The 127,067-nt window shown below is 33.2% G+C and overlaps 1 protein-coding gene across 3 annotated transcripts; it reads right to left on the reverse strand.

Moving 5' to 3' along the window:
• Window positions 1-808: 808 nt before the first annotated feature.
• Window positions 809-118,787, reverse strand: dpp (decapentaplegic morphogen). 3 transcript variants are annotated; one of them, XM_074181930.1, is made up of 3 exons: window positions 118,261-118,787; window positions 22,101-22,399; window positions 809-5,190 (listed from the first exon to the last, which is right to left on the reverse strand). In XM_074181930.1, the coding sequence occupies exons 2-3, from the start codon at window positions 22,390-22,392 to the stop codon at window positions 4,331-4,333; spliced, it is 1,152 nt and encodes a 383-aa protein (XP_074038031.1). In that variant the 5' UTR covers window positions 22,393-22,399; window positions 118,261-118,787; the 3' UTR covers window positions 809-4,330. The 3 variants fall into 3 exon arrangements, with proteins under 3 accessions (XP_074038031.1, XP_074038032.1, XP_023017517.1); XM_074181931.1 differs by lacking the exon at window positions 118,261-118,787 and adding an exon at window positions 35,903-36,053; XM_023161749.2 differs by lacking the exon at window positions 118,261-118,787 and adding an exon at window positions 35,714-35,864.
• Window positions 118,788-127,067: the final 8,280 nt, after the last annotated feature.

A 127,067-nucleotide genomic window follows, 5' to 3' on the forward strand; every position in this document is an offset into this window, starting at 1 on the left:
CCTCCGGCATCCAAATAGTGTAGGATTCTTCCATCTACGAGCTGCATATCCTCTCTATAGTCCCCGCATCGTCCTCTATTGAGATGGACCATTGCACATTTGTCTATCCCGAATTTCATACCAATAACATGCGTGTACTCTTTCACCCCCCTTGAGGACTGATGGAGATCCTTCTCTCCAGAGGCAAAACGTTTAAGATCATCCATATAAAACAAATGAGTGAACTTGTGCCTTCGGTTTCCGGGGATGCCACAGTTATACCCTCTAGTATTTCTGATCGCAACGGACAATGGCAATAGTGAGATGCAGAAGAGAAGGGGACTGAGGGAATCACCATGAAATACACCCCTTCTGAAAGTGACCCACCCTGTTTGGACTCTTGCTTGACCAGATGTTATGTTGAAGCAAGTTCGCCAAAGTGATATCAGTTGTTCAATGTATCTCACTATTTTGTTGGGTATTATTATTATTGTTTCTCATTGTTTTGATATTATCAATATACTCAACAAAATATTCTGGTCCTAGTATGATATTCCTTTCATAAAGTATTTTACAACTTTTTTGACAGTAGTCGCCAGAATAATAGCCAAGAAACATTCTCAACAACATTAGAACAAACGTTTTCTCATACATTAGTCATAATTGTATTGAACTGAATTTTCTCGAAATTGCCGCTATTATAAGAAGTTCATTATTTGCCACGATTGTAATAAGTGCGAAATCCTTTCAAACCAGTTAGCAACATTCCATTAATTTTCAAATGCAACAAGGCCGATCGAAGGTTGCTTATAAGTAAATAAAACTACACTTCATAATAAAATATTTTAATATATACTTATTTACAGTTTGTACAAATGCTTACATAACATTACAAATTAGTGTGGCTCTTTAATTTACAAGTTCCGATTCAACGAAACATACATAATAATGATAACCAGTCTGTGAAATGTATAGACATCTAGTTGAAGATTAGGTTAAGCTTCTTGAACAATGTTTGTTATTGGAAAAGTACGAAATCTACTCTGAAGTTGTTACTGACGTTCCGTCAAATCGGATTTCAATTATATACAATATGCACATTTCTATAAAATATTCAATAAATATTCCTTATCCAGGTACTAATATATTACACTTGACTCAGTTGCACAGTTTCGAAGAACATAAGATGAAATGAATGCCTCATCTGCAATCAATTTCCAAATTTACTAACTAATCAGACCGTGGAAAAAATATTAAATAAATTTCGATAACATGGTAAATTGATTGCTCTTCAAAACATTTTGCATGGGTTTCCACTCCACCTTTGTACACTTCTCACCTAACAAGTTAATTACATTCACTGCAACATTTAAGACTGAAGGACACGTCAGATTCTTCAGTTGTTGGTTAACAGGTAACAGTTTCGTGAAATTTCAATTAAATACAGTTATTTTAGATAATCTAAGCTGATGTTATCAGTAGTCTTGGAAGTGACAATTTGGATTTTCTTGTTTCATTAAAAACGGTTACAGTAAAAAAATAACGAATTCTTCAATCTAAAACTAATCGGGAGTAACTTTCTATAATATGGGGTTGGTCAAAGCAATCAGTTTTGTCAGTCCTTCATTTGAGGAGTCATTAGTTTATAAACTACTTCCATTTACATGGTTGATACAAATCATAAAAACTGATTTCAAATAAACACAACCAGTTTTCTTTGGGAGATTGTGTTAATCAAAACAACATCTCTCAGTCTTCTTCGACACTATTTGAATAACATAATGCAATTCAAATGAATGAAGTATAATTTCAAAGAGAAACTTGTCGAACCAGGAGGAAAAATTGATTATCGAGATAAAATTAGTGATTTAGTTTTTATAAGATATAATGTTTTTGTAATACATAACGGTGGCATATGTGGTATACGAGTAGAATAATCGACCGAATGGTATTAATTCAAAGTAAATTTATGTAAAAAATTAAATTTATGTAAAGTAAAAAAAATGAAGTTTTCATTCCTCCTTAGCAATTGTGAAAAATATAACCTTAATGATTCTTCTGATTCACTTTATGAGCGTATTCAACACTTGACTTCAAAATTCTGACAAATAGCATTAGGAGCTTAATTGACCATACAGATAAAAAAGTTGAGAGTCAGAACAAATTATCTTGGATCATAATTGAAGGTTATTTTCGATCAAGGTATACATCAACATGAACTTTAGACGGTTAGAACGGAATTCCGAGACCATCCTATCCTTGCACCCCTTTCTGAAAAAACATATCTTTATCACCTTCATAACATCATAGTGCAAGATATTTTGATTATGGTAGATTTAAAGTTTTAGAATCAGCAAGTCACGTATTCTTGTACAATCAAAAAATAATTCTAACTTCAAATTCAAAGATGAATCTTTACGATTTACAAAATTTCATATAGGCATGAGATTATCTTATTTTACTTGAGTTGTTCTGTAATGTGTCTAAAAATAAATGAATCCTTCATAAATTTTCATAAGAAAATTACGGAAATGTAAGAGAAGGAAATCTGAAACATTTGCCTAGGAAATTTACTAAATGATATTAACTTTTTCAGAAAAAGTCCAAATTGTATTTATAAGTTTTGTTCACAAAAATGGAATCAAATAATGACAAATATAACAATTTCTATATCTTGATTTTTTCTAAAAAAGGTTGATAGAAAGTTTCTGATTATATTATTAGCGATGATTTTCAATAGAAACTTGGCTTGAAAAGATCATTGCAGAAAAAAAGCAGAGTATAATAAATATTCTCTGTTCGTTGATGCAAATATACTACGTTTTATTGGCGAATAACGACCAATTATATCATGAAGAAATTTAAGGTCGACCTTTTCAAGTCACTATAGTACATTTAAGCGGATTCACTATTGATATGGGATTATATGATTGGAAAATGTTAATATATCGGATAAGTTAGGAATATAATGCCGTCCTCACGAAAAATATTTATTTAATGAAATATTCTCTTGTGCTAAAGAAAACTCACACTTTTGTAGTTTTCAGAAAAAAATGTTCTACTGAACATTGTTCAGAATAGAAAGACACGATTAAAGATGAAATATCAAATATTATTTTATAGAAAACAATGACTGACTGACCAAAAGCAATACTGAAACAGAAAGGAGCAGTTACTTTGACAACGGTTTCAGTTCATTAATCCGTAAGGTAACCTCCAGTATGTCCTCTATTATATAATAGTTTAAGCAGTGCTTCTTTTCTTGAGCACCTGTCCTATAAAATTATTTTCCAATATTCTTATCTTGGTTTACTAAACCTCTCTTGGCACTGCCTTACATTTAGGTTAGAAACAGAGACTTCAAAATCTACCTCTTTACCATTAACATACTAAGTAATAGTAAAGCATTTCGAGTAGGATTAATGGAGAGTCACAACAGTTTTTTTCAAAGAACCCATCAATTGTGTGCAAGTGAAACCAGCTCTAATAATTGAATCAATAAAAGGTAAAAATGTTGATGAAAACTATTCATTCAAAGATTTAATGTGTAGTTGTCATTGTTCATTAACGTTTCTATGGATATAAAGTCCAACGCTAAAATCAACTGTACAGTTCTAAGCAGCGAATGAATGTCAATCTATAAAATAGTAAACAAAGGGGGGGGGGGTTTATTCATTTTCCCAACAGTGAGTGTCAGTGAATAAAATAACCGAAACAAATTATATCATGTACGTGTTTTACTTGTGAATTATTTCATTACCGACTGTTATAAGATGGATGTAGATAATTATTCAAAATAACTAATTCAGTTCCTTTTCGTTAGTAAATTACTTTCTAAAACCACGAATTTGTAAGATAAAATTTTCTAACTCCCAAATGAAAGTTTATAGTTTATATGGGTTGATTTAAAAATTATAAAATAAAATGTGAACGTACGACAAATGTATGTATCTGAAAAATGTTGATTTGAAAGAAGTCATCATAATTCAACTAAATGGTATTGTTCACTGTGTTTCTCCTCAAAATAAGGAAATCCAAACCATCATCACAAGTTCTTTCATATTGTGAATATTAACTACAGCAAGTCATGTGCATTTATCTACTAGAGAAATACGGTAGTCTTCAAGATCGTTTTCTCTTGAACGAGAAACTCAACTCTAAAATAACTGTACGACAGTTAAACTAAACTAAAATTAGAATCACAGATGAGGAGAAAATAGTCAGGGGCATGCTCAGTTTTGGCCAAACCCCGCACACAAACATCGTTAGCATTTTCACTGGGACAGCTGTTTTTGCTAGGATAGCATCAAGTCATGATCACAGACGCAGTTACAACCGGCACTAAACGGCACTACCGACACCCACAACCGACGGCAACCATTTCTTTATAGTTCTTCAGTACTACTTTGTTTTCCTCGTTCAAGTACAACATCGACACGGGGTTTAAGTGTGTCGGAACACAACACGCTTTTGGAACTTTCTGCGGATTCACAGAGTTCATCAATGTCTGCACGATTGCGTGATTTGAGGTGTTCAGGTGTGCCGCGAGGGGAAAATTGCAGTCCCCATCACACTTGTAGGCGTTGTATCCAGGTGGAGCAACTATCCAGTCGCTCCACCCTACGTCAGTGAAATCTACGTACATCTCATGTCTGCTGCAAGGGTTTTTTCTGGCATGCTTCTTGGACGATCTTCTCCGCCGCTGGGTTTGAGCCATGTCAGCGGCTCTTTTCTGAACACTTTTACCATCATCGGTGTAGGCCAGCAACACGGGCTGAAGATGGTTCCATTCGTTGGGATGATGCGTGCTCCTGCGTAACCTAACGTGATTGGCAGGAGTGGATTTATTGTTTCCCAATCCCCACACCGAGATCAGAAGTCCATGGTTACCGCTAGGATTCGCCAACCACCTTTGCACGGCAGGAAATACGTCTATACTGACAGTGGTGTTTCTTCTGGTGTCTATGAGAGTAGTATCCACTACTCTGGTGATCGCGTTCTGTTTCCCTTTTATCCCGGGTTTGACGATGTCGCTCACTATGATTCGTTGGAAATGTTCCCTTCGATCGATGTCTTCGGTCATCCATTGGACTTCTTGTCGGCTGAGTGTCAGTTCAGCTGCTTTCATTTTCTCGTTGCTTGGGACGCTTGATACATTGAACTTCAGACGAAACTTGTGGTTACTTGAAAATTTGGAATCTATCGGACTTTCTGAAAAGAAAAAAATTAATCAATCTCTTGAAGTAAATAGAAATATCTAACAAAGCATTTCAGTTTTATTACCAGAATATAAATGATCTTAACCAAGTTCTCAGGAATGTCTGAAACAATGGAATCAGTGTCAAGTACACAGAACATCGGATGAGGTATTTTGGGTTTATTCAGAAACTTCCACGGTATGAGGGAAAATTGAAATGGAAATTATGTTAGGACAATCTTAATTTTCTGAAAATTGGATTAACGGTTTAACACCAAACCGTTATTTTAACACCTCGACACACATCAAACTAGTTAGTTTGATCTTCATCTTGAAGTTTAGTTTAATCTTCTTCTTGAAGATGATTACTTGATGATCGAAACACGTGTCGAGGTGTTAAAATAACGTAATATCCATTCTTCAGTGAGGAATGAAGGAATGTAAACTTTTTATCTTCGCCAATAAGTAGAGTGAAAGAGTTCAGTAAATCATATTTTGATCTTTGAATAGTGCATTGCTTCAACACAACTTTTGTACTTTCTCTGTTGAGTCAGGGTTTATTCTACTCTTTGTTTATGCAGAGAGGTATGTAGATTTCCTTTTTAATTGAAATGATTTTCTAAAGCTGAGTATCAACTCCTGAAGTCTTAAATGAATTTGGACTTATGTAATTTTTAACTAGCATCTAGAGACAGTAGCCGCATTGTGTTAGCATATGAGTGGATGAGATCATGAAATTTAATTATTTCAAATGAAATCTAACCTATATCATAACCGGTCCGACACTGAATATAGTAAAAGAAATAGAAATTGAAGAAATCAAATCATTTATTGCTAATGCATTAAAGATACAAGAGTGACAAAATTATTTTACGGGATCGTTGGACGTGATCTTATGTGTAGTAATGTGTATGTAGTGCCAAAATAGCTGTGGTACTTGAAACAATTGTGATATTCTTAACTGGAAATAATGAAAATACTAAGTATTAATTGAAGACAAAGATTTTCATTTAAGAAAAACCACTATAAAATTCAGAAACGATAACATGTCACGTTATCGAGTGCTAATGTGCTCATTCTGTCATCTGCCTAACGAATTGCTTTTAATAGATTCCTATTGATACCATATCTTTGATTGTATTTCAGTTGATAGATTTCAAATGTAATTGGCTAGAATGGTTATTCATGAAATGAAAGTTGAAGTTTTTTAGTTACAGAAAGAATCATGACAAGTTTTATCAAATTGTTGTGTAAAACAATGCTTCAATGATTAATCCCTGAAGAAATAATGATTGAAATGATTATCGCCCAATATCCGGATTCAAGTTATCAGTTTTTAAAATAAAGAAAGTGGGCAATTTTATCAACCTTCAATTCAGGACACTGTTGGAATAAATGGAATCCTTCAATTTTCAGGTGTGATAAGTGAGTTTGTATGAGGTTATTCAATTAAGTACAAAATATTGTATAACATACTGGCCGTCCCACTTTCGCTACCGAGAGGCAACAACAACAACAACATCAAGTGTTTTGCATCGTTGCCATTTATACGAAACTTGAAATATCGACCAGATATTGAAAATATTCCATACATTTATTATCTTATGCTAATAAGGATTATTTGCAAATCTGGTTATTCCTTACTATTTTATCCACTATCTTGCCATAGCGGATAATTTCAATGTTCTTGGTTATTTGAGGAAAGTTGATATCATCGGCCCTGATGTTTTTTCATTATTGTATCTCCTGTTACACTCTAGCAGTCCAATAGCAGAAAATCAATCCAAATTACTTAATAGTTTGCAAATATTATAATTGGAAAATACATTTGAGCGTTATGCAACTTCAATCATACAAAATCGCGTTTGAACTCTTCAAGCTTCGAATGAACTTGTCCTAGAAAAATTACTTTTACAGAATATTAGAATCGTCAATTCTTAAATATGTTTTTGTATCATCTGAAGAAGCTCTACGAGTATAACAGTATATTATATAACATGCTCTATTATATCTGTAGCAATATAACAGCTGATGGCAACTTTGTTGGTGTAGGTGATGGTTTATTGTAGCTCATTGGCGGTGAAACGCTTGTGGAGGAATATGTTACAGGTCTGGTGTGCAGAAGAATTATTTCTCTTTTGAATCTATCTTTTACCAAGGAAACCGAAGTTTGGATGAATGTTTTACTTGAACTTCTAGGCACACACTTACGTTCGTGATGTTGACTTTATGGACAATACGAACTTGACGACAGAATCACGTGTATCACTCATTAGCAATGAAGACTTCATTCCTATGATTTCATATTTGAGGTTGATTAAGCAGAATCGTTTAGGCCGAATCAACTAAATATGCTTTGTCTTGCATAATTGCCATTGAAAATAGTAATTATATTTAGAAAATTATCCCATTCATCCAGTTCCCTTGGGAACTTCCTTATAGTTGTAGAACGTACTAGTGTTGCTTCTCTTCTAGGATCAATTGGTCAATTAGATCTTCAGATTCTCTAGAGTAGTTGTTCTCTAGTCTTCTACAAGGCAAAAAAGTTCCCATTAATCCAACTGATCCACTTCAACGAAAATCTTGATTGATTTGGTGTGACTAATGTCACACCAAATCAACTTGTTACGATTCAGCTAAATAATTTTATCATATTTCAATATTGTTAATGTTAATCCAGAATATTTCTGGAATGAAGGTACTGATATTCTTGTATTGCAGTGGATGTGGCACTACATCTGGGAATTCAAAAGATCAGCTGGTAATTTTTATAATCCTCTCAAAACTCACTGAGTCACTGAAAAAAACGGATTCTTCGAGAGTATTTTCAAAACCTGAATTTTTGACTTCTAGCAGAAAATATTTGGCACTGATTGTCTCTACATTGCAAATCTCAAAAATTGACTGCGTGATATAAACCTCTGACGAGTGATAAATCATTAAGTTGTATGGCCAAATTTGGCAGATACAGTAAGATAGATTAATGAAATGAATATATTCTCAGCTTTCTTTACAATGACTGATATCTCTTTCCGTTCTCAAAATCGAGAAAGATTTGTAAAAAAGTATCTCGATGGGAATGTAGAAAAAATATATAAAGGTGTGGCTTTTAGGTTTTAAGGAAAACTATCTCTATTCCGAAACAACACTTTTAGCTGCAAAAAGCCCAATGTAACAACTTATGTCAATAGGTTGACGAAGGCATGTTCAATACATCAGTGGTCCAATGTGTCATAAAAAAGTTTGAGCCATTGTCTTGAAACAACTCTTTCAGAAATAGTGTCCAACTGCAATGGAAACTTTTTAGAAATAGTCACAATCTGCAATGGAAACTGTTATTTCTGAATTAGACTTAAATATTGTTGACAGATAGGACCACTGGTGATTATTGATGTATTGACGAAGGCGTGTTTAACCTGTCAAAAAAGTTGGAGCCTATTTCTGAAAATATTGTTTCCGTAATTTTTCATGACAGGTTATACCACTGGTGTATTAAATACACGCCATAGTCAACATAATGATTAGAGTCTATGTCTGAGACTAATTATTTAAATTTTTCATGACAAGTTGGACCAACATATTGATGTTGATTTTCTTAAGGGATTGTCCCTGCAGCTGAGTCCTTGACACCTGTTGTTTTCTATGGTGAAAATGTTAAACAATTCAATTTGATATAAGATGCATGAAAACTGAAACAACAATGAATTAATATGATTATTAATCAAACTCCGAAAATAATTTTTCTATACCGCAGAGAAATATCCTTGTTCAATTTCGGGAACAACAAAAAATATATTCATCAAAAAATGGAATGGTGATGTTTCTTTCTAAAAGAAATTCAAGGTTAGATGATTCAACTAAGTGCCTGAGTAGGAGAAGGGACTATGCCACACAAGTTGTGTTTTTAATTTCAATATTTCTGAATTGGCTCCTACCTATGGACCATAAAACAAACTCCTTGGAAGTGTGCCATATCCCTATCTATATCTATTGTTTCAATGAATGGTAATTTATTCAAGATTATGTTTGACTTATCCTCATAAAACTATAATTTAATGAAAAAGTTGATTTTGTAGTCTAGCCCCTTCTCTCACTGTGGCACTCAACTGATGTATGAATAGATGTTTATTTTGAATAAATATCAAAGGGTAATACAGGAATTGGCCGATTTTCTAGCATATAAAACTGAAAATTAAAAAGTAATTAATTCCGCTGAGCGTTTTCATTCTTTCAATTCCACAAGAATTAGATATCAACAGCCTTATCCATATTTAGCTCGAAGATATCAAACTATTATTACTGAACAGGTAAGGTGAGACATTTTTACCATCGTTTCGATATTAACTATTACTTTAGCGATGCTAAAAATTTCTTTGGAGCTACAAAAATGCAGAATTTGGATTGTATACATTGTATTTAATGAGATCTCAAAAAGCAATAACGTTTTTCGATCAATTGACTTGAGTTTTTTTGAATGAAATTTTCCCTCAAAAGTGTTGTTGGCGTGGTATTCGCTATTTCGCCACACCTTTTCTTGAGATGACGTAATCAATATACTCATCAGTTCCCCAGTCTTCTAAATATTCATTGCAAGTGGTTGCGTTTTGACGTTTTATTGGTTGGTTGACTGGAAATTTTTTGAATATTTCTCATTGAATTGCAGAAAAAGAAAGTGAAATATTTTATAAATTAATAAACTTGAATATTGGGATACCATAAACTTGGCATCTATGCAATGTAAGCGGGGGAAATCTCGATCTCGGACCAGCTAGTAACAAATAAAGAGATGTAAGTAGGCCGGGTTTGTATGACCTGACCACATTAGCGTATCTAAAGGAATTTGAATCCTTAATTTCTCTCTTTGATTTTTGTTTTCTCGAACCAAATGATTTCGTTAAGGCAAGTAAACAAAGATCAAATATAAAATGTACTTTCGTAACATCATTGACATGAATAAAAATTTTAAGGTTCATTAAAGGGAGAGCAAATAGCAACTGAAACAAGGAGAATGACAAGTTGTAATGTGAATAAACGTGAATAAAAATTTCATTTTGAATCTTTCATTTTGTAAGTATGGATTATTTCTGAGTTGAAGAACCCAAAACAACTTACAAACTGAAAGTAAATAGATGCATTATCCAAAATCATAACATTTGGCGAGATTAGCTGAATAAAATGAATTTCAAAATAACGAAAGGATGTATAAAACCAGAAATTATCTGTATTGGCGAATGGGCTGAATATTTCTGGAAAAATAAATTGTTTCAATGAATCTTTCCGTCTCTCCCATCCAGCAAATTAGTTATTCCTTGTGGAGCAGAGAAAAGCATTCGAAAAGAATATTGTATAAACTAACATATACTAATAAAGTATATACCAACTCAGCAAATTGGGTTATTTATAACGAAATTATCATTATTGAATTTTGAAATTTCATAAATTTTGTTTCCAGTAGAAATGTAGAAATGAAAAAATTTCAATTATCAGTTCTATTTAATTAGGGCATTTTAAGAGTTATTATTTCATCTTTATTTTTATTATCTGATCGGAATTTAAAATGTAATTATAAATTTTGCTCAAATTTTGTACTTCCGATTTCAAGTAAGGATCTTTCAGTTATGTTATTTTCTACAGATGTAATTTAAGTATTGTTATAGTTCATAACGTGATCCTCCGAAATGACATGCTATGCTAAACCACAAGATATTTTACTCAGTCTGCAGTCACTTCAATGTGAGGTAATTCGTGAAGAGAGATTACGAGAAGTCTAACCAATGTAACCCAAATAACAGGATGTTCATGAAATACTGTATATCAAATTATATTTTTCTTTATTCGTGAAGGGAGTTTTAGTGTTCGAATAAAGGTGAGAAATAGTTTTGCAACACTTTGTAGGAAAAAAAATAGAAAATACAAAATTTTAACAAAATATGTAATTATATTTCAACTTTTGAATAAATGATAAAAACTGATCAGTACATTTTTACTGGGAATTATATTTATGATAACTCTTCATAGAATAAAATTATTTCAGAATCATTTTCTCAGGTGATATGACAGATTAATCAACATTTGTCACATTTTTCATCTGCCGCCGTTTTCATTTGTGTGAATGACTGCCATTTCATTTTTAAACCTTATTTTGGTGAGTTATTTCCATATATACTTTAAGTTATTGTTTGCTTTCATTTTTTTAATTTTAGTTATTCTGTAAAAAAGAAATAAAACTTTCCGAAAGTTCGAACCATCAATGAATAGTTTATCGAATAGCCATTCGATAAACTTTCGACTACCAAACCCGAATAGAAAAGAAACTCGAATTTCTATAACTAGTCGAATGAGCTGAATGAACCTATTCGCATCTCATATAAACATACGGCACATTTTTTTGAAATCTGCAAATATTATGCTATTGTTTTCTCAGAAGTATCTTCTGACTGCTTGTTCGACTACTGACCTATTTATTTCGTAGAAATTCATATTGAATATAGAATAAAGACAATAACTTTTGTCTAATTTCTATTTAGTTCATTATTTGTTATGACTGATTTCGTTTGAAAATGGTCTAATAAACCGAAACCGGTCATAATAATAAACTATCTAGAAATTAGACAAAAGTGATTTTCTTTACGCTGTATCTTCTAATTGCCTTTGTTAATTAGTTGGGAACATTATTGGAGAACTTTCATGTAACTGAAGAATTTATATACCTACAGGCTAAATTGTAATCAAATTAAGGAACTAACTCATCATTTGAAAAAACAGGATTCTCTGAAATTTCAAAATGTTATGACGTTAATCAAAATATCTAGGACAAAAATTTTTTCAAACTGGTTGCAGAATCACAAACCTAATAATTTTGAAGTGATGGATGAATAAACTGTCGACTATATTAAGAGACAAGAATTTCGCGCAGGTTGATTTCTTTAGTATTGGAAAAAAGCCAACAGGTACCAGCAATCAAAGAACAGGTAACAGTAATTATTATATCTCTAAAAGGCCCTTAACTTCGACCTTCTGTCCATAACAGTTTTTTCAGCTTACGCCCCAAAAGGGACATTATAACACTTATAAGGCAAAATTATTGTTATGAAGGGTGACTGAATCAAATCGTTAATAGCTCATTCATGAATGTACTGATTATATTATTTTTTGTTTGTTCCAACAAGTTATTTATAACGAAAGTAGTTTTCTGAATATAAAATTCAATTCATCCCTTCGTTCATATTTAACTAATGAATCACATAATAAACATCAATAGTTATTACCTGATCGAAGTGAAGTTACAAAAGCTATACTTTTATCACTTAAAGGTACGCCAGTGCATAATAAGCACCTGATATACCTATGTCTCAACATACCGCAATCTATAAATAAAACAATCGTTCAATAATTATATTATCTAGCGTTGATGCTTTGGAATTTCTTGATGTGAATTGGAATGTATACGTATACAGTGTGTGAAAGCCGAATGGAATAAATCCATTATTTCGGTTACGGTACATATTTTAACAAAATCCCGAAACACGTTAAATTTAAATTATAATTTGACATAATTCATCGGAAAAATGCCACCCCTACCTTCAACCCCCGTCGAATGACAGGTACAACTCCCAATTTTTTAAATGGGAAGTATAGGCTTGTGATATACCTATCACCTTTGAAAAGTCTCTTCATTCTCTAATCAAAAATATTATCGCTTTCAAGTTTATTGCAACAATTAAGATAAAACAAATTAAAATGATGTGGTTACCGACATTCGATAAAATACACTGGAAACTTATTGCAATATACTCGAAACTCATTTCATGTTGAGGTATTGATACTAAGAAATTAAGCAAAACCCATAGCAATGTTCTTTTTGGATGGTATCCTTTAAAAAACTGTGAATAATTTCCGTGGCAACGTTAGTTTAAAACGCCTTGTCAACTTGTTTTGTATGTTACAACATTAGTTTTCAGTATTTTAATTAAAGTTTAAAGTTCCTTAACTTCAAGTCTGACAAATGGTTAGATTAACGGAAATGCATAAAACAACAATTTTACAAATGATTGGTTACTGAGATAAAACTCGAATACAACAGGAAGTAGCTCGTCTATTTCATGAGAAATTTTCTAATTTACCGCCCATATCTCGAGGAGCAATAAGCAAAATAGAGAAACAGTTTCGCGAGCTTGGTCATGTGGAGCAGATGAAAAAAGTAGCTACCAATGCAATGAGTGATGAACTCAAATTAGATGTGATGCTTAAGTTTGAGGAAACCCACATACATCGAGTAGACAGACATCCACTACATTCAATGTTAGCCATACATCGATAACAAAAATATTAAAAGAAAATAAAATGCATCCCTATGAAATGAAAACTACTCAGGAGCTCATGGAAGACGATTTTGATAGAAAAACTTATTTTTGTGATCAAATGATGGTCATGTTGGATAACAATATCATCCAATTAGAAGACGTTCTGTTTTCTGGTCAATGTACTTTGTCTCTTGACGGTCATGCTAATCGACAAAATTGCCGGTACTGGTCAACGAAAAATCCTCACTGAATGATAGAAGAACACACGCAATACGCTCAAAAGATTAATGTTTGGGCAGGAAACCATATTGGTCCCTTTTTCATTGAGAGCAACTTGAATGGCGATAATTATTTTGCACTACTTCAAAATGATGTCATTCCAAGTTTACCAAATTTATATCCTAATCCAGGAAACCCTCCCCTCAAGTTTCAGTGAATACGACATGGTTTCAGCAGGATGGAGGACCACCACTATACCAAGTTAATTTCCGTCAATACCTCGATACAACATTTCCTAATCGGTGGATAGGTGGCGAGGATCGATTGAATGGCCAGCGCGATCACCTGATCTTTCATCATTAGATTTATTTTCATGGGGATATGTGTAGAACAATGTTTACAAAACTGAAACTTCAGATTTGAATGACTCAAAAGAACGAATAACGCTTGCGATTATGTCAGTCACGCCTGATAAATTAAATAATGTTAGAAGACAGTTTTATTCGAGGTTAGGATGTTGCCAAGACGTTCGTGGTGAACATTTTGAATATCTACTTTGTGAACATCTATAGTTCTTTTTCGTATTCCACATTTAATTACGTTTTTCATTACATTTCAGTTGTTGGGTGTATTTTATTGAATTTCGGTATCCACATGATTTTAATTTATTTTATCTCGATTGTTGCAATAAACTTGAAAGCGATAACATTCTTGAATAGAGAATGAAGAGACCTTTCAAACGGTATATCACAAATCTATACTGTCCATTTAAAAAATTGGGGGTCGAACCTGTCATTCGAAGGGGGTTAAAGGTAGGGGTGGCATTTTCACATTCAAGAATGTCAAATTATAATTTACATTTGACGTGCTTCGGGATTTTTTTAAATATGCACCACGAAACATTGTCAATCATCTTCAAACAAACGAAATAACGAATTTATTCCATTTGGTTTTTACACACTGTATAGAACTGAAGTTGATTGTCAATAGCATTTCAAATGTTTATAGTCGAATTAAGGGTATCAAGTTAGGCCTATTATTTGAGGATTCTATTCTTTGGTTAATTATGCGAAAATAAAATCATATGAAAAAATGTCCTGAAGGTTTGAACTTTTGAACTACAGGCCGCTGAAGTTTTAAACAAATATAATTTTCTTTATGATAATTTTGGTATGACCCTGAAATGAGAAACTCAGTATAAATCATCTTCCACACATTGAGCAAGATGTGTACCGAATCATTTCGAAATGGAAAATTACGCCACTGTTTGTTTCTTTGAGTTTTTTTGAACAACTTCAGTGTGTTGTTTTCGAAAATGAAAAATTAAATTCATTATTTTGCATATCGCAAACAACTGTCATAGGCATACAACTGTCAAACTTTTTTGCTTCGTACCTACTAGATACTTCAATGTTCATAACGTGTACTTGAAATAATAAAATGAGAAAACTGTATGTCAAAAGAAAACAAATTTATAGATCTGTTATTGTCAGAAAGGATTTTAAAATCGAGTTTACTTCAAGAAAGAGCAGTGGCGTATCAATTGTTTCTTCGAAATAATTCAATACAAATCCCGCACAGTCCTCACTGGCAAGAATAAAACATTTTACAAGAGTATCTAGGGTAATAATGAAGTTCATCATAAAGAAATATTCTCAAATCTTTAACACCATGAAGTTTAAATATTAAAGAAGTAACTACAAATATGAACAATGTTCATATATATATTCAACACGATCTATTGAATTCTGCGCCGTGTTACCTGGGAATTTGTGAAGAGTTTATTATTTCACAAATGGATATTTCATTCTGATGAGCCTATAATGCTAAATAATCTACAACGATGAACTGGTACTTGAAAGTTAAATTCCAAGAAGCGATACTTAAGTTTAATGATCCCTACTTAGTGAGGGTAGGTATTTACCTGATGAAAGGACTTATTGTAGATGTCAATTATAGAACCAAAGGCGTAGTAAGAAAGGTGACAGTAGTGTCCATATTTTTCATGCACAGGGGTATTTGTGTACATATACAGTCATGTCCTATGACTACATTTTTGAAAAATCATCTGATATTATAAGTAAAAAAGTAATCAAACATAATTTCACATACAATAAAATCTCCCGATCTCAAACTCCCCATCAGCATTATCATGAACATTGTGAAACACAATTGATTCACTCATACTCTTGCATATTTTGCGAATTTTCAAGGCTGTATGACAGAAATCTGTTCTGCCACAACGACCGTTCGGAAAATGATTCATACATTATAATCGAATATACTCACTTCAATACCAAACAAAGAAACTGAATTTATGGGAAAACTTTTCGAAGGCTTTTTTCACGTATTCATTAATATATAAAGAATGTAATAATTTACATATTTCTATCTGAATGTTAAATTTTCAGGCTTTGTATCCTTCTACTTCCTTATTAATATGTGAAAAATATAATAATTCACGTACTTACATCCAGCAATGCATGTAATTAATTGAAGGACACAAAAAGTACAATGTTTATATAACAGTGGAGAATCTGCGAATTATTTTTTAACAATTGAACAAAATTCGTTTGCAGAAACAGAAAAATAATACATGCGGGAAACAAACTTTTTATATTATTTTTGTTTAATTGAAGACTAACTATTCTCATAAATAATTTTTATAATTTTCCATCTACGTCCAATTGTAATAAAATTATATTTAGTAATCTTATTCTACAATATAACATACTGTAAGACAAAACTGATTTGATTCATAATATATCACTCTCAGCTATGTTAGACTTTTTAGGAAATCTTATATAAAGAAGTAGAAAGTCAAAAAGTTTTTTCCAAAAAGCTAGTCTCTTTAAAAAAATATTACCTGTCAAAAAATGCCTTCTCGATTTTTTTATGAAATTATTGAGCACGTGAAAACCAACTCATGATAATTAAAAAATAGTTTTGGATATTCAGGTCACGATGAGTGAAAAAATTGATTTAAATTTTGTTTAAGGATTAGCAGTTGGGATTATCTGCTCATAATTCGACCATAACCATTACCAATTCCACTAAATTGAAGTTCATAATAAAATGAATGTGTCTCCATTCAAAAAATGACCTTTATCTCGATATGAACACCGCGGAAATGTTCAGGTCGAAACTGATCACACCATTGAGTAGCCACAGAAAAATCCTTTCCGATTTTTTAAAACTTCTTTCCTAAAATGCATTCGTTGCCAAAATTATTCAGCTGGTTTCAAGCTTTTGGGTTAACCGGTATATTTATTACATATATTTTGAAAGTCAATGACAATATCTAATGATAAGTGTTTGTAGAAAAAAAATATTGAAAATGCAATCTAGTCGCATTGTTGAAAGATTGTAACATTTTCTTCTGGCATGAATTAAATGTCTATAAGTATAATGAGACTAGCAACTGCCAATCCAATAGGGCATTTATTTATTATGACATCCACGGCAAGGTCATGAGGGGGTCATTTAAACTTGTATATCCTTAAAACGACAATCTAGAGTAAATCTTCGATGACTAACGAATACACAGTAGTCCCACTAACAAGCTCACATTTATTTATGACATTATAGGTTTCAGTATACTGTTGATTACATAGATATCAGGTATGTTTGTAAGGAGAGTTGTCATTGCCCTTCCAGACCCATTGTTTTTTTGCTTCTAAAAGAGCCTGACTACGATATATGTTCAATCACTTTTCAACGAAAGAAGATACTTTTGGGATGCTACTCAAAAGCTTTGGCTCATTATTATCACGAATAGCGTCGCCGGGACTACCATATTTATAAGAAGGAAGCCAGTTGGTACCAAGATTCAGCAACGACACTTCAAAAATTAGAGTAACTCGGAGATCAAAACCTACTATTTTATGGTAGCATTATAGAATACTAAAGTATATGCAGACGAATTAGAATTTTTAGGTTTCTGTGAGTGTGCTAAAATCAATGTAGAAGATTCTATTTTTTAACTAGGAAAGTTTCAGAAAGGTGTTTTCCAACATCAAGCAAATCAATAATACGACGAACTGTCTACGCTACACTGTAGATAGCTTCATTATCAAGCATACTATGTATTTATTATTAGTATCAAGAAGCTAGCAATTGAGTAGGTAATAATAACATTAAAATATGCATGACATGTATATGACAAATATATTAATACTCCTTCAATAAGCTTCGATTTGCAAAGTTTTTTTCATTCACAAAAGAAGAGGCACAAACTTCAGATGATGATATACAATTCAACTGAATCTAATTATGTCAATTATCAAACTCAACTTGGCGTCAAGGTGTCACCAGGAAAGCTTACAATCAGAAAGTACTGTTTTTACATTATGAGCTGTCATGAAAATATTCTTATAAGCAAATTTTATTCGACAACATAAATGAAAATTATTATCATATAATATTGATATCTTATAAAATAGTACCAAAAATTGTGCCCCTGATAAATTCTTCGTTTTTTATTCATGAAGGACGTTCAAGTGTGTTTTTGATAGTCAAATTTTCGAAACTGATGAATACTTCTGGATTATGAAATGGACTTGTAAGATGACGATTACAGCAGACAAGACAATTTCAGTTTGTAGTAAGAAATTCTCAAGTTTTGTCTCAAGTTCAGCACTTGAATCCAAGTAATTCAATGAAACATTCTATATCGAACATTAATCAAATTAAATGATTTATATATTTATATTTTTCCACTTGAATGCCAAACATTCTCATTTATTCAATCTGGGCGACTATTATTCTTGATCAACTTTTTTATGTTTTTGAACACGTGTTTCAAGAATATTAGCGAAGGCTGCCAACGCCTACAGACAAAACATTGGTATATTTATTATCGATAAACAACCATATCATGTTCCATATCTATAACCGGAAGTAATATCAATTTCCTAGGTCAGATTTTGCATGAACACATCTATACATACCAAGTTTCCAAATAATTATTAACTTAGATCAAACAATTTGTTGGTCACCTGGTATAGTTATTTAAAAGTCGATCGAAAGTATTGAGCGTGATAATGAATGATAATGACATATTTATTCTATCGCAATAGTAATTATTCCTTTCTTTGTAACACTACTAACTATGTGGGCGGTGTGAAATGAAATGAAAAAATCATTTCGCAGAACTGTTGATGTTTACCAAGTTTAATTCCATGCAGCAATGAATATGAATAGTTTATTAAACAGTATTTTGTTTCCTATGATGTTTCAAGTATTCAAGAGGACTATTATTTCGGAGTACTGTAATGATATCAACATGTTTTTCAGAGGAAATTTTATTCAGGAAAACTTTGGCATGGATCGCTGATTGAAATAACGTTGATATCATATTTGGGTTGACGTACTTGGAATTATTTACACTCTATGGAGGGGTATACAGGATCGAAAGTACCTATATGGTAACGAATTGTGGTTCAGTTAATACATTGATTTGTGTAGGTTTCTAAAAGTCTCATTACTTCTACAATGTTTTCTGATTTTTTTTTGTATAAAAAAGCATTTTTGCTTTGTATGTCTCTTTGAATAAACAAAAAAATCTGAGAAACTTCAAATGAAATGAATAAATGGAAAGACAAACATAAAAATTGAGAATATTTCTTTCAAAGTTTTTGGTTTTATTTTATAATCTTCTGTTGTTCATCGGTATTGCATCCGAATAATTTTTTGTTGACCAGACGACTTTATTTTCTATGTTGCTATGTTTTGGTCTAATGTGTTTCTCAAACTGGTCCATAGTAATCTTGATTTCCTATAAATATCAAATTGACTTTCTTGAGAATACATAAATACTATGACATGAATTCGTAAATATTTTCAAAGGAGGAATCTTCATATATATATGAATTTCATTGGATGTTTCTGTCTAATGTCATATATATTTGATACATTTATCTTATTTTTCCAAATGTTCTTCATTTACGTACAGACTTCTTCATTTTATAAAAAACTTCATACCCGTATCACTCAATGGAGAGATAATAGAGATAGCATCATCCATGAAATACTTTATATAAAATGTTATACCTTTATATTATCTATAATTGTAAGTTGGATTAGAAAAAACTAATATCAACTGTTTTTCAATTTCAGAGAATTCAAGGTATCCCAGAAGTTTCAATAGGTTGAATTGTATAATCCATGTTCATTGAAGAGGATTCCCATTTCAGAACCCATTTCAGAGGTTACTTCTAGTTTATTCCATACATCAATTATCACGTTTTAAAAAAATTCTCTTTACTTTCGTATTGTGATATTTTTCAGAATGAATGTTTACATTTCAATGTTGTTACCTTGAAATATTCCAAATATATTTGAAGAGAAGTGAATTGAATAATGATTTCACTTCACTTGTATTATTCAGATTCTTCCAAGGAAACAGTTATATTGCAGTTTGACGAAAAAGCCAGAAAACGGCATAGTTATCGAGTTTTGTGTTATGTTATATCTGTTACCAGTACATACATGATTAGAATATTCAATAAGAGTCACACTGTGCTCAGAATTGTTCAAATTCTACCAAGTAATCACATATGCAAACTGTTTTATTACAGAGTTAGGATGTGTTGCAATATATAAATCGAAATATATGCATTATATCATTCAACAGCAGAAAAAACTGTTGTCATACTGATACAGGATAAAAATTATAACAATCATTATTTATTTGTTTGAAGGTGATTGACAATGTTTCATGATGAATTTCACTAGTTCGGACTTCCATTGTCTACTATATAAAATGATTCGAAATCCCTGAAACAACTAAAAAAGAAGAATTATAAATGAATCGCTGAAAATAACAATTGAAATGAAATATAATAGTGAAACAAAATACAAGTAAGAATAGAACAATTGAATGAATAAAAAAATAAAGAAATGAAAAAAGAAAATAAAAAATAAAAATGAAAAGTGGAGAGACTCCAAGTCACGTTAGTTCACGACGTTTCGATTGTTAGTATCTACAATCGTCTTCGGGTGATGACTGGCCATCTCTCGGAGGAATCAGTCCCGGGTGATGACTGGCCATCTCTCGGAGGAATCAGTCCCGAAGACGATTGTAGATACTAACAATCGAAACGTCGTGAACTAACGTGACTTGGAGTCTCTCCAATTTTTATTTTTATTTTTTATTTTCTTTTTTCATTTCTTTATTTTTTATTCATTCAATTGTTCTATTTTTACTTGTATTTTATTTCACTAATATTTCATTTCAGGTTTATTTTGCTTAATATAATTGTTATTTTCAGCGATTCATTTTTAATTCTTCTTTTATAGTTGTTTCAAGGATTTCAAATCATTTTAAATAGTAGACAATGGAAGTCCGAACTAGTGTAAATATTCTTTATATTTCCTTGAATATGGAATGTTGCTTCACGAAACTGATTTACAATGTGTTGTGGTATGAATGAGATAAAATTTTACTCACATGGAACATTTTCATATTGAAATAATTGCTTTCTCCCTTTCTTTGGAATATTTCCACATTTTTTTGTATAAAGATGTAGAAGTAATCAGTCAAAACCTTTCTTTCCCGCTGGAGATTGAAAAATAGTATTGTCGCTGTAAACCTTGAACTTGAATATTCATTGAAAAAACTATAAATAATAATATGGCAATGAAGTATTACGAGAATTTTACAATTAAAACTATTGGTTTACACGATATGTTTAGTATTACATATCATATAATGCATAATTTTTCGATGCATTACATGATATGTAATACTATACATACCTCCTTTTTGTTTCATCCATTCAAACTACACACTTCGTTATATGAGTTTTCTTTGGATGAATCCACGAACTTGAGTGGAAAAAAATTCACATCCAAAAATGACTAGTTGTCTAACTCAAAATCCTGATGTGAACCGAACCTTATCGCTATAAAAAACGAAGTATAACTTTGTCAGAGATTCTAGTGAAGACCGAAAGTTGCTCAGTGATAATATTCACTATTTTTATATTTTTACCAGAGTTTGGACTTTTATTTAAATAAAAAAAATTATTGAATATAATAGTTTTGAAGTTTTGATGATTTTCCAGCAATATCTTCGCAAGGTTCTTGTGTTCACAGTACACTTAATGAGAACACAGGCAAAATAAGGGTTGATAAAATATAGTGATATGTTATACATAAGTACAAAATGAGTGGAATTTAGTTAGTATGGAAACGCGTAAGGAAGCTATTGTATGGCGAACTACGTGTTGCGGTTGTTTGCGGCTTTTTAATTGTCTGCTGGTGAAAAGCTCAGAACGAAGTGTTATTTGACCACCTTGATCATTTTTATCGGTGAAGATGAACGGATTTTCACCCGGAAGGTGATTCTTCACTAAACTAAGACGTTGACGCAAATAATGGAAACCTCTATGAAAACATACCAATATGTGTGAAACTCCTGACGGTATTAGCAGTTTCCGTTCGCCAGCCTTTCTTCGGAATCGATGTGGTGTCTAGCCGCAATCCGGTTTGCCTTTCATATAAGTCAATCATAATTTGCGGTATCACTACTTTCGATTTATCAATTTTTGGCCTTCCTTTAAAACCGAACAACGACAACAAACCCGCTTCCGCTTGTTCTAACACATCCTTGGGGAGATTTGATGACAATGTCCTGCAACTGCATTCAAAGATGATCAGCGGCACTAACCAAAACTTGATGCTCAAATTCATTGTAAACCTGTAACAAAACAAAATGAGTTTGATTTGTGTGGTTTTCAAAAGCGTTCAAAGAAGCAGGTGCTATACCGTTTTCGTTATTTTGGGGGCAAAGCATCCCGACATATTGGGAGCAAAATACCATTCAATCAACAATAGAAATGCACAATAGTAGTCTTGGAAGGTGACTTACTTGAATATTTCAAACTTGGTTCAAGGACAGTGTTTGGTTTGCAACAAATCATCACCCTTCAAAATGCGGTGTTCTGTCACATGAGATATATTGAATTACATACTTCAAAAGTAGGTAGTTTCATTTTTGAAAGAACGAGTTCTTCACGAATCATTATTCTGAAGATGAAACTATGAAACAATAGATTTGTCCGAGATTTATCGGCATCAGTCAAACTTCAAATCAGGTAAATAATTCAACACACCGTTATTTTTTTATGAAACTTCAATTTCTAGGGTCATTTGGCTAAAGTTATTATGACTGTTCATACTACAATCCGTCTTTAGTTCCTAATTCATAGTTTGAGTATATATTATATAAAAGTATATACTCTATATACAGGCATAATGTTAGGAAAATTCTGGAGAAATTTATTGTGCTAATTCATTCCTTACTGGGAATCGCAATATAAAATTTCTATTTTTACAATCATTCATGGGCATCAGGATACTTTGTGGCATACCATAAAAAACAGCACAAACTTCCTTTAATCTTTTCCAGTCATATTCGCATTCTTTTGCAATAGAACAAAAACCGATTAAATGAACAAGAGGATACGGGAGTACAATGAGTCTCATGTAGTTTGGACCAAATTTGATATCTTAGTTTCTGTTGTGTAGGTACAAGCTAAGTTGTCTGGAATGAAAATTTTTGCAAAATAACCTCACAAGTGAAAGGAATTATGAAATCTGAACTCTCAGTTCTGAAAACCTTTTGAAGTTTTCAACCTGTTGGGCAAAATTCTTCAATGATCAGTTAATAATCATTGGAATATATTTCAGTTTCGAACATAGAAAAATACCATCAGTACCACCAGCATTCCACCAATATTATTTGTACAGTTGATCTCAAATTATGTTATTGGTCTCTTATAAATTAATAATCGGCCAATTCAATTTGACTCAAATTGTATGACCACAAGAAATGTATTTTCAACAGTGTTATTTCTATTTTGAGTATCACCGAAAATAGTTATTGTACTGGAATCGTACATTTCACAGAACTGATAATGATAAAACGGTCGTTGTTTGTCAAAACAGCAAAGGACAAAATTTGGTGACCTGATATACCTAGTAGAACAATAAAATGTTCAAAAACGTCTCAATATGTTATATCGCAAAGACACTCCCAAAGAAGTTTAATACAGAGAAACATCTGGTGTTGGCTGATTCCACCACATATTATCTGTGAAGTCTTGTAATATATTACCTTGAAAATAATTCGATTCCGAACAAAAGTATAAACTGAAGACGGAACAAATTGAGAGTTACCCACGAAATATACTAAAATACAATATTGTAAAAATCACTATGCAGAATATATTTTGTTGACGTCAATCGAAATTTGTAGAGAAAAACAATGATAATGGAAATTAGAAATTCAGGTAGAATAAGTTTATACTTTATAATAACCTAGCGGCAGTCTTTGTCCAGATGGTAAACAAGTAATTCATTTTGAAGAATTTTTTCGATGCGTCATTCCCAAGCAATTCAAATATAACCATCCTTTACCGAGCACATTTGAATAAAGTTCAAGGAAGAAACCAGATTCCAGCGTGAAAGAATGCATTACATATTAATTATTTATAATTTAATGAGGAAATTATGTATATCTTCACAACGATCAGTAAAAAATATTTCTAATTGTGCATATAAATGCACACGTTCCACTTGAAATCATATTGCATAGATGCTTCCATTTTGATTGCTATGTTGCATGAGAAAGGAGTACCTCGGCAAGAGTCAGTCAATAGTGTTTTGTTTTCACAAGAATCTCATATGAATCATACAAAATCTTCTAGGAATAACCGTTGATGAGTAATGCAAAATTATTTAGTCAATGGTTTCGAATATTTAGGACATTTCCATAATTCTCAATCGTTCCTGATCACAGTTCCTGATCACAGATGAAGTATTATCTACGCAACTTTTAGTGTCAATAAAAAACGAAAGACACAATATGTACATGTACTATTATGTACATTATAGAATTTAAATCCTGGCAGATTTATTTACTCCCTGAGGCAAAACCTCTTGGTTTATTTGGGATGACCTTGTCTAAGCGACAAGATATGGTGTGCAGCAATACCAAAATCATAATACCCAATGATTAATAAAAAATGAAACTAGTACAAAAATCAAATAACATGACGTATTGTTATTTTTATGAATGGACTGAACCGTTATATTTCTAACGAGGAAGCTACGGTGCTAGGAAAATGCGTCTTGTAATAAAAAATGTTTGTTAAAATTGTTCAATTATTATCATGGATAGTATTGTCACTACAACTACTAGAGAAAGTTTTATTTGAACTGGTATGATAATCGAAAAAACACCCTTTAATTTTTTTATGAAAACTCGCATGGTATAAAGTAATATCGATGCAAAAATCACAAAAAAAACTTTCTTGGAGATACAAAATTTAGATATTTTAAAATATAAATGAAACGATCGAAATGATAACGTCACGTCGATTACCCGAGTTTTTATTTGATAAGAAACTTCGGGAGTATTTTGCCGTAATATTTGTTTATCAAAAAACAAATCAGCAGTAGTTATTAGGTGAGAGGTTCAGACAACAACAGTATATTGAGGACACATATAATATTTTTATTTGGTCAAGAGAATATATACAGTTACATTTCATTTCCAAGAGGACCTTCACTCATGAATAATTATAATGTTGAAACATACAAAATATGTTTTAGATTCGCAAAGTTTATATAAATATGCTTTCATAGAAATAGTCAATAATTTATATTACACATACTCGCATTTGCATGTAATGGAAGCAAACTATGTCTTAATAGCTTTTTTCTATAATATCATATCGAATTCCATCCCGAATTTTATTGTGGCCCAAAAAGAGACGTAGGTACACAATTTTTTATGGAACAACTCAAGACTGTTAGTTGCCATGTTTGTTATGCGATTTTTTGTAGTTTTCAAGTTATGAATCTTTAAAAATTCCTACGAGAATTTTCGTCTGGACCGACACAAATATTTTTTAGTTTCAGTTTATGGTGTTCTTCGAGAAAAGTTTTTTGAGTACCTATACTTTTTGTTGCATAATCTTTTTGAACTGTTTATTTAAACACACACACACAATATCACACAAATGTTCTGTTGAATCATCACTGAATATCAAAATTAAAATTTTAGTTTCTCTCAAAAATATAACAATGAATATAAATTAAATTTCATCAATTCATATCAAAACATATAAAACATATATTTTTCTTTCAATCGCATTCCTGTTTCGGTAGCTGTACTTTTTTAATAACCTGGGAACTGAGAATGACTTATAATAATATTTAATTCGAAATATGATAATATTTTTGAGAGTTTTCAAAAATATGTTCCATTTTTCTAAAGACGGCAAGAGTACTCACTACGGATATTGTAAATATCCACTATTTTTCATAGTTATTTTATTTAAATTTCGTAACGTCTTGTAAATCCTTTGTAATCGAATTATTTAGTATCAACTATGTTGTTCACACGGAAGACCTTCAATTATGTTTTTTTATTTCTTCTAGCTCATAGCAACATTGACTTTGTCCACATATTTTCACCTAGCCAAGTATATCATATAACGAGATTGAGTAAAAATACAATGAATAATTTTTTATCTAAATTCAAAAACTGTTCCACTTTACTACTTACTATAAGATGATGAAAAAAAAAGAAAGCCGAGTCGTTATTTTTCTGAATCTTCCTGAATGGCCTTTCAAATTTTTGACGAGACTATTTATTTAGGAATGTTGGTTTATAACAACAATACTTTATAAATGTTACTTCTGTATGGCTTCCAAGTTCAGATAAGTGATTTACATGGAAACAAAATTTTTTATATTCTATAAAACTCAAATCGGTTTTGTACCGTTTGCACACTGTTTTTTACTTCTATTTTTCAATATATCCAGTTTTCTGAATAATAAAATACGCCGCTTTCTTCAACTAAACGAATTACACACCCTTTCATTAGAAAATTCTGTAAGCTGTAACTGGTACTGGTCCCAGGACCATTCCTTGAGGACTCCGAATGTTATATTGGTTCATTCATATATGCTGTTATTTGAACTTGTACTGTTGATCTGAATTTTAATTGAAACAAAAGCGCTAATTACTTCCTTCCCTCGCCTAAAAAATTACTTTGAAACGTTGCGGCCTAATTACCATTTACCTGGAAGAGTGTTTTCTTGTAGTTAACTGTTCACGTCACGCATGAATGTAATAATGATATGTCACTTGAAGTACTTTTTGGTTTTTATTCATTCAAAGAGTAGGTAATGAATTATCCAGTAATCCATTGTTGTCTGTTTTTGATATTCAGTTCACTAGACAATTCAGTCATCTAATAAAAGGAAAATGTTTTTGAGAAACAATTTTTTGGATTACTACTTCTTTTCTGATAACTATACCTATATATCTTGATATTGAACAATTGAATATTTTGATTTTTATATTTCGAGATATCTCCCAATTGGACTGACTGATTCTTCAACTACTTTATATGTCTCTCAAACTTGAAGATGCTATACTTTTATCAAGTTCAAATGACATTGATATCTATAGCTATTGACCATAATCATCAAATGTAAATTATATATTGTACATTTCCTCAAAATTCCATTTCACTTCTCGAAACTCGTACTTTTTGTAGTTGCTTGAATTTGCGGTGGAGAGTTGAATAGACCCACTCACTTTAGACCTAAGCTTAACCAAAGGTCAGTGTTTTCAGGCAATCAAAATCTGATTGACAGTTAATCTGTGGCATATTATGACTACTTTCGTTCAGGAATACACTTTTTTTTTAACTAGTATTTCCGAAATATGTTTGAGATTCTGGGATTCCATGAAGAGTTGATTTTGCAGCCAATTCTTCTTCAAATCCGCATGGATTCATTTTTTTCAGCTCAGTTCTTTATTTATTCTACTACCGATAAACTAAGGTTTAAAAAAAAATCTGTTTTAAAATCTGTTTTTCCGTTAACCAGCTGGCGCACCCCTACGAACGACAACCCTCAGAAGTATAAACTTGTGCGAGCTAAGGATTAACGAGGTCTTACCTTTTAACTTGTGATTCCTAACACGGGTTGGACGCTAGCAAGTGAAGATCGATCGTTCAGACTAGGGCTTGAACCACCGACCAACACGGCAGTCAATTCGAGTGAGTGAACAAAGCACCCACGCCGAACCGCTTGGCTACTGACCGACCTCAGTAAATTATTTACTCAATTTTGATAAATTAATGAAACCGAATGGCGTGTAGAATAGTGAATACTGTAACTTGTAAACGCAATATCAGTTCCTTCCTCTGCTTCAGGTCCAACTGTATACAAATTTTTTTTAGTATTCAGAATGTATAGAGTGAAGTATATGTAGATCCTCTACAGGAATTGTCTTTACAACTGTCGGTGTATTAGGTAATATGATTTGTGAAATAATAGTACTGCAAAATAATGAGATATGCTGCTGAAAATGAATCTTCAATATTTGATATATTTATATTGATAACTCCTGTAAATATTTCAACTGTTTGTTGATAATTATTCAGAGATGAATAAAAAATTACTTCAAGTCACTTGATGGTGGTATAAAAATGGCAGTCATTACAAAGTCGACATAATTCTTTTCAAAAAGTGTTCTAATAAATTTGAAGTTATTTATTTCAACTGACCTGATGTTAGAATTCAGATTGTGTTTGGTATATACAATTACACTATCATATTTACAAAATGTTTAATCTTTATAGACAATATAATCCGAAATCATGAAGTAGTCCAAATTACGAATTTCCCAAAATTCAGAAAGTATAATTACATCATATTCAACCCTCAGTTCACGATGTTTTTCTGAAATCATTACAAATTTATCAGAATGTTCAAACCACACAGATTATGAATATTTGAACCCCAGTTTCTGTGAAAAATTGTTTTAGTATTTCCGTTTCCTTTATGTTCCATCAATTGTCTTCGTAATTGGTATATTTCCTGGAGATTTCAATTTTATTGACATATATTGGACAATGCTTGTCATCACTGGGGTGCTCGATATTTTGTGCTTCATTTTTCCCTTTGGAATGGAAACAGTTGATAAATTTTGGAACTGTCTTCTCACATTTGAATTTATTGTGATTACCAACACAGTAGGCATATATATGTTCAGGATTTTTGCAATACTTTGTGTTGTGCTCGAAGGAACAGCATTAAAAACATCTTCATATATTCAAGTCTTCCACTATTACACTGTCCCCAATCAATATTCATATATTTATTGACCAGTTTTTCATGTTAAAGTGGTCTGTAGTGAATTTGAAACAGTGAAAGTCATTATATAGTGAATTGAAATACATTTCATAGAAAATATCATTACACCTCGATATCTACTAAAAAAAATAGTTGATAGCCCCCATCGACGACAAGTGATGTCATACTATTGACTTTTGCATCAAAACGTACTTAAAATAGTTTCTTTTCACAAAAATTTTGTAAGACTCTGATATCTTATCTATTTCGAGAGTAAAATGGTGGGGGATTACTCACAAAAGTTATGTGTTTTTTAACAAGTTTGGAAGCCGCTGGATAGGCCTCCTCGGCCACACGATTTGAATTATTCAGACTTTATTGTGGTATACGTAACAAACAATGTTATCGCACTCCATCTGATGCATTGGAAAACCTGCGAAAACGTATTATCAATGTATGACGTTTGAAGAATAACATGATTGGAACGGTAAGTTATCAGTTAAAATCCGGGTTAAAAAAAGAAAAGCTGTAAAAGTTTTGTGTCAGACCGTTTCCTCTTAGAATCAGACTAGCTGTGTTTTTGTATTTTTCTTTTTTAATAGCTATCAGAAAGCTATCATTTGATTGGAACCCCATAAACATGGTGAACATATTGAAGATATTGATTGCATTATCTTTATAGTTTTACTCAATCTCAGATATTAAATTGTTAATCAGTACCTACACAAACTAATTCAGAATGAATAATCTCGCTCATAATGGTTTCACCATTTTTATGGAAGTCAAATTCTACGTGCCCCTGAAAAACTTGTATTATTACCACCATCAAATTCGGACATTGAAACTAGCTACTATAAGATATGATAAAACATAAATTACGACTCCCAAGGAAAAATTTTCAATTTAGTGTTAATAATCCTATTTATAAACAACTAATTTAATTTAATGATTGTTTATAATAAGCCAGGTGTGCGAAGCAGATAGGTAATAAACTATATCTGAATAAATTGTTGTCATAATAAAATTTTAATTTAAGTGGACAGTATATCACAAGAGTTTTTATTGATGATAGCGAAAATAGGAATGATGTCAATGAAAAAAATGCATAACAAGTCACATTCAGATGCAGATTTCTGACCATACTCAATTTGAGTTTATTGCGCGATGGAGGTTGAAGGTATTCGGTATTTAAAATATACATCTAATTCATAGATGTAACGCCAAGACATAACCAATTGACCTCACGATGAACAGAATTCTTTGCATACATTTCTTAAGTGTGTCTAAGAACTCCAAAGGATTATACTACATGCTATGTTTCGTATTTCATAACACTATATTGTGATATTTTCCCCGAACGGTTTACAAAACCGCAACAGGTGTTTCATTACAAATAGCTTTTTCGATGTACTGAACACGCTCGAAAAAGCCATTTTATAGTAAATCACGTACCTACTGCAGTTTTTTGAAATGTTTAGTGACAGTCTCACATAGACTTCACTTGGATACTTTATTATGGATTCTCACCAATGTAGCCTAAGTGAATCATTCAATTACGGAGGCCTACAAGGGACACAAACATTTTTGAAAAAATCACTGAAATCGAGTTTGAGACAATTCCGAATTCAAAGTCGAAATTAAAACTTCTGTGCCCCTTCTACGCATTCAAATTCATTCAGCTGGAAATAACAGAATATTTTTTCATAACGGAAAACTATCGTGATCAAAATTGTGCTTGTGACGTTTCAAATAGTATATGAATGTTTTCATGCGACATAAATGTATCAGCCAGTATTTTCTATTCATTTTAATATATAACTTGTCCTTAGTTGCTCCCAAACTTTCCCATTTAACCCTTCAGGAAAGTTATCCCACACGTAAGAGAAAAACACTTCCTGTTTGAAGATGGTTGACAATGTTTTCAAATTAATTTATATCATGTTAGACAATGGAAGTCCGAACTAATGAAATACAAGAGAAACATGTTAGTCATTCACATGACCAATCATATCATATCGCCAAAGAATCTTTTTTAAATTCCAAAGTATAATTATGACAGAAAATATCTTCAAATCCCAATCATTTTTTTGGTATTCTTTTGAGATGAATATTCACTAATTGTGACTATGAATAAACTTCTTTGGTCTCCGAATTAAAAAAGTTTTGACAGTTTTGACGTATAAAACTATTAGCGTATATGCCTGGATATTTTATAACCCATTGGTTACCTTCTTCCGATTATTATTTCTACTCTGTCCAACCAGGTAACAGAGTGCTACAAAACATTATCATGCATAGTGCACGTGCTCTCCCAGACAAGGCTGCTTGTACAGAGTAGCACTAAGGAACGACTGAATTTTTTTTAATCAGCTGGGTATAGGATAATTTTTCAGGTAGATACTTTAGCCGTATCAGTACTTGACATTTTTTAAATTTTTAACTTCAAAATACCGCATATGTACATACACATCACAGGCGTTAAAACGCAACTGACCACTCCGACACTGTAACAATGAATTGCGCCAGCCGATTGCAGTTAAATCCGATTGGCCAGATTCATTTCTGAAATCCATTGTCAAGATTTGTTAGTAAAAATTGGTAGAATAATTGGTTTACTACTTTTGAACATGTTGAAAATCAGTGTTTGCAGGTAGGGTCCGATAGAAAACTACAAACTATGAGAAAATCAATGCATATTTCACAGTAAGAAAATTAAATTTGAAATATTATTCAAAGAATAATGCAGATTGTTTGCTCTGTAACTTTAAAAAGCGTAACTTTTATTATTTTATTTCTAAAGTTCTGGTGACAAGACTCGCTTCCTTCGGAAATACAAAACTCTTATAATTTGATATTCCTTACTGCATATTCATATGAATTCATATGAAAATAAATAATCCCCCAATATGACACCAATTTTATAGAAACAATCCTACGAACGTTTAAAATAATACAAAATGGAATCTATGGATTACATTAGCACATCCTTATAGTCAAATATCAAGAGTATTGATCAAATTGATGTCATAAAACTGGGCCGTAGATGATTTGTTATAAAGCTTACACATTTTCAGCAAAGTTTTGAATTTGTCACCTAATTCATATAATTTTTCTGGTTATGATCATTGTTGAAGATTCGTTTAGAACAAATTGAAACAATTATTAACAATCAAGTCTCGCATCCTTTGCCAACAATTTTGCTGCATCAGTTATAAGAAAATGAGTCCTTTAGTGACGCCACTGTGTAAACAATTTTCGAAAAATCGTAGTTAAAGATCCGCCACTGTATCTTTTAAGCATCTCTAGCGTTAAGTTGTTGGCAGTTGGCTTTGGTGAGGTCAAGCAAGTTGGACTTGTTCACCTTTTAGTAACGGCTGGAGAAAGCTGACTGCGATGTCTTCAACTCGCGACTTCCAAATCTACACGAGATCGTAATGTAGCTATCTTTTTCTTGGATCCTTCATGTCTGTCGTATATTCCACACCTACTGGATAGTATTATTCACGTAACTATTTTATCTGAACCCACTGAAGGTTACTTTACTCAGTGTGTTGTAAATTATAGGATTTCGCTTCCGTACGACTTATTCATCAACAAGTAACTTAAGTAAATCCTTATTGCCTTTGTTTTCGAATGTAATGTGTATGTTTTTGAATTTATAGACCCCAGTCGTTTACTAAGATTTATATGAACTAACTTCCTCTTGACTTTTTTTCATAAACCAGATATCTTATTCCCTTTATGCAATTATCGAAATCAGTTGCATTTTTTACTTAGTTTATCATTATACTAATGAACTTTCAATTTATAAATGTTATTTCGGGAAAAAATACAACATTTTTTACAAAATAATAACACTCTAGAACTATAAAAAAACAAAGAAAAAATGTCGTTGTTGATTACATATTAACGAAGACTTCATAGTGAATTTTTTCTGATTATATAAGTGACTTTTCATTGTGATAGAGCAAAAAATGTCTTCTCCATTCCATATTGACGTTTTGATTTTGATTGAAGTTTTTATAATGCTTGAGTGACCGTTTTTTGAATATTTCTAGAAAAGGGGGGGATGAGGAGGTAAAATTTATTTATCGTTGGAAATGGTTGAAACCGTCAAATATCTTTTCTATTTCATGTATTTTTATATCAGGGCCTAAAATCTCACCAAAATGATTATAATATCTTTCATTCCATGAGAATCAACTTCAGGAATTTGTCGAATTCCTGGAATTTTCAAAATATTTTATCGTTTCTGCTCTATTCATTACCTATATTCACCTAAAATATTTTTTTCAGTGCTCACCCTATAAATATATTCGAAGTTGAATATGCGGGTATTTTACAGACGTTATAAGTTTTGGACTTCTTCATCTTAGACCCAGCCACTCCATTTACGTCAAAAACCGTGAACTGGAAATATTTTCAGAATAATAGTGGAAAGCTGGTTCTTATCAACTTTTCATTGTTAAAAAAAGATTATATACTAAAAAATGTCGGCCCCCAAACCAAAACTCGTGGAAATACAATTCTTACATAAGCAAATATAAGTTGTTGGATAGAACTGGCCGACACTTGATGAAAATACATATTATAACTAATTAATACAGTTTATTGTATGATTTTCACTATACAGGATTTTACAAAAATAGCTTTCTTAAGCATAAACTAAAACTAAAACCTAATTTTAGTTTATGCTTGAGAAAGCTATTGTATAGCGAAACACGTATCGCGGTTTTTATAAAACCCTTTATAGTAAAAATCATACAATAAACTATATTAATTAGTTTCAAATATAACTTGAATGTGCATTTATTTTCATCCCCTTCACGATATATTTTCTAATTTCAGTTTGCGATCACCCAAAATTTTCAAATTCCAATTTGTTCCATCATGTCACAAATACACGTAATTTGAAACCTCCTCTAAATATCTCCACATTTTTCAGAATGTTATATTCTTTCCCCTAAGAAGTTGAATGTGAAAGTTAGGAAAACATGTATTTTTCATTGATAATAAATGATCGAAACGTTTGATAATGTATTATCAAATTTTGAAGTTTTTATATTACTTTTTGTTTCACTTTTTGTTACACCATATTTATTGTTCTCTAATTCTTCTGTAATCCTAAATATTATGACAAGATGTCAAATAATAATCTGAAATCAATGTTCTCTCATGACTGATAAATGTAATTTGTATCAACTACCCAATTGTTAATCCAAAGTGCTGGGAAGACAAGTTCTAAAAGGTTATAATTTTTAAAATTATTTATGAGGATTGCATAAGTACATTACTAGTGTACTAAAAACTGTAATGGAAACAGATAATCACATAAAAAATAACTGAAGTTATGATAAAACTGTGGAATTTGTTGAACAATTACAATAAATCATTTGTTTATCTAATAATTATTATTACCCTCAAAATGGAAAAGTCACACTTTCCGTGGTAATGCATATGACAAAATCGAACCCTAAACTCATATCGTTTCTCTCTCTTGAACAATTTTTAAATCAATATTTCATTTTGATCCTCAAAAAATATTTGAAAAATACTTTTCAATTTTCAAAACAGCCTCGAACCTCATTTAAGTATAACTTGTGATAGCTATCTGAAAGATGCACTGTAAAGTGAAATAAGTTGTTGAGCATCCCAAAGATAATCTCTTCTCAAAACATATAGTTATTGTGATCAAATTGGTTTGATAAAGTATATAAAACAATCGAATGTCTATTTACGGTAACTTGATCTCCCGACTATGGGCCGGCCAGCGCCGAGCTGTCTGATGTACAAAACAACGCATACACGAGAACTTGATGTATACCTTTCCTTAATGCAGAAAATAAGAAATTCTCACAACAGGTGCTCGAGAGGTGAACACCTGCACAAACCATAATAAATGTCACTATTTAACCCAAAAATTTACACAATGAATTTGTTATTTCGAGAGGGCCATTCTCAGTTAACACAGAGATTTGAGAGGGATTGAAAGATCTCAAGTACCCAAATTATTAGGGTATTTTGGCAAGGGATTGCTGGAGAAACTTCGGACCACTCAGTGGCGGAATATAAAATCACAGTAATGGTTACAATTATCGGTGTAACACCCACTTTGAAGCATTTCTCAGTCATATTTATTTGCGGCAGATGTAAAGCTATCACTAGTTTACAGTTACAAGCAAACAAGCAGAAAATTTTAGAAAGGATGAAATCGTTGAAAGTTTAAAGATTCATTAATGACACTGTTCAATTGAAATTAATGAGAGCCAGAAAACAATAAATTGGCTAATAATGATATAGATCTGCTGTATTCTAAATATATATTCAAGTAAAACTTCATCAGGAGATTTTCACCAAACAGTTTTACAAAAACGCAACAGGCGTGTCTTTATGCAGACACGCCTGAAGAAGCTACTGTATAGCGAAACACTCGGCGTTTTTCTGAAACTGTTTAGTGAAAATCTCACAATAAAGTGTTTTTTGAATACGTTATGGATTCTCATCACATATACCTAATCTAAATAATTCAATTATAAACCACTAGAAACATATCATTATGTTTGGGAAGTATTGAAATATCAACATCATATTCACAAATAGTTCATGATTATTTTGCTCATTATGAGTCAAAAAACGTTATGTTTTGTGAAAATAACATGCTGAACACGATGAATTTTGTAGACTTTGTGGCACCATAACAATGGGTTTTCCAATACCCAATGATTATTTCGGATACATATAGCAATATTTACTAAAATATTCGATTATTCCTTGTTCATTGAAGCTTAAGACATCATCGAAGCGTGTCAAGGGTAAGTGGGTTACCAAATTACGTATTTTCCAGTCGACTCACCGAAAAAGCTCAATGCACAGTGCAATAATCCAAAATAAACGGCGAAAAACACCACGGGCACATCACACAACAAACTCAAAGAAAGTTAATCTGAATCTAGAGATCGACTCACAAAGACGACTGCGTGGATTTACGTCTTACGCTAGACTGTTGGAACATTGCCACCCTCTACCTCAACTCTACCTGTACCTGTGAAGGTGTGGGGTCCGAGATGACCAATGAGAAAGGACCGAACTCCTTGACACGTGCTCTCACAATAGCTTAAGTGAGTATTGTCAAAATCCATTGTGCGCTTCCAATGGCTTTTTACGAAAACAACCACACAATCGTTTCGGAGGAGGATTCTTTCCAGCAATTCGAATCGAGGAAAGTCAAGATTTTAAATTGATGTAGATGAATAGCTTGGCATGACCCGTCTCATTCATTCACACCAATTAGTGGTGAGTAAGTATATGTACATTTTCAGTTCATTTGAATACAAGGTGTCATCGAAAAATACGTGGGCTGCATTCTGCAATGTCAATCTTGCAATAAACCGGTTTGGTTTCATCAGAAGTTACTAGATGAATATTATCAGAGGTATGACACAGCACAATATTTTTCTGGTTGTTTTCAGATAACTTTGAAACATAATGTGTTTTAATAAATGAAGTTAATGATTTTACTATGAAACAACTTAGCAAAATTCGCTGCCAATTCCTTCGTCAATTTTTTTCTCTAAACAGCTTCACTACTAACACCGATTTTATTAAAATTCCTCAAAATAACAGACTGTTCACAGCACCTTTCATAATAATACCTTCTATAAATATGTCGAGATCTTCTACAAGATCTCAACATATTTGTAAAGCGTATTTACTGAAGCACAAAGAAAACAGTATCGTCTGAACAGCCATTGATTCAAGCAATCATAACCTCACTTTTAGTAATCAAGTGATTTTATTGTTGACTAGAATATAAGAACTCAATGGATTTCAATAGAGTATTGAATAATGATATGTGATTGGAAGTCACTAATACGGTAGAATTTTTTCATGGATTTTAACTTGTGTTCGATTTGAAAAACAACTGAACTTTTGGTTGGAGGAAATACTTAATATTTTTAATAATTACTCTAACCTAAGTGTGAAAATAAATAATATACATTCGTGATGCACTGTTTGGAACCTTTACAGTAGTAATGAATATTACTGGAGTTTTTTCCCAGCACCAAACCGTTATTTTAACACCTCGACATGTGTTTCGATCACCAAGTGATCATCTTCAAGGGGAAGATCAAACTGTTTGATCTTCCCCTTCCCCTTAACTGATATAAATGTTTACATACATTGAAATTCAAATATACTGTGTTCCAAATGAAGTATATTGATTTCATTTTCAAACCTTATGTTTAATGATCGTGTCAATATAATATAAACTACTTTATGATGAAATAAATAAGTTTGAAACCCAACTTCTTCAGAATTGAAGTAACTATGACAATACTTCAATAATACTGACCAAATGATAGTTAAAACTCTTCTGGAATATATTTTATTTTAGAAATCAATAATTAGTATTCAATTGAAACAATTACAGGTACGTAATCACCTCATTTATTCAATATCAGTTCAACTAATGAGGATGATATCGAACCATTATTAAAATAATGTTACATGTCTTCTATACTACGTAATGTTCACGCAATAGTTTATTATGAAATTTTAAACAGATTTGCAATACTCTTCTCGTCGCGCGAGAATATTTTCGTTTTCTTCATCTTTTGAAGACGTAAACTTGGTTGGTGAAACGTGCGTCGAAAAGAATTCTGGTGTTCAGAGGTTCCAGTTACACCTCTTATCAATCAATCAAAATCTAACATTACTCAAGAAATACATTATATCTGTATATTATCTGCAAATTTCATTGTATAGGTATATGCTCTACATATAACATGTGCTCATTGTGGTTATTTCTTTCATTCATTAGGAATCACACGTTAAAAGGTAAGACCTCGTTAATCCTTAGCTCGCACAAGTTTCGACTTCTGAGGGTTGTCGTTCGTAGGGGTGCGACAGCTGGTTAACGGAAAAACAGATTTTTTTTTTTCAAACAGATTGGAAGTTTCCCATTTTTTGGTAAATGATGGAGAAGTTGAAAGCTAAACAAGTGTTCTTCATCAAATGAAAGCAACATGAAAAAATCGATATTATGAATGGATACAATTATATGTTCATTTATTTTTTCAATTGAATTATGTACAACATGTATTTTTCAGTTTTAAGTCGGTGCTAGTATACGTGATTTTGATAAAACCAGTGGGGCTCTTTGGATGTAGCTTTCATGATCATGATCATCAATAAATGATATTATATATTCATTTCGAAATACTCTTCATTTTAAAATTGAATGAAGGATGTTTCAAGCCATTCCATCTATTATTCGGAAAGTTATTTTATGGAGAAATTCTATTTTTGGGAAAGAAAGTTTTTGGCTCTTTACTACTCCATCTGATACAAAAAAATGGATGAGAGAATCTTCCAAAGAAAGGAAGGAAGTAATCAATTTGAAAATAAGTAACGCTATACATGGATGTGTAGATCATGCAAAGAAGTAACTTTCAGACACAAACTGAAAGAAAGTCCTCCTGAAACAGCTACTTTCATATAAACATTGAATTACACGAAAGAAAAAATTCTTTCGAAACAAATAATGAATGTCATTACGATGTCATCGATGACATAAGCAGATCAAGCTTATTCCGTGACATTCAACATCGTCATTCATGAATGAAGTGTGTGTATTTTCTATAATGTTATGCAATTTGGTACTGAAGAGCCTTAGGGCAAGTGTCTTAAGGCGAAACACCGGTGTATACCAGTTAGGGTGACAGTGTTCCATGTGAGTACAATTTATTAACATTCGTTCAAAGTAGAACTCATGTGAATGATATCTGATTCATATTCCTCAACAAATGTTTGATATACAAACTGAATAGAGAAAAGTATCTTCTGTATAATTCAGTATTCATATAGAAGTATTTGTTTCGAAAGAATTTTTTTCTTTCGTGTAATTCAATGTTTATATGAAAGTAGCTGTTCAGGAGGACTTTCTTTCAGTTTGTGTCTGAAAGTTACTTCTTTGCATGATCTACACATCCATGTATAGCGTTACTTATTTTCAAATTGGTTACTTCCTTCCTTTCTTTGGAAGATTCTCTCATCCATTTTTTTGTATCAGATGGAGTAGTAGAAAGCCAAAAACTTTCTTTCCCAAAAATTAATCACTCCTAAAAAATATAACCCTTTCAATTCAAAATTCTATTTATTTCAATTTCAACATTGTAGATATGTGTGAGGAAGATCAAAGTTTGAGCTTCCTCCTGAAGATGATCATCTTCGAGAGAAAGATCAAATTTTGATCTTCAGTTTAAAGATGCTCACTTGGTGATCGAAACATGTATTGAGGTGTTAAAATAATGGTTTGGTGTTGGAATCAAAGTTTGATATTCCTCTTGAAGATGATCACTTGGTGATCGAAACACGTGTCGAGGTGTTGAAATAACGGTTTGGTGTTGGAAAACTCCAGTAATATTCATTAATGTACCAAAGGTTTCAAACAGTGCATCACAAGCACATATATTCCATGTTAACATTTTTCAACAGTGAAAAGATTATATAATTCTGACAAAGTCCATTGAATGGAAGTTAACCATATTATTTTCTGGAAGTGATCGTAAATTAGTAATATGTGGTTCTATCAAACACCGAAATATACAAAGGTCGATACAAAAAATAAATCACTGAATTATCACATTTTTACATAACTGGTTCCATTTGACCAATAATAGAACAGTAAGAGAAACATATTAGTTTATTCTGGTTAGTATAATTTGAAATTCTGAAGAGGTTGTTTTTTATTAACATAATGAAAATATAATCAAAGTTAGTGTTTCATGGCAGAGACTAATTGGTGATTGATTTTTTTTCCAAATTTTCATTATCCCTTCATTTCATTTTGTATTACAATGGTGACTATGATGCACTGTTTGGAACTTCCGTGTAGTAATGAATATTACTGGAGTTTTATCCCAACACCAAACCATTATTTTAACACCTCGACACGTGTTTCTATCAACAAGTGATATCCACAAGAGGAAGTTCAATCCTCCTACGGTGACAATCTACACATGATATATCACTCGCGCCTCTGTCAAAACTGAGATTGGTAGGTTTGACCGTAACCATTCGCCGAATTCTAGAAATATTCTTTTACAATTTTCGGTTTTGACACTTATAGTGTCAAAATCTTTCCCACATCAAAGCAATAAAATGTTTGTATAGAAATTACTATGTAACCATGTTTCTTCTCCAGCTAGATGTCTGACATGAAAATCTCTGTAGATTATTTTCTTGAACAGCGGAGAAATAAATCGTTTTCAAAAATGTCTTCCATAGGTGCACATAATTGAGTCGGTTGAAAAGTGAAACATGTGGTATTTATTTCGAACATTCCATATCGTTGTATGATTTGATATGATAAATCTTTTCATATTTGTATTTATACGATGAGTCACAAAAATATGGAATAGTCGCATTTTCAATGAATAGTTTATTTTTTTAATTGAACTCCCAAACTTGTTTTTACTCTTGAATTTCTATTGAAGTTTCTAATACTTTCTATGAGAAGCACTTTTCAATGTATCACATAGCTGCGCACAGCTCACCTGATTAAATCAGGCATACGCTAGATATTTTCGGTTTTCACTAGAAAAGATGATGACGTCATGATTCGATCCGATGTTAAAGTGCTTCAGATAGGTACTTTATTACTTGAAGGATATTAACTTATGATAAATCCCTTGTATAAATTGATGGATGTAGACATTACTGCGTGGTAGGAAATCATAATGAAGAAAAGAGAATTGAAACTTTCTATGTTTTTTACCACTTGTATTTGTAACTAACTCATACATTAAACTCAGTTTATTGTATAAATTTGAAAATGTCCTCATAGGACGAAACTGCAGTATTGTTAGTTACAAATAAAAGTGGTTAAAACGGAAAGTTTCAATTCTCTTTTCTTAATCCCTTGTATCTTAATCAATGTTGTTATTAGTAAATTTTACTTAGTGCGTGAATTAAAATGGCTACTTCAGAAAATCGAATGAGCAAATGTGCTTTTTCTGTCAATCAGAAGATCATCATTCTCAATTGACTTGGCACTCTCATACACCAAATCCTTCGTATACCGTTGTTACTATGAGAATGTATTCGCAGTTAAAATTTCGAAATCATCGATATATAAATTTTAAAGAGAGAAAAGATGAAGCTGTGGAATCACCAAAACTATATTTAGAAAAAAAACTGTACCTCTTGATGAAAACTACGAACGTGCAAAAAGACCAGTACATTCATTTCATTTTAAGAAAGACACACCGACCCCGACAAAATAAGGGGGGTTTTGAACGAAGACTAAAGTATGTCTCCGATAATCCGTAGAAATTTCAGCTAGGAAAACAAAAAAGAAAACAGCTCTTAATGAAAAATAACCAAATTATTTGCTAGAGGAGACATTACTTAAGGCAAATAGGAGAGTTTCGACGTGGGAAATAGAAACATTTAATGAAAGATATATAGTTGGAAAGATGTGGCAAGACAAAAACATTACAAGTTTACGTCTAGCATTTTTAGAAGACTGGCCTACCGGGTTAAAATCGCATTCTGGAAAAGAAAAACGACTGATTGTTACCCACATTGGATGTGTTGTTGATTGTTTTGTTGAGAACAGTTCATTGATATTTGATTCAAAGAATTCTGGCGCTTTGCGCTTTCCATAAAGACATGAACAGAGATGTGTTTAACGAGCAAATATTAGACCTCATTCCACCGAACTCTGTGACTGTGACGAATACTGCGAGTTATTATACCAGAGAAGTTCAAAGAATACCAAAAATACTAACTATTGCATGTAGAAAATCGAATAAAATTGGGGGGCTTGATAGAAGTACGGTTGAAAATCTATTGTCTTTAGGTCGTTTCACGAAATATGTAGTGGAACAGAATGGCACAGAAACTTAATATAATTCTGCGTCGGCCGCATTATAATTAAGAACTTAATCCTATTGAAGTCGTTTGGAGTGAGGTTTCGTTGTAAGAAGAAACACGACATTTAAAATGAAACATGTCAAAATATTCTTCAAAGACTTCTTGAAATATGTCGGTTTTGAAAAATGTCTGAAATGAATTGAACATATCATGAAAGAAAAAGACAATATGTGGAAATAAGACCATTTAGTTGGGGAAATTGAAACCATAATTTTCGCTTTTATTTTCTTGAATAACAATAATGTATTATGATGTGAATATTCTGAATCAAAATATATCAACAATATCAATTGCATATTAAAAATAAATGACATAATTTTCAGTTTTTACAAGTATTTTTGATCAAATACCTAAAACGCACGCCACTTCAGGTATAAAATAACCCAAAAATTCTAAATATTTTTTGTTTGCCACCGGTTCGCCATGTAAAAATTTTGTTTCAGCGCTCTGCATGCAGCGTTTTGCATTCAAAGTGAGCATGTATTACATTTTTCCATTAGGAAACAGAGTATAGCATCCCAGTTCACTGTACTGAAACTAGATAGAACGACCTTACAAGAACATACATTATACTTTTTATTCTCAACTTCCTATCGATTAGAGAAAGAAGTGAACAGTGATAAGGTTTTTGTATAGGACAATTTTCGGCAAAATTTTTGCAATTAGAAAACCGAAGCAATTATACTTATTGTCCACTCTATAACATGTCTACATGTTTAATCATTCCAATTCCTTGGGAATGTTTGAATTATTTCATTTAAAAGTGTGCTCTACAACGAATAAATTAGGTTAATCAAAGGCCAGCTGCAACATAGATATGAAGATATGACTGGCTTGAAAAAAAAATTATTATGAACCGTTTATTATCACTGATTTGGTCTTTAGCTAGAGAGTATAGATAAATAGATTTTTTTCAATATCTTCAAAAGTTTACTCGAAGTTGGAATCTATCATGCATGCCATCCATAATCCAGATAAGCTCTAAAAAGTCAAGCGACAGTTGAATGTCCATTGTCGAATTGAAGTTATTGAAAATAATATTTCAACATTTCATGAATGTTTTGTTTCATTTGTTCCTTCAATAAAGGGCATTTGCTAGATTTGTATTACTCTCTCGTATATTCAACTCTGTGTATGAAAATAATGGTTTGGCGCCAATCAGTGAGAGTAGTAAGAGTTATTGTTATACAAACAAGATTTGTAAGATTAATCTTCGATCTAAAATATAAGTAATCTATCTTTATGAATTACTGTCTTGTAATCGTTCACTAGATCTCACGAAATACACGATTACCCCACTAGACAAAACCGTCAAATTCATGTTAGAAAATGTAATGTTACGGAATACAAAAAATCGTCATGATATGCCTAGGCAATGTCTTTCAACCACCTTCCAGAAAAATTAAAGATATTCCCGATCACAAAAAGTTTAAAAGGCAATTGAAGAAATTTTTATCGGATAATAATTTTTATTCACTTTGTGAGTTTTTAAATCATACAGAAAAGTGAGTTATGTTCTCCTTTGTATATTACTATTAAAATCAATGTAAGTGTATTCGTATATGTTTCTACCATTATCTTCGATTTTCAGCTTTTATGTTTTTATATTGACCTGTCTTATGAATACCATGTGTACCTAAAAGAATGAAATACATATCTTATCTTATCTATCTAATTTAATGCACTCCATACGAGACATCTAGTGCGGAGTAATCCAACTAGATACGTAATGGAATTGGCCGACGCCATAATTTATTCAAGTAGGACTTCATCGTGAGATTTCCACTAGACAGTTCATAAACACGCAAAACGTGCTTCGCTATACAATTGCTTTATCAAGCGTTTTCATATCACAGTATAGAAGCGTTTGATAAAGCTATTGTATAACCAAACACGTGTTGCGGTTTTGTGAACTGTCCAGTGAAAATCTCACAATACATTCAGTTACAAAGTTATTCCGATCTATGAGTTGTTGATTTGGGATTATATTATTTGGAATGAATCAACAATCAACACTGGCACAGCTCAAATCTCGCTGTACTGCTCTCAAGTATGTGATTGAATCGGCCGATATTTGATAAAAATCCATATACGTAGTCAAGAAACACTTCATTGTGAGATTTTCACTACACAGTTTACAAAACCGCAACACGTGTGTAAATTAAAGACACACCTAAATATGCTTTTTTATATCGAAACATGTGTTGAGATTGTGTAAACCGTGTAGTGGAAATCTTATAATGAAGTGTTTCTTGAATTTACTCTCAAGTATTCAAGTGATCTTTGACGTGCATGTAAGAGGGTGGAGTCAAGCGAAATAACTAAAAGATATGTGTAAAATAGATCAATCATTGAATGTAAATTACGGCGAAACTGTATAATTTTGACAAACAGCACCGATTTACACAAATAATTTGAATTTAGTTTCTTCTTAAAAATTCACGTCAAAGTTGAGCCTTTACCTCCCCTAGATAGAGTGACTAATTCTGAGAAACAATATTTCAAATTGAAACCAAAGATTTAATGGTGAAACTAAATGAAAGCTTGCGGACAAAAACTTTTTCCACTTTTGCTAAATGGTAGTGCCGACCCTGATTGCGATTCTTTTGAATCAGAAAAAGGCACAACTCCTAACAAAGCAATGCCAGAAACAATCGTACAGCAGTCACAGTTATCAGTCAAATGGATAAGTTTCTGTAAAACGTATCTCATAACGTAAGTGAAACTACCTTAACTACCGATAAAAACACAGATAAGAAACCCTTGAAGCATTTAGGTGCAACTTTCCAGATTTTGAATATTTAATTATATGTTTATTACAGGTTCGGAATTTTAATGAGTCTATTATGGAATGAGTTATGTTGTTGTTTCAGCTTTACATGTCAATTTCGAATCTCGAAAAAACAGTTTTTTTCAATCTTACCAGTGGGCACATGTATTGTTTGATTCTATTCCACGAAACATTCAAGGCCACAGCTATTCGGTTATTTGATATACATATACTACTGAGAAGTTTCCGTCGTGATGAATTTGGCCAATCGATTCTGAAACTTCAGTAAGTAGTGCCTCAAAATAGGCACTACTACCACAAATTTCCCAATTCAGTTCTCAAAATGATATCGTTAAAGCAATTTATCATCAAGGCAAAATTCAGGAAGAGAAGCAAACCAGAAGATCATTAAAAATCTTCGAAAGCATTGATTTATTGATAAGTTAGCCAATCTTTCTTGATATATTACCATCCGTAGAGGAATTGTCACACATTGTAACAACTCAACTTGAACTCTCGATCTAAGAGATATTTTGTAAAGTCGAATCAATCAAAATTTCATCAAAATTAGGATTCTTTCCAAAATTATTTTACTAAAAACATATCACTTATTGTGCAAATAATGGATTAAAGTTAAAAAAATGTGTTGAGGAAGGAAGTGCGCTGAACATTACAATCCTATATTGTGGGAGAAGTAATCTTGAGAAAATAACATAGGTATGAGTTGTCTTCTTGCCGTTTCGCAACACTATGATGATTTTATTATTTTTGTATCTGATCAATACTGTAGATTGCTGAGGAGAGTGGTGTTATGATAGCTACGTAGGATCTTCAAAATTAGTTTTAGTACATTATCTACATCATTATCATTATTATTTTCAATAAAAACGTTTAACACAAAAAAATTGCTACGAATTTCATTTTCAAGTTCCTCAGTATTAGGAGTTAATATATAATATATTCATAAAAAATAGTTGGACTACGACTCACGTGTGAACCACAAAAAGCCCTTGCGTGTTGCGTTGGAGAGTCGAATAGACTCTCAATCTGAACCTAATCTTAACGACTAATGCCAGATTTTTGCTTAATTTTTGATAGAAAAACTTGGTAGAATCCCATCTACCATTCATTGAGAGAAGTCTCATTAAACAGTGCATATCTCAAATGTCCCCCTCTTTTATTTTTTGAACGGGTCAACTCAAAAAATTGAAATTTGAAATAATGAAATTGATGCATGAATACTTTATTTTGAAGTGAAATTGACAGATGAAATTTTCACGATGGCGACTGGGCGCCATCTGGGAAAAAAATTAAATGTAAAGGGGGGTCTTGTGACACATCGTTTTGAAACTTCTGACGAATACTTCACAACCCTAGAATATGAAGTCAATATCTCCACCTAGTACAAAATGGCGAAACATTAATAATTTCCTTAAGACAAACACATTAATATTTCTAGAAATATTCCTTTTTATCTGCCATATGGCAATTCCAAAAACCCGATAAAGTTTGTTAAGTTATTTTTTCTTTATAAAAACGACGAAAAATATCAGTACGACAATGATCATCATTGTCACAGTTAGAATATTCTTATTTAGTTTTCGGTTTTACTAGTAGAAAGGTACCAGAAAAAATTTAAAACGATTTTTATTTACGGTGCGACGCGTAACTTTAACGAGGCCGAAAATATTTTCAATGAACGTTTTGCGAATCGTCCTATCTGTAGAAAATATTTGAGGAAACTTGTATCCAAATTCATAACTACCAGTAGTGTACATAATAAAAACCTCCAGGTCATTCGTCTATTCCGGAAGAACAGCAAGTGCAAATAATTGGTGAGATGGTAGTAAATCACGAACAGTCTACTTATTCCATCGCGAATGTTTTCTAAACGGCAATGTTCACAGAAAAAATTGCCGTTATTGGAGTGACACCAACCCTCACGTTTCCCGAAAAAAACATACACAATATCCAGAAAAAAATATTGTTTAGGCAGGAATATTGGGAAACCATATTGTAGGGCCTCTATTGATTGATCAAAATTCAACAGGGGAACTGTATTTGAAAATGCTAGAAACTACTGTTGACCCTCTCATCACTAAAATCGTCGAAGCGAATCATAATGAACTCGATATGGATATTGTATTCCAACAACATGGAGCACCACCACACATTACTCCAGACAAGTAAGAAACTATTTGGATACTACTTTTCTCGGTCGTTGGATTGGCCGTCGAGGTGTTACAGAATTGCCAGCTCGCTCGCCAGATTGAACACCTTTGGACTTTTTTATGGGGCTATTCAAAGCAAAAGGTGAACGAAACTGAACCTGTTTCGATATTGGATATACGGCAAAGAATAATAAATATTTTTAGAGATATTGACGATATTCTACGTGGAATATCGGATAGGCTATTCATATGTCAAGAAGTTCAAGGCTACCATTTTTCCAGATGGAGCCCAGTCGCCATCTTGAAAGTTTCATCTGTCAATTTTACTTCCAAATAAGGTATTCATGCATTAATTTCATTATCCCAAATTTCATTATTTTGAGTCGATCCGTTCAAAAAATAAAAGGGGGGACACTGAATATATTCAAAACAAACCCTTTTTCCAATCACCAGAAATGCAGTAGTCTCCTCTACGCGCAATCAACAATCAAGTTTGCCTCCTCAGGCGTTTTCTTGATTAGTTTTTCATCTCCTGAAGATGCCAACTTTGTTGGTGAAAAGCGCGTCGGGAAGAGTATTGAATTTCTGGTGATTGGGAAAAGTGCTAGTTTTGGATTTATTCTACGCCGAAGGTTCCAGTTTCACGTTTTATTGTACTCGTTGACTAGATCAACTACAATGCAGCAACACTGCAAAACGCTGGGAAGCTGCAAAACTTGAATCATACGTTATTTTAATAAAATGTGAAAAAAAACGTGTGCGTCACGGGACACCCGACAGAAATGATACCTTAAACTAATTGTTTAACTTGGCAAAAGCTTAGGTTATTATTTATATTTCATTATTAAAATATTTTATTGAATATTTTGTGTATAAGTGCATGCATAATAGCCATATATAAACCAATTGTTACTTTTGTAGGAATAAATAGTGATACTAAAAACGTACATACACAAAATTATTGTCATCATTTTTGAGCCACGTTTCACATAATGAAAGAATATTACGTGCTTGCTGGTTAGATTTTTATGAAGCTGCCAACAGTATATATCTAACGCACACTAAACACTGAGCGTTTGTCTGACGAGAGAGGAGGAGCCTGCCTTCCGCTGACGTATGCGTGAGAGGAAGGGAAGCCAGGCAGACTGGCGCTGTAACGCTAGTTGCACACACACCGATTTTGGACGGCCAGTATAAATCGGCCAATATTTTATTGGTAGCGGTGCTACCAATAAAATATTGGCCGGTGGCACACACACCGATTTTGGACAGCCGACTTTATACCGTCGTCCAAATTCCAATAGTGGACCACATGTGGGAACGGGACCTGGCACACACGCCGACCGGTGATCGTCGCCGGTAAAATACCGGTGAGCAGCCGTCCACTGCTACTGCATGCATCGCCGGCAGTACCGGGAAGTAGTGGCGTACATGACTAAATATACTCTTGCGTACTCACCGGTTTTTTACCAACCATTCCAGTGTCGAATGCTCGGTGAAATTGTAGTTACTACGCATTAACTTCGTTTTGGTAGTGCGTGCTAATTACGACAACAAAGCAACTGATTGTTTGACCGATAAAAATCCGGTGAGTGTGCCAGCACCCGCTATAATTAATAAAAATCGTCCGATTTTATACTGGCCGTCCAAAATCGGTGTGTGTGTGCAACCAGCGTTACGCTAGTTGCACAAACCGGTGAGTATGCAAGAGTATATTTAGTCATGTACGCCACTACTTCCCGGTACTGCCGAAAGTAGTGGCCGTCCACTGCAGTGGCAGTGGACGGCTGCTCACCGGTATTTTACCGGCGACGATCACCGGTTGGCATGTATGCAAGGTCCCGTTCCCACATGTGGTTCACTATTGGAATTTGGACGACCAGTACAAAGTCGGTGTGTGTGCAACTAGCATAACGCGTTAAGTAACGAGGCGGTTTTCTCTCCCATAAGAAGTTATCTAAAAACGAAGAGAAACATACGACTCTTTCATTGATACTCAAGGGTTGGGACAGTTTCGACTAAACTTTCAACTGACAGAGCAGATGAATTGAAGTAATTACTTCTGTAATATTTAAATATAATTTTCCAGAAAATACTGATAAAAAAATAATGAATTGGGTACCATGGCAAAGGAAATTGACAGTCTTTGGGTAATATTTACATATCGTATATTGAACCATTGTTTTGTCTTTTCAATATTCCAATGTATTTAATTAACATACCATTGTCACGTTTTCACTAAACAGTTTACAAAACCGCAACACGTGTTTCACTGTACAATAGCTTCTTCAGGCGTGTTCATACTTACTGAATTCGATTTACTCAGTTTTTTATAAATATGATTGAATTGTATTGTATGACTTTTTCTAACTCTTTAATGATTAATCCCCAGTTTCTATTATATTTCCAAGATTAAGTATTATTTCCTAGTCGAAAAATACTGAAGTATGAGGTTTGCACCTGTAAATGAAATTTTTAATGTTTACTAATTTATTGATATTTGTAATGTGATGAACTCCTCAATGAGAGTATGAAAATAAATTAATCTAAACAAAAAAAATTATATTGAAAACATGAGAAACTAAATTTTTCCTCAAATACATCATTAATGTAAAGTTCATTTGAAAATTTTTTATTATCCAACCCAAAATGACGAGACTACGTGATGAATAATCACAAAATTAAGCAAACACTAACACACTGAAAGAGTACTTCAATTATACAGTCATCATTCCACGACCAATTTCACGGACGGTTTATAACTCAAATGATCCCCCAAGAAGATCCAAACTAGAATGACTAGTTCAATAATATTCCACGGGTTTCAATCTTTCTCAGCGAATGATAAATATTCGTAGACTCCAAAGTAAAGGTTGAAAGAAGTACAGATCTAAAACAAGATTGGCCACCTTAATTAGTCTTAACTAATAAATGTCTTTATAGATCGGGAAGATAACAAGCATTATTTTTTACCTCTGTCAAACAATGGTCAGATAGTATAACATTTCAACCCACCAGGATTGTTTCTACCATTGGCGTAAAGTCAGAAGGGTACTCACATTTTAGTTTAAATTATACATTAAATGTGTCGAAATATTATTTTGAATAATGATTTTTTTTTCACTCTGCATATGTAAATAATAATTCGTCTCTTAATTCCACTCAATGAGGACGTATTCTTGATAAGTCATATGAAAAAATTATAATTTGTGATTGAAACTGAAGGGTATTGGTTCTGATTTCTTTTCACATTATATGTAGGATAATTTTGCTCAACGCAAGTGTAGGTTTCCATATTCATTGTGTTTTCTGATCAACAATCTCCAAAGTTTGTTAATATTCAACTGCGATTCATGACAAGATTTATTTAAGATCTTTGTTCAATTTAAAATGTATGTCAAATGGTTAATTTATATTTGTTTGTCTCGTTTATCCACCTTTAATGATTATCCTTCTTGAATGAAAGGAGTGAGCCAGTTCTACAGATAGATGGTAGGTGTTTTTGTGTATGTTTATTGTTTATGATGCATTCGAGTGTGTGATAAATATTTAAGAAGAACTGTGTCAATCTGATTTCATTGACAACATTCTAAATATATTTTATCGTCAAAATATCATGTCCAATAATATTATAGAATATTACTAGAGTTTTTTCCCAACACCAAACCGTTATTTTAACACCTCAACACCTGTTTCGATCACCAAGGAAGGTCAAACTCGAAGATGATTACTTGGTGATCGAAACACGTGCCGAGGAAGATCAAACTTGAAGATGATCACTTGGTGATCGAAACACGTATCGATATGTTAAAATAACGGTTTGTTGTTGGGAAAAAACTTCAGTAATATTCATTACTACACCAAAGGTTCCAAACAGTGCATCACAAATGTTATAGAAACTGAACATTCAATAATCGTCTCAGGGCTTTCAAGTCTTCTTAACTGAACACACTTACTCCTCATAATATAGGGTTACAACACTTTTTATGCTTATTCACATATTTCATCAATAACTGAATTCGGAATATCTCCCAATTGATCATTGTACATTTTTTTCTTTGAAATATACACCCTCAGGTACTGTCGATGAAGATATCAAATAATTCGAAGCAATTCACGAAATAACGAAATACGCTAGTTTGCAATATGATACATCAACTCTCACTTGAAGGCTTTGCTAAAACTCTTTTGGTAATTATAGAAAGCTAAGGTCCGAAATAATGAAAAAATACTCTGGATTAATTCACGTTATCACATTCAGCTTTGATACTTTTTTGTTGTTGAAATAATCTATTATGAACCAATTTCTCGACCTACTGATTACTTTTCATAGTTTCAACTTTTCACAAAGTGAAAAAATGATTGTTAAATTTTTTTTGTTCATTACAATCATTTTTATTCTGAAACCTGAATAACAATTGAAAAAGGGGTCTACGAAGACTTAACTTTTAATGTGTGATTCCTAACACGGGGTGGACGATAGTAAGTGAAAATCTTGCGTTCTACCTGCTGCTTAAACCATCGACTCACACAACGGCCGACTGACTGAGTGAACAAAGCACCCACGTCGAACCGCCCGGCCAACCGACCGAAATATTTAGATATTACATACAACTCCTTTCGAATGTACCTATTCTATATATCATTTTTAATCTACATCAAATCATCTCTTCAATGCATGCTGTTCATATAACTCTGCATTGTGGTAATTGAAGGGACATGATGGCTCTATTAAGAACTATTATTACTACCACACAGGTGTAGCTTTTCCTTTCATTATTGTAATTTATTTGAATAAAACTAAATAAATATTCATTTTTTTGTGACATGATGACAATACTCCTGGTATTCTTGATATCTTGTTTTCCACTTTCAATAACTCTACCTCATTTTACTTCTTGTCACTTTTTATATCATTCAAATTTTATTACATCACATACAAGCTGACTATATTTTTTTTGGGTTTTTTAGTTCAGCGAGAATATTTCTATCGTCATTAAGTATGAATTGGGAATGAACACTATTTGCTAGATCCCTGTAATCCTTTACTCTCCTTCAGTACAATCTAGCTAGTTAACAAAAAAATCCCATTTCAATACACCCACTCAACCATTAATATAATTAATCTGAAGAATAAATATATTTTCATCTTGTGAATAGACCAACCCATTACTTGATGAAACTTAATAAAAACTATTTGTTTGAAGGTGGTTGACAATGTTTCATGGTGAATTTCATTAATTTGGACTTCTATTGTCTAATATAATATGACTTGAAATATCTGAAATAACAAATGAATACCAAAATTAGAAATAATAGCTGAAAAAACAATTATATCATATAAAAACCATTAAAAAAAATTGCAATAAAATAAAAAAAATTAAAAATAAACAAAAAATTGAAAATTGAACAAGTGAAATGAAATAAAAATTGAAAATTAAAAGATTTCAGGTCAAGTTTCTTCACTACGTTTCGAGTGTTGGTATCCACAATTGTCTTCGGGTGATGACCCGAATGAAATCAATAATATTATCTAGAATATCAAATTTTCATAAACATTTTATTTCTAGCTTCTTCAGTAGGAAGCTACGGTGGAAACAAAAAATGGTTTTTGAAAATTGTTTGATAATTATCATGGATAAAACTTTTATCTAATTGGCAATTTGTTGAGTAATCCCCAATATTGTGGATTATTTCCTGTTTGTCAATGAAACTGGTAGTTCATCTGTTAGGATGTGTTGCATATAAGTAGGCGGTTTCTGTTTCGATTTTCATATGAAAATAGTAAACAGGAAATATTTTTGCTAGAGGTTGATTCCATTACTTGATATTCGAAAATGTTTCCATCTTGCACATGAACTGTTCTACGCCTATGCGCATGGAGATTGCTGCCTGCAAGTCTGTCCTATTCTCCCAGCATCGCAGAGGGCCACACGTAATCATCTGTGGGCACACCTGTGTTTAAGCTCAAGGCAATCAGGGAATAGGAAGATCGTTGCAGTGGCGGAGCAGATACCATCTGATACTACCCCTTTATACTACCGTTTTCGTTCCACCAGATTGGAATTTGATAAAACGAGGAATGCAATGAAGAAGTTACTGTTACTAATTGTATGGCTATCAATCTTCTTGTTGGTTAGCATCTGGTTTGGTTAAATGGTCTATGAATCGCTTATAGGGTTTGTTGATGTGTTTTTTAAGTATCAAAAATTCTAATTGATTTCGCGTTAAAAATCAGAGCTCCTTTTGATGCCTATTGTAATGAATGAATTTAGAAATTATATAGTAAGGGCGTTATGGTTCAAATAGAAAAAATAGAAGTATCTGTCAGTCGACAAATAAAAACTATCAAATGACAGATTTCACCTGATTTTTTCAATATATTAACGAATCTGACAATCATAAATTTCATTAAGGAAATTTTAAACAATCAATGAATTTTTACAAAACAGATTTTGGAAATGTACAGTACATATTAGAAGCATTTAATTATATATTCAGAAATGGAACCGCTGGCGGGAAAATTATATGAAGAAAACAAGTCCCACACTGACTCTCGACGCAACAGTATGTTTTTAGACTAATTTTACGCCTGAGGTTCCAGAAGATGATAAATCCTTTATCACTTCCGACTGATTCTAACTTGGTTATCGAAACGCGAGTCGAGAGATAGTGTTTTTTTCTGGTATGGAAATAATATCTTGTTTAAAAGCATTCGGTATAAATACTGCTCTTTAACTGGTACATAAATGATTTCTTCATTTTCGATATTTCTCCAAGTTGAGAGGTATCCAATTTTTAGTTTTGAATAGTCTACTGCACATTACACCCAATACAAACTTACACTGTTCAAAGAACTTTCATGAAGAATCCACATATGAAGGAGCATAACTTTGAAACACTGATCTGAGATTTAAAACGCTGCTTTGATTCTACAAAACAGAAGAATAAATCTCATAAAGACTGGCAAAATTGTATTTCAAAATTAGCTGATAGCAAGTAGCACACGAATGTTTTTGTTAGTTGTAATTAACAGTAACATTATAATTAATTAATTTTTTAAGGATGGAGTTTATATTGAAATATTTATTATTAATATTCATAATTTGAGATCTTGAGTAGTATATCGCAATAACTAGCTAAGATTCTTTAGTTTACTAGTACATCAAAGCCATATTATGATATTGACAAAGAACTACATCCTTGGATATCAAAGAAAAAGGCTCTCCAAGGCGGTTAGTTGCACACCCAAGTTTCGACATCGACCGACGACGAAATTCGTCTTCTGTCTTTCACGGTAAAGAAACTAGCTGAAAACCAGACAGCGTTATTGCGACCCGAAGCTAGGCTAGACTATGAATGCGTTGCTGGATTTGACTATCTTTAAGGGACAAGCATAAGTAAGTGAGGTTGATGACATATTCTCTTACGAAGACGCCATTCATGGGGTCGACAGATGACTCAAACCTCGTTTATCTTTGCTATTCGTGAAATGGAAACGAGCAAGCAATAATATACTTATGTAAGGCTGGAATGCGAAAGTCTCGTATGCCATTGTTCATCAGTGAGGAAATTGTGACACCCACCTGCTTCTTTATTTTGAAATATGTCTCTCTTTAAAAAATATTTTAAATGATCGTATCATGTCAAAGAAGTACTGATAAAAAGTGAGCCTTTTTGTCCCTTCCTATGTACCAACTGTCACTCTTGTTTGACATAAAGAGGTTCCTACGGAATGTAACCTTTCTTCGATATGAATATTGTTAGGAAAACAACCAGTTGAATACCAGTGGAATATGGGTCGAATTTATCTGTATATGAATAAAAAATTTCAGCAAAACCCATTCGATCAAACTGCTGTACTATTATACATTGGTTAGCAGTGAATTGGAATTTGGATCAAATATATGGTTTGGCCAGTATCACTTTACGTTATATGAATTGGAAAAACTTTTTTAAGATATTTTTAAGATATCTTCATTTCAAAAAATACGTCCAGACTACCGTTTAGTAACAACAGCTCATTTGAGGAATAAATTCAGGATACTGTCTCTCCAAAATAGGCGCAAATAATTTGTAATATTTCTTTACCGGCTTCTGAATAATATACTTAACTCACCTCATTTATTATCGCTAGTTAAATTTCAGGACAAGATCAAATATGATGTTTCATATACAGAATTTCTGCTCCATAGGTGCTCCACTTGGAGGTATGTTACGTCTCGCAAATGAATTAATGTATTAATATTGGACAGATTCCCTAACAAATTTAACGAAAAAAGGCATTATACAGCTAGTGGAAATGTCTTTGTGAGATCTTCACACTTATTAATCGACCCCGTCAGCAACTGAGGTATTAGTATATTATATTGTAAGTAATAATGTGATCCATTTTCATCTACCTTTTTGGGTATTTGTTTCCTTCCACAATCTGAAAAATAATATAAAATTATAATGGATAACTTTATACAAGTGTAGAAGGGCAAACTTTGCCCCGATAAGTTACTGCGTAAAATCAAAGTATTTTTTACAAAGAATTTTTTTTTATTTATCAGTAACTTGTCATATTTAACAATGCTTATCTTAACGTTTCGGACAAGAATGATTACCAATGAGCCTCACTCTAAGAGACGCAAGCTAAAAGAATCAGCGTATATTGTCATATCTGGAGAAAATTGTATTTCGAACAGCTCCTTAGGAATAGATCGTATGTGGCTACTCGTCTTGAAGAAAAATTTGGATAGTGGCAGAATGGCAACAAACTGATATCGGAGAGCTCCTTGTATTACATCAAATGTTTCAGTTGTCAATCAACAACATTGACATAATTTCATATTTCAAATCTCCTTCAACATCTGTCGAAGAAGTAAAGAAATAAATAATCAAAATGGAATAACTGCCAATATCTTAAAAAAAAATGCTGACCATTTCTGAAGACGGAGGCAGATTTTGGCCTCCGATTTTACGCAGTAACTTATCGGGGTAAATTAAAAAGTTTGCCCTTCTACACTTGTATAAAGTTCCCCATTATAATTTCTATATTTTTCAGATTGTGGAAGGTAACAAATACCTAAAAAAGATCGATAAAAAAACTGATTTTCTTCCACAAAAAATGACTTTTGTTGAATAATGTGATTCTAGTAATAATAATGAATAATGAATAAATAAATAAATGATTTGGTACTGATAAACGGAATTTTATTTTAAAGATAGTGTAGTTATATGTGTAATATATTCTCAACCACTCAGGATTAGCATTTATTGCTAATATTTTCATCAAAACTTCCATGTATTATCGCTCTCAATAAATATGAGTTGTTAGTGAAGGTAAGGCATCAAAAATGATAATGTTGCTATACAACCAAGTAAAAGGTGAGCGATAAATTCTTACTTGAAAAACGTGTTTGAATATATTACAAAATGTATTGTATTATTATGAATTACATTTTATTTGACTTGCTTATAAGAAGTAACAACAATCATCTCAAAGCTCCAAGCCCTTATAGTTGTACAGCTTCAGAAACTTCTGAAATGTATGGGAAGGAAAGTTCAGAAATTCACACAATCATTAGATCTCAGCCAAAACAGGCTGAAGAGTAAATATTGAGCTTGGGATTGATATATTTGAAAAATTTGTGCTTATCACTTTTCTGATAAATGTGACAGATAATCATACCAATGATCATGTGCACCATCTGTTTTGATAATTCCTATCAAACCACCAGCAACTTTGAGAACTTTGTTGACATTTTCAAGAGCTTGGACTGACTAGTGCTCTTTGAATGATTTTTGGTTTTTTATGTTCCTCGATGAGGGGACAGATTCAAAACAATGAAATTTCGTTTATGTGCCATCTTCTAGGCTACAAATCCACCACAATCACAATCACATTTCCTCAAAATAGTCTTCAAATACATCGGCGTTAATGTCTTCATGGTAATCGCGAGAATACTTTGACTTAAACATCAATAAACCTTCCGCAACAAAACCATCGAAATTTTCAATGTGAGTAATAATCGGTCGCTTGACATGTAATTGTAATGCTTTTGTCTTGCCTCATCTTAATAACGGTATATCTTTCGTTAGGCCAAGTCTCCTCCAGCAAATAATTTCACCGTTTTCAATTGAGAGCGATTTTCTGTTTTTTTTTTCTCAGCTCGGGACTCAAAATACAACATATTAGTTCTTAAATTGATGTCCTGGTAATACTAATATAGCAGTCTAGGAATTATTTCTGTTCTAATGAAACTTTGGTAGCACTATTACTACTAATTTTAAGAAATTACATTAAAAAGTGATTTATTTGAGGGATATATCTCAATATGTACCAAGTATAATCGATTAAAATGTTCGGAAATCCATAAAACAAGAAATCAAATTATTGTGACGAAGAATTCCAAGAACGAGGTTTTAAATGATGAACGAGAACGAGAATGTTTTCTACTTATTCAACTACCCTAAAAAATTGTTCATGCAGTTGCAATTTCATAAGAATGTATCATCTTTCCCACCAACCGATTATCTAGAGTCTTTGAAGTCCACTATATAGCATTCATACAAAATACCAGAGAATTGCATACAAATATTTTGCATTGGGAATAATGAATGAAACAATTGTATCCCAACAATTTTGCATTATTTCGGTTAGTTGAGCTTTGAAACTGTTGTTTTATCTTTCGAGGGGACAGACGGTAAACGCGGTCTTTTGCTTAGAGTGGAATACTCTGCCCTGCTGAAGGTGGATATTGAACTTGCAAGAAATTTTTCGAAAATAAACTCATTGGAACAGTATACGTCATAAGAAAATAGATGTGTCCTCAGATGCGTTTTTATTGAACTTTTTCAAAACTAAGCCTTAGGCCACAAAATAGCCTTCAGAAAGAAATTTATTGAAGTAACGAGTATCCAATGAATCGTTCGTTTGAATCAGTTTTTTATTTCATACATAACTTCTCTAATCTTCAGAAATCGAATTGTCGTGAATCTCCTAAATCTAATCTTATATTCATTTTCCAAGAAGAAGCCATAAAGAACATCACTCTCTACACAAGTATCCACCTCGGCACAACAAAAAAAGTATACCTACCTTCGAAACGATGCCGCTTAAATCTAAAAGATTTTGGTTCTATCTGCATCTGCATTTGCAATTTCTTACCGTTTGCCAATTCCAAGCACACTTGTTTGTTTTTCTTAATTAATGCCATGTAGTTGATTTTTATTTTTCTTATCGGTTAGAACCATGGATATACTTTATGGTCGTTTTTATGAATAGGTATACGTATGAATGTTTGTTGGTATTTCCATTTGCTCAGTAATTGAACATACTTATGTTCTTATCGATTTATTATCAATTTAGTTTTTTATTTTCAATATAACTTATTTGTGAATCAGTTTTACCCTCACATTATATGGCAGATTTGTGAATATTTCGATACTTGTCGATCAAATTGCCATTGCCATATTAGAACTGTAAAAAATTTGTTTTATCATAATCACTGCAAAAACCACATTTTTTTTAAAAAACCAATTTTTTGCCAGTAAATATAAATATTAAAGAAACATTTTCAAAAAAATTTTCACCGTTCTTTTATATCCCGAAAAAAAAATTCATTTGTTTGTAGAATAAACAATAATGTACTGGAAAATATTTGTACTTCATGTTTTTCAAGATACAAATTGTTGAAATTTTTCAAAACATCGTTGATTTTTGTCATGAGTTTTTTTGGAATTTTAGTTATTTTCATGAAACATTTCATTGGAAAAAGTTTTTTATTTTGATGAGATCCACCACATACATAATTTTTGTAATATTCTCCTAACTTATTATTTGCAACAGTTATTTTTAAAAAAAGAAACAAAAAAATCAATTCCAACACCCTGTATCTCCGAAACGAAGCATTTCCGGACACAAGTTCTTTTATTTATACTTTTTTTCTTGAAATTTTCTCAGGAGTTCTTCACTTGAATATTTTAACGTATTTATGTAACAACTTGTATATTATTTTGGAAACAAAATGACAAAGAAGTTGTTCATTAATTATTTATACATGGTTGTTTTCATTTGATTTTTACTTGCCAAAATGAAAATATACAAATTCATTCTTTCATCACAAATTGTTTATTAAATAAATGAAAAATTTAAAAAAATTAAAAAAAAATTAAAATTTACAGAATACAAAGCAGCGGTAAAAATTATGATTTTTCATAATTATAAAATGGTTTCTTTATACTGATATTTACAAACGGAAATAAATAGTTTTAATGAATTAATGAGTTACCGACCAAGCACATTTTGTTCATTTCTTGATGATCGTATTTAATGAGTTGAAATGTTTTTTTTTATTTTTGTTGCGACCTGATCAAGTGTGGGAACCCAAATATCCGTATTTTTACTGCTCAATTGAAACTTTAAATATAAACAACAACGTGTTATGAAACTGGGTGTTTCAACTACACTACATTACAAATAATGATGTAGAAACTAGTCTTCCATATTATTATATATTATATTTGAGTTTTCAGGTAATATAAGCATACATAATTGAATCGATCAGGTTTTGATATTGATTTTGACACAACTTCTAGTGAATTACAAATGTTTGCTGATGACACCACTTCAATTTACAATAGAAATAAACTACAAGAAATAAAAATTGATACTTCAAAAGACCTTGATCCAATATCTCTATGGCTTTAATGCCATAAAATATCACTGAATTTTGAGAAATTTTCATATGAGTTCATATCAAAAAGGTTTATATCAATTAATCCAAAAGATCCAATACAATACAATAATGAAAATATTAAATACTCTCCTAGTGCTAAATTTTTTGGTCTTATTCTAGATGAAAACGTATAATGGAGACAACACATTGAAATAATAAGAAAAAAATAGCTCCCATAATAATTTTATTCAAAATGAAAAATGTTATAGGTACCCATGGAATATCTCAAATTGATTTAGTTTCCTTCAGTATATTCCAAAATTCAATATCTAATATCAGTATGGGGAAGGGCAACAAATTCCTTATCAAAACCAATTGAAAAACTTCAAAACAAAATTAGAAGATATATATTCAAGTTGAACTTCAAGGAACCTATAGTCAACTTGTATAAAGCAAAAAAAACTATTAGATTTGATTTTAAAATCAATGGTGACCAATATAACGATTTGACAAAATATTCAAGCAATCTATAGGTAATTAATAAAAATGAAAACATTTATTGGGAAAAATTCGTTTCATCATGAAGGTATTAAATTTCACGAGTTACCGAATCCTTTAAAAAATGTAATAAACAAAAATTCCGGATTAATTTTAAAAAAATATTTATTGTTTCTGTAGATATATTATCTGTAGATATCTGTATATATATATATATATATATATATATTATTTCCTGGACCCGGATGTCACGCAGGTAGCTATAGCTGCCTCCGTGGTGATTTTGATAGTTTTCTTGTAAACACAAGATCCATTACGTGAAACCACAAATGTGCGGCTGGCTCCTGCTGGTGGCTTCGTGCATTTGTATTTATTTCTTCTGGTAACCAAGTGTTGCCAATCCTTACACTTGGCTGCACCATACTGATGACGGGCCAAAAGCCCGAAACACGTGTCTATGGTTTTCCACTTCCTTGATTAAAAAACTCTTTTATCTATATATATATATATATATATATATATATATATATATATATATATATATATAAGGAAAAGTGCAATAACTCAATAACGCCGTAACCGAATTTCAAAAACCAAACATGAAATGATATCAGAATTTAACGTAGCATCTGAATATGTAATGATATACAGGGCGTTCTATTTTAAAAAATGGAATTTTGGTCTGTAGCACCTACACCAAACATCCTGTATATTTAAAAATTATATCAAAATATAGCTCTCATGAACTCCTAAAACTTTTGTATGAAACATTTTTGTGTATCTTCTTCAACAAACCAGATATAGCCTGTCACATAAAATGTGGGACACCCGGTATATATTATTTTTAAGTTTCAGTTCTGATTCAGTTCTTTAATTTGGTGCTCTGTTCGTACTCAGTTATGTTATAGTCAGTGTTTGAATTATTTTTTTTTCCTGCTATAAACAATATATGTTTCTTGGAAAATAAATCGTTATTATTATCATTATATTCCCTTAAAGTACTATATTTCAAAAAAAAACTTTTACGATTTAATAGAAGTTTACTTTTTATGAGTAATATTATTAACTTTCATTGAAAAGATGAAAAATATCATTTAATTTTTCCAATGGTTATCTATAACAGAATTATAACTCATTTGACTACATTACCCAGGTTCAGTTTCATATTTTGCTTCAAGAATTTTTGGAGTTTGACGAGTTTTAGATAGAAATCAATTTTAAAAAACTTCAACCCAAAAAAATTGCATAGAACCTTTTTTTATTCATCATGTCAATATCTATAAGGTGCAACATCCAAAGTTGCTAATTTATTCATCTTCTAGTAATTATTTCTGCCAATTATCTCTAAATACATGTTTAAGCCATATCCGCAAATAAACGTTGTAATATATTTTTTTTGATATGTTGTTAGATAGGCTTGTATGCTATACATAAAGTATAAACTATTCTGAAATTTTTATGTCATACAGTTTTAGAAAAAATTTGACACACGATTATGCTACAATTAATAGCGTCTTCATAACAGATATTTGTATATGTTTCGTTGTGGTAATGTATTTTCGGATAAGAATATTCAAGTTACAATTGCTTTTGACATAGTTCAACACCATAAACATACTTTCCAAATGCCCATACGAATCCCGAAATATATTCAATTGCGTAAGCCACTATATTCAAACAAATTTAAACACCATCAAGTACGGATATTATGGGAAAATTATGTCATTATCTCGAATGTGGATGACCTCTACCTAAAAATTTCTCTTCTGTAGACAGCACGACGCTTTATGACTACTGTACTACTGTTTGTGTAGTAATTTGTAGGAATAACTCTTGAACCGGAAGATGCGGATTATTGCGAATCATGAAAGAGGAAATACCAGAGTGGTTTGAATTGTTTCGGGAAGAATTATGTTTTATTTCTCGATCAATACAATGGTTGTAAAGCACTAAATCCTTCCATGGGAAATTTTGACAGGTAGAATTCATTCTTAATGTTTGATGAACAATTGTATAGATTATAAGGAGAATTTCCAAGCAGCCCGATTGGGAAAAATTCATCTTGTTAGATATACCGGATGTTTCAAATCCACAAATATAACTGAAAACAGGAGGTATATCACTTACTTATGCGGCAAATGATTTTGATATATATTCATTTGGAATATTATCGAAAAAACTATCTAGTTTATGAATAAAAAAGTTGTTTTTGTATTTATCAATATCAATATTTATTATAAAAGTGGAACTGATCACTGGAAGATAGTTAAGAAAGCAAATTATTGGAGGTGTTCATTAGCGCAATAATAATAATAATAATAACAATAAACTAAGTTGATTTGTGCGTGATATCAGTTGAACTGAAAAATTTAATAAAAGTATCATGTACCAGGGAAAAAGCAACATTACAATCTAAAATACCGGTCATGAAAAAAAATGTCATTCATACACCATATACATAGATAGATGAATTGAGAGTCATATGTTTTATATTTTTATATTTCATTTAGTTTTTGTTCTATTCTTGATATGGTCATTGGTCATTGATGACTTGTTTAGAAAGATTTTAACACTGCAGAGTGCCCCATATGATAAACAATAATAACAAATGTGAATTAAAACATATGAATAAAAATAAAATTATACTGGGACATGTATAAATCAGGTGTGAATTATAAATATATATATATATATATATATATATATAATATATATATATATATATATATATATATATATATATAAATAAATATATATATATATATATATATATATATATATATATATATATATATGTATGTATGTATATGTAAAAATGTTTATCTTATTTGTGAGAACATGAGCTTTTTGTTTCTGCATCACTACTTCATTTTTTTCTTTCCAATATCTCGTTTATCTTACCTATTGTTGAATCAATTAGCCATAATTTCAGTTCTTTTTTTAATTTGTTATCACTTGTAATAGACTTGAGTTCAAATGGAACCTCTGTATAGGCAATAGGGCACAATTATATGAGAAATCTTTAACCTTCGTGATGTACTTTCACAAATATTTATGAAAAATCTGAATTTGTTTAGTAGAACCCAAAATGATCATTTTTACAATTTTTCTATATTTGTTTGTGCGCGTTAATCGCAAAAACGGCTCGACCACTTGGAGTGTCGTTTTCACTAATATATTTTACTGACCCGTTGAAAAATCTCATGATATATTCTTCTTGTAGTTAGCCTCACTCAACAATCATTTTTTGGTTTATTAAAAATGGTGTTATAAAATCTGGAAAAGCCCAAAAACCCTAAAAATTTAGTCCACGCAAAGGTTGTCACAAAAACTAATAAATTAAACATGTTTGCTATCGCAAATACCCAACTTGACTGTTGGGATTACGAAAAAAAGTTTTAAACAAAAACTGTAGCTTCAGAGATTCTGCACTTTTTCTGTACCATCCATCGTTTTCCCATAAAAAGTACCTTCATATTTTTCAAAAATACACAAAGATATGAAACAAATGAATGGCTTCATCTGTGATATTGATAAGATGGTGTCTGTCTGTATTTATTACAGTAAAAATGAGAATGAAATAAGGAGAATTATTTAGGTATTTTACTGATTAAATTAAAATATGCGGTACTAGAGAGCCACCCCGGCTACACACGGGTGTAATGTTGATAGTAACTATAAATTCACCCACCGGAAATTTAAGGGCATGGAGAAACAGAGATGAAAAGATAACTTTATTTTATGAACGACTAGCGCCCCAGTTGAAATATTCAAAAATCCGTCCTTATAGCACATCTACAATATAAAACGGACCTACATACACAGTTTTAGCTTCCAAAAATATAGTGGTGCGGAAAAACAGTGAACGCACCCCCTTTTCCCTAGTGGGGGAGATTCAGTTAAAATATTTAAAAACCTTCTCATATTGCAGATCTACAGCATGAAACGAACCTACATACAAAATTTCAGCCTCCGAAAATATAGCGGAGGCTGTAATGAAAAGGTAATTTTCATATGTAAACGAACCCCTTTAACTTCCACGGGGGACGTCCCCGTTGTAATATTTGAAAATATTTCCTTAGTGCGCATCTAAGACCTAAGAAGTACCTGTGTACCAAATTTTAGCTTCCTAGACTTAGACAGACATGAATGAGTGAGTGATAAGTGAGTGACTTTCGCATTTATAAGTATAGATTAAGGCCATCGACATCCCTTTTAATGTTAACACTCTCTTGTTTGAAAAACATATTCATAAGTCTCTTGTTAAAATATAGTTGAATATCTAGAATAGTCGGATGTTCAAAGTCAAAAATGTGTCCTTGTTCTTCTTCATGTTCAACAAGGACTGTGGAGTTATTTAGTTTTATGGAGTCTCTCATGTGTTCTGAAACTCGCGTTTTTAGGTATCTTCCGGTATGACCAACATAGCATTTGGGACAGCCTTCACAGTTGTTCAAGTGGTACACTATGTAGGATTTGAATTCCTGCAGCGTTCCAGTTTTTTGTTTTAAGAAAAAATTATTTCCAAGTGTATTTTCATTCGGAAAGGCCACATTCTCTCTTTTTATAGTTCCAATATACAGAACAGGAGAATCGGTATGACCAGCGAAACTGGTTGTTTAAATCTGTTTAAAATCTGTTTTTCCGTTAATCAGCTGTCGCCTCCATACGAACGACAACTCTCAGAAGTTGGGAAACTTGGGCGAGTTATGGACTAACGAGGTCTTACCTTTCAACGTGTGATTCCTAACACGGTATATTGAATTATAGTGGTATTTTGACAATATAGTGGAAAGTACACAAAAATAAGGGTATAATTAGAGAATAATGTCACGTTTGGCATTTATACATTATAAAAAATATATGAAACGTACATTATATATCCTGAGAGCCAAATTGAATTCCTGTTGAAAACATTTTAACAGGATCATTATAAACATTAACAAATGAATACAACAAGAGGGGTTATGAAAAATCGAAGTGAGTATTAAAAATGGATGGAAAATCTTTATTCCAGAACTACCGTTATTCCGGAACTACCTGTCTCATATCCTTGATGAAAACTCCAGAAGAAGAGTAATTAAAAAAATTGCTTCTACGAGAAAACTTTTTTTGGTTTTATACTTCTTCACCATCTCATAGAAGGTGGAAAACTTTAGAAATCAAGGAAAATAATTTCATGACTACATCAATGAAAACTCTTTACAAAGTGGTGTAGATCATGTACAGAAATTACAAAATGCCAATACATTTCATAAAACCATTATTGGGCGTCATTATTAATGCAATAGAATCCAAAATAGTGATTGTTACAATTTTTGTCTGTTTGTCTGTCGTTTGTTGGCGCTAATCTCAAAAACGTCCGTAGCGATTTCAGTGAGGTGCTCACTGAAGAAGAGGTGAGCTCCACTCATTAATCAGTGCTTGATTTATTTCAGTAGGTTCAGAATATGAAAAAGTTACGTCACTTCATAGAATCGCGTCAAACAATTTTTGAAAAAAAATACTATGAAATTACAAAATTACTGAAAATTTATTTATAGTTTGTGAAACGATTTTACTTCAAATCAATGGTAGGCAAATACATATGAACTTTTTATTATCAGAAAATCTGGTTGAATCCACGCTAATGAAGTCAGGTCGAGACAATTCTCATTACATTCATTGAACCTTTTTGAAATCTCATCTGTACATTTTGTGCTTATACTCATAGGTATACTCAAAATCAGATTGATCAGAACTCCAAAGTTCGGTTACATCGTTATTTGTATCTATACTATACAGAGTGGTCCAACGAAAAGTATACACCTTTCTTTTCTCCTTTTTTTGTAACTTAACGCAAAAATGTTCGGACAGGTCAATTTTGCTTTTGAGGGGGACACATTTTAGATGTATTTTTCTACCTGTGCCTTCAACCCCCTAGCGAGGGTGAGTAACAACCCTAAAATTTTAAATAAAAAGTGGGGTCGAGTGATATTTCATTTGAAAGGGCACAAAATTATCTTTCCAATGATACCTAATTTGTTGTATTTCACTCAAACATGTAGGTATTATGAAAAAAACAACTACAACCCAGTACTTTGAAATGTGTAATTGACTCAGTAGAATCATACTTCAGCAAGTGCTGAAAATGTGACCCATTTGCTTCCATACAATAATACAGATTTTGTTCAAATCTATTCCTAACATTCTGTAGCATATCAGGTGTTATACTTCTGCACTTTGCTGTAATTCGTTGGCGAAGATCTTCTATGGACTCGGGCTGCGTAGCAAAACATTTATTTTTCCCAAAGAAAAAAGTCTAAAGGCGATAAATCAGGTGACCTGGCAGGCCATTCGATGGGGCCTCTCCTTCCAATCCACCGTCCAGGAAACCGGTCATCTAAAAACTTTCTTACCGGAGCAACATGTGAGAAGGTGCTCTATCTTGCTGGAAATGAAGCCGATCATCATTATGATTTTGGTCATTTTCAATTATTTCTGTTATGAGAGGATCAATTGTATCTTCAAGCATGTTCAGGTAGACCTCACCAGTTAAATTCCCAGGAATAAAAAGTTGCCCTACCATATGACTACCTAATATGCCACACCAGACATTGATTTTTTGAGAGTACTGGGTATGGACCTCTCAGAATAAGTGTGGGTTACTTTCATCCCAGTAACGGCAATTATGCCTATTCACAGCTCCATTCAAAAAAAATGTACTCTCATCGGAAAAGCACGTGTTGAATGATAGGTGCGTGATAGCTGGCTCAGTTGTTCACAAAATTGCAGCCTTCTATCAGGATCCTCTTCATTGAGTTCCTGTACTAATTTAATTTTGTACGGATGAAATTTATAGGCTTTAAATATCCGTATTATGGACGAACGGGAGACACCTGAAGCTGCAGCAAGCTGACGGGTGCTTTGAGTATGATCCAATTCAACATGTCCCAAAACAGCAACTTCCACTGCTTCATTTCTGATCGGTTTCCGTGGCTGGTGTTTCACATTACAGACAGAACCGGTATCGACAAACTTTTGAACTAACTTGGCAACGTACGAATCATTCACATTTTTCCCGGATGACTGTTATTAAAGAGGCGAGCAGTAAGTCTAGCACAACTATTATATTGATAATAAAGTTTAACAATTTCAACTCGTTCAGGAATGAAATAAACCATTTTTACAGTAAAGTTGAAATAATTTCAAAAGCAACCGAACTGAATCAATGAACGTTTGCCTAAATTCTTTTTGTACACTTATCTGCTGTTGTTATTTGAACCAAAAAAACGCACGAGAGAAATTGAGGAATGTAGTAGTGATAAAAATGCCGTTTTTTCCGCATTTACATTAACACCAAAAATATCGAGTAAATGTTCTTGCTTTTTTTATAACTATTCAAGTAAATACAACAAATCAGGTATTATTGGAAAGAGAATTTTGTGCCCTTTCAAATGATATATCACTCGACCCCACTTTCCATTTAAAATTTTAGGGTTGTTACTCACCCTCGCTAGGGGGTTGAAAGCACAGGTAGAAAAATACATCTAAAATGTGTCCCCTTCAAAAGCAAAATTGACCTGTCCGAGCATTTTTGCGTTAAGTTACAATAAAAGGAGAGAAGCAAGGTGCATACTTTTCGTTGGACCACTCGATATAGTTTTGGAATTGGCCGCGGTGGTAGTGCGTCCGACTCACGATCGGAAGGTCGTGTGTTCGATTCCTGCTTCGACCAGATATTTTTCCCTAGAGAATTTGTCTGGTTGAAGCTGGAATGATTCTGCAACCGTGTTAGGAATCACACGTTAAAAGGTAAGACCTCGTTAGTCCTTAGCTCGCACAAGTTTCTCAACTTCTGAGAGTTGTCGTTCGTATGGGGGCGGCAGCTGATTACCGGAAAAACAGATTCTAAACAGACAGACAGATCTATACTCGTATGTTGTAAAAATCGTTATCTGAGTCCAAGCAAGGTATTCGATAAATTGAAATGTTTTGTTCTATCTGCGATGTTTTATCTTTTTGATAAAAATTATAACCTTATTCTTGTACTTTACAGGGTTATTTACGAATTTTCAGTATCAACAATCAGTTCAATAAGCCAGTATTGTTGGGATTTTTGAAGTTACGACACAAGTTAGTGTTCACTGGTGACCTTTCATTGGTTTTGTTGTTATTTAGTAAACACTGAACAGTGGCGTAGAATTAGAAGGGATATTAAAAGTTTCGAATCATTTTTAAAATTATCTACTCAAGTGTTCAATTTAACTATGAGATTCCATTGCAAATAATGTATGTGGATGCAAAATCTAAATGGGCAAAATTTGAAATAACCAAAAAAAGTACAACTCGGTTTGACTTCAATTTCTGTATTGATGAATATGTATGCTTCACGTGGTTATCCACAAGTTACAGTATCAGGTTATCTTATGGATTTTTCCAGATATTGATACCCCTTAGACATCTTGTTACAAACATTGCAGAGCGCCTTACTGAAACACTGAAAAATGAGTCGAATGTTGTTACAGATTATTCGTCACCAATTTCTGAAAATGTCCTGCATATTTTACTGTTACATAACAATACATTTACTTTGTGGAAGATGTCCAGCAATATTTACGGATTCTTTTATTTGCAATTTTCCTTCATCAGCTTCAATATTCCGAAGTTTGAAGAAGTTTAAAAAAAAAATTATTATTTTGGCGAAGTTGAAAGGGAGCTCCGTGAATTCCATCATTTGATCATTCTTGATTCAAAAAGGTATATGAAAAGAAATATCAATCAAACAAGATCGTTGCAAAGCCACATAGAAGAATATCATTTAGGTCATGTCAGTAATTCAATATTCCTCCAATACCAACAAAAACGGGACCATCCAAACCCAGACAGAAAAGACTCAAGTATCTGTGATAACGTTATCCTCCAATATAACTACACGTCAATTAAAGAAAGATATGGTCCCGTGGGTTGGGTCCAGGTGGCGGATAGGAGAACGATCAGGGGACTGGGGGCCCTGGAGGAAGCCAATGTGACCTCACGGACGGGATCGCCGGTCTACAGGTCAGTGGCAGAAATAAGTAGGGAGGGGGAACTAAAACACCCCAAAAGCCACTGCGAAACATGCCACCGTGGACCAGCCTACCCAAGCTAAGGTGTAAGGACTCGTGCTGACAGCTGAATGGCAGCAGGGTGATATGCGGTTACGAACGTTCCCCTTGGGGAACCGGGTAATCAGCCTTCCTCTGGTAAGGCAGGGCTCTGCCAGAGGTGACCAACTCTTCCTTTGCTACTCGTGGGAACACACATGGACATAATAAAGAAATAACCAGGAAAGGAATTTCTGGCGATCTGCACTGACAGCAGAGAAGCCCTATTAGCTTTGAACAGACAATGTGTAACCTCAGGGCTAGTACTAGAGTGTCACCAAAATTTAGAAAAGCCTCGGTAGATGATTACATTATCCTGAGGTGGGTTAAAGGGCACGAGAGGAGTAAAGGTAATCGCATTGCGGACTCTTTAGCCAATGAAGCTGCTGGACTAAGAATTTTAGGACCCAGTGGTACTTACTGCCTGATGACTTCGACAATTGCGAACTAGCCAAATGTTACACCCATGCTCAATTTCTGAAGAGATTAAATGAAACCAAAATATGCAATTTTGCCAGGATCACCTTGGGCAACCCTGGGAAGCTGGAGTCCAAGAAATATCTGGCAATAAACAGGAAAAATCTACGCTTAGCAGTAGGATTTCTGACTGGCCATTGTCAACTAAAGAAACACCTCCATAATATGGGGCTAGTGGACACACCTCTATGCAGGATGTGTGAACAGGAAGATGAAACTGTCAGGAATGTCCTATGTGAATTTCCGGAGTTATCGTCAATAAAAGATTGGCGTGAAGTTATCCACAGATTTCTGGCCACACATGCCGACGTAGAGGAAAATAAAAATCTGTGGTTGGGATACAAAATTATTAGCACCCGTACTAATATCTGTGGCTGCAAATACCTATTCACTATAGGTTGAACGTGAAATTATTAAGACTATTTGGTGTTCAACATTTTTATAGAGTCTTGAGTAGATTAAGGCGTTGATAATCCTTTTCTCATCAACAATACAGATTCAGGGAAAAATAAAATTGAAAATATTAGACTTACTTTCCAATACCCTATATAGAAATGATATCCGATGATGTGCGTCAATCAAAATCACACAACTTCCATAGTTTCTTGGGAAGATCAACTTGGTGATAACAGTTTTCTTGTCATCTAAACAGATTTCGAAAAAGAAATTGTTGAAACAATCAGACTCATTTTTTGAGATTCTTTGTATTCATGAAAACCACACAACTCTTATAGAATCTTGAATAGATCAACACAGTGAAAACCGTTATCTTGTTACCCATACAGATTTCGAAAATAAAATTGTTGAAACGATCAGACCAACTTTTTAAACCCCTTGTAGAATTGAAACCAGATAATGTGCGTGCATAAATATCACATGAGTCTTATGGGATCTTGGGTAGATTGACGTAGTGATAACAATTTTCTTGTCACCCGAACAGATTTTGAAAACAAAAATGTTGAAACAATCAGACTCATTTTTTGAGATTCCTTGTAGAATTGGAACCAGAAGATGTGCGTTCATGAAAATTACACAACTGTTATAGAATCTTAGGTAGATCGATATAGTCCGTTTTCTTGTCACCCATACAGATTTCGATAAAAAAATTGTTGCAATAATCAGACTGACTTTTTAAAACACCTTGTAGAATTGTAAATAGAAGATGTGCTTTCATGAAAATCACACAACTGTTATAGAATCTTGGGTAGATCGATAAAGTGAAAACTGTTTTCTTGTCCCCCATACAGATTTCGAGAAAAAAATTGTTGCAACAATCAGGCTCACTTTTTGAAGCACCTTGTAGAATTGGAACTAGAAGATGTGCGTTCATGAAAATTACATAAATGTTATAGAATCTTGGGTAGATCGATATAGTGTTAACCGTTCCGTTGTCACCCATACAGATTTCCAGGAAAAAATTTTGAAACAATCAGACTCACTTTTTAAAACACCTTGTAAAATTGGAAATAGAAGATGTGCGTTCATGGAAATTACACAAATATTATGGAATTTTGGGTAGATCGATATAGTGTAAACCTTTTCCTTGTCACCCATACAGATTTCCAGGAAAAAATATTGACACGATCAGACTCACTTTTTAAAACACCTTGTGAAATTGGAACTAGAAGATGTGCGTTCATGAAAAATACACAACTGTTATAGAATTTTGGGCAGATCGATATGGTGTAAACCGTTTTCTTGTCACCCATACAGATTTCGAGAAAAAAATTGTTGCAACAATCGACTCACTTTTTAAAACACCTTGTAGAATTGTAAATAGAAGATGTACGTTCATGAAAATTACACAACTGTTATAGAATCTTGGGTAGATCGATATGGTGTAAACCGTTTTCTTGTCACCCATACAGATTTCGAGAAAAAAATATTGAAACAATCAGACTCACTTTTTAAAACACCTTGTAAAATTGGAACTAGAAGATGTGCGTTCATGAAAATTACACAACTGTTATAAAATCTTAGGTAGATCGATATAGTGAGAACTGTTTTCTTGTCACCCATACAGATTTTGATAAAAAAATTGTTGCAACAAACAGACTCATTTTTTGAGATTCCTTGTAGAATTGAAACCAGAAGATGTGCGTTCATGAAAATAACATAACTGTTATAGAATCTTGGGTAGATCGATATAGTGAAAACCGTTTTTTTTGTCACCCATACAGATTTCCAGGAAAAAATATTGACACAATCAGACTCACTTTTTAAAACACCTTGTAGAATTGGAACTAGAAGATGTGCGTTCATGAAAATTACACAACTGTTATAGATTTTTGGGTAGATTGATATAGTTAAAACCGTTTTCTTGTCACCCATACAGATTTCGAGATAAAGATTGTTGCAAAAATCAGACTCACTTTTTAAAACACCTTGTAGAATTGGAACCAGAAGATGTGCGTCCATGAAAATTACACAACTGTTATAGAATCTAGGGTAGATTGATATAGTGAAAACCGTTTTCTTGTCACCCATACAGATTTCGATAAAAAAAATTGTTGCATCAGACTCATATTTTGAGTCTGTAAATCTGTGTGGGTAACAAGAAAACGATTTTCACTATATCGATTCACCCAAGATTCTATAAGAGCTGTGTTATTTTCATGAACACATAACATATGGTTCCAATTCTACAAGGTGTTTTAAAAAGTGAGTCTGATTGTTGCAACAATTTTTTTCTCGAAATCTGTATGGGTGACAAGAAAACGGTTTTCACTATATCAATCTACCCACGATTTTATAACAGTTGTGTGATTTTCATGAAGCATGAATGCACACCTTCTGGTTCCAATTCTACAAGGTGTTTCAAAAAGTGAGTCTGATTGTTGCAACAATTTTTTTCTCGAAATCTGTAGGGGTGACCAGAAAACGGTTTTCATTGTGTTTATCTATCCAAGATTGTATGAGAGTTGTGTGATTTTCATGAACGCACATCTTCTGGTTCCAATTCCACAAGGAATCTCAAAAATGAGTCTGATTGTTTCAACATTTTTGTTTTCGAAATCTGTTCGGTTGACATGAAAATTGTTATCACTTCATCAATCTACTTAAGATCCCATAAGAGTTGTGCGATTTTCATGCACACACATTATCTGGTTTCAATTCCACAAGGGGTTTTAAAAAGTGAGTCTGATTGTTGCAACAATTTTTCTCTCGAAATCTGTATGGGTGACAAGAAAACAGTTTTCACTCTATCAATCTACCCAAGATTCTATAACAGTTGTGTTATTTTCATGAACGCACATCTTCTGGTTCCAATTCTACAAGGTGTTTCAAAAAGTGAGTTTGATTGTTGCAACAATTTTTCTCTCGAAATCTGTATGGGTGACAAGAAAACGGTTTCCACTATATCAATCTACCCAAGATTCTATAACAGTTGTGTGATTTTCATGAACGCACATCTCCAGGTTCCAATTCTACAAAGTGTTTTAAAAAGTGAGTCTGATTGATGCAACAATTTTTTTATCGAAATCTGTATGGGTGACAAGAAAACAGTTTTCACTATATCGATCTATCCAAGATTCTATAACAGTTATGTTATTTTCATGAATGCACATCTTCTGGTTTCAATTCTACAAGGAATCTCAAAAAATGAGTCTGTTTGTTGCAACAATTTTTTTATCGAAATCTGTATGGGTGACAAGAAAACAGTTCCCACTATATCGATCTACCTAAGATTCTATAACAGTTATGTAATTTTCATTAACGCACATCTTCTAGTTCCAATTCTACAAAGTGTTTAAAAAAAAGAGTCTGATTGTTTCAATATTTTTTCCTGGAAATCTGTATGGGTGACAAAAAAAACGGTTTTCAGTATATCGATCTACCCAAGATTCTATAACAGTTATGTGATTTCCATGAAAGCACATCTTCTGGTTCCAATTCTACAAGGAATCTCAAAAAATGAGTCTGTTTGTTGCAACAATTATTTTATCGAAATCTGTATGGGTGACAAGAAAACAGTTCTCATTATATTGATCTACCTAAGATTCTATAACAGTTGTGTAATTTTCATGAACGTACATCTTCTAGTTCCAATTCTACAAGGTGTTTTAAAAAGTGAGTCTGATTGTTTCATTATTTTTTCCTGGAAATCTGTATGGGTGACAAGAAAACGGTTTACACTATATAGGTCTACCCAAGATTCTATAACAGTTGTGTAATTTTCATGAACGCACATCTTCTATTTACAATTCTACAAGGTGTTTTAAAAAGTGAGTCTGATTGTTGCAACAATTTTTTTCTCGAAATCTGTATGGGTGACAAGAAAACGGTTTACACCATATCGATCTACCCAAGATTCTATAACAGTTGTGTAATTTTCATGAACGCACATCTTCTAGTTCCAATTTTACAAGGTGTTCTAAAAAGTGAGTCTGATTGTTGCAACAATTTTTCTCTCGAAATCTGTATGGGTGACAAGAAAACGGGTTCCACTATATCAATCTACCCAAGATTCTATAACAGTTGTGTGATTTTCATGAACGCACATCTCCAGGTTCCAATTCTACAAGGTGTTTAAAAAGTGAGTCTGATTGATGCAACAATTTTTTTATCGAAATCTGTATGGGTGACAAGAAAACGGTTTACACCATATCGATCTACCCAAGATTCTATAACAGTTGTGTAATTTTCATGAACGCACATCTTCTAGTTTCAATTCTACAAGGTGTATTAAAAAGTGAGTCTGATTGTTTCAATATTTTTTCCTGGAAATCTGTATGGGTGACAAGAAAACGGTTTAAACTATATCGATCTACCGGAAATTCTTTAACAGTTGTGTGATTTTCATGAACGCACATCATTTGCTTCCAATTCTACAAGGTGCTTTAAAAAGTGAGTCTGATTGTTGCAACAATTTTTTTCTCGAAATCTGTATGGGTGACAAGAAAAGAGTTTTCACTTCATCGATCTACCCAAGATTCTATAACAGTTGTGTGATTTTCATGAACGCACATCTTCTATTTACAATTCTACAAGGTGTTTTAAAAAGTGAGTCTGATTATTGCAGCAATTTTTTTCTCGAAATCTGTATGGGTGACAAGAAAACAGTTTTCACTTTTTCGATCTACCCAAGATTCTATAACAGTTGTGTGATTTTCATGAACGCACATCTTCTATTTCCAATTCTACAAGGTGTTTTAAAAAGTGAGTCTGATTATTGCAACAATTTTTTTCTCGAAATCTGTATGGGTGACAAGAAAACGGTTTTCACTATATCGATCTACCTAAGATTCTATAACAGTTCTGTAATTTTCATGAACGCACATCTTCTGGTTCCAATTCTACAAGGAATCTCAAAAAATGAGTCTGATTGTTTCAACATTTTTGTTTTCGAAATCTGTTCGGGTGACAAGAAAATTGTTATCACTACGTCAATCTACCCAAGATTCTATAAGACTCATGCGATTTTTATGCACGCACATTATCTGGTTTCAATTCTACAAGGGGTTTAAAAAGTTGGTCTGATCGTTTCAACAATTTTATTTTCGAAATCTGTATGGGTAACAAGAAAACGGTTTTCACTGTGTTGATCTATTCAAGATTCTATAAGAGTTGTGTGGTTTTCATGAATACAAGGAATCTCAAAAAATGAGTCTGATTGTTTCAACAATTTCTTTTTCGAACTCTGTTTAGATGACAAGAAAACTGTTGTCACCAAGTTGATCTTCTCAAGAAACTATGGAAGTTATGTGATTTTGATTGACGCACATCATCGGATATCATTTCTATATAGGATATTGGAAAGTAAGTCTAATATTTTCAATTTTATTTTTCACTGAATCTGTATTGTTGATGAGAAAGGGATTATCAACGCCTTAATCTACTCAAGACTATAAAAATGTTGAACACCAAATAGTCTTAATAATTTCACGTTCAACCTATAGTGAATAGGTATTTCCAGCCACAGATATTAGTACGGGTGCTAATAATTTTGTATCCCAACCACAGATTTTTATTTTCCTCTACGTCGGCATGTGTGGCCAGAAATCTGTGGATAACTTCACGCCAATCAATAAAAGAGTGTGTTCGGCGAGTCTTGGCCTACACCTGCCGATATAAAGGGATGTCTCCCAGTGACCTGTCCACCTTCCTGGAAAGGACAGGATGGACGATGACCTAGGAGGACAACTCATCGGGAAGTTGTACAATGGGTGTGGCCTAAGTGCTGTGGGCTTACACTCACCCTCCCTACTCTACAGATACAGAGATACAGAAAGATATGGAGTGGAAGAGAAGAGACAATATTTCATCAAATGAGAACCCAGCGAATATTTCATCACACAAAATTGTGAGAAATTGTCGAATGCTTCCTAGATTCTTATGAATAGTAATTCTAGATTTTTTCCAACCCTCCTTTTAAAAAACCGTCTTCATTCTCTGCAAGAAATACAGTTCACACAAACAGTCCATTGGTATGAACGTTCTGAGAATAATGTAATGTAGCAAGACCTTCATCAAAAACATCGGAAACTTCGGCTTGCACCTGATCTATTTTCAAGTAGGTGAAGTCGATTGAATGATAAATCTCAGTAACAAATAACGTTAGTAACGCTCTAGTACTCTTGATGAATAAATTGGATGGTATTATATTCTTTATCTTTTTATAGAGTATGAATTATTATATTCAGAATCTGCCCTCACCAAATTTACCTGTCTTCAATTTTTCTACATAGGTTTCAGACATCCTTGGTAGATTAATTTATATTAGTTCATATTGAAGAACTACTGAATTAGTAAACAGAAGCTAGAATTGGCCCTTCACGGTTCATAAGTTGCTATACCTATACAAAGTTTGAAAAGTGATGCAAATTTCTAATTCAATTTTGAATTCCAACAATTATCTTGAAAAAATATTTGTTTTCCATTGTTGGCATAGATAATGTGTTGAAAATTCCAAAAATCGCTAAACAAAAAATCAAGATCTTTAGATGTTGTGGTGCTGCAGATTTTTCAGGGCTTTTCTGTAGCTGAAAAAGCAAATGCACCGCTGGAATCAATGATAAATGCCCCGGAATGCCAATTAAGTCTTGTTGTTTCATAATTCCATGAATTGTATTACTTTCTTCTTTAATATATGTTATAAATCGCAAGTATGCTTGAATAAAATGTCATATATTTTTCCTGAAAATTTTTAGTTAAATTAGAAACAATTCACTGTTCTTATGAAATTAGTTGTTTCGAAAGCATTTTTTTTTTGTCATGTGATTCAATGTTCATATGGAGGAAGCTTTTTTATTCAAAAACAAATATTTCCCTTTCATTTTAAATCAAGGACATACGGAGCAAACTGCAATCTCTTCATTTGAATGTATTTTCTTTTCTCTTCATTCTTTTCCAATTATACAACATCAAAGATACCAATAGGTATCAAGATGAGGTAGCTTTTTTCCGAAAACTTATTATATACTAAATATGTACGAAACTATTTGAGACTTTGTATATCACTTATTTCCGCCGAATCAGAACATATCGTTATTACTTAATAATTGAGAAAACACATTTTTTGACAGTGTGTTCAGGTAAACTAAATTTGAAAAATCATCTAGGTATCACAGAGAACAGACTAAGCATGAAAACATTTCAGGCTTGTTGATTTTCATTTAATTTATAGTTTTAATTATATACACCTTAGGATAAGAGTATAAAAAACAATATATTATAAACGTGGCATGGAAAAATAAACAAACCACACTCTGCGGCATAAAAAGCACCAATATTTACTACCAGATCTCGACCAAAAAAGAAATAAGAACCCATATAAGATTTCAAAACACACCTGTTGGGATAACAGACGCTTGGGCACCAGTGGCTCTCTGAAATAAAACATTGTAAGCTGACGGATAGAATTAACGGAAAAAATAGTCCACTTGTTCAAATAAATTCAAATAGCATGTCGTCTGGCTCATATTAATAGTTGAATGTTAAAAAATTGTTAAAAAATGTTTCAATATGGACACAGAAGATAAATGAAAGTGTAGGCATGGTATTTCTGACCACGAATGACAAATGTCTTGGATATTTTATGTATAAATACTTTCTTTCCGGAGTGAGTTTTGCATGCATTTTTTATTTGCCGTTCGTTTGCAAATCCTAAAAAAATATTATCGCTTATTACTCAGGAACGTTCTGCCCGGTTTCGAAAAATAAACCAGTTTTGGAAAAATAATTGAAATACCTTTCAATTGAAGTATCAAAAGACACCCTCTCTTATAAAAAATTAAGCGTTTTGTTCATAAAATAGGTTTGTTCTGGTTCCAAAATCCAAAAATGTTTGGAAACTTTGCAGGACGTGCCACGTAGGAACAAAAAATCCCAAACAGTCCGAGATGGTCTCGAACATTTGGTTAAACCAGAACGAATTTTGAGGGGATTACCGCGCCATCTGTCGTAAATATGAAGAGTGTTAATTTGGCAAGCAGGCAGGCAATTTTGAAATATATTCATAGTTTGAGTTGACTGTCATTTAAAAGTTTCTTGGGGCTTTGTTCACGAGATGGAGTTGTTACTAGTAAACAATATTTCTCTCAGACGAAGGTTTCATGTATGTAGCGGAACCGTGTTGAAATCAATCGAGTCCCAGACACTTTGCTGTCTGGGTAGAATATTTTCTGTACTGACGAGAGGTAATACCGCGATCTGCAGGTGACCTACTTGAATAATTTCAGCATGGTCCTGCTGCTGGATGAACGAGAAACATCTGCGAGACTAGCATCTGTGAGGAATCTTTCATAAATGTCTGTCGGATATATTTCAATATCCAGCGTGGTATTAGCAGGGGAAGTAGTTGTTTTTCGACAGACGTTCACCACACCCTAATGTGTAGGTAGTTGGGAGAGATACTTTAAATTTGAAATACAGCTTTTCCTCTGCCAACTCACTAAAACCATTAGACAGCCCTCCGATTTCACGCATTGTATTTATTGAGCATATCCATTTTATGTATTTGAGATGTACATGATTTAGGTATCTATCTGCTGAATAGATTGGAAAGCATAATTCAGGTATATTTCATACCTAGGTGTAACCCATACATTCAGTGAGATAACTCTGAAGTCATACATTATTTGAAATATTTGATGTACAAGTATGTTATTGAATGAATAAAATTACTGAATTACAGTGGCACAGCACTGAATCTATTAAAAAATAATTTACAAAACAGGAAACAGCAAGTAAAATTTGAAGAGTGTCTCAGTGATTCACTAAAAATCACAATACAATGGGATCAATGCTGGGTCCAATATTGTTCTCGTGTATATTAACGACATTGGTGATCTAAATAACTTTCATGGCCACATAGTATCATATGCAGATGATACTGCTATTGTTTTCATAAATGATACATGGGAACAGGTATATGAATGTACTAAATTAAACCTCTCTCACATCCATAGTTGGTTGAATTACAGCCTATTAACGGTAAATTTTCAGAAGAGTAATTTTATCACCTTCTCTCTAACTAGTGAAGACCAGACAGAAAGATATATTTCAGTAAATAGTTATTCTCGTGATGAAATATGCCTCAGAGGTTGTCCACAGATTGAAAAAATTAATGAACTAAAGTATCTTGGTGTGATAGTGGATCAACACCTAAGTTGGGATGAACATGCATTATATGTAACAAAGAAATTACGGCAACTAATACATAAGTTTTATTTGCTACGTGATATTCTCAGCAGGAAAAACAATAACTCATTAGCTGAGTCAATTTTAAGATATTGCATAGTAATATGGGGAGGTCTCTACCACAACGCTCAAAAAAAAATGCAAACTACTCAAAATTGTTTGCTAAGAATACTCTTCAAAAAGGACAGATTATATAATACAAAGAGTCTGTATAAGGAATCCAAGTAACTAAACTTCAAAAACTTATTTGCATATTATTTCCTATTATTTCCTACCGTAAAACAAAGCCCATTGTTAATCCGCTTGAACATTATGTTACCCGATTCATAGAAAACAAATCTATTGACTTGCCGATTTTCAAAGGAAGTCACTTACAAAGATTTGTTTTCTTCATTGGCCTTAAACTATATAATTTACTACCTTTATGTGTGAAAGAATTGAGAAGGGAGAAAGATTTCAAAACTAAAGTAAAGGAACTCATAGAGTCAAATGAAATTAATGTTAATCTTTATCTATAATTTTAGAAAACCATTGAATACATTGTTTACAAATATTATTAATCACCATTATGATGTTATTCTTAAAATAATGTTGAGCTGATGATATCTTTAATTTTAATTAACTATCAAATACTTACCTCATGAAAATTTTTGTACCTCTTTGCTTTTTATATGAAATCAATATTTACTGATCACTCGTCTGATTCGTCTGATTCATAAACTGTATAAACTCTAGGCATATTTTCTGGATGATCATTAAGAAGTGCATCCTATGCTTAGTTTGTATTCTTATTGATCGAAGTAACACAATAATTGTTAGGTATTTGTATTCGCAAATGAATGATATATGTACTAAATGTAATAACTCCTAACGGACATGTATTGTGTGATATTCTATTCAGAAGAATAAACGAATTTGAACTTGAACATAATAGAAAAGAAGGAAGGGGGACTGAGGAAAAAGAGCATTGATGATTTATTGATAGATATTGAGAACGTATAGGCTTCCATGAGACACGAAAGTATCAATATGTACTTCGTTACAGTGCATCATAAGTATCAATATGTACATCAGTACATGTTGGAACCTTCCGTGTACTAATGAATATTACTGGAATTCAAGCTCAACACCAAACCGTTATTATTAACACCTCCACACGTGTTACAATCACCAAGTGATCATTTTCAATCTTGATGAGATCAATCTTCCTCTTGAAGACTAATCTTTCTCTTGAAGATGATCACTTGGTGATTGAAACACGTGTCCAGGTTTGTTAAAAATAACAGTTTGATGTTGGGGTAGAACTACAGTAATATACATATTCATAATTCATCAAAACTGAAACGAATGTTTAGCTGGAGGACTGACTATCAGCTAATTCGAATCGAGATTTAACTGCAACTGTGTTCAGTTTGGATTTGGTAGTGAACTATAGATATTCAACATTATCAATTTTTTCATGACAGTCAAGAATTGTTTTTCACATTAACACGTGCAGATATATATACTGCGAGACTTATACAGGCTGACAATTTCAAGACTTACAATGGTTATATCTGAGCAATCAAATAAAATATAATAAATCGTTGAAAACAACTTCCATAATAAGAAGGAGAAAACGATTTGTATTGAATTTTTTACTTTTAGACGGGAAACGATAATCTTATTATCAATACATTAGATTTTATTTTCGTTACAATGTACACGAGAAACAGAATTTTTATCTGCAACAATGATGTACAACAAAGCTGAACGTGTGGAAATGATATTTTTCATGGTAGAGATGATCAGTGTTTGTTAGGAACAACTAAAGTATTAACCAGAGGCGCCTGGAGGCACGTGTATATTCGTCAACTAGTAGCAAAATATCAAGAAACTTTTACTGTCACAAATAAAAAAGGGATCAACCAAGATTATTGAAGTACTCGGACAGTTTGCAATTAATCGTACTTTATCGACTCGTCAGACAGCTACAGCAACCGGATTATCCCGCGAACCTGTAAGGAAAGTATTTAAATTGCATACATTTCATCCATATAAAATGAAAATCCTTCAAGAAGTTGATGACGATGACCCCGACAGAAGAATTGAATTTTGTGAAATTATGACAGGTAGAATTATCGCAGAACCTCGGCTCATCAATCAATTAATTTGTTTTAGTGACGACTGCACTTTTGAACGGGCAAGCAAATAAAAAAACTGTTGTTACTAGAGTGACGAGAACCCACATTAGAAAAAGGCATACGCAATACCCGGAAAAAGTTCATGTTTGGACATTATTTATAGGAGAGAATTTAAATGGCAGAATGTATGCTCACATACTCAGATAGATAGATAATCAGACAGACATACACGGCAATTTTTCTTCAGAGAAAAATTCAATACATTTTCACTAAGATGAGACATATCATTATGTACTTCCATTTAGACAATGGTTAGATAATAATAACGTTCATCAATGGATTGAAAGAAGAGGCTCAATTGAATTGCCTCTTGGATCCCCGGACCTATCTCCTCTTTATTTCTTCCTCTAGGGCCACCTAAAATCTTTTGTTTTCAAGACGCAATCAGACTGAATAACTGAAGGAAAGCATAATCCAGAAATGCCGAGCTATTTCCAGAGAAACATTTCTCAATATAGGCCTAGAGTTTGAAAATAGACACTATTATTGGTTCGAAATGGATGGAAATTATTTTGAACATTTCTTAAGTTATTAATAAAAAATAAAATTTCAATTTACATAAATAGTGTTTTATTCAATAACTACTACATCGAGTGTAGCTTTGTATTGTACCATTGAAGAACATTTCTTGAAAGCTTTTAGATAAGATATCACAAGTACGGGGTTGCCATTTACGACTATAAAGTTGGGGTGTCTGGGGGCGAGGGGTAAGTGAATACAAGTTAGCTATTACATCATTTTGTTTCCCCCTCCCAATTATGGAAATTGTTTCAAGCGATTTCTTATATTTTATTTGATTGCTCAGATTTATCCATTGTAAGTTTTTTATAGAAAATGAATAACACCATTTATGATAATAAATACAAATTTTCACAATATCATAGTATTCATTTCCAATACGCATTTCAGCAAATAGTAGCATCCTCAGTTTCTAGTATCAGTTATTGCGTTATTTTGCTATTGTATTCTAATTTCTATTTTATATGTTGATGCTCACATGTTATGATACCAGATATTTACTCATTTTCTACCTATAAATAATACTTATTTGATTGATTATTTTGTGGAAATTCATGTTCACTGAGGATACACTACAAAAACACACTTTTGTCTATTTTCCACGCTATTTCTTTATTGTGACTAGTTTCGGCTATTACACCATTTTTGAAACTATGAATAATAATACGTAAAAAAGTGAAAAAACAAGCTGTTTGCAATGCCACCTTTGTCGCTGTTCTTATATCTTTCACCATGTTTGTCGATTTCTAAACTTTCAAAGGCGTCTAAAAGCCTATTATAGTATCGATCTCAACATTTTCTAGCATTTCTCATTTATTTTTAAGCCATATTGCGCAACGCTAGACTTCTCTGGTCTATCAAACCGAATATGTGGAACACTTTTTTTGTGACTAGTTGTTATAGTTCGCTTAGTTTGACCAGCATACTTCTTGTTACAATTTTCGAAAGTTATTTCGTAAGTCTCAATTTTTCGAAAATCCGTTGATATATTCAGGTTCATATGAAGGAACTAATAAACTTTGTCTTCGTCTTTCTGAAAAGTCGTGGATTCACAAAGACATTGTCTAAATTTCCGTTCATAAATTAAATTATCGACTATTTTTGAAGAGTAACATTTACTTCCAACCACTTCCTTGACAACTTTTTCCGATGGCATATCTTTCTTTGGTCAATGGGAACATAACCAGCCTGTGGATAAGAAAATGTAGTCCCGCCATTTTTTGTTGTGGGTAATGGTGACACAAATGTATCACACATATATCTGAATGTGCTCTTATTCTCCATACATACATCAAATTTCAAACATTCTTTGGCGTATAATCAGAACATCCATAAATTGCAACTCATCTTTATTTTCATTAACAATAAAAATCTTTCAACTAACTATAGACTAGTGATATCAAAAATCATAGATAGAGAAAGTCTTAAACCATCATATTCTCAAATATTGGTAAGGATTTAACATCTTGAGCGATCATCAATATGGCTTTCGGCAACAAAGATCAACAGGCGACCTTCTATCGTATGTCACCCATATTTGGAATAACGCAATCGAGAAACATGGAGAATCAATAGCTGATGCGCTTGATATTTCTAAGGCCCTTGACCGTGTGTTGCATGAGAGTTTGCTGGCTAAACTTCGACGCTATGGCTTGTCAGATTATTTCTGTGTATAGCTCTCCAGCTTCCTGAAAGAAAGTTCCCTGCAAGTGGCCGTCGATGGATATCTGTGTGCTGATGACAGCACAATTGTCTCGTCATTTCATTTGGATTCCAGGACATCGGCTACGGAGACACATCTTCATCGGCAGTAGGAGGTTGCATATCTTAATGAGGATCTAGAAGTGATTTCGAATTGGGGTGAAAGTAACCAGGTTCAATTCAATACTACAAAAACCCAGGCATCGGTTTTCTCCAAGAATATAAATGTCTCTGAACCGGATATAATTCCACATTCTGCTTCGATAAGTTTGTTTGGAGTTAAAATGGACACCAATATGAATTGAAGGGGTTATATTTTTTAGGAGTGATTAATTTTTGGGAAAGAAAGTTTTTGGCTTTCTACTACTCCATCTTGATACAAAAAAGAAGGTTGAGGGAGTCTTCCAAAGAAAGGAAGGAAGTAACTCTATACATGGATGTGTAGATCATGCAAAGAAGTAACTGAAAGTTACTCTCTTCTTTTTTTTTGTATTAAGATGGAGTAGTAGAAAGCCAAAAACTTTCTTTTCCAAAAGACACCAATATGTCTTGGCACAGTTATGTCGTTGGAATTGCAAGGACTGTTTCTCAAAAGCTTGGAACACTGTTCCGAACCAGAAAATTATACACACCTCAGCAACTTTTCATGCTTTATAAAGCTCAGATCAGACCTTCTTTGAAGTATTGTTCTCATGTATCGAGCTCTGCCCCCAAACATACTCCGAAGTTGCTCAATTCTATCCAGAAAAGAGCCATTTGCCTGATTGGTGACGCGAACATCGCGTGCAACAGCCTGAACATCGAAGAAAGGTTGTAGATTTATCTGTCTTCTAAAGATACTTTCACGGGAGGTGTTCAAGTGACTTGGCACATTCAATTCCACCAAGAGCGGTACATATCAGAAATACGCGACGTACTGTGGCTGCTCATCGTTCTGAGGTTCAACTCCCTACACCTCAAACTTCCTGAGAACGTTTTTTCAAATGGATTCAATCTAGAGCGATTCAAATCCAATGTGAATTGCTACTTTTGCACAGGCACCGCTCTGAGAGCGCCTTGAGTACTTTCCTGTAGTGCTTCTGTTTTGTCTTCAAAAAACATACATTTTATATTGGGAAATATGTTGTTGAGACAAGGCACAAAATCCTTTATATCATCATATTTGTGTCGAAAATTGCGATCACATCTTCGACGTATCGGATCCAAACACATGAACGGAGTTTCCCATTGCCGTGCCCTCATGCTGGTTGGAAAAACAATTAGCGAACTGGAAGCAATTTTGCTTAAGTGAGCTGAACGTACTCTTCGAGTACTTAGCCGAATAACCCATAACTCTCTAAGAGATCCGATGGCATGGGTTATGTTCGCCTTGAGGACAGCTGTGGTTTGTGGCTCACTAGCTTACACCTGCGACTCAAGAAAACCCCACAAAAAAAATCTAAAGGGGTCAAATCGAAAGATCTCGGTGGCCAGTTCACATCACCTCCACGTGAGATGATCATGCTCTCAAATCGCTCGTGTAGAATATCCAATGTGGCATTAGCTCTGTGGCACGTAGCGCCGTCTTGTTGAATCCACATGTCTTTGGTGTCCAGATCATCCAATTCAGGCCGAAAAAGTTGGCAATCATCGACCTAAAGTGCTCGCCGTTGACGATAATGATGACAATTAGGGTCAGTTGCCAAATGCTCCAGAATCCATTCAGCGAACACACGTCGTTGTCTATGGTCGTTCACTTTCAGTTCCTGGGTCAGTTGAATTTTGTACGGGTGCAGGCCCAAGTCACGATGCAAAATTCGCCGAGTTGTGGTTTGCGAAAGACCGAGTTCTTGTGAGTGACGCGAAATTGACTGCTTCGGATTCTACTGCACACTCTCACAAACAGTGGCAATGTTTTCAGCAGATCTTGCGTTTCGTCGTCGTGCGGGTATTGGCCGATCGTTCACTGAACTAGTGGAATTTATCCTCTCGATAGGACTATTATGGCGACCGTAAAATGAGCGAAGCCTGTTGCACGAACAGAACACCCATTTTTATTAAACAATTATTTTATTTGCATGTGTTGTTGAATGCTATATTCGTCCATGGTGATTTTGCAAACAGACTGAATAAATGACAACTAATTTGAAAGATATAGCTTCAATAAGATGGCCGTTATCAATCGTCAAAGTTTACAAGTCGCTGTTGGAAGACCCTATAGACATATTTCATACCAGAAATTCCAATTCTACCAACCAAACATGATAAAACAAATATATACAAAATCAAAAAGATGATTTGTAAAATAAAAACTTTTCAAAACAAGGCTGATCAGACATTAACATAAATAATGACACCAAATAATGTTTCTGAATATCCGATAGTTTTTATAAAACGAGGTCAATATATTTTCACTGAAGTTATCATTTCAGATGTTTTCATAGAAAAACGGAACTTTTCACATTCTTGGTATTCAGTTATAATATACAAATTATTTCGATACAAAACTGAGTTTGAACAGTTATTATAATTTCTCTTCAGTATATGAATGGTCTTGAAATTTCCAAAAAACCCCGATTTTGAAAGTACCTACCGGAATAGTTCCTGGTTTTGATCAAGATCAGTCGTTTAATATCGATTAATTTCTTGTTGTAAGTAGGTTCATTTGAGTTAAATATAATATAAACATAAGTTATCAATCGTCAAAGTTCAACGAACTTGCATTAGATGGATTATTTTTGCTCGGAAATGTTACAGATAGCCTCAAAGCAAAGAGTAGGAAATGTCCACTGGTTAAAAGTAAATATTACATCAAACAATTCTAACGGAATAGCGGTACCAGTAAATAATCTCGTTAAACCTCAACTCGTACATGTTTAGACAGCTTGGTCTGTCATATTAGGACGACAGCTGGTTAAAAAATGCTCCATTTCAACCCATTGTCTATAATGGCCCGCTTATTCGAAGCAAAATCTTCTACTTTTGAGCATATTGAGATTCACGGAAAACGTGTTACTTCTTTTTTACATAATCAAGTAATCCACGAATCAAGTTCGAAAGTTAGAACTTTCATGAATTCAGTTTTCTCTGCTGTTTGTATCTATACTTATGAACATTGATTTTCCCTGTTATTTCAGTGACAGAGTTTTCAAGAAATAGTTGAATATAACTGAAAGTTCATACGAATCTCCAATAATGCACTCTTTTACATTTGAAGTTCATGAACTATTTCGCATATACCCTTGCAGAAATCCTGAGTACGGAATATTCCGTTTTAATAATGAATACATTGCAGAAAGTGTTTTTAAAATTTGTCATCACACTCATTACTACCATAACCATTAACAATTACCCACTTTAGAACGTTTAGTTTCGAAATAGTTTCCGAGGTATGTATTGTTAATTAAAAAACATCGGGAGATTCAGCAATTCGGTGGAAAATCTTCAAAATTGAACAGGCAAAAGTAATTTCCTTGTAGCAACACCTCAGCCAAACTTTATACATATTTATGCAGTTCGATAAACAATCATCGATATTGAAAAACTCCTGCGCTCGCAGTGACATTAATACGAAGAGGACAGATGTCCACCACAATCCAACCAAACTGGTTACTGATACAACTGCCGTAGGGCTCAAATACCTCGTTACTGCTGATCAAGTGTAGCCCAGAGTTCCGAACGTAAAACGAGAAATTTGCTTGCAGTACCAGAAGTTTCAGTTTGAATTCTTAAATGGAATGATAAAATATTAGTGTTTATAGTGATGTCAACTAATATTAATGGCAGATTCCTCGCTATAAGGATCTCATTTGAACTTTTTTTCTTTGGGTAAAATATCAATTTACCGACAGAGTCGTATTCAGAATATTATTCAACCAAATGCAAGCATTTGTTACCATAATTGTTGTTGCTTTTCTTAAAAGAACAAAATTCGGTAGTTAAAATGAAAACTGCAATAAATATAGTGTAAAAAACTAAAAAACACGCTTTTAAAGGACATCGAACTAAAAAGTTAAAAATACTTTTTTTAAATAAGCTTAAAACAATAACGAACGAAAAATACTAGTGTTAATAAAAAATACTTTTTTCAAATGAAGAAATACATGTAAAGTGAGTTCGGATTATATCAAGGAGGAGAGCCATCTGCTCGCGAATAGATCAAGCAATAATGTCGATATATCAAGGAGGGTACGTACATCGCCATCTGCCCGCGAATAGATCAAGCAATTATGTCGATAATTCTGTCAAATACGAATCCCGAGCTTGAGAGTTACAAGCAAACAAACAAACAGACATACATCGATACATACATACATACATACAGGTGAAGCTAATATAGAGCATGTAAAAAGTTTTCGTTTCACACGTATGAATAATTGATTCGGTAATTATTAACAAAAAGATGTTCATTCATGGAATAGTCTAAAAATACCCAGAATCCATGAAAAGTGGATTCTAGAAATATTAACGACTTGATATTTAGAAACAAGATGAAACAGATGTATCAAAACATGCTCTTGAACAAAATTGAATTCACTCTTACGACATATTGGTTAACCTCTCAAAAATATGTATCAGTCAAGGATGATTTGTAGTATGTTGAAACTCCTTTCTCTCTCGAAAGCAACTGCTGATTTTTGTAAATCTTTTGAGGCATCTCTGTGTAAAACCAATTCGGAGTATGTTCAAACTCCTTCCTCTCTTAAAAGCAGCTGCCCATTATTTTAATCTTTTGAGGCATCTCAATCTTTATGAATTTGAATATGTATAATATCTACATTAGTGCCTTCATATCTTTCCTTAGTTCTTCATCTTTTCTATAGTTTTTCATCTATTGAATTTGATGTTTTTCCAAATGATATAATCACCTAATTGTTATATCGGTAACATCTACGAATTTCTTGCAAATAGGCTGTGAACCGTTTTTCGGAAATGGTAAAATTGTACAATCTTTAAACTGGTACAAATTTTGACATATCAAACATAAAATGACATATATTCTTGAAAAAAAAATTGATTTTCTACAACTTTTTTCAATGAAGAACGGTGCTGAAGATATGGAAAAAATGTCAACAAAAAACTTGAGATGATAGCTATTCAAGATATGAGTGTTATTGCTCAATTTGCTACGCTCGTTTCGGAAACTTTTTCACTAACAAAATAAATCTTACTTTCAAAACAAATATCATAGAAAGATTTTGAACAACTGTCCTGTTTGCTCAATAAAATAGATGAATTTAATATTTCTATAAAAACACATTTTGACATCTCTTTTCAATTAACTATTTTCATTCGAATTGAAGGGGTTATATTTTTAGGAGTGATTAATTTTTTGGAAAGAAAGTTTTTGGGTTTCTTCTGCTCCATCTTGATACAAAAAAAAAGTGGGAACCTTCCAAAGAAAGGAAGGAAGTAATCATTTTGAAAATAGGTAACTCTATACATGGATGTGTAAATCATGCAAAGAAGCAACTTTCAGACACAAACTGGCAGAAAGCTCTCCTGAAACAGCTACTTTTATATAAACATTGAACTACACGAAAGAAAAAATTTTTTTCGAAACAAATACTTTTATATGAGCACTCTACACAGTTTGTATTCCAAACATTCGTTATGGAATTAAATTCAGATATCATTTACAGGAGTTCTACTTTAAATGAATGGTAACAAATTGCACTTACATGGAACACTGTCATCCTCACTGATATTACTGGTATACATCGATGTTTCGCCATGAGACACTTGCCTTGGGGCTCTTCAGTACCAAATTGGATAACATAGAAAATACACACAATTCATTCATGAATTACGATTTTTTATGTCACGGAATAAGTTTGATCTACTTATGTCATCGATGACATCGTAATGACTTTCTTTCCCAAAATTTATTCACTCCTAAGTATTTGTTTCGAAAATTTTTTTTATTTCACGTTATCCAATGTTTATATGAAAGTAGCTGTTTTAGGAGGGCTTTCTTCCAGTTTGTGTCTGAAAGTTGCTTCTTTGCATGATTTACACATCGATGTATAGAGTTACTTATTTTCAAATAGATTACTTCCTTTTCCTTTATTTGGAAGATTCCCACATTTTTTTGTATCAAGATGGAGTAGTAGAAAGCCAAAAACTCTCTTTCCCAAAAACTATTTTCATGTTATCGCATTTGCTGTGAAGTGGCCGTGTCAGGTGAAGCCGAATCACCTGGTTACTAACAAACAGTATTGTTCACAGCTCACACGTCACATTTATTCAAAGTTCTTGCTGGTGTTTATTGTCTTGCATAAAGAAGAACAACACTTAGGAATTGTGTGTTCCTGACGATATTGAAGAGGCTGCAAAAAGAGCTTCAATTGATTGAAAAAAAATCGGCTCAGCTTTACGACATCGCATCTTCTAAGCTGGTGTAGACAAGTTGCTTTTTTTTGGGAAAAAAATATAGCCCTATTTTCGGAATATATCAAGCCTGCCGGCGTGAAGAACTGTGCCATTTATTGATCATCATTTATAGATGGATAAATCATTGATTGTTCAAATTTCAAATACAAATATGTTATCAATCATCAACGTTTTTTTCTGAAATACTCAAATTATAAATGCAGTGCCAACCCAGTTGGTATAAACACGTTTGGGAAAATGCCCTCTACCATTGCTGAGTTTCTTAACCTCCCGGAGCCAAAATAACATACAGTTGGCTCCAGCGTTACAGCATGGTCCTCTTCACTTCAAGAATTAAATGCTAATACCCATGAAATTGTCAACTCACATAGTTTAAATATATCACAAGGCTCTTCAACATCGCAACGTATTAATATCAGCAGTTGTTCTAATTGTACTTTTCATAATAATCTTCATAAACGATAATAATAATGTAATTATTATGTATATAATACATTTGTGACAGGATTTAATTGTATCTATATTGAAAATTTAATAATTATGTTTTGTTTATTGCTATTTGGTAAAAGAAAATCGTGTTAAGAATATTTTAATACGCTACTTTGTGAACATCATCTCTTTTAATACTCTTGACAACCATTAAAAATGTCACTTTCAATGACAGTTGCACAAAAAAAAAGAATTCCTTCCTAAACGATTGTGTAGTATATATCTACCTCAAAAATGGCTCATAACTTTCAATGCAGAAATCATTTATTGAAAATAATTTTTACTTCTTCACCTACGATTCACAGTTTTCCAAGAAACCAAGACCTTCTTTGGAATTCTTCCTTTCCGTCACCTTTCAGATGTCTGAATCTATAGTGGTGTTTAAGCTCATGACCGACCAAACAAATGAGGCGAGCAAATGAACGTCAGTGAGAAACGAGTGACGTCACATCAACGCCATGGCAATGAATTTTCAATGAACGAGAAGAGCTAGAAGAAATTGCAAAGGCCTTTGATGGAAATGAATATGCAAGGCCCGAGTTGCAGAGACAAATTAGAATAATTCCAGAAGCAGGTTAGATGAGAGACAAGCAACAGTGAATGAGTGAAATAACTCGGATAGTGCGAGGAGTACGGTGAAAGTATGCAGCTCGTAGACGGAAGCATCCTGCATGATCTGTACGCCACTCCCTGATGACAGGGGAAACTTCTCCCTGTGGTAAGCACAAACTCTAACAGATATTGCCATCCAGGTCATGAAGTGGTTGCAGAATGAGCTGTATGAATTCGAAGTGAAAACTCAAAAAATAATACATCTGTGTAAGAGTTTGCATCCCAAATTGTCTGTTCTATGAGTTTTGAGTATCTACAAAACAGGAAAGTACAGGATAGATACTGTGAAGTCGCCAAGAGTCCGAATCCTTCCACTACTCGGTCCGCGACCTTGAGACCTCTCAGTTAACTCCTGCGTTTATACAGGATACATCATGGAGTTTTCTTCGACAACACTGACGACTTCAGCTCATCAAATGACGTGACAGTGTCTTCTTTTCAGTTGTGTGGGTTGAGTCGAAAATGGAAGGGTGCAACCTGGCCTGCTAGGACGGTGTCTTCCTACCCCAAATACAGAGCCTGGCACAAAACGCCTGAGACGCCTGTGCATATTCAATATGTAGAACTATAGTCATGCAACTGCAACCCTATCTGAAACCACATGGAATTTGGCAAATATACGAACGAATAGTTTTTTAGATGAGCGTATATTTTCCAAAACATTAGATATCTTCCCAAAGATTTTCAAACGTTTTTTTCTTCACATTTCTAAAAGTTTAATTGGATTGAAATTTTTATGAAAAAAATATACGTTTTCTTCTCTCTGCAAACATCATTCATCCTACAAGACTGATTTTATCCTACAAACTGATTTTCTATGATTTCTTTCACTCATAATCAATAATAAAACAAGAACAAGACAAAAAGTTCCCCAGATCTCCCACCATGAAAATAAACGATTCGATTATAATGTACAGCTGTCTCACTTCAAGAAAGTCGTGAACAAACTTCTCCAAGTGTAAACAACATCGAAGAATCTGACCCATAATTGATTATCAACAGCGTCCAAATTACAGCATTGAGAAGTGCACGGCTCGGTCAAGTGCGCATTACCCATTCCAGTCTACTCTCATATGCAATCTACGCAAAAAGTAATTACCGATGGACTCTGAGACGAATGCAAATATTTTCATTAGCACTTGCGCTGAATAAATAAATATAAATGTTGTGCATGTAACCTGAAAAATAACCAGGGTCGGCGCGGACTTGTAGGAGAAAATACGTTGATGTCCAGAAAGTTTAGATCAAAATGAGCCTATACTGAAAGAGCATATGAAAACGAAACAAGGTCTAGTTCTCATAGTTGGCTTTCAGAAACCAAAACACTTAGACCTATTCCCTTGTTCTGAGGGAAGAAATATTTCGCGCCCAATTTCCACCCCATCTGTGGGACTGTGGGATGAGATCCAACCTTTAAATCTCACATAAGATTGGAGGGGGGGGGGTCATGATTTACCTCGATGAAAGTTTCTCTTTCAAAAGCTTCTTGACTTTTCAAATTTGCTGTAGTAGACATTGGGAAGAAATACAGAGATAACATGAAAAAAAACTTATTGTGTAGGTTCCACGATTTTTACGAAAAAAATTTTATTTGTTATTGAATATTTAATGGTCAGGAAGTGTATTATTTCAGATACAGATTAATTCATTATAATATTAAAATCAACAATTCAAAAATAACTTTTCAAAACGCTCAAAGGTGCGAACTCGTTTCCTTCTTTTCATAAAAGAGGATGTATGATCTCTACTTACAAGCGATTTTGGTGAAATTTGGTGACACGTGTGAATCATTGTATTCGTGCCACGTGCCAGTCTCGGGATGTCTGCAGAATGCTGTATAATGTCCGTTATAGGTAGACCCACTGTGATTCGAAAGTGCATATAGATTATAACAAAAAAGGGTCACATTGTCTGCTGCATAATTGTTCATATCTAATCCATCTAGATGAATGACTAAAATACTTTTTTTCTTACTTTGCAACTCGAACACGTCGGTTTTTCATGTCCATCCAAAGTTTCCTCTCCTGTGAAGAAATTCACGCACTGTGATAAACTCAATTGGCCAGTTCTTTGTGGTATAGGCAGTGACAAATCCCAAAAAGGATCGAAGGTTACAGATGAGTGTCCACAATGTGTGCATTTCATCGTGGACTTTAATTGACCAACGAAATTATCTACAATCTTAGAGTTATATGTACCCAAATAAATCAACCATGACTCTTGTGCTTTTCTGCTGTCGCTCAATTTTTCGTTAATCTCCGTTAAGGTCGGTTTAGGTTTCTCAATAATTCTATTTACGTCATCATGTAAACCTTCTAAAAGATAAAGAAGGAACTCCTGGGCGTCTTGATGCGCATGACCCATGAATCGAGGTGCAAAACTCTGAATCTGACTCTTTGAGGAGACTGTGTTCACTGCTCTATCAGATGAATCTTCTGACCATAATTCCTTGATAACTTCTGCGAAAGCTTTGATGAAAGATATCAATATAAGTATTGATATCTTTCATGTACTCATCCTTTTTGAAATATTCCAGATAAACATTGGATTATACTGTTCATGAAACAGGTGTTGCCAATATTTTTCAACCCATTAAGCCCATAGGTTTTGACTGAGGAATGTATCATTGATCTAATTGTGTTGTAGTTGTTGGTGATACTTTCGCCATCGCTGTTTTCTTTTCAGTAATCACGGATACGATGATTCTCCCTATCATTGGATCAACGGAATGTGAAATTTGAAATTAAATTGCTTGAAACTGAATTTGATACCTGAAATTTGAAGTACGGGTAATGAACAATTTTCACTCTATGTAGTTACGTTCAGTAAATCATAATATTTTGACGGTGTTTTATTCTTTTGCTCACAATGATGTATTCCACTGGTAAAGAAGTGATACACTTTGTGCACGAATTGAGAATACAATTTTAGAATATATGCAGTGGACGAATAAAAAATATTCTAAATTTACTATTCTACACCTGTTTTCCAGAAAAACATTGCGGGAGTTAATATAATCACGAATGTTGGTATTGGTATGACGGCAACCTAGCCTTAGCTCATAATTCATCCACAACTCACTGATAATTTAAACGAATAGACAGGAATTTATAGCGTTCCGTACTTTTATATCTTCTATTAATTATCTGCGAGCGCTTTCGACAGCTGGTCGTACTGTCATCTTCTAGGCACTCCTCAAACTGAACTTGTCATCCTGTCGTCTGCCTCTTTATACGGTCAGAACGTCTCAACTCAGGTATTTCAGGTAAATTTGCCGGTATTTGTACTGCATCAGGTACTCTTCTTTGTGTTAGATCTTCTCTAGGAATGTGTATGGTTTTGTTTAATATATTGAATGTGAGGTCTTGTTGTGTTTTGATTTGTACTTGTTCCTCGATAAGTGATTCATGACTGTTAAATTTATGGATGTTCAAGTTTTCCCAAATGTCCATGCGGTTTCCCTTGTTGACTTGTTTTATGAGTTTTATGTTCTCTGGTTGAGGGAAATTATGTTTGTTTTGTATGGCGTGTGTTTCGAGGTTTGATTTATATACTATTGGATTTATGAAGGCCTTTTTGCTCAATGTACCTTTGGATCAGCTTTTTCTTGGTTTGGCCGATATAGAATTTGTGCATTGTATACTGTATATCCCATTTTGGTCTTTGTCTTCTTCTTTTTCATAGTTGTTTATTTTTTGTGTTTTCTTCGTGTTTGGCTTGTACGTGATGTTGATGTTCAGCGGTTTGAAGACGTTTGTTAGTTTTTTGGTTTAGTGTTCTACGTACGTAAATGCTGTCCATCGTTGTGTTGTTTTGTCTGTTGGGGTGGTTTGATTCTTGTTCTGTATTTTTTGTTTCAATCTTTTTTTGCTAGTTTACACATACAAGCCAAACACGAAGATAACACAAAAAATAAACAACTATGAAAAAGAAGAAGACAAAGACCAAAACGGGATATACAGTATACAATGCTTGGACTGCAACAAATTCTATATCGGCCAAACCAAGAAAAAACTGATCCAAAGGTACAATGAGCACAAAAAGGCATACATGAATCCAATAGTATATAAATCAAACCCCGCAACACACAACAAAACAAACATAATTTCCCCCCAACCAGAGAACATGAAACTCATAAAACAAGTCAACAAGGGAAACCGCATGGACATTTGGGAAAACTTGAACATCCATAAATTTAACAGTCATGAATCACTTATCGAGGAACAAGTACAAATCAAAACACAACAAGACCTCACATTAAATATATTATAGAAAACCAAACACATTCCTAGAGAAGATCTAACACAAAGAAGAGTACCTGATGCAGTACAAATACAGGCAAATTTACCTAAAGTGCCTGAAATATCTGAGTTGAGACGTTCTAACCTATAAAGAGGCAGCGACAGGATGACAAGTTCAGTTTGAGGAGTGCCTAGAAGATGACAGTACAACCAGCTGTCGAAAGCGCTCGCAGATAATATAATTAATAGAAGATATGCAAGTTGACTTGGGTGTCACACCATTAGGTGTTTCCACTTCCATATATCAGGGTAAAAATTCATGATTGAGACAGATATCAAATAGATTGTATAGATCCTCAGTGATATATGGATTTGTATTCTGTTTATTCAGTATGTCTTTCAGTAGAGGCATGCAATCGTTTGTTGGAACATTTGGAAACATTTGTTTGAAGGTGACTGACAATGTTTCATGATGAATTTCATCTGTTCGGACTTCCATTGTCTGATACAAAAAATGATTTGAAATGTCTAAAAGAACCAATACGAATGAAGAATTGAAAAGAATAGCTGAAAATAACAATTTCATTAGGCAAAATCCGTGAAATGAAATAACAGTGAAATAAAATACAAGTAAAAAATAAAACAATCGAACAAAAAATAAAAAATTAGGGGATTCCAAGCAAAGTCCTTCACAGTTCATTAGTTTCGAAACGTGTTCAATTGTTCTATTTTTTACTTGTATTTTATTTCACTGTTATTTCATTTCAGATTTTATTGCCTAATATAATTGTTATTTTCAGCTATTCTTTCCAATTTTTCATTTGTATTGGTTCCTGTAGGGATTTCAAATCATTTCATATATTAGACAATGGAAGTTCGAGCTAATGAAATTTGAAAACATGTTTTTCACATAAAAGGATACAAATTCAATGTTATTAATGTTGTTGATATAATTCAGCTTATTGGCTAAGTCAATGGTGGTGTAAATTTTGTTACATCTCTGATGTAATTCAAAAATTTTGACAACTTACTGCAGGTTGGGGATTAATATAGGTTGTTTTCTTAATATACCAGGGTCTGAGAAACATCATTTTTGATTCTTCTAATGACTTCATTGGTGAATGATTTTGTAAGGTCCTTCTTTAACAGGGTAACGTCTTATGTGTCCACAGTCGTTGTTCCTCTTCTTTTTAATATCCTCTACTATTTCCTTAACTTCGCCGGAACTTGATGATGGTATATTTTTACAAATAATGTCAGCCAATCTGGGTCTATGGCGAGTGGGGTTGCTTATTATACTGGAGTCGTTTGTGATAATCCCTTCGGTTTGTACTCCTATGATTGCTTTATTGTCGTCGTTGTTTGGGGAAGTGAACTTGGGTCCTTTCTCTAGAATTCTTATCTCTTTCTGCTTGCATTCCGTATTGGACAGGTTGAAAATCTCTTGTAGAATTAGTAATCTGAAGAGTAAGTTTCTTTATCTTTTCTGGTAGTTTTTTGTTTTCAAGTAGGTTTGATATCTTCTTTATAAGTTTTCCATATTTCATTTCGAGTAGTTTACTTACTTTTTCTGCTAGTTTAGATTCTAGGCAGTCGAATTCTACATTATGGAAGATATATTTAATATATCTTTCGGTACATGACAAATTTTGTCCTGTACCTAAAGTCAACCAACTGCGACAGAGTGGCATTTTCAGACAATGTATGAAATGGATGAAAAAATTATGAGCAAAACAAAAAATAAGATAGAAAGAAAACTGAATCAACTCTGATTTCAGAAAAAAGACCATAAAGTTCGATTCAAACAAGAAAGTCATCGATGTGAAACTCAAAAAATTAATTTTTCAACCACAAAGTTTTCTGCTAAAATCTTGAATCCTCTCCCAGGTACTACTTTTTATTTCATCTCAACCGATAATTTCCTTGGAATCACGGATCACGAGATCGAAGACCATTTTCAAAGTTCTTGTCAAAATTGTTGATAGTGCCAATGTTATTTCACATAAGTTTCTGTACAACTTTTCAACTTTTTGTTGGTCGGAAAACTTATTGAATGAGGCAGTAAATTTTTCTACTGATAAATACTTAAATTTCACACAGTGAACTGAAGAGCTTGTCCTTTCTACTCTTGTTCTAAGTTCTCCATTAAAATTAATATTTTTTTCAGATTTTGAAAGGTGAAAATCCTCAAAAACATTGATGAATTAATTCTGGTTATTCTACTGGAATGAATCAAGAAGAGGCTGCGAAAAATGATGTTGAACAGTGGTAAGCATCCCATCCGAAAAACTAGAAGCTCCAATTTCAAAGTAATTTCTACCAAAGTTTACCGAATACTATAAGTTGGTTCACTCCAAGGAATTCGTTTGTCGGTACGGCTCAGGATTGCATTTTTTGCGATTTCCATAAATCATATCGCCGACAGACGATGTCCGGAAGCCGCCGGCCGCATGACAGTTATACGAGGGCAGTTCCTATTCGCGATATCTACAGGGGACGTTCCGAAGTTGAAACTTCGCTTGCTCGGTTGTATCAGACAGATAAACAAAGATACGAAAGTAGTTGTTTGTCGATTAACTTCTAGAAACATGATAGATAAACTCATGAATAAATGATCTAAGAAACAGATCAGAGTGATTTACTGATGAAATGATAAACATACGTTCAGAAAAACATGTTTTATTAACAAAAATAATACAATTATATAATGTTATATGTTTATATTTTGTTATATTTTGTTATATATATGTTACTATTTTGTCTCTGGAAATATCATAATAAAGATGAGATTTCAAAGATATTTCGTCTAGGCATAAAATACAATCTCTTTCTTTCTCCTTCATGAGTCCAATCCTGAATTCAATAACACGAAAAATAAAATCGTTGAAGCCTGGTTCAACAATCCAATTTTTCGTGAAACGATGAAGTGTACTTTTTGACGGTAATCTACAAATTGTTGAAAATTTTTTGTACGCTTTCGGACCAAGAAAATAAACAGTCAATGCAAACTGTTTGAATTCGTCACTATACCTGGACCCTTTTGGTGCTTTATTTATCAAAGAAAGCTGTGCTTTCAAGAGCTTACAATATTGCTCAGGATATTTTCGATCCAGAAACTTGAAAACATCATCCAGAGTAATTCCGGTTTCGTCCAGTGCTCTTTTCGATGTTGAAGCTACTGTTTTCTCTAATGATACAATTTTTTTTCGTAATGCCACTTTTCTTGGAGTTCCCGAAGAGAGTTTAGCAGATGTTTGGCTGCATTCATCTGAAAGAAAGATGTGCGTACTTTCAATAATTGTTTTCTTGTCATCGTTTTTGTTTCCGAAGCATATAAAAATAGATCAGGTAAGTATATGATATAACGAAAAGATATTTCACCTCGTGATCCTAATTGATCCGTTTGAACCTGAGCATCAATGTAAATAAAATCCTTGCTAGTACCGGCAATGGCATCATCATCTGGAAGGTTTAAATAACAAAATTGATATTGTAAATTTCATATGTTAAAAAGTGGAATAAGATTTTTTCATCATTTGAATCTATAAACTTCACTGAACCAACCTTTCTGAGAACCATCTTGAGGCAGACGCAATGAAGGAACAGCATAGCTATGAATACGAGAATTCACAATATCATCGGCTCTAAAATGTAAGCTGCAAATTTTAATTCTATTGTGACTCTGCTCTGGGGTAAGATTAGCATATCTATGATTCCCAATGAAGCCTAATACATTTTTCCAACGTTGACACCTAAAAAAAAATTCAAGTATATCAATCGATAAACTGAACATTTTGAAAAAAGATTGAAATGAGTTTGGATTGGCAAATGCGGTATATTTTGTTATGAATAATTTTATACAACAAAACCATAAAAGGTATAGATAGGTAAAATAAAAATGAATGGTGAATATATTGAATGCATACCTTTCACTGTACTTTGGGCAGCGGAAAAACGAAATACCTGGGCTTCCCACCGTACTCAGACAACCATCCACTGAGCAATACGTCGACATTTTCACAAAATAAATATTTCGAATTCCGAACGAACACAACACAATCACAATACCAAAGTTTACCGATTCTGTAGTCTTTGACAATACCAAACAATACGGACAACCTTTATATCTCGTGTGCCGACGAGAACTGGTAACTTCAAGCGACATACTGTACTACCTCGGCTGGTAATTACCCGCTGTCGCTAGCGGGCGGCGAGATTTCTCAGATGTCGAAAAATGAGCGAGTGACACGTCTTATAGTATTCTGTAGTCTTTGGTTCTACCATAATCATCTTGCCCAATTGAATTATTTTTCAAAAAATCTCAAATGTAGATTTTTCAGGCTTTTTCAGACAAAAAATTAAAGGAACTTGAATCCGCCTTTTCCAAAAAGACTATTTTCACTCCCAAATCCAAAACTACGTGACTTAATACTCGTTTCTTTCGCGAGGTAACATAAAAATAATATGCGTCATAGCTATATGAGATCTATGGAAAATATTTCAATTTTTTGAACATATGTATATGTACGTAAGTGTGATGTATTGGTGGTCAGCTATAAACTTTAATAAATGAAGCTAAAAATAAATGTGGATACGTTTATTGGGCAGTGTTATTTCAACCATAATAATCTATTCTGTACTGTTTACATTTCATATTGTAATGACGAGAGACTAGACAACTTACTTCAATCCGTAAGAAAAGTTGGACTGGAAAGCGAGTAAGAGAAAGGAGCCATCTGTAGAATTTCAAACAATCGAAACATACAAGGTGGGCTAGTAGACGTTCAAAAAAAAAACTCGAACTACTCGAATTTTATTTGGAGTAAGAAACAGTCCAAACATATTTTCAACTTTGTCGCTTCCAACTCTTTGGTAGAATGTGATCTAAACCTTAAATCTTCAATGGGATTAGGAGTCAAGTTATGCCTCGTTTGAAAATTCATCGACTTATAATTTCAATGTTATCTACTTTTTTCAATTTGTTGCAGTGCTGGATATGTTATAAGATAATGACAAAGATGAATGACCGAGTAGAATTCTTTACTTTTTCCATGACTTATAACAGAAATATTTTGCAATAAGATTTATTTGAGAAGGATATTCCAAAGCGAAACCATCAAATATTTCAATAATAAGTAACCTGAAAAAGCTCAATCATATCATATCACGACCTCCGGAAGACTAACGGGGAAGCCAACAAGGCAGACCTGGATATTAGTCTAGACTCTAGTTGATAAGAGATCTAATAGAAATATTCTCTGATGAATGGAATAAAGATCCGGCACGAACGAAATAACAAATTAGAGAAGCCTTAAAAAATGCAAGGAAATCAGGGGCTATGGGATCAACACAAAAGGTCCCAAACTGAAGAAAGACTCATGAAGGAGGCAATACGAGGAGGTTAAATGAACCGGAGTATGTGCCAGATTCTACAAGATACTCTCGAGAAAACCACAAACCTCGCTGAATAACCTGAGAACAACTACCGGGAAGTACATAATAACAGGATGAGAGAGTCTCTCCGGGTGCACTTCCCTGGTTCAGAAATGACAAATCCAAGTCGACAAGCTCAGAACTAAAGGTCCCCAAATGGGCGCCCACAGAGAATTGGCTGGCGGCAAAGAAAGTGGTAGACTTGGAAAATATTAAATGGGCTGTAAACTAGTTACAAAAAATATTATCTCCAGGACCAAATGGCATTTATTCAGCAATGCTGCAAAGAGGGCGGGAACTTCTTCTTCAAAGACTGTGTAATCCCCAGAGGAAGTCTAGAATACATAAACAAAATATGAAAACTGTATAGGGCCACCTTCATACCAAAACCTCGAAAAATTGGACGGGATTCGACGACGGTCTTGAGACCAGTCATGTCTTTTACATTGAAAACATTTGAAACACTATTTGACAGGCATATCAGAGACATATCTCTGGCTAATAGGCAACTGCATGGATACCAATATGCATACAGGTCTGGTCAATCGAAGTGGCTTAATGCCGCGTCATGGAAATAGCAGAATATGCTTTCAAGAACAAGCAAGTACTTTCAGCTGCTTTCTTGAAAGAAATAGTAGGGGCTCAGGTTGCAAGGGGCTATCCTCAGGGGGGAGTTCTGTCCCCATTGCTATAGCACTTTGTAATGTACGAGTTACTACGTCTTCTAGACCATAATGGATACGGAATAGATATGCTTTACCTGGGAGTTATACTATAGCCCAGGCTGACCTGGAACCAACATATAGAAAGAGTAACAAGATAGGCGGAGATAGCAATGAAAGTGGCCAGACGCACCTATGAAAAGATATGGGAGCTGAAATGATGTATGGGCTCTATACCATGGTGGTTGTAAACTAAGGGTGCAAAGCCTTGAATGTTTGGTAGATACTCATGAATAGATGGGAAAGCAAGATTGGGCCAATTCAGACTGGAAAACTCACCGGCATACATGTAATCGGCAAAACAGAAATCTATACTTATAAATGCGAAGATCACTCACTTAACATCCACTAATTCATTTCTGTTTCTCCATACTGGTATGTCTTAGGAAGCTGAAATTCAGTATATATGTGCTCCTTGTGGAATTGGCCGCGGTGGTAGTGCGCCCGACTCACGATCGGAAGACCGTGGGTTCGATTCCCGCCTCGACCAGATATTTTTCTCGAGAGAATTTATCTTGTTGAAGCTGGAATGATTCTGTAACCGTGTTAGGAAACACATGTTGAAAGGTAAGACCTCGTTAGTCCTTAGCTCGCACAAGTTTCTCAACTTTTGAGAGTTGTCGTTTGTATGGGGGCGACAGCTGATCAACGGAAAAACAGATTTAAAACAGATTTGTAAGTCTCAAATATTAAAATATGGGGGTAAAAGGGGCCCGTTTATATATGAAAATTACCTTTCCATCACTGTTTCTCCGTACTCCTATATTTTTGGAGGTTGAAATTTTGTATGTATATTCGTTTTATATTGTAGGTGTGCAATATGAAAAGATTTTCAAATATTCCAACTAGGGCACCAGTCGCGGGGGAAAAGGCGCGTTCATAAAATAAAGTTACCTTTTTATCACTGTTCCTCCGTACCGGTATATTTTCGGAGACTGAAATTTGGTATGAGTTCGTTTTAAATTTTAGATGCCCAATATGAAAGAATTTTTAGATATTTCAACTGGGGCGCCAGTCGCGCGAAAAAAAGGCACGTCCATAAAACAAAAGTATCTTTTCATCACTGTTTCTCCATGGCCTCTAATTTCCGGTGAGTGAATTTTATATTCAGTATCAGCATTGCACCCGTGTGGAGCCAGGGCAGGTCGCTAGTTTAAGAATGTGTAGAGGAACGAATATTTTACATGTTCTCGGACCACATGTCACCGAAATGCAGAAACACCTGGAATGCAGACGGGACTAAAATCGAACATGGGTCGGGAGCTGGAATAAACTGTGTAATAAATAAATTTCAGTTGACCGCTTGGTTGGTAGACATACAATATGGACAAAATGGATTGAGTTATATGTTAAGATTATTGTTTATGATTTATTTTTCATGGTTCCTAAATAATATCAAGGTTACGTATCTGTGAGTCAATGAACCAAAGATGATTATTGATAATGAAAACAAATTGTAACGGCTTTAATCAAAGGTTTGTAATAAAAAAACAAAACTATATGCCGTTTTGTCCGCACTTCCCCTTATCGTTGGTCCCAGACCAATATAATCTAGACCGACTTTTCTGAAGGCTCCGATAGACTTCATCATGAAGTGCTGCCCAACAATCTCTCAACTTTTGGCTCATTCATTAATTTAGTTCATCTTTCAAAATCATTTGCAATATGGACATCTCAATAGCTTCAAGTCCGTTGAATACTTAACCACCTCATGTGTACCGCAAGGGTCAAATCTGGAACCTTAACTATTCAATATTTTCATTAATGACAGTATAGCTGGAATTGATGTGAGCGTTCCTTTATATGCAGATAACTTGAAACTCTTGCGCTACACATTCGTTACACGTCCCAAGAATGGAAAATTGCCTAAAACTTAAATCGTGTTGCCACATGGTGCCATACAAATAATACATCTCTCAACATCCATAATTGCGACGTAATGTCTTATTTATTGAAAAAGCACTGGATTGAATACTATATCATAGATTAGCGTATGTGTGGATTCCCATTTACACTTTGTCGGTCCAGGCTGGAATGTGCTTCTATGATGTAGAATCGCTAATTTCAGGTTTGAATTGATCAATCAGAGGCGCTTTCTGAAATGTCTGTCTTTTAAAGTTGACGGTACTTATTCTACTCTAGGCACCCACCCCACAAAGGAGTCTCGGGATCTTCCACACATTATAATCTGTTCTCCACTACTTTTTGTCTTCCAAGAGTATTTTCCAGAAATACTAGTTCGTGAAATTACTCAACTCGCTACGCTAGTTTCGCAAACTTTTTCACTCATTGTGCTAAGTGCACAATGCACAATTATTATCAGAAGTGGAGGTTGCAGCGTTAGTAACATATTTAGAAATTCTCTCCCTCAAAATGAAGGATCCCCGAGTGATTTTTGTTCTGAAATCGAACCGTGTTTTGTTTTCATTGACCCCGCACTTATTAAATAGCTGTACACAAAATATAGATAAGTACTATTCTGATCATTCCCATATTGATTTCAATTTAAAAGCCACCGGTAGACAGCTGTTTCAGCCTATTGGGCATCGTCAGTAGCGGGCAGGCGGTCCTCGATTGAAGACAAAATGTGAATAACCAAGAAAAGTACTTAATAAAAATAACTGCGTAAACGCAAGCGAAATATAAGTGGAACCCAGCAGCTTCACTGCATTAACGTTTCTCGATTTTATCTATATATATATATATATATATAGATATATATATATATATATATATATATATATATATATATATATAAATCAAACTGTTTTGAAGGGTGCCTAGAAGATGACAGTACTACCAACTGTCGAAAGCGCTCGCAGATAATTTATAGAAGATATAAAGCTTCAAATCCTTTTTGTAGAATTTGATATTGAAATACTCAAAATAAAGGAAAATTAGTTGCATCAATCAAAAAAAATAAATATATATATATATATATATATATATATATATATATATATATATATATATATATATATATATATATATATATATATATATATATATATATTGAAGACAATGGAACGGAAAACGAATCCACATGTTTCCGATGGCATTTCGGGTTAGCTTCCCAAATTTCTGCTACCGCAGTTGTCGGTTGATTGGTCAAACCACCAACACTGACATAAAAACTTGGCAAGTTGACTTGGGTGTCACACCAATAGGTGGTTCCGCTTATGTTTCGTTTGCGTTTACGCAGCTATTTTTATCAAGTACTTTCTTGGTTTTTTCTCATTTTGTCTTCAATCGAGGACCGCCTGCCCGGTACTGACGATGCCCAATAGGCTGAAACAGCTGTATATCGGTGGATCTTAAATAGAAATCAATATGGGATTGATCAAAGAGTACACATCTATTTATTTTCTGATTATCATGGAATTATTTTCCAGCAGTTTGACTGCATTAACCTTTCTAGATTTTATATATATATACATATATATATATATATATATATATATATATATATATATATATATATATATATATATATATATATATATATATATATATATATAAATTCATAGCTTTGCTTTCTTGAATATTAATCTCACATCAGAATAGGCATTTTTTTCTCAGATTATTCTTCAGTTCACTCATCGTTTTTTTTTCTTGCCAGAGAAAATTGTTCTGTCGCCGTTAGGATGCCCTAGTCTCACGAACTCAACCTTGGCATCAATGTTGAATTTATCAAATATTTTCTGCCGGTTGCGTGATGAAGATTTTTTGATATTATATAACACCAACCAATAGGTGGCAATTAGTATCAACAGAATACACGTCATAAAATGATCTCATCATTTAGAGGTGTACTTTTCAAGACATGAAACTTGCGATATTTCTCAAAAACCACAAGAAGTAAATAATAATAATCACCTTCATTTCTCACATAAAATGTACACTTCATATTTGTGAACATGAACTGATAAACTGATTTCATTAGGAGACGAAACCTCAGTCTTCTTTCACTTCAACATTTTAACAAGTAGGTAATTATATTTTTCTAAAAAGTTGCTTTCATTTCCATCATATCATTTGTTATCAAATTATGAATGGCCTAAATGATAATAACACGAATTTCACAAATTTTTCAATTTGTGAAATTGAGGCTAACAGCGTAGCTTTCTCCCGAACAATATTCCAAACAATATTCAATTTTACTTCATAAAACAATAAACGTTGCTGGGGCATGTATGTTCATAGAGGACATATCTTTTGAGATATTCGGAATATAATATTGGTTTCTAAATGGCATATTCAGAGGATTGCATAAATGTTATAAATACAGGGTTTTCTTTTTTTTAGAACAAAACACAAGCATTACAGGAAAATCCTTAAGGCGTTCTCAGAGCGGTGCCTTTGCGAAAGTAGCGATTTACATTGGATTTGAATGGCTGGAGAATAAATTCATTTGAAAAAATACTCTCAGGAAGTTTATTCCACATTAAAGCAGTTTTGAACAGTGAAATTTGAGGCGTACTGAGTTGAATCTCAGCCACAGTCCGTCGCGTATTTCTGATATACAGGGTGTAACTAAATAAGTGTAAAACATTTAAGGAGATGATTCGTCATCGAAAAAAAGATAGTATCCTTCATATAAAGAAATTTCATTGGAGCATCCCTTGTTAAGATACAGCCCCTTAAAGGGGGTACATAAAATTTGTATAACAATTTTTTTCACAAGCACTAAAACAGTTACAATATTGAAATTGACCTGACGTTTTGTACTACCAAAAAGACACTTAGCCAGAAATTTTTTTGGTTTACCCCATGGTTGTAAGGGGTGGAAAACGCACCCCCTAAAATTTATTTGCAATGTAACTATTTGTCTTATTATTTGTTTACCATTTACAAATTTATTTCCAATAGCCTGTTTCATTCTAAACAAAAAATTCCTTGTGGGTTTTTTGCCCAAAATAAACCAGTTCGCAGCAAAAAAATATTTTAGGAACAACTACAGAGATACATCGTCATAAATGCGAAAATACGAAACCAATCTATCTAGTAGGTCGCTATAAGCGATAGTGACAATTAAATTGGTATGACGCTGTCAGTTTGTGAATTTTCGAAATTGAATCAATACTAATTCCGTGTTGTTGTTCTGTTCTTAATTTGTTACTTTAATAATTCACTTGTTATTAAAATGGGTTACACAAATGAGGAAATGGCTGATATGCATTACGTTTACGGTCCGTCGCAGGGGAATGGGTTAGAAGCTTCTAGAAGATATGCTGAAATGTATCCTCAACGGCAGCATCCTTCACACATAATATTTGCTCGACTTCATCAACTATTACGAGAATATGGTTCATTCGACAAAAGAACGCAGGATTGTGGTCACCATCGAGAAGTACGAACACCACAGCTTGAGGAAGCAGTACTTAATTTGATTGAAGAACAACCTACTACCAGTACTAGAAAGATTGCTTTCCAGCTAATTGTTGATCATATGACGGTATTTCAAATTTTAAAGGAACAACTCTTATACCCTTACCATCTGCAACGAGTACAGGCACTGTTACCGCGAGACTTTCCGAACCGTCTTGAATTTTGCAATTGGATGCTGGAAATGATGAGAAGAAATTGTGACTTTCTGAAGACGATAGAATTCACAGACGAATATAGTTTTTCTCGGGACAAGATTATTAATTTTCAAAATTACCACATATGGGCTGATGAAAACCCTCACGCTATTGTCGAATCTAACCATCAAGAACAGTTTTCTCTTAACGTGTGGCTCGGAGTTATTGGGGATGATTTAATACGGCCTCATTATCTACTTCCTCGATTAAATCGTGAGGTATACGTTCAATTTTTAAGAGAAGTGCATTCAGTACTGCTTAAGGAAGTTCCTTTGGGCGTCAGAAGGGATATGTTTTCTATACATGATGAGGCTCCCGCCCATTTTAGTCAAGTAACACGTCAGCAAGAACTGGCCCGCTTGATCCCCGGATCTCAATCAACTCGATTTCCCTATTTGGGTCCATTTACAGTATTTGGTTCATCGTACTCCTGTTCGCGATGTAGAAGACTTAAGAAACCGCATCATCGATGCATGCAGGGTAATCAGAGAGACTCCAGGAATATTTGAGCGACTACGTGGCTCAATGAGCCGACGTCTAGACGCATGCGTTATGTCTGAAGGTAGACATATTGTACATTTACTATGATTTCTACATGTTGTGTGTTTTGTTATTAATAAATTAGTTTTGTTTATTACCCTTTATTCGTTTAATGCAGGTACTAACTACAAAATAACAATAAATCCACTTCGCATTTATGACGATGTATCTCTGTAGTTGTTCGTAAAATAATGTTTTGCTGCGAACTGGTTTATTTTGGGCAAAAAACCCACGAGACATTTTCTGTTTAGAATGACACAGGCTATCGGAAATGAATTTTTAAATGGTAAACACATAATAAGACAAAAAGTTACATTGGAAATAAATTTTAGGGATTGCGTTTTCCACCCCCTACAACCATCGGGTAAACCAAATAAATTACTGGCTAAGTGTCTTTTTGGTAGTACAAAACGTCAGGTTTATTTCAATATTGTAACTTTCTCAGTGCTTGTGAAAAAAATTGTTATACAAATTTTATGTACCCCTTTAAGGGGCTGTATCTTAACAAGGGATGCTCCAATGAAGTTTCTTCATATGAGAGATCCTATCTTTTTTTCGATGAAGAATCACCTCCTCAAATGTTTTAACACTTATTCAGTTACACTCTGTATACCGCCAAGTCAATCAAATGTGCCAAGTCACTTGAACACTTCTCGTGATAGTATTTATAGAATAAAGACAAATCTCCAACCTTTCTTCGATGTTCCAGGCTATCAAGGTTGTATGTGATGTTCGTGTCTCCAATTAGGGAGATGGCTCTTCTCTAAATGGAATCCAGAAAGTTCAGGGTTTGTTTGGGGGCAAAGCGCCATACATGAGAACAATACTCCAAAGAAGATCTGATCTGAGCTTTATAAAGCATCAACTGACCTGACATCATTATATCCGGTTCAGAGACATTTATCTTTCACCCCAATTCGAAATCACTTCTAGATCCACAGTGAGATATGCAACCTTCTGCTTCCGGTGAAGATGTGCCTCCGTAGCCGATGTCCTAGAATGCAAATGGAATGTCGAGACAAGTGTGCTGTCGTCAGCAAAGCAATATATTGAATACTTGTTTTTTTCCAATAAGTCGTTGATATACAATAAAAAGAGGGTTGGACAATATGGATCCCTGGGGAACACCAGCGTTGATGGTGAAAGTATTCGAGATATATCCATCGACGGCCACTTGCAGGAAACGTTCTTTCAGGAACCTGAAGAGCCATTTACAGAAATGATCCGACCAGTCAAAGGAAATTTGGCCAGTAAACCGTCATACCATAAACCTTTCTTACTGATGAGAAAATAAAAATGAGTGTTTTTTCCTAGAACCAGGTTGAGAGTTGGAGTAACAATTGTGAGAGAAGTTTTTACTAATATTCTTCAACATGTTGTTGTGTGGTTCAATTTAATAAGAATCATATATGTGTGGTGTACGAATTAGAATATAAAGAAGGTAACTTCTTTTCATTTGAATATTCGTAGAGATAATTAGTTATTTCAGTTGGACTATTATACAAATTGTATATGTGTATATCAAATAAGTATTCTAAATACTTTCCATAATAATTTGTAGATTTTCCTAAAACATAATCTCTATAATTTTCCCAACAAACATCTTTGCAAAATGACATTTTTGCTTGAATATATCATGATTTCTTCAAGTTACGACTCATTTCTGGTAGCAAAGGGTAGAAATGATTGTTGAAAATAATTCAAAGATAGAAGTGATCATAACTTATCATCCAATATAAAATATAGAAATCTAATATTTCATTCAAAAAAATGACTAAAAATGTTCAAATATGTATGTACATCAGCAGTTCTATTCTGAATAAAACACAATTAAATAATATTATAATATTCAAAGTTGTAAAATCATAATTTTCATTGTTTTGTAAACATCTGAATTCATCCGAATCTTAATTCGAGAAGGGTGCATTTCTGTGATGTATTTTATTAATTGAATTTGTTGTAATTATTCAATCTCTGAATATTATGAGATACCACTATATGTATATGAAAATTCAATCAAATTTGATATGATTAGTTTAAAATGGATTAACATCGAAAAATAAAGCTACAGAATATGAGAGTGCATATCGAGTACTGTTCATTCTCGAAATCTATTTTTCAAGACAGATCCCGTCCTGCAAGTCAGTAGAAAATTACATAAACACAAATTATATCCAGACGATACGTGGTGCGAATGTAGCGTCCTAAATGTTACTAGTGAGAAATGGAAATTGTTTGACAAGTTCATGTTTATTCATTCTACCGAAAACTGTATTTTTAGAAAGTAAAATAAACCTGATCAAAGTTTACTCACGTATAACCTCGAAAAAATATTTATGTTCTTTAGGAAATTAATGAAGAAAATACACATACAATAATTTTTCTAAGGATCTCCATGTTTTCAGTGGGTCGGCGATTTGCTGAAAAAACAAATAATGATTCAAACTACATTGGATAATTATCTGATGGACTACCAGTAGCATGCAGTAGCCAGGAAGGTATCTACGATCTTTCAGTTTGAAGCTACAATGTGAAATTGTTATGAACAAATACCGTGTGTTATATTTGGAAGGGCCCAAACCATTTTCGAATCAAGTTTCAGATGAGCGTAATGTTATCTTGATGAACCAATATACCACCTCTATGAATTAAACTTCTTTAGTTTTAATAGCTCATTTACTCTGACCAATTTACTAGTTGTCGCAATTCCCAGAACTTCTATACTTCTGTACTAATACCTATTCTATACTGATATTATAAATGTTAAAGTTTGTCAGGGTGGATAAATATATGTATGTATGTTTGTGGCTCTTTCACAACTATACGGCTGATAAAACTTTACATAAATACAGCATATGTATCAGGATAACATATAGGCTACAATTTACAAAGGTTTTGTGTAATTTTGGTCATAATATAACGATTTAGTAAATCGCAAAAATTCTTGCGTCCTGAGAACTATCTTGGTGTGCTCTACCTATTCCGTTGGGAGTTACATGAAGATAATGTACCGTAAGATTGTTTATCTTAAATAGTTGTGAATAAAAGTCCGCGATAGCATATATCTACATCTTATGTAGTAGCCAATATATGGAAAATGCTGGGCCATAAATACAAATAAATTGAAAACTTATTTTACAATGCTCATTTTGAATATCTCTCAAATTCTTATAAAAATTGATACAATTGTCGTTACAAGTATTTAATATAGATAAACTTTGTTTTCCACACTAAAAAATTTGAACGAATCGTTCATAAGTTAACACAATAAGATTAACTTGACGCAACGCAATAAGCCATTACGCGTCGCGTCTACTGTGAGAGGACGGTAGAGGCGCGGTCTAAGCAGTGAAGCGCCATTGCCGAGAACGCGACCTGAATGCGGGCAGATGTGTGAAGGCAGACGTAAACGACGGTTGTGTTAATTTTGCGAAATATCTTTATAGGTAACATAATTTATTTTTTTACTTACTGTATTTTTAAAGTAAAAATATTATATATGTTGTCTGCGGCTTCGCCCGCATAGAATTTGGTTTGTCGTATTCAGTTTCGTGACAGACCATTTTAAACAAATAGTTACAATATTTTTTTATTAAACCAACACTTCAGGTTTACATCCTCAAAACTGGCGATATTCAATACAAACTTTGAACCCCTATCTTCCCCCTTGAGGGTGAAAATTCCTGATTCCCTTCCTTGATGCTTATTTACGCTTTACAAAGAAGCTGAATATAAAAATGTATGTTTAAAATCTGTTTTTTTGTTAACCAGCTATCGCACCCCTACGAACGACAACCCTCAGAAGTCGAAACTTGTGCGAGCTAAAAACCAACGAGGTCTTACCTTTTAACGTGTGATTCCTAACACAGGTTGGATGATATCAAGTGAAAATCGATCGTTCAGCCTGCGGTTTGAACCATCGACAGACACAGCGTTCGATTGACTGAGTGAACAAAGCACCCACGTGGAACCGCCAGGCTACCGGCATATTTCAAGATTCTAGATTCAATAGCTTCGGCTATACGTTAATATAAGAGTGTCAGTCAATCAATAGGTACCCACTTATACAATACTAGTTGTTTTCCGCTGTTTTACCCGCGTTACCGTGGGAACCTACCCTATGTGTTATTTCAGAACATGATCTATCTATACACCAACTTAAATTTGATCCGTTGAGCTGTTTAGGCGTGTAAAAGTAAAAAACATACATTATACATTCATACATCCTCATAAACTTTACGCATTTATAATATTAGTAGCAGTAGGATTGGTAGGATTGCCAATGTATTTTATTCTAATCCTTTCGTATAGCCGAAGCTACTGAACCTAGAATCTTGAAATATGCAGGTAGGTTCTTTGTAAAGCGAAAGTAAGCATCAAGAAAGGGAATCAGAAATGTTCACCCTGAAGGAGCAAAAATAGGGGTTTGAAGATTGTGATGAATTTCGTCATTTCTGAAGTTGGAATTGAAAAATACTCAGATTGGTCAGATTAAACGAGCCATTGAAACTCGTTTTTAATAACACAAGGCGCATCCGAATCAGCTCAGCTCTCTTTGTAGAACAAAAAGTAATAGTAAACCGTAGCATTAGAACCCTATACAGAGACAAAGGTCCTAAACAGAACATTTTTCACACTTTTATAGACGACTTCGAAATTAGGAATTTCATAAACTGCACCTTACGATTTGATTCCCACAAACTTTATTTGAAGGAAAACACAATATATGATCTACATAAGTGGCTGTCATCTCTCTGAGATTATATTTATATCCCACAAAACTCTTTCATATCAGAGGGTCCATCAATAGGATAAGTACCATTGCTATAACTTAGGCAGCGTGAAGTTGACTTCTAGCTTATGTTTGTAATGCTGGCTGTTGGAGGTTTGAAGATAAGTAATTTATTTTAGGTTTGAGTGAATTGAGAGTTGAGAAAAGTTCAATTGGGCAAATTTTGACACTATGAATCTTAATGGGAAAATGTTCGGCTATGAGAGCTTATTCCAGGCTGATTTCAATAATTATGAATATCATGGTTACTGCAGTTGCGAGTAGGCCCAGTAGCAACTTTCGGGGATTCAACAAAAATATCTATTCATTGCACTAACATCTACAAACAAATAATTCTCATATTCTGGAACTTACTAAAATTAAAGTCAGTGCTAACAATGATGACGTCACAAAAGTTAGCCACTGTGACTTCTCTTTCTATCTCTAAGTGGCACACAATACAGAGTACTATTTTATTCACTAACAAACACCATCTTCTATGACATATGACACATTTGACAAATTCGAATTCAGGATAACATCTGACTTTCATTTTCGAATATAGGAGAAATGCGAGGTCACACAGCTGATATAATTATTTCAATAAGCAGTGACCTTAATGAGACTTACAAGAATATTTGACGAGATGGACAATTTGCTAGTCTACTGGATCTATATTTGAGGTTTCAGTGAATTGAGAGTTGAGAAAACTTTTACTAGGCAAATTTTGGTACTATAAATCAAAATTAGAATGGTTTCATTATAGAACTTTCTCTTGATTAGAAATTCATTTCTTTTCAGAAAAATCCGACATGAATGCATATAAGCTTTTCTAGATAGCACTTTTCATATAGTATTTGTGAAAACTTTTGAAAATACTGGAATTTTATCAAATGAGGAACACTAAAACAGATTGTCGAAGACAGCTAAAATATTGAAGAAAACAAAATCCAAGCTGGTAGACCAAACGTTTCGTCTGCTAGTGCGATAGACTTCATCAGTGGTATGTGCGTTGACTGCAAAAACGAAGGTTACATTTCGAACTCACAATGTTTGCTAAGACTTCTGATGATGTTTGCCACAGTAGCATACGAAGCCTTCAGTACTATAAATTCCATTAGAATACGTTCTACCAGCCGGGGTTGTGTTTTCTGTAATCGTGACTCGGAAAGCCTGTGTTCTTATATAGCTAAAAAATCAAATGAAAAACACCCGAGATTTCTTTCAGACACAACCCAAAAAAAGAATAGATTCGACAATGAGGGTTAACAAATCTCGAACTTTTGCTTTTACGAATCGAAGCTTTTGTCTGTGAGAGATTTGAATACACGAAAGAAATTATTCTCATGTCTTCTGACAGGACTTCCTAAAAACTGATCAACTTCTTGTGTCAAAAAATATGTAAGGTGAACAGCTTCCAACTGTAATATCAATGAGCAACCTCTTGTTGGTGATGATATACAATGCTCAGTGTGTAAATAGACAGAATCCCAAAGATACCGTATCTCGAAGCTATTAGTACCTATGTGGGTTCATTCACATGATTGCATGCAAAATTCAAATATACTCGTATAATAATATTAATAACCAGTTGGACAGTTAATGTGACTTCCACGTTATTTTGGATAACTCATGGGTGTTCGAGAGGTGAAGCACTCTTTTCATTAATTAATCCAATAATTAGTAATTTCATCATTTCCAATACACTTAATCATTATCAGTTTTTTTTTTGCAAATACAATATTCTCTGGAACTGGAAGAATGGACGTTTACTGATATTGGGATAACCGCATGGGTGAAAACCACAAGTATAATAGTAACTCGTTTTATAGTTTTTACATTTTTCTGTCAGCAGTTTTTTCAAAATCGAGTTAAAACGATGGTCTTGACGTTAGTAACATTCGAAATGAACTTGGCAACACCGCAAAACTACATATTATCGATTTACTTTTCTTCTTCTTCCTGTATTCTCTTTTCTATTCAACCTTACGAAACACAGATTTTCTGGGAAAGAAATGTTTTGGCTTTCTATTTCTTCATCTTGATACAAAAAATGTAGGAATCTTTCAAAGAAAGGAAAGAAGCAATCAATTTCAAAAAATTAATCATTCACAAAGATGTGCAGATCATTAATTATATTGTGTAGGAATCCCCTTTGGAATACAAACGGAATAGAAAAAAGTGTTTTTCGAATAATTCAGCGTTAATATGAAAGTATTTGTTTCGAAATGTTTATATGAAAATGTTTCGAGAGGGCTTTTTCTTCCAGTTTTTGTCTGAATGTTACTGTTTTGCATGATCTACATATTCTTTCTTTGAAAGATTTCCAAATTTTTTGTATCAAGATGGAGAAGTAGAAAGCCAAAAACTTTATTTCTCAAAAATTAATATCTCCTAAAAAGCTTCAATGGTAGTCGTTTTTGAAACTTCGATTTTCCTTCGAAATGGGAAATTTTGGGAGTTACTGCCTGATGAATGAAATATTTTTTCATGTAACTAACGAACAATATTGATTTCATCATATTTTTTTTTCGGAAAGTGTAGAAGGTATATTTTGTAACTGTTGTATATCAACGTTTTGGGAAGATGCATTAACAGGTACGAGGACACGATAGTAATATACATTGCATTTCTTTAATGTCCTCCCCCTTTTTATTTTTTGAACGGGTCAACCCAAAAAATAGAAATTTGGGATAATGAAATTAATACATGAATACTTTATTTTAAAGTGAAATTGACAGAACGAAATTTCCAAGATGGCGACTGGGCGCCATCTGGAAAAAAAATTAAATGGAAATGGGGTCTTGTGACACATTATTTGAAGCTCCTGTCAAATACTTCACAACCCTAGAACATGAAGTCAATATCTTTACCTACTACAAAATGGCGGAACATTTAATAATTTCCTGAAGACAATCATATTAATATCGAAATTTCTAGAAATATTGCTTTTTATCTGCCATATGGCAATTCCAACAACCCGATAAGGTTTGTTAAGTTATTTTTTGTTTATAAAAACGACAAAAAATGTCAGTACGACAATGAACGTCATTGTTCAATTAGAATATTCTCATTTAGTTTTTGGTTTTACTACAAGAAAGGTACCACGTCAACAATCTCTAAAATGGTCTATTCTCGTCCATTAGAATACCAAATTGAACCGATTTTTATTTACAGTGCGACGCGTTACTTTCACGAGACCGAAAGGATTTTCAATGAACGTTTTCCGAATCGTCCTATCTATAGAAAATATATGAGGGAACTTGTATCCAAATTCACAACTACCGGTAGTGTACATAACAAAAAGCCTCCAGGTCATTCGTCCATTCCGGAAGAACAGCAAGTGCAAATAATTGGTGAGATGGTAGTAAATCCTGAACAGTCTACTGATTATGTAGCGAATGTTTGTGAAGTATCTCCTTCTACTGTGTGAAGACTTTTGAAGAGGAATAGGTATCATCCATACAAAATTAAAATGGTACACCATTTAACTGAAGATGACACTGATCAAAAAACAGAATTCTGTGAAATCATAACGGAAACCATCGCAAGGTATCCTACCTATCTACACAATATTTTTTTTTGTGACAAATGTACATTTTTTTAACGTCAATGTTCAAAGACAAAATTGCCGTTAGTGGAGTGACACCAACCGTCACGTTTTCCGTTAAAAACATACCCAATATCTAGAAATAAATAACTTTTGGGCAGGAATATTGGGAAACCATATTGTAGGACCTCTATATATTGATCAAAATTCAACAGGGGAACTGTATCTGAATATGCTGGAAACTACTGTTGACCCTCTCATCACTGACATCGTCGAAGCGAATCCTAATGAATTTGATATGGCTATTATATTCCAACAAGATGGAGCACCACCACATCACTCCAGACAAGTAAGAAACTATTTGGATACAACTTTTCCCAGTCGATGGATTGGCCGTCGAGGCCCGCTCGCCAGATTTGACACCTTTGGACTTTTTTATGCGGCTATTTGAAGCAAAAGATGTACTAGGCTTAACCTGCTTCAATATTGGATATACGCCAGAGAATAATAAATATTTATAGAGATATTAACGTTACTGTGTTCGAAAATGTTCGGCGTGAAATAACGGATAGGCTGTTCGTATGTCAAGAAGTTCAAGGCAACCATTTCGAGCATCTTCTGAACTGACCTCTAGCTTATTACTTCATATTATGTAGTTAAATGTCAATGTATTCGGGCAATTATGAAAAGTTCCGCCATTTTGTAGTAGTTGAACATTATATTCTGGAGTTGTGAAGCATTTGTCAGGAGCTTCAAAAAGATGTATCACAAGATCCCTCTTTCCATTTAATTTTTTTCCCAAATGATACCCAGTCGCCATCTTGAAAGTTTCATTTGTGAATTTCACTTCAAAATAAAGTATTCATGCATTAATTTCATTATACAATAAACGGGGGGGACATTAAATGAAAGCACTGTATCGTTCATTGCATTATCTGGCTAACTTTGGAAAAAATACCCTGAAACTACAACAATTCATTCCTTACTGTTAATTTTGTTTTACTACCATTTATCTTCATTCTATCTGTACTTGACTTTTTGATTTTTGTCACTTATTTGAAATTTTGAAAGTGGTATATTCACTACTTGATATTTTTTCACACTATATAAATTATTGTGTTGAAAATTTATAATCATTCAAAATCCATGAGCTTTTGCAATCTTGAAGAACTACGTAATATCATTCACAGGATGTACACTTCGTGCAGCTTTTTGAACGATCACTGCAAAGAAACAATCTTTCACAAAATCTGATAATCCAGATGAGAAATCCTTTCAGATATCAACAGTCGTCTATTATTATTGGCCTCGTTTCATATAATGCTGAAATAAATATAATTTTAAAAGATAATGTTTCATATCATGTAATATAGATATGAAACATTACAATGAATTACAAAAAAGTCAACATAGATAGTTTTAACCTGAAACGTATGGTTTCATTTTACAACCTATACTTTTGAACTCAAATGTAGTCGTATTTATAATTCTGTTAGTGAACGATAGATCTATTACCGTTTCTCTACTGTATATAGTATACCTATTTCTCCAAAGTTGTGTCATACAGTATTGTAAGTAGCATAATCTTATCCATATTGCCTAAGATTTTATCTATTTGTACATTAATATTTTATTCTTATAGAACGTGTAACATTTGTAAAAGGTTTTATTTTAATTTTTCTTATTTTTTGTTTGTCTAGTATTTAATCGACCTATTTTACCTCAAGCCTAAATATGATTTGTTTAACTATAACTATACTCCATGAATGCCATACTTACTCTCATACAAATATTTATAAATTTACATATTCTTTATAACTTCTTGCGAAACAAGAGCTCTGCTCTTATCGTATTATTATTATTATTATTATTCATTGCACTTTGAAATGATATAGGAGTTCAGTCACCTGAATGATTTGGATACAACGAAAAATAAAATTGAAATGTTGACAAAATCCTATATATTTAATGGGTTGAGAAACCCACAGAAGCTCTTATTCTGTGAAGAGATTTTGGTTTTTCACTTCTCCATCTTTGTGTAGAAGTAGAAAGCCAAAGGCTTCCTTTCCCAAATAATTAATATCTCCTAAAAATGTATCCCTTTCAATTTAAACTATCATCCGGCTTTCCGACTGACCCTGTATATATCTTCATTCACATAAATGGTAATAGGTACCTTGATGTAGAATAAATTTCAATTCAATGTTCAGCAAAAAATTGAAATTGAATCGAAGAATTGTTGACAGATAAAAAGTATTGTAAAAACTTTTATATTTTTTGATACGCCAATCAATAACACACAAATATTCGAAGATTTTGTTGGTGAATATGAGTGTTACGAGATGAACATGTTCATTCATGAATAATAATAAAATAAACAATATTTCTCACAAATTACCTTTTACGATTTGGCAAATATGCAAGTAGGAATCAACTCTTCTATAGAAATGCTCTCAGGTTGGCTGCAAACACATTTAACGTATTGTCCTGAACTTCATCGCATCAGCAGGAGATATCCCACAGGTTAGGCATCAGCATGTTAATCGAGCACATATAAACACTGACACTTGCACTCATCAAGTGCATTGCTCACCAACTAAGTACGAAAAATGCTGTCCGACCAAACAAAATGAACTTAAATTAGGAAACAGCCACCTACGCTCAAGACGTTTTCATTAGTAATATTAGTAAAGTCACTATTTTACACGTTTATTGTTGTAGCCGCGATCTGCTGGTGTCAATGCTGGTTTAAGGACTGGACCAGACTTCTTGCCGTCTTGATCAGTGTCTGCATTTTACTCCCCGGACAGATTGATTTCACAATTTCTGGCTTTTCACCAACTACAACCGTTACAATAATATGTGAACCTGTTGAACACTATATGTATTCAATAACTGAATATTAATCTTGAGGCTGCTAAGTATGGAGAGAAACTAGAACTAGACTAGTCTACTTTTTTGTTATTGTTTTATATTTGCATGTATAATTTATGAGTGGATGAAATTACCTCTTATTGGATCGGATTCGACTTCAACTGGTAGGATTGGTTGTGCTCTACTACGAAATGGCGGATAGTAAACGCCATTTTTACCTAAAGGTATGCGAAGAATTCTCCTGAGCGCTCATAAAGAAGTAGGAATATGAGAGAAGAAGCGTCAGGTTTGTCTGGCGGACCACCCAAATCGGATATTCAGACAAGGAATTCATGGCGAATGAGATTTAGTGTTTTTCGAACAGACACTGAGAAGAATGATGCTTGATTTCTATTTACTGAAGATAAAACAATATATATTCCAAGAGAGATATTTTGGGCTATGGTTTCGATAGAGTAAATCAATTTCGGATCATGTGCCAATGTGAATTATGCCGAAGAACGACTAAATTAAATTGTTTTGAGAGGAATATTTAAAGAGCATGTCACAGTTTTAATTTTTCTGGATTATTGAAAAGCATTTGACACCTTGAATCATGAATTGCTACTAGCAAAACTGAAGTATACGGTTATCTAAGAAAGCAATTTTATTTTTCAGAAATTATTTATTCAGTAGAAGTCAAAGTGTAAAAATCGAAGGAGAAATATCATCTTCACTAAAGCTATCTACAGGCGTACCGCAGAGTTCTATACTGGGTCCATTGCTATTCGCACTTTATACTCCCGATTTCGAAAATGCAGTCAAATTTTACAACACAAACTTTTACGCCGAAGATACGCAATTACACCATTCATTCTTCCCAGAAAATGTCGGTAATGAACTTGAGAAAATAAACCAAGATATATCCAACTTGATCACTACATCTAAAAGTAACTATATGAAGATAAACGCAGATAAAATAAAATAATTAGAATCAGAATCAGAAAAAAAAAATGAAAACGTGAAAATATGCGTCAAAATTCAAGAAATCCCACAGGTAAACTGCTCCCGTGATTTGGGATTATTTATGGATGATGAACTGAGATTCAAATCCAATATCTGTCATATTCGCCAAATATCATTCATGAATTTAAAGAAAATATATGCCAATAGGCAATTCCTAGATCAATTCTCCGTGATTCATTGGTTCAATTTCTGTGACTCGGCACAAAATATATCTCAAATACTGAATGAACATTAATGGCAGAATATGATATGGAGAAAATTATTGCATTCGTCTTGTCTGTTTCATAAAATTATCGGCTCAAAAACACTACCTTACTTTCGAAACATTTTTTTTTCAAATAGGATATCCTTGATATAAACATTAGTTGAGAAATTATTACACCTCCAATTCATAAAACAACCACATACGAAAGACCCTCTTCTTTATCAAGTGTCGAAGGTTTACAATTCAATTCCCCATGATTCAAAGATTTTGAGTGAACAAGCTTTCAAATAAATAATGAAAACACATCTTCTTGATGTACAATCAAATACAAATATAAATTAGATTGTATATGTGTTGGTAGGAAGATCTAAATAGATATAGATAGATATTAGAGTTTTCATTTTTGTTCTTTCGTTATTTTTCTCAATTATTTTTAATCGTCTCACAATTATATCACCTTACGCTAAAACATAATAACACAGATCGGTTTATGACCAGGTATACAGACCACTTCATCTTCAGCAATTTCCCAATGTCTTAATGTTGTTATTTTTTTGTAATTTGATTTATATGTATTAGGTATGGGAAATGAAAACCTAGATTATTATTAATATAAAGATTAGTTTCGTCAATGCGGATTCATTAAAATACAATATGAGTTGCATTGTCAAATAAAGGTTCATTCACTGTTCCCTCTTTTATACATAATCAAATTCATATGGAACAGGAGGTTCGAAACCACAATAGTTTCAAATAAAATCACTGACAGTAAGATGATCAAAATTCATAGAAAATATTGCAAATATGCCTTAAGGATGTTCTTGTTAAAATAACTAAAATTTTCTAATACTAAGAAAGAAACAAATTCTTGATGAAATATTATTCAATTACGAAATGAAAATCATACTTTAATTTTAAAATAATGATTTCATGGGTGAGTTTTTAAAACTTCTGAATCAGTCCCTAGAAAAAAAATTGCTAATTTTAAATATTAATAATACTTCTGAGGTGTTCATTTTTGAGATTACTTTCATAAAAAAAATATTCGCACTGATGATACGATCGTTTATTTACAGCAATCAAATTCAAAAAGGTAAAGTTTCATGTCTTTCTTTGAGGTTTGTCAGCTGTCAAAATCATATGGACCTTTAACTGACCCAAATAACATTCAATGAATACTTATTTATGTTCACGGTTCACATGTGTTATTAAATGAACTATTTACTGTATCTTGTAGATTTTGTTGTTCTTATTCACAGACAAAATTTAGGCAAATAACACATATCAGTAGAATCAATATAACGTCTAATTCATTTGATCTGATTTGATGTCATTATTATCGATATCAATTCACAAATACCGAATTAGGGTATTTCTATCGATTAGTTGATAGAATATAAAATATTAATCCACCTAATCTCGCCATTGCTCTTCCAGAACAGGTGTCTCTGTTCTCGTCTCAACTCTATTGAGTACAAAGTTGAATTTTAAGGAGGAAAAAACTGCGAAGATGGTGTGATCTATCTTATTAGGTTGTTTCAAAAGTTTTGTCCATTTTTTTGAATCTACTTTTAACTGTGATATCTCAGTAAATACTTATTCAATTCAATCGAAATAAGCGAAATTTGAATCTGTGCACTTTGGCAATGTAATACAAGTTGATTAATTTCGTCAGCATCAATAGTGGGTGCTCGGGATTCAATAAAATCGAAACGGTGATTTGTGAAACGTGCTAACGGGAGTAGGATTGGACTTCTGTTGACCAGTGTAGACTGCTAACGCAAATTCCTACTGAGCTGAATTTGGTATACACCTTTATTATAGCGTTTTCATGAAGATGTGGAAAATCGACATTGATATCGTGCCGGCTAAAAAAGTTATGAGGGTCAAAAGGTCACGAAAATCAGTTTTTAGGGAATATCTCCAGACCTATGGCTCAGAGGTCAATAAAGGTCATTATAAAAATTATTCCTCATCCGATTATCTACAAAAAATATCTCTTGCATTTTCTGTAAAGTCAACCGTTTTTGGACTAGAGCGCTGAGAAAGCGACTACATTATGATGATGCACTCCTTTCCGCACCACCTTTGAGGTAGAATGCAAAGCGCGTTTTTTTTACATGGTTTCCCCCGTAGGCATAATCCATGAACTGTAATAAAAGGTTTTTTCAATTTATGCTCAATAATTTTTCATTTGTACATTGAAAAATAGGAAAAAAAATGTTTGTATATAATTTTCTTTTATATTCATTCATCGTCGATATCCTCAATTTCAACTCCATCAAAAGTTGCTGTCAAAACATCGAGTGGACTTATTGCTGTATTTAAATCAACATCTTCATCATTTTCTTCACTAGTGGACTCTGCGTTTAAGCATGACTGATCACGACAATGTCCACAAGCTTTAGAACATCTCAATACAATGTTTTTACACATTTGCCGCCACAACCTTTTATACAATTACAAAAGATTGTGTTTAGTAGATCATCGAGTGCTGGTGGCAATAAAGTTGTTATTGGTTGTAATATTATTATTTTTCAACTCCCAACCCCACTGTTCTGCATCAATTTCTTTTCCTAGCCAGGTTTGTATTTGCTAATAGACTCGATAAATATGCTGTTGAGGTGCTGAAGAAGTGGGTGGTAATAATTGAAATTTCACAGCTGTGCTTTGTCTTGTTAGTTTAGCAAAGCTGCATCTCGAGCGCAATTTTCTGGTTGAAATATTTCTGCAAAATTGTGTAAATCGGGTCTTTTTTCAAACATCTTCATGGCTTCAATTTTTCCTTTCCCAAAATGTGTTGAAGGTGTGTCACATCCGGTCGTAGTATGTAGAAACAGAATGTTTTTCTTGCAGTATGGGTACCTGTTGAGGCTTTCAGTAGAGTATATTTTTGTTTCAACATTGTTTTTCTCTGGTTTCTTAAAAAAATGGATGTAGGTTGATCAAGTATTTGTGTGCGTGCTTTGAGAAATACCAATAGATCTATGTATTCGCCAACGATTATTGTAGTATTATTTATTGGTTTTTCAATTGCTGTTTCAACTATTAAGACGTCAGCATCATCACGTGAGTGTCTTGTAGAAATACCAACTTTTTCTAAATTCTCAATTAGCATTTCAATTTATTTTCTTTTGTTGAATCGATTAGATAAAAATTTTTCTAGACTGATAGGAACTTCCATCGATTCATTGAAGTGCACTTCACAACATGTAGAAACGGCTGCGGTTCGTCTTAGTTGTTCCATCGCTTTGATATTTTTACTGGTATCGGAGTAACCATCAAAAATGACAACAGTATTTTGACCAAAATAATTAATATATTTGTTAATGATAATATTGAATGTGTCATTTTTTGCCATACAACACGATGCATAAGAAATCCACCATCCATTATGAATGTTGCATTATCACAAACTAATTGATAATTAATTGGCTCCAAGTATTGATATTATTTTGATTTCTGAGTTTTTCTCATGCCAATATTATCAAATAGTGCTATTGGATATAGACTTAATTCATATTGTAAATATTCACAAATATTTTCCTCAAATTTTTTGTTTAAACTGATTCATTGAAATAGCAATAACGGATCGATGGGTACCTGAGACTTATGACTATCATAGAAGTGTTTACAATAAAGAACTGAACATCTGCCGGTGGAGGTCATTAGTATTATTTATAGTAGATTTTACTAAGTTCCGAGACCTCTATAATATAAGTATATTTGTCACAAAACACCCGAGTAGAAGTTAGAAGTTTTAAGAAAACTTAAATACATTGGTAAAAAGCAATAGAGTTGACGCCTTATATGAATACGGTATACAAGTGCAAGTAAGTGCATTCTACTCACTTTCTCACCCACACAGCACTAGATATTCTTGGAATATTCCCTGTATATCATAAAACGAACGTATATATTCCAAATATTCATAGAATATTCTTGGAATATATACATACCTTTAGAATATTCATAGAATATGCTTGAATGAATATGGCAGGATTATTCCCGAAAGAATGTGCATAGAATGTCTATAAATGGATTATTCTCCCTTGAATATTCTAAGAATATTGTCGATCGAATATACCATATGGTATATTCTTAGAATATGTCCCCACGGTATATTTTGGAATATTCTATACAATGGAATTTTGAATTATCTTATAATAACGTATTCAAATAATTCAATATTATTAAAAACAAAAATATTTGAAGATCTTAATCGAATGCATAACCTAATGTATATAACCCTGATAGTGTTAACCAGTTTTTGAACTCAACGCAAAGATTCTGGATGAATTGCTCCAACAGCAACTGTTGGAAACGACAAAAAAATTTGAATGGGCCAATAAATGAACCAATTGCATCAATAAATTGGTTAATTCTCATCCTATTTGTCTTTCTGTATTTGAAATTATTTAATTAAAAAGCGAAAAATCCTGGAAACAGAGAAATGGGGAAGTGAATAATTGGAGTAAACGTTTCTCATTGGTCAATTGAAGTGTAGCGCGCGACAGCCGAATAAGCTCTGTGAAAGCGGCTGTCCCTTAATGCATGGTACATTTGCGTTTGCGTTAAATTCGACATTTGATTCAACATGGCGGTTGACGTGGCAGGTTCGCGTGTGTAATGCATGATGTGTTGGTGTTATTATCAAAGTATAATTCTGTCACGTTCAGTGTACCATTTATAATTTGGGGTTGTCCAATTTGCAGTACAGGGAATAGTTTGATTTTGGATCTTCAAACAGGAGAGTTGCATCTATTCAGTCTTCAAGAAAAGTAAGTAAAATGCAATAGTATCGATAGTAAACTGAAAACGTAATGATTACTTTTCAACAAGACAATGCAAGTTGCTCTCCAAGTCATAAAATGTTGTAAATGTTCATGAATAACCTATGCGAAAAATATCTATTTGATTTTTATTCCAGTTTTATTGTGCCACTTTCAAATAGTGATAATGAACGTTAATGTACATTTTGTTCCAGGTATTACTATTGAAACACTGGCTGATGCATTGTTGGACAAATATAAGGAAAACTATTCTGGTGAGCAAAGTTTGAATAACTTTAAGTAAGTGAAATTCATTGAAGAACCCATCATACCACTCATTTTAAATACTTCATTTGTGGGTTTATTTTTCTAAGTGAGAAACCTAACCTAACCTATTTCTTGATGTAATACACTTTTTCTTTTTCAATGAAATGATATATTTATAATTTTTTTATTAGTGCTGATGAATTCACAGAGTTGTATACATTTTAGTATACATTTGTTTGAGAGTAGGAACATCCTAATTTGAATACATTTCTAATATTTGTAATATGACAGTATTCAGGAATATTTTATTCAGTGAATAAATATTTTGAATTAGATTTTTTATTTTAATATTGGTTGAAACGCCAAATATTTCAGTGTATATTGTTTTTAAAATATATTTGTTTATGAATATTATGTGTTTTATTACTTGTGTGAATCTTGTATCAAAATTCAATATATACATGCCTAATAGCGGTTACTCGTCACATTCTTGGAATATTCCAAATATTCCTAGAATATTCATAAAATATATTTAAAGAATATTCTATGGTGTTTCTCTATTGTATATTCCTACAATAAACTAAGAATATCTTGAATATTTTATGAATATTCCTCGGGTTCTATTCCTGGAATATTCTTGATAGAATATACCTTAGATATTCTAAGAATATTATAAGATATTCCAAGAATATTCCCAAGGAATATTCTTAAAATATATCAAAGATTCGCCAGGAGCACTTCCAGGGAATATTCTCCATAAGATATATATATATCCATGGCATATTCATAGCATAATACAATATCCTTAAATGTATATTCATGAAATATACCTGGAATATCTATTGCTATGTGGGCAGCGCTCTAGTCTGAAAACGGTTGACTTTACAGAAAAATTCAAGAGGCATTTTTTGTAGATAATTGTATAAGGATAAATTTTATAATGACCTTCATTGACCTCCGAGCCATAGGTCGCGAGATATTCCCGAAAAACTGATTTTCGTGACCTTTTGACCCTTATAACTTTTTTAGCCGCCACGATATCAATGTCGATTTTTCACATCTTCATTAAAATGCCATAATGAAGGTGTATACCAAAATTCAGCTCAGTAGGAATTTTTCCGCAGATTGAGGTTTAAAAAACCTAAAATGTCTGGATTAAAAGTTATAGTGAATCACATTAGCCGCCGCTGGCTACCATACACTAACTATCATTTTTTTGGTGGATTTTCACCTTTGAGAAGTGCCTGGGTGGATCATCGGTGTCCAACTACTGTTTTTAACGTCTCCTGTTATAACACTTTTTGTACATTCTCAGTCGCTATACTGACATGGGGTTGAAACCAAAAAATATTCTCCCAGAACACTTCCACAATGATAATCTATAATTTTGACCTTCGGAACTTTGTTTTCGAACAATATCAGGAAGGAGTGAATAGTTATTCAAATCAATTCATATAAGCGACATTTGAATCAAAGCACTTTTGTCAACGTAACACAAGTCGATAAATTCTGTCAGCATGAAAATTGCGATGAAGTCAATGAAGGCCGTTTTTGAAAAGATGATAGTCGGTTTGCAAGAGGTCTGGGGAGTATGGTGGATGAGGCAGGACTTTAACTCTCAATTCATTTAAATTTCAGACCTTTTTTTTGTGAAACGTGCGAATGGGTGTTGTCGTGAAGCAGGAGCGGACTTCTTCTGTTTACCAGTGCCAACTGCTATTGACTTAATTTTCAGTACATTTCGTGAAAATTCCCACAATAGGACTCTGCTGTGATGGTTTAGCCCGGTTGTAGAAGGAAAGATAATAACACCAGCCACTGACCACCATACAGTAACCATGCTTTTTTTATGGGTTTTCGCCTTTGGGAAATACCTGGGTGGCTCATCGGTGTCCAATCATTGTTCTGAACGTCTCCTGTCGACGTAGATCGTCATCGTGAGGATCCAATAGGTTTCAAACCATCAAAAACTTCATGGGAACTGACACCCAGTTCTTCCGCCATCCCACGCACCGTTTCTGATAGGTCAGTCTCCACCAGGATGCTCAAATCCTCGTCCAAGATTACTGTACGTTGACCACT

Source organism: Leptinotarsa decemlineata, unplaced genomic scaffold (genome assembly GCF_025532065.1).
Source record: "Leptinotarsa decemlineata unplaced genomic scaffold, Ldec_3_MD MMD2_tig00026328_RagTag_RagTag, whole genome shotgun sequence".
NCBI lineage: Eukaryota > Metazoa > Arthropoda > Insecta > Coleoptera > Chrysomelidae > Leptinotarsa > Leptinotarsa decemlineata.

What these genes read in the sequence shown, in the direction of transcription:
- dpp (XM_074181930.1), bottom strand. Translation starts at nt 22,392, where the DNA reads ATGAATTTGAGCATCAAGTTTTGGTTAGTGCCGCTGATCATCTTTGAA. An exon ending in CAGGAGTTTCACACATATTG is followed by an intron (nt 5,191 to 22,100) that starts GTATGTTTTCAT and finishes TTTTCTTTTCAG; the next exon opens with AAAGTCCGATAGATTCCAAA.